The sequence below is a fragment of the Strix uralensis genome, chromosome 6, assembly GCF_047716275.1.
Source record: "Strix uralensis isolate ZFMK-TIS-50842 chromosome 6, bStrUra1, whole genome shotgun sequence".
Classification (NCBI taxonomy): Eukaryota; Metazoa; Chordata; class Aves; order Strigiformes; family Strigidae; genus Strix; species Strix uralensis.
In genome coordinates, this window is record NC_133977.1 from 1,966,763 (window position 1) to 2,088,658 (window position 121,896).

General features: G+C 49.2%; 4 protein-coding genes across 16 annotated transcripts; 1 reads left to right on the top strand and 3 right to left on the bottom strand.

Annotated features, from left to right (window-relative positions):
* Nucleotides 1–23,787: 23,787 nt before the first annotated feature.
* TRAF3IP1 (TRAF3 interacting protein 1) lies at nucleotides 23,788–70,137 on the bottom strand. Of its 3 annotated transcripts, none has more exons than XM_074872460.1 (15): nucleotides 69,961–70,137; nucleotides 69,080–69,148; nucleotides 64,611–64,772; nucleotides 62,607–62,741; nucleotides 61,986–62,450; nucleotides 60,686–60,763; nucleotides 52,822–52,897; nucleotides 47,404–47,502; nucleotides 41,086–41,176; nucleotides 40,271–40,354; nucleotides 39,526–39,646; nucleotides 39,342–39,378; nucleotides 38,432–38,508; nucleotides 27,380–27,603; nucleotides 23,788–24,198 (listed from the first exon to the last, which is right to left on the bottom strand). In XM_074872460.1, the coding sequence occupies exons 1-15, from the start codon at nucleotides 70,081–70,083 to the stop codon at nucleotides 24,033–24,035; spliced, it is 2,007 nt and encodes a 668-aa protein (XP_074728561.1). In that variant the 5' UTR covers nucleotides 70,084–70,137; the 3' UTR covers nucleotides 23,788–24,032. The 3 variants fall into 3 exon arrangements, with proteins under 3 accessions (XP_074728561.1, XP_074728562.1, XP_074728563.1); XM_074872461.1 differs by having other exon boundaries at nucleotides 70,002–70,135; XM_074872462.1 differs by lacking the exon at nucleotides 61,986–62,450.
* A 7,996-nt stretch (nucleotides 70,138–78,133) lies between these two features.
* On the top strand, nucleotides 78,134–84,320 carry LOC141944925 (anterior gradient protein 3-like). The gene is made up of 7 exons (XM_074872243.1): nucleotides 78,134–78,263; nucleotides 79,456–79,519; nucleotides 80,501–80,553; nucleotides 81,724–81,800; nucleotides 82,294–82,357; nucleotides 83,096–83,179; nucleotides 84,271–84,320. The coding sequence occupies exons 1-7, from the start codon at nucleotides 78,134–78,136 to the stop codon at nucleotides 84,318–84,320; spliced, it is 522 nt and encodes a 173-aa protein (XP_074728344.1).
* A 4,346-nt stretch (nucleotides 84,321–88,666) lies between these two features.
* On the bottom strand, nucleotides 88,667–102,796 carry LOC141945057 (fas-binding factor 1 homolog). 4 transcript variants are annotated; one of them, XM_074872465.1, is made up of 28 exons: nucleotides 102,780–102,796; nucleotides 102,437–102,464; nucleotides 101,812–101,856; nucleotides 101,423–101,492; nucleotides 100,926–100,986; nucleotides 100,340–100,390; nucleotides 100,113–100,200; nucleotides 99,471–99,551; nucleotides 98,646–98,753; nucleotides 97,622–97,775; nucleotides 97,262–97,398; nucleotides 96,797–96,896; nucleotides 96,284–96,676; nucleotides 95,535–95,612; nucleotides 95,185–95,279; nucleotides 94,416–94,474; nucleotides 93,560–93,694; nucleotides 93,257–93,357; nucleotides 92,674–92,847; nucleotides 92,055–92,162; nucleotides 91,645–91,784; nucleotides 91,228–91,346; nucleotides 90,975–91,097; nucleotides 90,451–90,627; nucleotides 90,123–90,260; nucleotides 89,885–90,017; nucleotides 89,407–89,516; nucleotides 88,667–88,813 (listed from the first exon to the last, which is right to left on the bottom strand). In XM_074872465.1, the coding sequence occupies exons 1-28, from the start codon at nucleotides 102,780–102,782 to the stop codon at nucleotides 88,730–88,732; spliced, it is 3,093 nt and encodes a 1,030-aa protein (XP_074728566.1). In that variant the 5' UTR covers nucleotides 102,783–102,796; the 3' UTR covers nucleotides 88,667–88,729. The 4 variants fall into 4 exon arrangements, with proteins under 4 accessions (XP_074728566.1, XP_074728565.1, XP_074728564.1 ...); XM_074872464.1 differs by having other exon boundaries at nucleotides 97,262–97,395; nucleotides 98,646–98,759; XM_074872463.1 differs by having other exon boundaries at nucleotides 98,646–98,759.
* A 2,717-nt stretch (nucleotides 102,797–105,513) lies between these two features.
* On the bottom strand, nucleotides 105,514–119,846 carry LOC141945058 (fas-binding factor 1 homolog). Of its 8 annotated transcripts, XM_074872474.1 has the most exons (28): nucleotides 119,654–119,846; nucleotides 119,311–119,338; nucleotides 118,686–118,730; nucleotides 118,297–118,366; nucleotides 117,800–117,860; nucleotides 117,213–117,263; nucleotides 116,986–117,073; nucleotides 116,344–116,424; nucleotides 115,519–115,632; nucleotides 114,497–114,650; nucleotides 114,138–114,274; nucleotides 113,673–113,772; nucleotides 113,160–113,555; nucleotides 112,411–112,488; nucleotides 112,061–112,155; nucleotides 111,292–111,350; nucleotides 110,415–110,549; nucleotides 110,112–110,212; nucleotides 109,529–109,702; nucleotides 108,910–109,017; nucleotides 108,500–108,639; nucleotides 108,082–108,200; nucleotides 107,829–107,951; nucleotides 107,305–107,481; nucleotides 106,977–107,114; nucleotides 106,739–106,871; nucleotides 106,261–106,370; nucleotides 105,514–105,662 (listed from the first exon to the last, which is right to left on the bottom strand). In XM_074872474.1, exons 1-28 carry the CDS (start codon nucleotides 119,654–119,656, stop codon nucleotides 105,579–105,581), a joined length of 3,102 nt encoding a protein of 1,033 aa, XP_074728575.1. In that variant the 5' UTR covers nucleotides 119,657–119,846; the 3' UTR covers nucleotides 105,514–105,578. The 8 variants fall into 8 exon arrangements, with proteins under 8 accessions (XP_074728575.1, XP_074728574.1, XP_074728573.1 ...); XM_074872473.1 differs by having other exon boundaries at nucleotides 115,519–115,626; nucleotides 118,297–118,730; XM_074872472.1 differs by having other exon boundaries at nucleotides 113,160–113,552; nucleotides 114,138–114,271; nucleotides 118,297–118,730.
* Nucleotides 119,847–121,896: the final 2,050 nt, after the last annotated feature.

Below are 121,896 nucleotides of genomic sequence, written 5' to 3' on the forward strand. Positions count from 1 at the left end.
TCCTGTACACCAAGGTGTACCCACCAGAGACCTAACACCAGCTTACCCAACAGCTGATAGCAATCTGCCGATGGATGGACACCCTTTCCAGCCTGCAGCATACCATCTCCATCCTCAGCTGAAGGGAGAAACCACTGCCATAGTGGAAACATTCGGTTGGGTTTTGCAGATCAAGAAGGAGGAGAACCTAATCTGAAAGGAATCAATTCTATTTTCTTATAACTATCAAACATTTCCATCAGGAGCAAAGTGGGAAGCAAATCTAAATCAAAGCAGCAAGACCAGCTCATCTCAAAGCAAGGCAGTGGTTTAAGAAGCTGAGGGCAACACTAGGAGGAAGAAAGCAGACTACCACTCACAGGAGCCGGGTTCCCACTCTCACCTTTTGCTTCATGATCTTTGGCAGGTCTCTGATGCTCCCTGAGCCACCGTCCCCTGCCCCGCTGGAGATTTTCTAGCACCCATGTCATGGAAAGCAGAGCCAGAGATGCTGTAAAAAGCACTCAGCTTTCATTCAAAAATAAATTGTGGGCGTCATCGCTGGTTAGAAAACTTTGAAATGGTGAACGGGAAGGCAAAATTGAAAGAACTAAATGTGTGGGTTGTTTTTAATCTGATGCTTTGCAAAATCAACTTCAGATCAGGAACTAAGGGTCAGGAGAGACCTGACTCCTGATTTCACAATGCTTATTGCTGGCAATGCTGGCATGCCACTTCCTCTGCTTTGTGGCTTTGACTGAAGGTGCCTCAGGCAAAGAACAAGGTTTATTCTGTGAATGTTCAGCGCCAGGCCCAAAGGGAGCAGGAATCACCCTGAACTACTGGCATTTGAAAGCCCCTGGCTTTTCTGTGTCAGTCCATCCACACTGCACTTGCCAGGCTTTCATAATTCGCTGCAAAGATGCAAAATGTCCCAAACCAGCATCTCTCTCCTGACACACAGAGAGGTCAAACAGTGAATATTTCATAGAAATCATAAAATGGTTTGGGTTGGAAGGGACTTTTAGAGATCATCTAGTCCAACCCATGAAGACATTTCAGGCAGTCCAGATCCAGGCCCAAGGGTGCAGCTCCCGGTGACTTGGAATAGGACTGCTGTCTCAAATGAGGTCTGCCACGAAATTCAGCCTCACCAGCATTGAGCAACAAACTCCTAAACCTGCATTAGTGACAAAAGGCTCACTGAGTCCCCCATGGCTGCATCTACACCTCCACCTTCCTTCAGAGGCTGTGCTTTTGGAGATGCCTGACTTCATCGCTGCACCCAGCTAGGAACAGACATCAGGATCTCCGCGGTGTCGGAAATCTACGGAGGAGCCACAATGTGAAGGTGGTGAGTTCTGGCAAAAGCTAGAAAATGCCATTAACTACAAAACAAGCACAGGACTATGCAAAAATAGGAGACTGTTTCATAATGTGCTCACATAAACAGATGAATTAAGCCTGCTCTCCAGACAGTTCTAGCTATATCTGCCTTGCAAGTGCTTGACTTTCCCACCTTAACACTGTGCTCTTAGCATGCTTTTTCTTCGCCGTGTGTTGTATATAGAAAATACAGCCGCCCTCCCGCACCCCGGCTCTGCAGTAAGAGAATCCCAGTGTTGAGTGAGTGCAGGCACTTACCGGCTGACACAGCATCCCCGCTGCAATCACAAGGGTCTCTTTATAGAGCGGCTCTCTGGGCACACAGGACCTGGACCAGCCTAACCAAATCAGCGGAGAAAAATAAACATCCTTGTCTTGGAAGTGCCTAGCACAATTTCATTAAGCCAGACTACGACTGCAAAGGAGCCGGATGTATATTTATTGAATTGAGCCCTAGGAGAATAAAAGGGGAAAAGAAGCCCCTGGCTGTTGTAGTGAGGGGGGATTTAAGGAAACTAAACAAAGCAAGAACTACCCCCCTACTCAAATCCCAATGCTAAAAAAAGAAACTACAAAGTCATTTTCAGATGTGATTTCCGCAGAGGGTAATGTGAACATGCTGTGGTTTTAAAACAATTACATGAAGAAAGGTGTCTTTTGGAAAGAGGGGCACAAGAATTACGAGCGTGTTTCCAACCAGCGGCATTCCTGCCTGTTTTACGGCACGTTCTGGACGCCGGCCTACCTCCGAGGTGGAGTGTGAACATAAAACATTTCCCCAATTGTTTTCCCCGCTCAGATGCGGCGATGCTGAACAGCTGCGAAGCGACGCGCGGGCAGCGTTCCCTGGCCTGGCTTTCACTTGCGGTGGCAGGGCGCAGGGGTTTAAAGCTAATTAAGAAATGAAAATTGACTCTCGACTCCACACATTTAACCACCTCCCCTTGCTCCCAATCCTTCCCAGGGAAGGGGTTTCTGTTTCAAGCTATTTCAGATCAACCCCTGTTCATTTTTCTCTGCTTTCTTTTGTCTCTGTTTTTTTTTTACCTTATTGGAAGTGGCTCGAGAGAGGCTATTTAAAATGTTTCAGTAACCAAAAACCAGCTTCCAGTAAAGAAATAACATTGACTGCTCTGATAATCCCTCTTACAATATCTGTCTCCTCCCTTGAGTGCTAACACTGATGCAACATTTCTTTTAACAAATAACCCCGAGTTCTTACTTCTCCCCTCAAAATGAGGTCCTGGACTGGAGATGCATTAGAAATGTCACCCTGCTCTGCTTGAGAGAGATACAGAAAATATGGCCAGTCACGCCTGAAGGACATGGAAATGCTTTATTAGTGATCAGAACAGCAATATAGCAATAACAATAATAGCAATAAAAAAACGTGTTGCAGTTATACTGGTATAAAGGTGTAATTTGGGCTTTTGGCCTTTGGCTTGTATCCCTACTAAGAAAGAATAAAAGGTGAAATGAACTGATCAAAGAAAAAAAATAAAAGGTACCCAATCAGGTATAATAAATTATAACGCGAGAGATGGCCTGCACAAGGAGCACGCAGAGAAGTTGGGGCAGGCAGGGATGTTTCTCTGCCGCTGCACTGATTCCCTCCTGCAAGAGCCTGGCAAACACTTTCCCTGGGCCCTCCAAATCGCTCCCCGAAATGACAGAGCCATGTCCCTCTGCCCAGCTGCACCCAACCTGCCAGGGCTGCGGGAGCTGACAGGCAACAGCGCAAGATGCCGCAACACGAACAGCATCTCTGGCACGTCAGGCTATCTCAGCCTGCTTTTAATACCAGCAGCATCCCTTCCTCGGGTCAGGAGTATCACATTTCACAACCCTTCTGGTGTGAGAAGTGGGAAGGAAAGACAGAATAGCCTCTCAAGAATATTTTAGCTGGGCTATAAAAACTGATGAAGCAGGCTGCCTTCCATTCCTGATGCTTCAAAAAACTTCTCCAGAAGCAGGAAAACACAGGAGGAAAAAGCTACCCCTCGCTTGGCATCGGGCTGCAACACCTCCGCACCCTTGAGGACCCTTTTTCCAGGCAAAAAAAGGGGTGTTGTAGCTTAGGCACTTTGCAAAACTGGGTGAGTAGATTTGCCACACATTGCTGGACTGGGGCATTGAAGGGAGACCGGAGATAATTATTATCCTTAATTATCTGAGCAGATTTGGGAGCACCAATGCACCCCGACAATGCAAAGATGGATTAATACAAACCTATTAAGGTTTTGTTCCCCAAAGCATGAAAATTAAACTCTAATACAACGCAGTTGCCTCTTCCTTTTTTTTTTTTTTTTTTTTATTTAAACAAAAGCTAACAACAAAGAAAATGGCAAGAAAGGCAGAAAAAATACAATCATCAGCACCTGGTTATTACCAGAACCAAGCCATGGGGTATGGAATCTGATACCCACTGCCTTTATCGGGTCAGGGTTTGACAAGAAATAGTAGATTATGGTAGATTTTCAAAGCCCTTTTAATAGCGCAGACAACCGAAAAGCTGAGTACTCCAGTCTCAGCCTTATTAAAGGCTATTTTCATAACCATAAACTAACAGAACAATGTCTCATTTTGTAATTAATACGTATTGTTATTAATAGATTTAAACAAAGCTGGCTTTCATTCCTTTATTTTGTCGTGCATTTGGTGAAGCACTTAAAGGGGGCCATTCCAGTGTACACATATAACTGTTTTAATTACATCCTGTGAATTTATTTTTCCAGGGAGAAATATTTCTCAGGGAAAATGTCTATAAAAGTAACTTTAGAAGCAATGTAATTTTGTGTGTGTTTCCTATAGGAAATCTGTTTAGTTTAAGTCCCAGGTTCTAACACTCTCTTTTATGCAGCAGTGTGACCTGAAGAATGCTGCTGACAGCCACGTTAAATCCTTGTATCTCTTCTGAAATGAAATTGCTGATGGATTTGTGAGTCAGATCTTGATGGGACCTTGCCTCCTCCCACTTGACTGGATTTCGCTTGCAGGATGACTCCTTCACAGACACGCCCCCCAAAAGGAGGCACCTTACCTTAACAGGCACTCCAGGAGTTGATTTACGTGCCCATGTTGGCGTTGCATTTGTGAGTTATTTTTACCATCATTTATTTAACCAAGGACAGCCCCACAGGAGCCTGACTGTAGTTTCCCAGATATAAGAGGAAAAACTTTATGGATTTCACAGCCATCAAAGTGAGAGTTCCCAGGAAATGTATCCTCCAGGAGGGGCTTTGGTCAGGCTAGAGCATTTATTTCTTGCTCCTAGGAAGTGACAAAGACAGCTGGAAACTCCCGCCCGTGGCCACTTTGTCACCCTTAAACTCCTCATTTCTGGCGCTTGCACCTACCGTTTCACCTTCTAACTTCATCCTGACTTTGGGGAGTTAGCAATCAGTGACGTTTCATTCCTCTGCCAAGAAAGAGTCCATGTTCCTCTGGGTGACTGAACACAGACCACAGGGACAGGCATGCTCTGGGTCCTTGGTCCTGCCTGTCTCTTCTCTGCAGACCACAGGCTACTCCCCATTTGGCACAGGTCTGTCTCTGCCCAGAGACTTCGCTTGGGTTCTGCTTGTGGTTCTGGTCATGGCCAGACCTTCAGCAGCTTTGACTTCTAACACAAGGTGATGGAAAAGCTGTTAGCTCCCTGCTGCTAGAGCCTGCAAATCAGCTGCTTCTTCCCTGATAACTTACTCTGTAGCACTTAGTTCATTCTGCTCAGATTTTGCCCTATGCCTCATCATTGTGGAAGAGCAGATATACCCCAGGCACGCCAGTGAAAAGACTCTGCGATGTCCCAGCACTGTGATGTCCCGCTTGGAAAGCCTTTCTCTGCCCTACATCCGCTGGGCACTGGTGTGAGGAGTTACACCAGGTCACCTTGGAGAGGAGAGCACCTTTCCTCACCTGACGAAAAGGGCCCAGCTTCTAAGAAAGCCAAAGGAATGCAAAAGCAGCTTTTCCTCTAGGTAGTGACCAGGAATTGGACACTTCAGAGTGGCCCCTTGCCATCGAGGAATTTCTAACACAGAACAAGCGTGACCCGCTCCGACCTTCAAGTGCAGTTTTGCACTGAGTTTTCTTCTAGGAGGCTTGAAAAAGGGCTGCTGCTGGGCCCCCAGATCCCAGTGCTGCAGCAAAGGAGATGCATTAGGATGTGGGACAGTGACAACTGGTGTGCAAATAGGCTGAGGTTAAACAAGGGAAGTCAACTGTCCTTCCCAGACTCTGGGCTCCAGAAGAGTGGCCGTCTGTACGGCTGGAAACAGTCTGGGTTTGTGCATGGCCCTTGAAGAAAAGCCCACATGGCTGGAAGTTTCTGATGGTAACAGTTGTCCTAATAAGATCGTTTCTCAGCTTAAGAGAAGACAAGTGTTTTCAAGAGTACTTACATTCCGCTGCACCTTTGTTCCTAATTGCCTTGGGCTGATTGGGCACTGCCTTCAAATCAGCCTTAACTTACATGCTGCACTGCCAGATCCTTTGTCAGAAATGTCCTCTTCCTTCCTTTTCCTCTCCACCATCAAACCAGAAGTAAATCTATCATGGCTTCTTGCAAGTCAGTGTGATCAGCTCTCTGTGAACTTATTCAGCTCTTGCTGCTGTGAGGTTTCACCACCTTGAAAATTACATCCTTCCAGAACACAGAGGAAAGGGTTTGAGTCATTTTAGATATAGGAAAAAAAAGTAAAATACAGAGAAATTAGCTTTCCCATATGCAGTGGATAGTGGATCAGCTTTGCCAGGTATAAAAACCTATCCTGGTTACTTACTCATTGAGGTGACAGGATACTTTCACTGTTTACTTGAGATAGTACATTAGCAGTACCACAAATCAGTCTGTAAGGACCATTCTTTAACTCCGGGAAAGTGGGACTTCCAATGCCACAATACGTGGTGTGGCATTTTGCACTGCCATACACACTTGTGAAATACGCAGAAAGTGCTCTAGGCCAACAACACAGGAGGAAAAAGACAGTTGTACCTGATCATATAAGAGAGCTAGTCTCCAACAGATGGAGAAACAGTCATTATTAGCCCCTACTAATTCTTCTCTATCATCCCTATTGATCTCTGTTGGCACTGTGGAGCTGGGGCTTGCAACTGGCGTAAACAACGCACAGAGATGGTGCTGTGAGTTGCTAGTCATTTAAATCAAAGTGATGGAAGGGAGATGACCTGTCCCAGACTGACAGAGATCTGCTGCAGAACTGGAGAGGAAGCCAATGTAGTGAATGTTATTGTGTTCCCATGCCAGTACTCTTATTGCTTTGATCTGGAAGTCTTTGGCAGGACTTGATGTCTGATCTAAATTTATCTGGATTTTGGACTGAGCTGGATTGAGCTGTGCAATCCAGCAGCCCGGCTGAGTGGCATCATGTAAAAAAGTCTCATCCACTCCTACTTACCTCTAAGAAAACCTGGATGGTGGACTTGAAGTCATCCCAAAAGGCTGCACCTTCACCACAGCAGGTGCTGAAGTTATGGCTATGATCAGAAAGTATCGACTCACCCAATTAACTCCTAAAATTCAAAGAGAATGGAAGATACTGTGTTGAGCAGATGAAATGTGGAACAGCAAGGCTAGCAGTTCCTAAACACTTTCCAGTTGGATTGGTTTGAAGGAAAAAAACCACATTGGAGCCAAGGCATGAATAAAAGGCCTAGAGGTCTCCAGAGGGATGTGAGGTCCAAGGCTGAAATGGAGCATCCCATCCCCCTGCAGCAGATTTCACTCTGACCTTAGAGGGATACTCCAGGCTCACACTTTCTGGGAAACTCTTTTTGCAAGGCTCGGACACAGAAAGAGAAAACCCAAGTGGTTGGACAGATAATTTCCCAACTGATGCTGTGCTGTGTCTGTCTGGGCTTGGAATAAGAGATGCTACTCTGAGTCAAAACTAGACAGCAGAACAAGGCCCATCTTGGACAGGCTGGCAGACAAACCTGAAGACAAAGCTGCAAGGGGTCAAAGCACGGTGGTGGGGTCCTGCATGTCTGTCAAGGACATGTGAAGAAAGGATAAGAGATTAGGGCAAAAATCAATTTTATCTCCTGCATGCATAGGAAAACAATCTGCTTCTGCAGGAAAAAGGCAACCTTACATGTTTTTCTTGCCGGTGAAGTCAGGGATCCAACTTTTGCTCTGATGAGTGCCATGCTCATTTACTAATTTTTTCATGGCTTGACCTGTGAGGGGTCCAAAATAACCCCTATATCTCAAACCCTCTTTCCATTGCTACTCAACAAAGCAAACTACTTTACAGCCCAGACACTTGGTTACCCAGGACCTGGAGGAAGCCCTTGCAGGCTGTCGTGGAGCCCACCATCTCTTGGTCACTGGACTTCCCAGGAAGAGGCCAGCACACTTTTCTTTACCAAAGCAGAAGCACAGAGCCTGCACCCACGCTCTCATGAGATAAGAGTTACAGAGGAACACTTTTAATCAACTTCCTCAGTAGATGGTTAAAAGATTTATTGTCTAACATGAGAAGAAATAATGGAAATGCTTGGGACAAAGTGCTGCAGGCTGTAACTCTTCACCTTGCCTGAGGTCTTCTTTAAATGGCTTCCATGCACCAAAGTGTTCAGGCAACCAGCAAATTCTCCGTGGCTGGTACACGACTCCTGGCTCTCCTGCCAAGGCAAGGATACCCACCTGCTCTGTGAGACAAGATGTTAAGGCTTTATCTCCCATCGCCCAAGCTAGCCTCTCCAGCCTCTTGCTTGCCTCTCCCTCGTTTTGTCCCTAGGCACTAACCACACTGTGACAGCGCTGGGAGTTAGGTCATTTCCTTCCCCCCTTCTCTCCACGGGGTTTTAATTACCATTGCCATTGTACTCCTTAATTTGACTATACTCCTGGCTTCCAGTTTAAGCACCCCCCCTTTTTTTTCTCTCTTGTTATGAGCCCTTTAAGACACAGCTGTAAAACTCTGCAGACCGTATATCATAACACTTCATAATCACACCTACATTTTGGTAACACGACAGAAATCAGTTCACTCCTGGTGACCCAGAGAGCCTAAAAGCCGTACACCAGCGCACATTAATAACAAAGCTGGGAGTGAGGCGTCGAGCTGGAGCACCACTGCCCCCCGCCACTGTCCTCAGTGGTCCTCTGGGAGGACCTTGGTGGGACAAGGCTGAACCTGAGGGAGTCAGGGGACTAGGAGCACCGTCTCATTCCCTGGAAGGTCCTGGCTGAGCTACATCAGGTCTGCATGAAGGTGGATGCTTCCCAGTGCTTGTTGTCTTGGCGGGGCTCTGCAGCTAACAGTTGGGATGAGCTGGCTCATCCTGGCTTGTATCAGAAATGGCTCATCCTGGCTTGTATCCTGGCTTGTATCAGCAATAGCGTGGCCAGCAGGGACAGGGAAGGGATCTTACCCCTGTCCTTGGCACTGGTGAGGCCGCACCTCGATGACTGGGTTCAGTTTTGGGCCCCTCACTCCAAAAAGGCCATTGAATGACTCGAGCGTGTCCAGAGAAGGGCAACGGAGCTGGTGCAGGGTCTGGAGCACAGGTCTGATGGGGAGCGGCTGAGGGAACTGGGGGGGTTTAGTCTGGAGAAGAGGAGGCTGAGGGGAGACCTCATGGCCCTCTACAACTCCCTGAAAGGAGGGTGCAGAGAGGGGGGATGAGTCTCTTGGACCAAGGAACAAGCGCCGGGACAAGAGGGAATGGCCTCAAGCTGTGCCAGGGCAGGGTCAGACTGGCTCTTAGGAAGTATTTCTTTGCAGAAGGGGTTGTTGGGCGTTGGAATGGGCTGCCCAGGGCAGGGGGGGAGTCCCCATCCCTGGAGGGGTTGAAGAGTCGGGTTGAGCCAGCGCTGAGGGATCTGGTGGAGTTGGGAACGGTCAGTGTGAGGTTCATGGTTGGACTGGAGGATCTTCAAGGTCTTTTCCAACCGAGATGATTCTGTGACTCTGTGATTGTGAGCTGGGCTTCCCAAGGCACGTTGCAGGGGGGGTCCTGCATTTCTGTGAAGAAGGGATAAAACGAAAGGGTAAAGTTAGATTCTTTTTATCTCATGAGTACATAGGAAAACAGTCTGGACACGTGAAGACAATAGACAGCCTGCCAGTACTGAAAATTGAGTCCACCATCCTTTAGAGCATATACACACACGTGTAGGTGTATTCATCCACCAATAATGAACTTTCACTCACAGAACATTCCGCTAATTGAACAAGAAAATATATTCTCTTACTTATTTTAACTTAATCCACGCAGAAGACGTGTTTCTGAGGCCCCGGGCTCCAGCAGGAGCACAGTCCATCACAAAGAAGACAATGACAGCCACACATCGTGCTCTTTGGAAACCATCCAGGCAGCTGACCAAGCTCAGCACGGGACAGGGTCCCTCTCCTGTCATGTGTTTATACAGCACCTTGCGCAGCAAAGCCTTGATGTAGTTAGCCCCTTTAGCTGTAATGACACCAATAATGGTTGTAAAGCCTTCCCTCCTCATCTCTCACAGCTGCAGACCTCCAACTCACTGTGACTTTATTCTACCCAGGACCCTATTTCCACCCCCAGCGGTACGTCCACTGGTTTTCAAGGCAAAGGGCAGTGCGGTTCTGGCTCTCATGTAGCACCAGCCCTTCCTCCACCGTGCAACGTGCTGCAGCACAGTCCTTATATGTTTTTCCTCCTGGCTGCACATTTATGGCCCTTATCCAACACTTAGAGAAGTTTGCAGAGCTCTCGCCATTGACTTGAGCAGGTTTTGGATCAGGTGCTGCAAGTAAAATTTGTCCCAGCCAGATACCAGTCACTAGGGTGTAGTTTTTGAGAACGATTTTAAATACCGAAGCCCGGGCCTGGGCTTGGCTCCCTTGCTGACCTTTCAGAAAGCCTATTCTCATTTTGCTTGGCTTCTTTACTGGTTCTGCAGCCGCCTGTGGGTTTGGTAATGGTTCAGGTTACTTGCTGATGGCCTGTTCTTCTACCTCTGCCTTTCAAGAAGAGTTCACTCCAGGATTTATAACAGGTTTTTGGTAGCACCCTCCATACTTAAATCTGTAAAACCATTTCAGTTTAACCACCTGTTTTCACACGCTCATAATTTCAAAAAGCATCCACCTTTTGGGATAAAATTTTCCATGCTTCGGCTCTTGCCCAAGGCACTATTTTTTTTTTTTCTTTAAATAAAATTCCAAAAGAAAAAAAAAAGTTTGATCCAAATCCATTCCACATTTCTGCGCTTGGCCTGAGGCAAGAAACTTTCCCCATTCAAAAAAATTTCTAACCACACTTCTTGTTGTGGAGCTCAAAGGAAAAAACTGATGCTCGGGAGCTGCCACAAAAACTCTAGGAAGACAACTGGAGCCCAGCCACGGGCTGAAAACCCTGATCCACCCCAAAGACTTGAAAATGAGGTGCCTCTCCTTCCCTTGCTGTCAGGCAGCGGGTGGTACATAGCGGATGCAGCTCTGTGAACTTGCAGCGCATCCAGCAGCGATAGTGTTATGAAGGTGGCTCCTCCACCATGAGAGCCCATAGCCAGGCTGTGACCCAGCCTCTCCTGGAGCCAGTGGGAGCTTTTCCACCAAAATGGACTTTCAGTCATGTTTGCAAGTGCATCACTAATTACGGGTGGGCTCAAAGCCCCCTGAAGTCAGTAGGAGCCTTTCCAGTGACCTGAGCTATCTGAGCAGCTGTGGTTCAAAGGGTTGACAGGGTCTGTGAGAGAAGCCGGCACAGCTTGTAAAATACATGCCAGGTTTTTCTTTTATTTTTCAATCCCTGCTCTTCAGGACGTCTTAGGAAATGAAATGCAAAGAAATAACACCGGGGCAATACTCAGGCTGTAAGATCAAGCAGTCAAAGTAATCAGGAAATTGTTTTAAAAAACCTTACGTTGCTCCAGAAATGTTGTCTCAGCTTCCCTGAGCCATTTCTGTTTTCCCCAGTGTTAAAGGTAACATATCACTTATCTTATTTGAATCTGTCCTCATTCCTGTTACAGCAGCACACGGGTCCCAAGCCACCCCCAGGGCCCCAGACATGGCAATCAGAACAGTCCCAATCCCAAAGTAGGGGCCTAGCTGCCCCCAACAACTTTTTGCTCCTCCTGCGCTGTATAGGCTGCCCTGGAGAGCTGTCCCACTCATCACCCCCACAGATTAATTTCTGGTGGTACAAGTCTTTCTTTCACTCTGAGCTCTAGCTTGGAAACCCAGATATCCAGCTTGCAGCTGCCAGAAGACAGGAGAAAAGGATCTGGGAGGAAGAGATCCCTGGTACCACCACTGGATCAGAAGAACTGTGAGGCAGGAACATTCCCGGATCATGAAATAGGGCTGGGGCGCAGCAAAGAGCTACCTGCAAAGCTCCTGTGTCCCAGGTCAACCTGTCAGACCATCCTTCCTCCAAACCTAAGGCTCGCTGGGGCAGCCAGCCTTCCTCCAACGTGCTTACAAGATGCACAAGGTCCCTGCCACTCCATGAAAGCTGCTCTCAGCAATCAGGAGGCAGCTCAGCCACTCTCCAAGAACATGCATTGGCACAGTCCTTTGGCGCAACAGCAGCTGTATCACACCCCCCTTTCAAGCGACCCGGCTGTTTTGGATGCCTTTTCTGCCAAGCAAGGCAGCGTCCATTCAACAGCCTCTTCTGCACTTTGCTAGGGGTGGCTTAGGTCCACTCCAGGATTCCCTCCTTGTGAGTCCAGTCATAAGTTGCTCTTCCAAAGCCTGAGATTTGGCTGCCTGCTTTTGGATGTCTGCAGAGATGTTGATCTTCTTGGCCAGATAAAGGCTAGCGCCATACCCAACACCTTGTTTCCTGTTACAGGAAAAAAAAAAAAGCCTCAAGACCTCTAAGGCAACTACCTCCAGCCAGGGGACTCAGAGCCAATCATGTATAAACGTACATGTCTACGTTGATTAATCCCTGCTGGGAACATGCTTGGGATGCTCCATTTCCATCTCTCGAAGCTTTGGAGAAGACACAGCTGAAGAGAGGCCAATTTCTGAAACAGCTTCAGCAGTACCACAGTGCTCTAGTGGTCTTTACTACCCAGGGACTTCAGAGAGAGCAACAGGGCCATCACCAAGCAGATGCCTCAGTGGTTGATCTGCTTGATCTTGTAGCTTTCCCAATCCAGTGTGGCTACAGCCTCGACAATGAGTGTAAGGGTGTAAAAAGAGAGCCAAGCTCCAGGAGACAGTCAGAGCAAGTACTGAGAGTATAGGTCCACAGCAGGGGAGGTAAAGGTGTGGCAGGACTGCAAATTAAATATTTGACATGAGGAAGGACACTTTGCATTTGCACAAAATAATTAAGGACAAATTTTTTGGTCAGGCTCTGGGAGTGAGCTGGAAGTGAACTCAGGGGGTGTTAGACACCTCACACAAAACCCCCTCCCTTCTTCGCAAATTTCAGCCTTAACTGGGCACCGAAATCTGCACTTAAAAACCCAACACTTTCCAAAAATGTTGTTGCATTTAACAGTGCAACAAAACCTCCCACTGCCCCAACTTCTTTTCTGCAGAAGCACCAGCAGGTGACTGGGACTCAGCCCTGCACGGCCACCAACCCATCCCATCTACACAAACTTGGGAAGGACTTTACCCCTTCTGCGGGGGCTCCTTCCTTCTCCAAGCACACTTTTCTCCCACGGGGGAGACATCCTCTCCTCTGCATCACACCGTGGCTTCCCCACAAAGCCCAGCCACCAGCAGAGCCAGCGCTGGCGGCAGTGGATGCGGATGCCGAGACCGGCAGTGGGAGTTCGCACGTGCCTGCCCCCGCGGGCTGTCCCCCCTCCGCCTTGGAAGCAGCTGGATGCCTTCGGGTGGTCCTGTGCTCCGGTTGCTCTCCGCGGTCGCATACTGAGAGCCCGCAAGCCCCGTGCAAATACAGCACATGATACTTGAGAAAGTGACATTTTAACGAAATAACACACTTAACGCGCATTCCCACACAGCTTGCTTCTGGTCGCTCCTACCGGCAGATATAAAATGCAGCACAATAGAACAGTATTTAGCTGCGAGAGACCCTGGTCTCTCACCCTCCATTTTGGCTCCGAAAGACAAGTATCCTGTTAACGTGGGCTCTGAGTTTACAGCCCTCCGTCTAATGGAGTTGAACATAAACCCAGCCCTTTCTTGACACTTCTGTGGACAGGAATGAAAAGCTGACAGCCAGGGAGCACTAAAACCGGAGGAGAACACCTTTCCTTCCTCCCAGGCTACCTGATTGGCACAGGGCTACCTACAAACAGCAGAGCTTGGGTGGCCCATGAATTCCCCCTGGCCCCAGGGCCGGTCTCCAGCATGAGGTTCTCCTCAGCTAAGCTGCCCCTGCAGCCACCGGGATCCCATCAGGGATGCTGAGGCCATCGAGGGGGCATTTCTTGCTCTCCTCTGCCTTGTCCCACTCCACCCGTGCACGGTGACAGCCACAGCTTCACCACACTTTTCCCTATTGGAAAATCTCCTCTGGCTTTTCTCCGCTCAGCAGCTTCCCTGCATCCAGGCTGCTCAGGATCACTTTAAATCAAGATCTCTTGGTGCATCCTCTAAAACAGCTACCCCTTTGCTCTCCTGTCAGGCCATTTTCATTTGGACCCATGGCTGCTTGCTGAAGACCCAAACCGTGGGGATAGAGAAGTACTTTTATTCAGCTCCCACCCTGCCAGGAGCAACAAGAAGCATGAATAAGACTCTTAGTGTGACTAGAACAAATAAACCTTCCTGCTACCTCAAGCTGCACGCCCCAGGAAGGGCTATGCATCTTTGTCCAACCTAAATAACACTATCTCTTCTTGCAGTCCTCTTCCCCTTCGTCCCTCCAAGCATAACTCTCGGTGAAGAGGCTGGCCTGCAAGAGGTGAGCACAACAGAGTGAGAGCTGGAAAGGATGCTAAACAGAGGACAGGAAGAAAAACCCTCCTGCACGAACTGCAGAGGAAAATCCAAGCACAGTTCGGTTTTACGGCTAAATATAACACAGCAAGAGTCATCTTGAAAGACAGATGAGCTCCGCATCAGCTGCAAAGGAATTCCAAATCTTAACTGATATGTAAAAGGAGTAATTTTTAACTCTCCCGTCCTCTCTCTCCTTCTCCCAAATCTCCGCAGAGACAACGCACAAAGATCCAGGTGTGACTCTGCAGTTACGACAAACCCAAAGAGGTTTGGCAGTGCAGTTATACGTGTTTCTCTAGACAGTGAATCGGTGATGATGAGGTCATGGGTGACCATGAACCAACACGGCTATAAAACCAATGCAAAAGAAATGAGGTCTGAGCTTGCTCCAGTAGGGGCTGGAGGGGGATATGCCAAGTGAGAGCTCACCAAGCTCACGCTTGCCTGGCTTTACATCTTTCTAAAGTCAGAGCCACCATTTCCCAGTACTACATGGGACTTTCCACATTACAAGCACCAGTGGGGTGAGGACGTCTTTAGCTATTTCTGTCCGTTTTGATGCAAAGACAAAATGCTCTATTACAGCGATTACTCTCAGGTTAACATATAAGTTGAAACACTTACTTTTACAAGCATTTTGTTCCAGTTGCCCAAACTTACAGACTTTAATACCTGTGCAAATGAAAGCCAGCAGAAAGGAGTTCATCATGGGGTTTTTATATTCGTTATTCGTTGTCAGGCTGGTTACTTTCACCTTTGTCCCCATGATAAAATTCATGTACGCTTTTATACACACATTCAACAATGAGTGCTTTGTTGACATGGTCTGTTTTAAACATACTTGACTGTAACGTCATTTTTCTGATGTCCAGTCATCAGACTCACAAGACACTTCAAGATATTGGAGGAGCCATTCTTTGTTCTCCACATCCTCAGCCATTATAGTAGCTGAGAACTATGAAAACAGCACTCTCATTTCTTTCCCATCCTTACAGTGAGAACCACAGCACAGACATCTGTGATGGTCAGCAGAGTAACTTGGGTATTGTGGAGAGGAACATCTTCTTGGACTCTTTCTTTTCCCACTGTCTCTTCAGTAAAAAAAAAAAAAAAAAAAAAAAGGCATTGTGCAAATGGTTAAAGGCTGCTTGTCTTGCTTGTCTGCCTTTAGGAGAATGCGATGAGACAAAGCCCAACATCTCTGTGATCTGGCTACTTATTCACAATCCATCAGTGTCACTTCTGGTCCTTACCTGTCCTTTCCTACGCTCTGTGCACTGGTGCTGACCCAGGACCTACCTCAGGTTGACTCCAGTTTCCAGCTCTGTAACGTGCACTGAAAGTACCACCGAGATTATTTGAATTGGACAGAAAGACTTCCTTTCTCTCGCTCGAGGTTAAAGCCAGACCAGCTTGGAACCTCCTGCTCAGAGCAACTGCTTCTTATCCAAACAGCTTTTCCTTCCCAGACAGCTCTGCAATACATCGTGTATCCCCAGTTCCTCCCAAGCACAGCCGACGCTTGGTCTTCAGCATTAGCAGATGCTGTTCCAAAATGCAGAGAAACCTGAAAGCACAGAAGAAATTAAGCACCTCTCGCCACCAACCTAATCCGACATAAAGCTGTTAGCCAGAAAATGGTCCCTGTGGCTAGGCTGCCAGCCCAGGAATTGAGAGATACTGTGCAGCTCCTCCACACTGCTCGCCTGTACTACTTCCCATCCATTTCCTTCTAGACCAAGCCAGTCTTCTGAAACAAAAAGAGCTCTGTTAAAATACGCCTTTTCCATTAAATCAACAGAAGTCCTTTCGGTTTATATCCCAGTCATCTGTAATGGGCTCTTCTGGCCTTTTGAGGAGGAATTTACATCCATAATTAGCCTTTCAAACAAAAGCAGTTACTCTGGATGGAAAGCAAGGGCTGTTCCCTCCCACAGCACTGCAGCACAAGACCTCCCTAAGCATGGTTCAGCAGAACACAGAGAGGACAGGTCCTGGTATACCCTGAGCACGCAGACTCTTCTTCTCAGGAAAATGAATTTCCTTCTGTTTGTCTCAGGTTTTGGGTTGTATCCATTAATTTAGGTATTTAAGTTTCTCCTGCATGGATTTCCTTCTCTGCATTATTTATGCTGTTAACCGTTAGCAGACCTTGCAGTAAAGATGGCACACGGGCCCCCCAGGGTAGACTTGTTTGGATCGTTGCCTCTACAATATCCTCTTGGGAGGAAGGATAGAGCAGGGAGCCTCCCCAGCGTATATCCTGACGGAGGACGATGCTCAGCGAGGTCCCCTGGCCCATCCCGCTCCAGCTGCTGAGCACCTCACCCTGCTCGTGTGTGCCTCCATCTCCCTCAGAAAAGCACCGTGCCTCAGGATGTGACCACCAACCCATGGGGTTGTAGCTGCTCTGCTTTGTAGAAGGGAGGTATCTAAGCGATGCCCCACGCACAGGGAGACCACGTTCTCTGTCATCTCTGGAAGCCTGTCACGTGCAGGGTGTGGGACCAGCAGCAGTTAACAGCACCTCTGTCCTGTCCCTTTGCAGAGCCTGGAAATACTTCCAGTACTAAAAAAGACAGAAATCACCCAGCCTTTTCACACACAGGGAAAAAAAAATAATTGTAAAAAGAGAAAAAAAAAAACCAAAATTACTAACACTTTTCTTCAAAAGAAATTTGCACTTCTTCAAAAGCTGGAAAAAGAAGACAACATCTGTTTTCCTTGTAGGAGGCTCATTTGCAGAACACGTCCATTTTCTCCCTGGCTTCAAGGAGAAGGTTGTCACCGTATGTGTTGAGGTGCTGCTCTCCCTGTAAGGCCAGAGATGGTGTTTCCACAGCACCTTTGGCTTCTCCACCTTATCTAGCACAGGGCAGAGTGAGACCAAAATAACACAGCAGGCGTAGTCCCTGTCCTCCAGGGCTGGATGCATTTTTAGAGGTGGCATCTGCACTTCATTGCATGTCCCACAGTCCGCTTCCCAGCGCTGTACTTTGGGTGAAGTACTGGGCCAGGCAATACCTGGGCACCCTCTTCCCACGTGTGCTGGGTGCCTCTGATGCAGCACCTGGGGAAAATGCCTTGAACACATTTGCCACCAAGTGTAGATGCCACGGTAAGGTTAGAGGCTTCCTAGGATCATCTGGTCTGGCCTCGGGTACCTCCTGGCTGACCCGTTTAGATCCCGCCATGCGTCTTCCCAAACCTCCAGTAAATGGAAGAGGCAAGCTCCATCCTGGTCCCAGCTCTGGCGATCAGTTTACCCCATGCTGCAGAAACAAGGCACGACCAGGATGACAGGTGAAGGATTCCCTGTGCCACCTCGGAGCAAAATAAATGACACGATCAAAGACAGTGGGCACAACTATGCTGTAAATCTTCCTGGTTCTGCTGAAGTCCTGAGATGTTCAAGGCTTCCCCAGAGGAATTTTCAGGGCAAAACCACCAGGGCTGGGAGGGTGCGGAAAGCTCCCTTGCATCGGGCTGCACCACAAGGCCAACAGATCCTGAAGGAAGAAGCCACACCTGGGTTCTTCCCCTGAGCAGCAGATGTTTGCTTTGGGAAGTCTATGCTAGAGAAGGGCTGGAGCAGGGACCACTGGGCAGAGCATTTCTCCTACACAGCAGAACTTGCCACCCAACTGGCTTGAGCACGGTGAGGGGGGAGCCCTATGGTGCCAATAGCTCTGGGGCCAGACCCACAGAATCACAGAATCATCTCGGTTGGAAAAGACCTTGAAGATCATCTAGTCCAACCATTAACCTCACACTGACCCCATTCGTTTCTGCCTGATGCTCCTAATCACTATCGCTGGCCCAAAAAATGCCAAAACTGGGGAAACTGCCTGAGAGGGAAGAACCCCACCTTGCAGGGACAAGCGCACGCTCCCAGCATGTCTGAACACACACTTTGCCACGTACACACAACCAAGAGCTTCACTGGCCCAAAACAGCACCTGAGCACACAAGTGATCTGCAAAAACAGCCAAAAAAAAAAAAAAAAAAAAGTCAATTTTCAGCCCATTCCTGGGCACACAACAAAGTCAAGTCTGTGGGACCCAGGGCAACATAAAATAAGGCTAACCTATGCAACCTCTGCTTCGCAAGTCGTAAATCTGGGGTGGAATTTCTCTCCCCTTTCTTCTTGGTAAGTGTTTCCCTTCTGTGACTGTCGGATGCAATTGGAGGCCAGGCTGCCATCGTCTCAGGTTGGGATTTGGGTAGGAGGAGGAGGGAGCTAATCTTTTTTCATCACGTTAAATTAAACTATAAACTATGCCTTTTAATTCCTTCTAATTAAATTTCTCACTGGAAAACGGAAATGTTATTTCTTAATATTTTTTCACAAAACATGACAGGAAGCATTTTGGAAGAGGTGTGCCTCGACGTTGCAGGCAGCTACCTGGGGCATCGTGGGACATGCCTGAGGCTCTCTGATAGATGAAGATCACTCCACGGCTGGCAGCTCCCGAGTCCATCACATGTACTAGACTTGACTCACCCCCACGTGTGCATTCAGACTCTGAGAAGAGTGCAAATTCAGCCAAGACAGGGTCCAACCATCTAAGATACGCAAGGTCCTGGTGCTAGGCCACCCCCTCGGCCTCTCCTGGCAAAGGAAACACCCAAGCAGCCCTGCAGTCGCTGGGCTCTATACAGCCACAGTCCTGCCCTCCTCTTCTGCAATGTCAGGCTGCGATGGTTGGATCAGTGAATGGATCCAAGGTGCTTTGAAAAATAAAAAATAAAAGAACACCAAGGCTTTTTAATTTTTAAAGCAAAGCTGTTTGGGAGCCCAGTTTCTGTTAGCTTTCAATGGTCTGCATCCCCTAAATCACGAAGGGGCTGGCTGGCTTACAAATGCCAGGCTTTTCTCTGCAGACACAGAAATATAGCTAGAGTTTTGTAATTCTAAAGCATTTAAAAGTAATTGGCATTTTCCCCTTTACGTTCCAAGATGTGCTCATGGGAAGTAACCCAATAGGCAAGAGACCGTCTCCGAGGCCTATGAATTATTATTCTGGCTTCATGAAGGAAGAAATCCAATACAGCAGATTGCAGCAAGGAGTCAGCTGAACGCAAGGGCAGGCCATGAAGGAAGCAACATGTCCCCCTCTGAGTCCTCCTGGCTTAGCGAGCAGGAGGAGTTTCCACCTGCCCTTCAGATCCCCAGCAGCACAGCAAACCCGTATCACTGAGCCAGATCAGAGGGAGCTACAGCAAGATCAGGCGCCGGCTCAAGGGAGTGGAGAAACCCAGCTCTGACTCGGGGACAAGTGCATCGTGGCTGCGTTGGAGGTGGTATGTCATAGGTTGCACACTTGATCAGGAATTTCAGATTTCAAGGCAAAAATAGTGATGTTTGTGTTCCTTTTTTCCAAGCTGGTGAGGATGATGAGACGTGAACGTGGTAGAACCATCTTCCCAGGTCAGCAGGCAGCCTGGAGCCACAGTTCAAAGAGAGACAAACCACAGGGCTTTTACCTCTGGGGCCGAAGCACAAACACTCCTGTGCCAGCTCTGGCAAGAGCTGCTCATTTGCAAAACTGTGAATTCTACATCAACACGCCTCCAAGCAGGACCACGTCCCATCAGGACCAAAACAAGAGTGAGCGCTGCTCCCCAGGGAACTGGTTCACAGAATCACAGAATCACCTCGGTTGGAAAAGACCTTGAAGCTCCTCCAGTCCAACCATGAACCTCACACTGACCGTTCCCAACTCCACCAGATCCCTCAGCGCTGGGTCAACTCGACTCTTCAACCCCTCCAGGGATGGGGACTCCCCCCCTGCCCTGGGCAGCCCATTCCAACGCCCAACAACCCCTTCTGCAAAGAAATACTTCCTAAGAGACAGTCTCTGAATGAGAAAAGCTGTCTCCGTCTGGTGGGTACCAGTGGGGACTGAGAATCTGGGGGAGAAGGGTTGTGCAGAGCATCTCCCTTTGCGATGGGTGAGGAACCCTGGCAGACAGCCTCCATGAGATGGGAGGAGACACCTGATCTTGTAGCCAAGGTGCAGGGTCAGAGACTGAAGGACTCAAACTCAGGGGTGGGTGAGACAAATCTCACAACCTCAGACATCAGCAGAGTAAACAGCCTTACCTGAGCTTCCTTGCCCAGGGCTGCTCTCGCCGACAACGCAGAGAAATGGGCTTTTCTAGGGAGCCCTATTTCTGAGCTCAGCCTGACAATGAGGTGAATTGAAGAATGCTCAAGAAATAGGCTGAATCTAGAAGCAGCTTAGACGCCCAGCGTTATCTGGGCTTGGGACACCTGGCACTGGTGTCTCCGGAATAGAGGGGTGTGGTCCCAGGCGAGCAGGGGTTCCCTCACAACCACAGTTGGAGACTCTTGGTACCTACACTCCATCCGAGTCCCACTTCACACCCCTCAACCCTTCAGGCTTCCTTTCTCCCGCATGGTTGAACCCAGAACTAACCCTCTCCCATCCCCACCCTAGGGAAGAGTCTCAACACCCAGAGCACTCACTGATGTCCTCAGATGGAGACCTCTGAGCTCACCCCACCATCCCCTTCCAGCCTCTGCCCCTGGACCTGAGTTCCGAGCTGGGGAGGTCCTGTGGCCCCACCGGGTCCCTCACTGGCTCACCACTGCGATTTGGGATCCTGCCAGCAGCTCGACCTTTCCAGCTGAGAAATATTCCCCAACCCTACCCCAGAGGGGCTGGCAGCCACCTCCCAACCTGCACAAGAGAGGAATGTCAGGCATGTCGTGAAATACAAGTCCTGCTTCCCAGAACTGTCAGGCTCCATTAGCGCCAGAGGGGCCTGACAATGTAAGGGTTTTATACCCCAAACCACCATGCTAGCAAAGTTCCCCTTGCTAATGAATCACCCACAAGGTGAAACGCCAGCCCAAGGCACAGTGCAAGAGAGATGCAGGCAGACATCTGCGCACAGACATTCTTCTCTATCCATTTCCAGAGAGGCTCCTTTCCCCTTCCTGATGCACGGGTGTTTATTGGCTTTTTTGGTGCTGCACCCTCAACCTGCCTTTAAAATTAAAACAAGCCTCAGGTCCAAGGCAGTGGCTTTGTTCCATCCTACTGGAAAACAAAGCAAAGCTACAGAGAGAGTCAGCTGAGACTGCAGGAGACATTAGACACGTTATTAAACCCTAACACTAACTGATTCTTGTTTAATGTGGTATTTGATGCAGAAAGCATAAGAAAACGGGTGCATAAAGATGTAAGAAGCCATCCCTAAGGTCTCTCAGGAACCAGATCAGTGCCTCCAAGCCCCAGGTTTATATGAGCCCAAGGCTTTCCATCCCCGCTGAGGGGACCATCGCTTCTAACACAAGGACAGATGGAGCACAGGTCTGATGGGGAGCGGCTGAGGGAACTGGGGGGGTTTAGTCTGGAGGAGGCTGAGGGAGACCTCATGGCCCTCTACAACTCCCTGAAAGGAGGGTGCAGAGAGGGGGGATGAGTCTCTTGAGCCAAGGAACAAGCGCCAGGACAAGAGGGAATGGCCTCAAGCTGCGCCAGGGCAGGGTCAGACTGGCTCTTAGGAAGGATTTCTGTGCAGAAGGGGTTGTTGGGCGTTGGAATGGGCTGCCCAGGGCAGGGGGGGAGTCCCCATCCCTGGAGGGGTTGAAGAGTCGGGTTGAGCCAGCGCTGAGGGATCTGGTGGAGTTGGGAACGGTCAGTGTGAGGTTCATGGTTGGACTGGAGGAGCTTCAAGGGCTTTTCCAACCGAGATGAGTCTGTGATTCTGTGAATGCATGGGTCACATCACCACACAAAGAGCACGCAGCGCCTGTCAGCAGGAAGAAGTCAAAGAGAGGGCATCTGGTGAAGGGAACTTCATGAAACTGAGTAATTGAGGGAAAGAAAAAGTCACGATTTAAATCCTCTTTAACCCGGGCAGAGCTGCAGTCACTTCATGTCCCTGGAGAACACCTGAAACACCCTGCTACTGGTCTCCTCTTGCTTTCCCGCCAGCCCTGTGCTCCAGCAGCACCACACTGGTCCTGTCTGTGGATGGGAGAGGCACCAAGGGGGTGACAAAGGCTGGGGGAATGGTAACAAATCTCTCTGTGCTTGTAAAGGCTGGCTTCTAGCAGTGGCGACAGAAGCACCAAGGGACTGGGGGCTTCCAGGGTCAAACACCATTGAAGCAAAGGTCTGAGCAATCCAACCAAACCCCACATTTTTTGATGCAAGTATTTAAAAGGGAGAAGGGAAGGAGCATTCAAACCACTCCAAAGTTATATATTGACCACGCAGGTTTTAACCATCAGTCCTGGGCTCTGGGGTTTCTGGTGGACATACTGAACCCCTTTTCCTTTGTGTGATGAGACCCAGGATGCAGTGAACAGGCTCCAACCCTGGGTAAGAAGCAACGCACGGTAGGAGAGGGTGGCTGGGGCACTGCAGGGGTCCTGCCTCTCTGGACCCTACCCACAATATTACTTCACCATTTAAGTTCATGTACTGAAATAAAAAAATTGAAGTGACAATTCAAAAGCAAAGACTGTAGTGTCATATGCTGTTAAAAAACAGACCAGAATATTTCTCCTATTCCTTCACAACTCTCCTACTTCCTCTTCACCCTCACCCAAAACCCCATGCAGCAAAGCATCCCGCCCTTTAAAATGTCTGTATTTAACATACTAAATACTCACACTATTTGGTGATGATCCATTTGGTAGGTTTTTCAACATCAAGATACCAGAAAAAGAAACCGGGAAGAAAAAAAAAAAAACCCCACAGATTTGCCAAGCAGAGAAGGAAAAGAAAAAAAAGGACACTAGCACTTCATACACAATCCAAACAACATGGGAGGAGAAGATGTGCTCGCACATTACAAAAATCTTGAGAGAACAGCCTTGCAGGGGACTAAAGCCTTCTGTGCTCAGTGGAGTGTCATAATAGTTGTGTCTACACTAATACACTTTGCAGATTTAGGAATAAGTAAAGCTGGACTCTAACGTGCAGTACACTCAAGAGGTCATTAGGAAAACAGTACAGACATCTGCAGGTAACTAAAAAAATCAGTGGAATTATTCACGTACAAAAAGTTACAGGAACATGCATTTGGGAGGAAACAGGTACTTAAATTAATCCTTTCCAAATGAACATATGCAATAAAAATGGAATTAACACCTAAATACTTCTGCTCCCTTACATGGCGATGCTCATATTGCATTTTCAGTTGTTCCTAATAAGATTCCCGATAGCTCTGAACATGACATCATCTCTGTCATGGTGCAAAGAACTGCAGGTTACACAAGGCTTTACTTCTTGATCTTGTGGCCTTGTTTTGTAAATAATTTCCATAATTATAACAAACAGGATTCAGGAACCTTCTGACCTGCTGCAGGAGTTTGGAACAGTTTTTTAAGGGAGCAAAAGAAGTACCCATTTTTCGTGGCAGCGTGTTCAAAAGGAACCTCAGTGGAAATGAGGACGGGGAGGAGCTGTCGAGAGAAGTGGCTCAGAAACTGTGCTCAACAGGCCAGGGAGGGAAAGAAGGCTGTGAAGGCCTGGTAAGTGAGTAACAGCAGTTCACATCTAAACAAACAACTTATTTTAATAGCTCTGCAACCTGAGCATTCAAACAATATAATCTTATCCTGGGTAATATCAACATCTAAAGATCAATGCAATAATGGGATTTTATATAATTTTTAGGGTTCTGGTCCCTAAACATTTTATATCTAAACAAGGCATATCTTAGTTTTCTCCACTATTTTGTTTTTATTTGGTAGGAATGTCAGTCAGTCCCAAGTCTTTTTTTTTCCCCTCTTCTTCACCTTCTTGAAGACAGGTTTATGCTAAGAACCATCCTCCGGATTTTTTCTTCGTTCTTTAAAATATTAGCTTTTACAGCACAGATCTTGTCTTGCTGGTCTTTAATCAACTGTTCCATTTCAGCCAGATCCGCTTTTAAGGGTTCTACAGCACTGTCTGTGATGCTGAAAGAGACACAAAGAGCATGATGTTATTGGAAACATTATGCTGCTTCGGGTTACTTGAGCCTCCAAGAAAGGACATTCGATACCTGAAAGTTCACAAAGAATTTAAGTTGCACCCACCCTTCCTGAAGACAGTTTAGAATAAGAAGCACAAAGGCAAAGCTAACAACATGGACAGAGTAGAATATTGTTCAAGAGAGATCACCCGCATTTCAACAGTAAACAGTCACCTCTTGGCTGATCTAGCTTTTCTGCTAAAACTCTTTGCTTTGTAGTTATTTCCCCCCGCACTAGGCATACGACAAGCACTTCTTTCATTCTACCCAACCAAAAGCTGCAACCTCCTGGCCCAGGCATGAAGCAGTATCCTGATATCCTGACTCTGTGGGATATAACCCAAGAAGGACTACAAAAAGGACATTGAATGACTCGAGCGTGTCCAGAGAAGGGCAACGGAGCTGGTGCAGGGTCTGGAGCACAGGTCTGATGGGGAGCGGCTGAGGGAACTGGGGGGGTTTAGTCTGGAGAAGAGGAGGCTGAGGGGAGACCTCATGGCCCTCTACAGCTACCTGAAAGGAGGGTGCAGAGAGGGGGGATGAGTCTCTTTAACCAAGTAATAAGTGATAAGACAAGCGGTAATGGCCTCAGGTTGCACCAGGGAAGGTTTAGGCTAGATATTAGGAAGTATTTCTTCACAGAACAGGTAGTCAGGTGTTGGAATGGGCTGCCCAGGGAGGTGGTGGAGTCCCCATCCCTGGAGGTGTTCAAGAGCCGGGTTGACATGGCGCTTGGGCATATGGTGTAGTTGGGATCTGTCAGTGCTAGGTTATCAGTTGGACTGGATGATCTTCAAGGTCCTTTCCAACCTAGACGATTCTGTGATTCTGTGATTCTGTGAAGGACCTGAGAAGTTGTGGGTGTCCCATCTTTGGAAGGGTTCAAGGCCAGGCTGGACGGGGCTTTGAGCAACGTGGGTTAGTGGAAGGTGTCCCTGCCCATGGCAGGGGGGTGGGACTAGATGATCTTTAAAGGTCCTTTCTGACCCAAACTATTCTGTGATTCTAAGCACACCCACCATTTACAGGGGTCCTGGGTCCTACCATGATACACGTGGTAACAGTGATCCCTGTGGGCCTCACCACAAGACCTTAAAGGAGAGAAGCACGTGGCAGAGAGGGCAAACACAGCTGCTGTGGAGGCTGCTGGCCTGCTACCAGCTATTTCCTACAATAAACCAGCAAGCCACCAGCAGCTGCCAGCAGCACCAAGCTATGGCAGGCAGACATCTAAGAAGAGGAAAGGTATATGAGAACTGACCCATCGCTAGCTGCTGACAAGGACAGGCAATCCCACACCAAGAGGAAATTTAATAAATCCTATGCTAATAAACCACAAGTACACTGATGCATCTGAAGTGAATGGGCCTGTTTGGCTTTTAAACAAATGTGCCCCCTTCCATAATGCTTTGCTGATCTTCAGGAACGCTGAACAGCCAGGGAAATGACAGCCTGAACTAGCCTGCTGTCACTGTGAATTACCCAGTCACTTTGAGGACTCATTAGCTAAAGTCCGCATCTCAAAATCATTTAGTTTTCCCCTCCTTTCTACCACATTAGCATAAATCACAAAAAGCATCGCTAGAAATTGCACTAACATTTCCCCAATGGGATCCTTCAATTGTCTTTCACAGAAGCAAAGGAAACAGAGACATGCATCCAAATTCCAGTACATATGGGAAGCATTGTCTTCTTCATGTCTGATACTCTGTAATTCTTTCCTGAAGGATTGGACATGCCTTAGCACTACACTGATCTGATTAGGATCTCGTATGAAGCTCTGTGGAGTGCCGGGATATGCTGCAGCAGTCTTAGCTCCTGGAAGGGAACCGAGTAGCTCTGCTGAAGGGATGCTAGCCTGCCCGCAGTCTTGCATGAAACAGCTGGCCATTGTAAAGCTTAGTTTGACATAAATCTGCAAAGAAAATCAGCTGGGCAGTTCCTTCTTCCCACTCGCCCTCTCACTCTGCACCCATGTCAAGGGGACAGTCTTGTCCACGATACACTTGGGAACTCAGGGGCCATACGAGTCCAGTGAAGCACGTCGAGTCACGGTGCTGGAAACCAGCTGAAGTATAAACGCCTTGTTTGGCAAGGCCAAAGTGGATCCACTCAGTAAGCACATGCCTGGAGAAAGGCTGAGACTTGCTCCCTGTCGCTAGCTGTGGCACAAAGGCGAGTGAGTCAATGCCTCAGTTTCTCCAACCATAAAATAAAGCCAATCACCATTTCCTTTCTCTTTGCAGGGGTGGTGCATTCTGAGGTCAACCAGGGTTTTAAAGCCTGACAAGGTTTTGGGATAGAAGGTGCTATGTAAGTGCAAGGAATTAACATCATTACACTTTATATGTGAACCAAAGCCCTAATTCCCACCCCAGCCAGTGGACCAAGCCAGCAGCTGTAAATTTCTAACATTTAACACATTGCTACCTACCAAGACAGGGCTTAGCTAAGGATACCACCCATACATCCTTCTGCATGAATGCAGCACATCGATCCAGGGAGCAGCAAATCTATCTAGGCTGATTGTGAATCCAAGAAGATCGATATCTAGCTCATGTTTAAGATCAGAAGACACACAACTGGCAGGGACGTTCTGTTTTCAAGGAGCATAAAGACACGTTGATGAGACAAGTAAGGCCAAAGAAACTGTTTCCAGGCTTGACCTCCTTGTTTCTATTATGCACGTCACTCTCCTGGCTTTCCAGTGTTGTTTTAACCTTGCACAGATGACAACAACTGTTCTTAAAACCACTGCAGAACACACTGAATTCAATGACACAGAGAGCGCAGGTTACGATTCAGGAATCCACTCCTAGTCCCACATCTACTTTGTTTACTAAGCTCCTCCCTCATTTCTCCTTATATATTTGTGAGAAGAAAACAAATCAAGCCCTCTCATATCACACAAACATTTGCATCCTTGCTGTCATGTACCTCACATGAAATTGAGCTGAAAAGACCTTAAGACTTTAACACTTCAAAAACCAATTCAGACTGCAAAAACACAGCCCCAAACCACAAAAACGACTAATGACAAATTTGCTTTGAAAAAGGAGTAAAACTCTCCCCTCTCCTAAAAACTGTCTCGAGAGATAAATCAAACTTCCCATGACCACACTCACCTTTGCTCCTTCTGTAGAGCTTCCGCATGCTGTCTGTTCTCGTGCCGCCACATCTGCAACTCGTTCTTCATGGCATCCATGTCTTCTTGAATGTAATCCATGATCCTGCCAAGCGTAAAGGCATTCCGGCACAGAGTCTGAATAGAGACCTGAAATTTCTCAATTTCTTTGGCTACCAAGTCTCTCTCTTTCTTCCTAGCTGCTTCTGATACAAAGGACTTCTCCTAATAGAAATAGATAGATGAATAAGAAGGAAAGCATCAAACCTAGGGAAAACGGTTGTTGCGCGTGAGGTATTGAATGAAGAATGTTTTAGAGACTGCTAACAGTGAAGTATCTGGAGAAATGTTTATGATGGTCTGCAATGAAAGAGAAGAAACGAAGCAATAGTCTAGAAACAGATGAGCAGAAAGCAGGCCGTATCCAAGTCACCACTGCTACAGAGGACTGCTACAAAACTGTGCAACAGCATCAGCAATATTAAAGTGCTTTTCAGATCACAAGCGCACAACAGTAAAATTAGTATTTGGTCCCATAAATGATCTCACTGATGTTGTTGATTCTCAACATGGTCTTTCCCAAAGCAGTGGGCGTAGTTGGGGACACCTCCTTCGCATTCAGTCATGGTTTACTTCAACCTATTTCTACATATTGAAAGGGAAATTTCTGTGGCTTAATGTGGCATCATTAAACAGAAGCTCTCAACAGACATGTAATACTCAACAACACTTTTGTTATCAATCTGCTGCTGCCACTGGTGCATTTGCTGTGTAAATCACACATCTGTCCGTCCGTCCTCCCCCACACTATGGGGCAAGGCTGGACTGTCACCGCGTCGCTCCAGAGCCCTGCACCAGGACCCGGTGGATTGGCATTTACTCAATACTGCTGCAAGTCCCAGTGCATAACGACGCTGGGAAAAAGGTCACGTTAAGTTCTGGAGGAAGATGATTATGAAACCTGAAAGGCAGTACTTTGGAGTAGCAGAAGCACCCCTGCTCATCACGTTATAGGCTGCCGCACCATAAACGTTCACTGGACCTGCTTCCTGCAAGCAAACAGTTTTGCTGCTTCTTGGGAGCTACAGCAGATGCTGAAGGGCACAGCCTCCTTCTAGTTCTCTACATCGGTCCCTTCAGGATGCTTCTCTCCCTCCACTGTCTGTATCTGGATTTCCAGCTCCTAATGCTGGTCCTAATAATAGCCCTTCACGCTGCACAGCTAAAATAGACGGCGGTTATTCCATGCCTTGTACTTCTGTTCACAGTGGTTGTAAAATCATGCAGGCTGCAGATGTGGCCTCAATAAACTACACTACTCAAAAATAATTTGGTCTTGTGCACACTTCCCTCATGTGCAGCCAGCAGAGTCTCTGTGGTCAATCTCCTGAAGCCTCCTAGCTTACTGCAAGTTAAATACAGAGCAAGCATTTCCTACAGCGGCAAAGTCACCATGAGCAAAAGGATGCCATAAAAAGAGCAAAGTGATGCCACATTACTAACACACTGTAATAATCTTATTCCAGGAAAGCCTTCCCTGAAACAATCACCATTAAAGAAAAGTCTGCTGGGTTTTTTTCTCCTCCATCAAGAAAAACAACCTAATTTTTCTTTCTTTCCAAGAGCCCTACAGGTCGAATTCCCAAACCGAATTTTTCTTTAAGACACACAAAGCTTTAAGTAAAGTTTATTTAAAGTCATTTTGGTCATTTAATGTATGCCAGAAAACTAGAAAGGTCTTTCTCTACCACCCCAACCGCAGGACCAACCAATTCCTAAGCACAGTTCCTAGTGGCTACATAAACACAGAGGTGGCAGTGTGCTTCTCTCTCGGGCTGGGACATCAAATCTACCACGCTGTCCCCTCCTGCCCTCCTACCCAATTGGCCTGTCTTCCTGTGCGAGCTGGGGGCTGTTTGTTCAGCTGCATTTGGAGGCAGCAGGGACTACTGCCAAACACATTTCAGCAGCCCTTGGCTTGCTGATGAACTCAGATATATATATATATATATATTTTAGAAAAATACTTCTAAAGATTTGAAGGCTGAGATTTACTTACGTCTGATGCTTGTGTTTTACCACACACGCAGTGCACGAAAACTGTGGGACTTCTGAGTTTACTGCGATCTTATAATGTTAAAGTTGTTTAATTAGGAACTGGGCTGAAGTGACAAATGCTGCTGAACTTGTGACCTTCACTTCCTAAGTCAATTCATGAGTGCTGGCTAAACTGTTAAAAATAACACTCATCTTAATTCCTTCTCACACAACCCATACCTCTCTCACAGAAGCAGGTGTTTCATTATACTACGTTACATAAAACACATTATTTAGATACTTTCTGGAGCCATCCATGTGTTTGCTATCCTTTATGATGCAAAGATGAAAGCGCTGCTTCTTGACCCATTCCATCCCCCCAGAGCTGGTGAGCACCCCCGTTCCAAGCACAGCTGCTTCGGGTCGAGCAGATCTTCTCCCCTGGGTCTCCTCCTCAGCCAACCTCTGAGCACAACGGCCAACGCTGTTCCCATCGGTGTCATCCAGCTTCTCTCCCTGTTGATCTTGCAGCTCCCCAGAGCTTTTGCCCAGGTGCCCCTGAAGGTACAGATCACAGCCCAGGGTCCTGCACACCAGCCATTTACTAAGGCTCAGCACACATCTTGGGTTGAGAAGAGTTTCTGCCCTGGAAATATTTTTTTGCCCCACCACCTTGCAGCAGCTAGTAAAGATGCATGAACAGATGTGCACTCTCACAGTGTTTCAAACCCCTCTGCTCTCTGTTTTAACTCTGTTTTCCTAGCCCTTGCTACATGTTGTGCTCCACCAAAGCCACAGGGAATGGCTTTAATCTGTGGCACCATGCTTTCCGCATGTAATTGGGAAGCTGTCTGTGAAGACAGTCACCTTCAGTTCAGCAGCAGAGCAGAGTTGTATCAGATCCAACAGCTTCCCAGGAAGAAGTCCTGTTGCCTTGTTTTTCCTCTTCTCCTAAGTGCACCAAACCCTTACCACTTTCCTCCCCACCATCCATTACATGCAGCCACAGCCAAGAGATAAGGAATTTGTTTCTAATACAACCGTCTCAGAAGCGAGAAGACTCAGCCAGTCCATTATCTGAGGATACAGTTAGGTGTGTAAAAACCTGAAGAATGCTTCATTTTTATTTTCCAAACGCTGAGTTCAATGTTTTACTTTCCTGTAAAGCTGGTGTGACCTGATACCTAGACAACACCAGCAAGTGTGGTATGAAAATAAAAAATAAAAAAAGTGAAAATCCCACAATTCAGTAAACAAGCACACCAGAATTATATTCTTTAAAACACAGATCCAGCTAACAATTTGAAATATTCCATGCTAAAATACACAGCTGCTTGAAAAGCTCAAGGGGAAATAAAACACTGTGGAATATTCGCTGTAAATCAGGAAGATGCTCTTAAATTGTATTAGCAAATATTGAAAAATAATTTTAGTGTCCCTGTAACTCCGGCATACTCTTTGTGTAGTTCAGTTCTTCAAAACTGACATAAAATGAACAAAGTATTATCCCATCCAAAGTCAATTCAAGTACTAAAACATATTACCACTAAAAATCCTTTAAACACTATTTGGACTTAAACAGGTACATCAACAGGCTTGTTAAAAACCCCCGTGTCTCTGAAACACATGCTATATGATACTGAAGTGGTGTAAGAACACATGAGAGCTTTTTATTCTATCTCTCAAAAGCAGAAGCACTTCAATTTCAAGCTCCCAAGAAAAATCTCCCAACACCTGATGGTGCAGTAGCTTAGCTGACACAGTGTTGTCCCTCCTCACACTAGTTAAAAAATAACCATAAATTGTTTCTTTCATTTCACTAACACTTGTGCTACCAAGGTGCCATGCTCCGTTTCCTGCAGTCTACAGAAAGCTGAGCTCAGAACAGAATTATCACCACGAAGCCTTCAAGCTTTGCCAACTATTGCTAATTGTAAGTAATTAAGGGGGAGGAAAAAAAGCCATAGTGTCTGTTCTCAGTTTCATAGTTACGGTTATGGGTTAAAATCTATGTGGGACACTTTTAAATCACTAAGAATTACGGCAGATGATTTATTACAACAGGCAACGTGGGTGGTAAGAGTCCTGAATGCCACCTTTGCTCATTCTGCACAAACATGTAACAGGATATATTCAGTTTTAAGAAAAATGCCAGAATCAGAATTGTTCCAGTCTATTTAATTAGGCCATACACCTCAATGAACTCTCCTTTCACAAAAGCCCAAAAATCAATAAATTATCCCCATATAAAAGACTATATCATTTCTGTAGACCCAAAGTGCTTCCTTTCCTTCGTGTTTTTCATAAGGCACCAAGATAAATGTTTATTTTGGATTCCTGGGAAAAAGTCTGCCTTTCCCATTACCTCAATGTGAACAGAACACGTGGACTCGGATGCAGGGACCTGAGAAATTAAAAAGCAAAGATTTTCTTTTTCATCAGTAAAGTGGAAATTATCAACAGGGCTCCAGAAACCACCAGAATTTACTTGTGTTTAATTTACCCTCGCTAAAGCAATTAGTATATATATTGCAGTGTGCACAGCTCCATAAGAATGGATCATTCACAAGACATCCATTTCCCATAGCTGGGCTGTTGAGGGCATTTGAAGTGCCTGACATCTACTAAGCTAAAGAGGTGATAAGATATTTCTTCTCCCCGCTGTTTGGAAAGTTTATTTCTAGAAACAGCATTTGCTTACTTTTATACAGCTTCTTTGTTTCCATTTTTTTTTAATTAACAGTTTTAAAATATGAATCAAATCAGAACAAACATCCATCAAACACTTAATAGTTTCTACAGCCCCTTTTAACTATTGTATTATGTCCCATTATGAAAACAGACCCAAGTAATCATACTTTTATTGAGCTATACCATTTCCCCCCTACCCCTTTCTACAGGACAGGACAGAAACTTCATTTTGGACAAGTAATTTTGATACATTCAATGCAAAATCAACAAGGTGGGTTTTTTTATTGTACAAAATACTTTTTTTGATCATAAAAGGTGTTTTCTTTTCCTGGTTTTTACAGAGTCTGCATTTTAAGTAGATTGTAACTATCCACTAGGGATCACCATAAGAAACTCTTTCACAGAAACACAGGGAAAACAGTATATGTTAAATCATTTCGAATGAACAGGATGCTTTTTCTGCTTATGCCAGGTACTGAGTTCAGCAACAGGCCAAGGAATAGGAGACGCAACATTCTTTACCGTTAGATTTACCGTTTAGTCTGACCTGCTTCTTAGTTGGAAGGCACCGAAAGAAAATAAAAGGATAGCTCTTTAAAGGGGACTTTTCTCTTTTTTTTTTTTTTTTTTTTTTGGGGGGGGGGGGGAGGGGGTGCGGTGGGGGGGATGGTAGGGGGGCCAGGTGGGGTGGTGGTGGTTTCGCCCCCCCCCCAGTTCACATTTGATTCCTCTAAAAAGAGCTGGACTTTTCAGACATACATAAACACCCCACCTCAGCCCCCAGAGCCAGTCTGCTTTACTTCACATTCAGTCCATGCTGAGGAGAAGTCAGTTCATAAAACCTTGCGTATTTGGTGCAGTATTCAGCACGCTAAGCAGAATGCTAGGAGTCTGACCACACACATGCCAAGAGACAACTCTAGCAGCAGTTAACAGATAGTATTAATTCAGCCATAATGGCACATGGGGTGCCAGTCCTGCCCAGCTCTCCTTTTCTGCTCACACTGCTGAAACTCTGGGTTCACAACCTCTTGGAAAAAGCACCCTCTTCCCTGTGCAAGAAGAATTTGCAATAAACCTGTTCCTTGTGTTAAACAACTGCATTCACACCAGTCTATGCCCCTGTCAAATCCACTGATAAGCTTCTTGAAATATGTGCAAGTCACCTGTACTGTGTCCTACAAGACACTGCTGCTACACAGCTGATGCCCTGCATCCTCTCCTAGGGATGGAAACCACAGCTGTCTCACTGCACTTTTCTATATCTTTTCTGTTTAACATATCCATCTGCTGTCTCATGTTGTATTTATACTGTACCCACAGGAGAGCATTTTGTGTTTTCGTGTGCAAAGGCCACAGCAAAGGAGTCACGACACCAGGAGTATCACAAGAGTGACAAAAATCCTGTTCCTGTGTTTACAGCTTGTAACACAATTATTCAGGGACCACAGGTTTTTTTTCTGAGAGTTGGTAGTAGTGTAACAAGGACACTCAAGCATACAGTCATCCAATTTAAGCTCCTCTGGTGCTTGTCCATAACCAGACTGCTGGGTACAGTGCTTATTTTTGAGGAATTGCATGCTTGCACCAAAAATTTCTCACTGCAGCTTCATTCAGATCACTGTGTTAGCGTCACATCATCACGACCAGAGCTCTTACACAAAGATGAAAGCCCTTCTGCAGGTAACTCCTATTAAATTTTACTGTCAGCATTTCTCATGACATATTAAGTTGGCAGGATGCTGAGAAGCTGTGGTCTTGAATGGTGAGCCTCTTCAAAATACTTAAATGGTGGGACGTATGAATACATCTGGTTAACATGACATGTTGCTAATTGCATTAACTGGAGGGGACACCCAAAGTCATGCAGCTGATGGATTAATGTAAAAATCAATGACCTGAAGAACTTTAAACAAACAGAATCAGCAATGATTGTATTTGTTCTAAGCTTAGAAGTACATCCCTAATTTATCACATTTGTAATTAAAGTTAATATTACCCAGGTGCTAAGCTATTTAATATCACTTGTTCCTTGCAGAAACCTTTTCTGAAGCCCATGAACTGTATTTGGTAGTTGCAATGATGGGAATTCTGTGATCCCACTTGCTTAAACTATTTAATAACCTGCCTACATTTTCCACACATCAAATAAATGAAGTGGAATACAAAATGTAACATCTGTTTCTTTCTCTGTTTAACATTAGAGGGTTAGATTCTAAACAAATACATTTAGAAAGTCTTTTTAGGAATTTGTTAGGCTGAACACAGCTAATCAAGGCAGAAAAATCTTGTGTATTTCCAGAGTGACCTTTTTGTTTGACCTGAAAATTTGTGTATATTATTTTAAGTTTCTGCACATGCAAAACCTAGATGATGAAAGTCCCAGTCTTCTTTCCTTTTCTCTTCCTTTATTAAAACTTCTTAAAAAGCAAATGCATGTTCGGGAAACACAGCACATAAAAGGTTTCAGAGGAATGCTTTTAACACAAATAAATGCTCCTCTGCAATCAGCAGTGAGGAGTAAAGGTGTGAAACATCCCCGAGAGTTCACCAGTGCTACATTTGGATGAAGTATTAATTCACAAACTTCACCTAATTTCTAGCTGATTAATCCACAGTAAATCAGGTAGATCCATTGATCCTTTTTTTGCTGAACATAATAAAGTATTAGCCAAAAGTTCCAGCACTCAGACTACATTTTTTTCTCCCTTCATTTTCCCAACTGGCAGAGGAACAAGGCTTTAAAGACTAGTGCATATAACAGAAAATATTTCATTTATTTTGTGTGTACTGAATAGTTTAACAAAACAAGGGAAGATGAACATTCTTACTGACAGACACAAGGATAACCTTAATTTCATCAGACGTCATTTCCCAAAGCAAGTATTCTTTCAATTTTTCACTGGACTGTTAGTTACCTTACTCCAAAATACAGAAGTACAATTACATTTTACTCTCCAATGCATAATATGTTTTGGAATACAGTTGCATACTGATGTAGAAGCTATTTCTTCTGGAGAGTTTGATGGAAAACAAATTAAATAAGAGAGCTGACAGTCTGGGGAGAAATGGTCAAATCCCAGACTGATACTGCTTCCCAGCAGACTGCAGAGCTAGACCTGGCACAAAACCTACGGCCATTTGAACACAGCACCCTGGCCAGAGTTCATTGACCCATTCTCACAGTCCCATCAGCCTAACAGGACATGGTTCCATTTGCCTGCCTAGACCACTTGGCAGGAATAAACCACTTGAAACTCTTCCTGCTTTTTTAATTACTTTTGCTGCCTCTCTCCAAAGAGATTCCACAGACCACAGTAACTATTACTCCCAAAACTGCTGGTCTGCAGTCTCGCAAGAAAAAAATCCTGTCACTGCCTTCCTGGTGATGTTAGGAACATCTCTCCGAGATGAGACATGCTCATGATGTTAGGGCCACACGGGCATGCCAGACCCCCACCTGCTACCCTCTGCATATCTAGTCCCTGAAATATTCCCAGCAGCAACGCCATGTTGGAAATATATTTTTTACTTTTACTGTCTCCTGTATCAGTGTCTCTGTCTTCTAAAATAAATTTCCCAGATTCAGTAGTGTCTCCAGCTCATGTTTTGTGAACTACATCTGTCAAGTCCCAGTCACTAACTCTGAACATTTTTAATCATCTTTTCCACTGATTTTTCTCCTCTGCTGTCAGGAAAACTATGCTTCTCCTCTCTAGATCGCAATGACTTCAACAACATAATTTGAAAAGCAGTAGCAGCAAAGAAACCTACTGCAGTAGCAGCCAGCTGCTTGGATATGAGATCAGATGATATTCCAGGAGCTTAGCACTGTATGCAAGTTTTCACGTGATGGACTAGGAAGTCAGCACGTTTTTTTCCAGAATTAGTTGTCTATTATCAGCGCTGCTAACAGAGATCAGTGCTTCAAAAGATGCAACAAAAGACAAACAAGGACTGAATGAATGTTTTAGAGACTGAAAATGGGCAATGGGACTAAATGGTTATTGTAGAAGGACACAATTGTGCACGTGCATTAAAAAAAAAAATAATCTAAGGGGTTAAAAGGGAATCGTTTCAGTTAGTTTGTTACTCTTATTCAGAAAAAAGCCCAGAACATTTAGCACTAACACCAGAGGAAGCTTCCTGAGCATGAAATCCATGCAGTTTTGTAAACCCTCCCCCCTTTGTCCCTTTCTATGTCCAAGTGCTTAAGTTGACAGGACAAAGACCGAACAGTACAGCCTACAGCACAATTACGTACTGGCAGAAGACATTATAAAATGAACTACTACCAAAACTTAGTCCCGAGACTGACGATTCAACAGCACCACCTAGTTATAAAACCAGGAACAGCTGTATCGCTTGTCCTCGCAAGTGCCAACTCAACGTGCACTCCAGTGATGAGCTTTATGTGTGAACAGAGCAGTATCAACTTTTATCCCCTTTTTTTTTTCCAGTTACATAAGAGACAGAACTTACTCAAGCAGGCAATTTTTCACATCACACATATTCATTAGAAACAGCCAACAGTATTTCAATGATCAGTACACAGATGCTACAAGCTGCATATTTATAATAAATGGTATGTGATTCAGCAAGTTGGATAAAGCTTTAACTATTCATAGTGGATTATGAGCAGGAAACTAAGGGTGTTTTCCTATTTTAAGCAGGATTCATTTTCTTCATTAACCTCAGCTGTTGCAATACATAAAAGTAATTTTCTTCCTGCTAAACAGGATCTCAGACAATCCTAAACCTCAGAGAGGAAGATACCCCCCCCCAAGGGTCTGATCTGCCATCCCAACTTTCTGAACTTGTTGGGGAAGAAATGAAAAGGCTAGTCTGTGTGGCAGCATAACCCATTACCACTGGACACAAAAGCAGATGGAAGTATCTCTATTCAAGAGGAGAAAATTGTTGATTTTACCATCCCAAAACTCCAATCCTAAAAATTAACACTGTGTCACTTTTGCTGTAGATTGGCAGTTATGAAGTCATACAGGTTCTAGATAAAGCCGGGTTTTTAAAAGTCTACTGTCTACCATGGGTTTAGTTCCTCAGTGACTTTTTTTTTTCCTCTGACTCTGCTTATAACCTATCATAGTATCATTACTCATTGCCAAATTCCTAGAGCTGATAAATCCAAAAGAGGCAGTCAAGTGGTCAAGGCTTCAAAAGCCCCTACTGATTTCAGACAGCTATGTGAAAGAGCTTGATACTCTCTGAAAAGCTGGACTCTTGAGGTCTGAATTGCAGCATCTTAAAGCAGTATGTCAAACTAGATCATTCCTGAAAAAGCACATAGGTAGTAAAAACGTGCAATACTGAATTACCATTTAAAAAAAAAAAAAAAGAAAGAAGATGTGATTGAAGATTGGTTCATGAAAAGCACTCGCCTTTCCAAAACATTACACACCTGTCTGTATTTTTACAACAGCACTCTGCAGTGCATTCCTCAGTGCCTCCTCACCAGCACAGCAAACTAGCTGAGTGATTTAGAAACTTTCCAAAGGGCCAGTGGATCAGAGGAGTCCATCTAAATGCTCTGTCTTTTGCTGCTTCTTGTAACATGAGCTTTGCAAAGCTCAACAAGCAAGAGCTCTCCAGTTGTAACAGGAAGACACTTAAATCAGAGGGGTTCAACCTTTTGCTTTTGGTTTTTGATCACTGCTAGACCCTTTCTAAGTGATCAAAACAACAAAAAAAACCAACAAAAAACCAGCAAAACCAAAACCTACTTTCCCTTTCCCAGCTATCGATTGTGGAAAAAATCAAATCAAATCAAATCACTTCATAGATTCAGACCTCAGTGCTGGGGTATGCTAGGATGTTACTAGGGACACCTTTGGTGAAACGAAAATACTTCATATGGTTAACTGCACCAAAGATTCCATGTTTTTTAGCCTATGATAATGACTGCTGGACATCTTCAAATGCCCGGAGGACAAGTAAGATTGAAACAATAATGGTGCAGCTGTACAAATGCACAGTGTGCCCTACTACATCTAGGGCATGGCTGAAATCAGCAGCCTTTGTTCTGGAAAACAAAAAAATAGGCTAAAGAAGGCTCTCTGAAAAATTGTACTGAAATACTGAAAAAAAAAACCAAACCCAAACCCACAAAAATTAAAGGTGAGAAAAAAAAGAGTGCTACACAGAGAAGGTAACAGTATCTGACAGACTAATGGAGGAAAAAAAGCAGCATAACACATCAAGGAGGAAAGCTTGATAATAAATGGAAAAAACACATTTAAGGCACAGAAAAAGGTCACGATTACAAAATTTAATATTCACAGTTCTTTGAAGGCCATTACCATCTTACCCTCTCTGTTGTCTTTGATGATTTCTGTGACGCCTCATAATCTTTCTTTGTTTCCAGGATTCTTTTTACCAGCCCACCTGTTGAAAAATCAGTATATTTCTCAACATTGGTTGTTTTAAACATTCAGGCAATAAAATCACAGCCAACTGCTTAATTTTTTTTTTTTTAATGTTAACAATTTTTAGAGCCACACAAAAAGCATTCTATAGCGTATTTTAATTACTGAGATACAAGGTATTTGTTATTTGATCTATTTCTCCATTATCCTCTAAATCAAACTGTATCATCAGTATCATTTACTGAACGTCTCTTGGTACAGAACCAGGTCCTGGAGCTGTATTAACACAAAGACTCTTCCTTTGTGTCACTCCTTTGGAAGAAATCAAGAACTGAATGATAGATATATAGATATATATTCCTTCGCGAGGAGTTTTTGGATGCAAATAAGTGTATCTGCCTAAATCACATCCAGTGTAACCATAATGGAAGCCCCTGAATCAGAGATCTGAGGTCACAAGTAAGCATAAATGTTAAGAACCAGTCCATCAAGTTTTCTAAAAGCTTTTCTATAACTTGCCTTGAACAGCCAATCCCATCTTTTATCTCAGAGCTGACAAGCTGTACCTGACACTGTAAGAAACATTAATTTATGAGTTTTATGCAGAATTTTAAATCCTGCTGACATTAAAAATGTATAGAAAATTTGTACTTAACATCAGTTGTAAATCCAGCTGCACAAGTAAACAAGACTGCATTTGATAAATTCTGTTTTGCTTGCAAAAGTTGCAAGCTCCTACCCTCAGGAGGTGTTTTGCTGCTTTATTCAGCATTTTAAGTGTTCAGCATTTGGTTGAAACCCATGGTTTTATTCGATATATATATATAAAAATATATGTAAAAGGAAACGTACCATGCTTTTGATCCTCAACCAGCTCCACTTCTGGCTCCTACATATGCAGGAAGACAGCTTTAGTTGCAAAAAGTTGGCATTGCTATAATACACAACTATTCAATATTCAGCTAGAAGCTACTTAAACAAGTAAGTTACAAACAAAGTACGGAAAAAGGTTCTATAATTCGCAACATGAACAGACCATTTCCATATCTGGCATTTCTGTCAGTGGCAGTGCTGCCTCCACCACAAACTGGTCATCATCATCATCATCAACCTGCTGGTCTATGATCACATTGGAGACTGTTTTACCGCTACCACTCCTGTAAGAGACACAATGAAAACCTATTAAGATCTGTCCAAACATATTAAGATCTATCTATAATAGAAGAAACAGCAGTACCCTCCCTTCCTCCCATAAAATAAAGCAGCATCAACTAAAAGCACATCAAATTCTTTCATTTCCATTCACAGCCGAACTCTGAAAACAGCCATCCTTCTCTCACAAAAGGATGCATATTTTCCTTCTAAACACGCTACTTCAGTGACTGGCACTTACCAGAGATCAAGTAAGCCATTTTATTTGTAGTTCCAAATGGCTGCTTCAGCCTTTTTTTGAACACGGGATATTCACTGCATGGTTTACAGATCTCTTCTAATGGTAGTTTAGACTAACGTTCTAGGGTTATCTGTTTCAGAGTTCCCAAAGGCAAAAAAATTAAATCGTATTTTTGAACTCCCAGATGTGACTACCAACCATAACTTTTAGATAATGCACTGGATTTGCAGAAACAATAAACCACATAAAACAGGCTTGAATTTTCCAGCTACCAGCAGTGAGGTGATCCATCCTAAAGCCATTCAGCAGCAGGTGAGGCACAGAAGATCTGAGAATAGTGTGGCACAAGAGCTAGAAACATCTGCTCTGCATGTCCCACATTCCTTACCTTTCTGGAAGTAAGACCTCTGCGCTTTCTTGACGTTTTACTCGGGGTGGGGCTGGTCTTGCACTGCTAGGACGGGGAATACGTCTACAATAACAAAGAGGCTTTTTCAGTTATACTATAAAAGGAAGTCTTACGTGTCCTCCAAAGTAACAGACATGTACACATACATGAGCTGAATAAATTAGCCAACGCATAACAACATTGAAAACGTCCCCAATATACAATCCGATATCACAATACTTGCTATCCCAGTAGGAGTCTAGGAAAATCTAGAAAATGTGTCCTAAAACAAGAGAACTACGATTCCATGTAAAACCACCTCTTGATTTGTCTCAGTAAAAAAAATAACCTGTATACAGCACAGTTGTTTACCATTAACAACGAATTTAGCATTAACAGTACACAATGCAATGGAAATGGAAAAAAAAATTATTTTCACAAGCGGTACAATTACACAAGCCTTTGCTGAGCAAAGAAAAGGTAAGTTGGGATTTAAAAGGCAAGTTGTTCTTCTGTATGTAATGCAATGTTCTTCTCATTAGACTCTCCACACATCCATCGTATTTTAATAACATTATATCGAAGCACTTGATGGATTAAGAAAATAAGTCCAAAACGCTTCACAATGTTACAGTTTTCTTTACAGAAGGAAATGAAAGTGAATAAAGGGAAACCATACGTGGAATAATATTTATTATTTGGTACTAGCAGAAACATATTGCTCCAAGTTTCCTTGCCGTTTTAAAATGGACTGACTCTATTACCTCCAGACACATCACAGTTTCATTCAAACAGAATAAAGGATAGGAACAAACCTTTGGATGGGCTGAGGTGGAAGATCATTAGGTACTTCACCATTTTCAGACGCCGTAAGCTTTTCAGAAGCCACATTCTCCGCTTCTCCTTCTGTTAAACAAAACAAACATATATTTTTGGCTTAGCTGGCAAGGCAAATCTAATTTTTCTTATGACAGTATTTTGAATCTTATCAGCACTATACTTGAATGCGTGTGCTCATAAAAATATATCACGACAAACTTTTTAAATGAGAAATAAAATTCTATGAGCTTATATAAAAGTTAAATATCTTGTGAACTTCCAGGTTTTAAACATCTCAGAGCATTCACAATTCAAAAGGGACACAGAAAAAACATTTAAAATTTCTTTATTTTTTATTTGTTTCTTAATATTGTGAAATTCCCTCATCAGTGAAAATGACATCACCTCACTCAATTCTTCCATAGTTGCATGGTAACATCTGCAATATTTCAAGTTGCTCATTATAGAAAATCATAAGAAAAAAAATGTATTAAAAAAACCTATATTCTCTATGCTGGGTTTTTTTAAACCTTTCTTTTGTTTACCTTAACTTCTTATTTTCCGCTACTGGTATTCTTAGTTGACCCAGATTTGACCAGGGGGTTGGACTGGCCGACCTCCATCCGTCCATCCCTTTCAACATCAAGGATTCTACGATTCGATGAGGGCTTCTTCTGTAATCCCACCATAGTTATGCTCTCCATAGGGTTGACCTCATTTGCCATTTAAATCAGACAGAACCAGTTTAACCGCTCCTTCCCAGTTGATAGATTTCCCACCAAGTTACTCTGACCCGTCCAGTGCAGTTAACCACATGAACCCACACCTGCCAAGCTCAGGTTAGACCATTCTCTGTAATGGCAGGGAACAAGGTGAACGACATCTCAGCCTTGACAATCTAACTGTGCAGGATTATGGACATCATTCACCACTTTCTGCTTCAGCCCTTCTACAAATAATTTTGGTAGGTAAAAAGCATTCAGTGTTCTTACGTTCCATCTAGAAAGCCTGCTCACACGAATTATCTGTCATAAATATTTCTTCCATGTAATGCCACACATAGAAAGGACTTTTAACTCTACTGTTCACTCCAGTGTCCTTCTGATCTGAAAACACTAACAAACGGCACCACTGAAAGAAAAAAGGCCAAAGCAGCTGGGCTTTTACCAGCCCAAATTTAGGCAAAGAAATGCAAGTATCTTTCAGAGTCTACTGCACTCCATTTTCCTAATGGGTTTGTGCATGTAACAGCCATTTCACAGGTAGGGCCTTCTCATTTAAAACTACTGTACTCACTACAAAAAGGACATCGAATGACTCGAGCGTGTCCAGAGAAGGGCAGCGGAGCTGGTGCAGGGTCTGGAGCACAGGTCTGATGGGGAGCGGCTGAGGGAACTGGGGGGGTTTAGTCTGGAGAAGAGGAGGCTGAGGGGAGACCTCATGGCCCTCTACAACTGCCTGAAAGGAGGGTGCAGAGAGGGGGGATGAGTCTCTTGAGCCAAGGAACAAGCGCCAGGACAAGAGGGAATGGCCTCAAGTTGCACCAGGGAAGGTTTAGACTGGCTCTTAGGAAGGATTTCTTTGCAGAAGGGGCTGTTGGGCGTTGGAATGGGCTGCCCAGGGCAGGGGGGGAGTCCCCATCCCTGGAGGGGTTGAAGAGTCGGGTTGACCCAGCACTGAGGGATCTGGTGGATTTGAGAACGGTCAGTGTGAGGTTCATGGTTGGACTGGAGGATCTTCAAGGTCTTTTCCAACCGAGATGATTCTGTGATTCTGTAACAGTATGTATACTACATTTTTATACAGTGTATTAATTCTACATATGGTCTTCTGGAGAACATAAGAATATATGTAAATACACTTAACAACATAAGCACTGTGTTAAGCTTTCCCTCAGCCTTACTGGTACAGGAACAACCACTGTGCATCAACCAGCCTTACAGTTGCTGGGACATGAGTTGGAACAGTCCCTATGTTAAGACCAAGCCAGGCCCAAGTCAGAACACTGTGTTCTGTTGCTGGCTGTACCACGAGCTTCTTGCGCTTCCCTAATTTAGCATCCCTGCCTAACAGAGATAACAGGGATTTCAAAATTCCCCTTCCACACAGCAAAACGTATTTTGCCACATGATGGTGTTCACAAAAGTATGGAGAAATAAAAAAAACAGAGGTCTGCTCCTTAATAAAATATTTGATTTTGCATAAAGGCTCTGCTTGGAGCCTGCACATGCAACCACAGGAGCTGAGACAGCCCACTGGTGACTGTGGGTACCACGGGTAAGTCAGACCGAATACTTTGGCAACCTTTATGCAGACAGGCTTGGGGAGAGGTGTGAGCACGTCCAGGATTTTTAATTTTCCGTGTGTTACGTTCAGTCTGTTAATAGTACAGCTTCACTTCTCATACTGGAAAGCCATCACTGACCTTTGGCACAGCAGGTTCCTGCAGGTTTGTGGAAGCATGTACAGTCCTCCCTTGCCTCTACACACACCCAGCTCCCAAGGAACAACGCCTGCAAGAACCACTAATGTTGTTTTCAAAGAAACAGCTACCTTTAAGCAAGAAGGGCAGTCTGCTAAAGAAATTTAGCTTTTGGAGCAGTTATTGGCCACAGTCAAGGTCTCAGCTGATTTCTTGGTCTTGCTACATCCTGACATGCATCACGCCAACAAAACAGCTGCTCACGAGATAGAAAGTCAACGGTTGCAAGGAGTTCTTCAAGCATTCATTTAGTCTGTGTGAAAAATGAGCATCTCCAAAACCTCACTTCCCTGATTCATCCCCTCCCCACAGCACCAGTGGAGATAGAGCAGGGATGGTATCACAGCACTGCACAGAGAGCAAACTGAGAGATGCTTCAGGGACCTCACATATATCAGATTTCTAGATTTCCAGATTCAGTGGATAGGAATTAGGAAATTTCCAGATTACTGCCCAATTACCCAGTTATTTGTGGATCACTTTCACTTTTAATATGAACAGAAGCCACAAACGCACCAAGTAATAGGAGGAGGAGGGAAACAATGTCAAGTACTGACATGAAGAAAATGGAAAACTTACTTTTTGTTAATCTGGTGGTTGCAATAATTACTTGTAATATATTGCAAAAAGTTCCCCACAGGTTCTGCTTATTTTCAAGTTAGAACCTATAAAGTGCTCATAAACTATCACTTTTTTTTTTTTTTTTAAACACTTAACTCAAAGCACAAAGCACTTTCATAGACGGCTTTTTGGTATTCTTGGATAAAGTCTACTCAAAGCATTCAAACACAACAAAATTATGGTTTGTTACAGTCTAAAAGTTCTTAATACATAGCATAAAAGGGAAAAAAAGCACTAAACTAGAGAAGTGCTTTATTTATTGAAAAGCACTGTTTTTTCTCTTAGAAGTTTTTAGCTATCATTGGTATGTTCAGTGCTGGTCTTTTGTCACTATAATGTCCCTGAGTCACTGGCAAATTCACCTCGAAATAACAAATACATTGATTTTTCAGATAAATTAGATAAATTCTTTAATAATAATCTGACCAAGTTCGGCATGAAGCACAAAAAAAAGAACTACAGCCAGCTTCTAACTTGGGAGGTACTACTGGGACCAGGAGAATAGGACAAACACATTAGGGAGTGTTTCCAACAAATTCACGCTCCTGCGCTAAAGACATCAAAGTTCTGCTTATTAAGCGAAACACAGTCATCAGAAATGAAACTTTTTTAAAAAGTCAAAAGACAGTGGAGGATCAAAATGTTTGTCTTGATAGAATATCTGACTAGATATTCCTGGAAGTTAAATGAGATGCGTAAAAGGTGAATTGTACAGATCTGTACAACAGATCTGAGAGGCAAAGCCATGCCCATCTACTTTGAACTAGGAAAGCACAGGGACTGCTCACCCCTCAAAATAAGTTTACACAGTCCAGAAATAGAAAAACTAAAGATCCAGAGGAAGCTGAGAAGCAGGTCACAGAATGTAATTTTTTCTTTATTAAGTAGTTCCAAGTACCCTCTAAAACCTTGACAAGCTTGTGGAAGAACTATCTTCACCTCCTGTCCAACTAACCTACTCCAAAGGTAGGTTTGGAGTTGCAGAAGGACAGTGACTGTGATTTTTAAGCAGTTTCAACACCGAGTTTCCATTTCATTCCACTAGAGTTAGCTGGAGTATAAATCTTCATGCACAATTAACCAATCAAACCGTATCACAGAGCAGCTACATAAGCAAACAAGACAGTGCCTAAGCATCTTGCAAGGACTGTGATTTCCAGGATGCAGTGACAAACTAAGCAGAGTTTCAGTAGTTTCTAAACCCTCCCGCCAGTGTAAACTGGCACTGCCACCAAATAAGCACTCCTGCCTTCACACTTCCCATTCCCTCCTGTTAGCACAAGCATTCACACACTGCCTGAAGAACTGCATCAGCACAACCAGGTTTAAGACACTGCTCTCCCAGCCCCTGGGCCAAGGCGGTGGAAAGGACGTTCATATTTTACATATATGCCAGTTCTCTGCAGATGGGTGGTAGGTAGCTGTGACGGCTCAACTGAATAAGTGACATCTTAAGGTTGCTTTGAAATAAACTTTAGAAAGGATCCTGGCATTACTCCTCCCAGAGAAGTATACCTCAACATAACTACCAAAACTGTGAGAAGATAAACTGTACCAGTGAAATTCAAAAAAACCCCCTCGTTTTAGAATTTAACAAGGTTAAGAAAAATCATCAGCTTCTGAAAATGCCTCATGCAGGCCTACACTTTTATAGAGCGACCATGAAATCCAACTGCTCTCCCTTCTTGCCACAGTGGTGCATTTATGTGCACACATCTAAAGAAAGTGGAACCTAAGTAACTTCAGGGGTATATGAGCAAATAGCTGACGCAGGCCAAAACACCCCTTTGCCAGAAAGCTTTAAACATGTATTTCTTATCTAAAAGGCTACCATGAACCAGCCAGTGAGGATTCCTAATGGAGGACATCAAGGGAGAATAACAGATAAGCTGACAAATACTCATTTATAAAGAAAATAAAAACCACCACAATGGAAAGGTTCAGAGCTTCAATCTCAGAAACAGAATATAAGACTGAAGATCTAGGACAGTAAGTTTATTTCAGCTAGTAAACAATGTTTTTAAAATCCTATAAATGATTCTTCCCTTGGAAACTTTTATTTGCCATTAAAGACACAAGAACACAGCAAAAAGGGACAGGTGATCACTGCCTAATGATTAGTCCAGATAGCATCCAACTTAGCTATCTGCAATGACTGTTCTTATCGACTCTCATAATTGATTTCACATTCCAACTGTGAAAGCTATTAAATGTGTGAATAACGATTTCATCTCTGTAAGAACTTACAGAAAATTAAGGTTCACTAATGCACTACTATGTTACATTATCCTATTGAATAAAGCTGAAAATAGAGAACACTCAATACAATATTTGGTTCTTACACCACCTGAGAATCCAATCCAAATCAATAATGAACCTGGGGGTACTCCTCTTACATACATTCAAATTATAAGCAGAGGAATATAAAGTTATATAACATTCCAACAGACAAGACAGCTCCAAAAGATTAAAAGGAATTAGCATGGAAGTTCTCCCAGTTGTGTAAGGTCACACAAATGTCTTGGCCAACCATCTACATTTCATTAGACTGACACAGCTACGAGGCCCTGAAGGCCACAGGTGGACTGGGAAACAGCCTTTGACCTCTCATATACATGGTATCAACTCTCTCAGCTAGGTCAAGCATCTGGATCTGGAGAAAACAGAAACGCAGCTTTTTGCTTAAATCTCAGTTCTTCCTCCTACATTTTGCCTCTATGGCTTCATGTATATTGTAGCTGGATACAAATACCTCATTAACAATGTATGTCTTGGGAGCTATATTCAACTTGGAAAAAAAAATGGAGAAATAAGTATGCAGAGATGGAATTTTCCTCTAAAAATCTTATAAAATGCAAACACTAAGTGAGACTCCCAAATACTTGTGCAAAAAGGCAACATTCTTACATAGAACAAGTCACCAAGGGATTCAGGCACAGCAGCCCTGCATTTTCCTTGAGACATTGTAAGCACTGGTCTTTTTGAAAACTTGCTTAAGAATAAGGAAAGAGAAAATAAAAGTAACTGTTTTATCAGGGAACGTATATTTTTAAACCAGGACATTAATCACCAGATGTGATTAAAACACAAGACCGCAGTTGGATTAAGTGTAAATCACCCGCCTTAAATCATTTAGCTGCATGGATTCAAGTTTGACCCCGAAGCACTCAAGTTAGACTTTCCAAGGCAGTCAAGTTTTTATTCTCCCTACCTTTCTGTTTTACTGCAAGTCCTGGTTCAGCTTTCTCTTGCAGTTTAGCAACACTGTCCTCTGAAATCCTATCTGCCACGCTCTTCATTTCCACAGTTCCTGTAACAAAACAGTTTATAGTCAAATGAAACCAAAGATACAATAAAAATTTAAAATAAAAAGCCATGCTAAATACCTGTTACACTTACTATTTCTTTAAGGGCTATCCTAGTTCAATAAACCGTCTTGAGTGTAAATAAGTAACAGTCAAAGTTCACAAAGACTTTTTACGTGACCGCTGATTGAACTCCTTATGTTACTGCAAACTAATGGCAACTTCTTCGATTCACAAACGATTTACAGATATTACTTATCAGCCTGATAGCTGGTGAAACAATACAGTATTTACCTAATAAAGTCTAAGCAACTGCTAAAATACATAATACTGTTTGTATACTACTTGGAAGGCGTAATGCATTTTGGTTTGTTTCAAAGGCTTTAGCTTTAAACGCATTTCATACAAAAGCCATTAAGAAATTTCAAGCAAGAAAAACTGATTTCTGGTAGCTGAACTCCACAACTTGCTGGTAATGCCATAGGAGAGCATAGTCCACAAATGCTGTTCACTTTTGATGCTACCTAAACCAGGGGGGTTTTTGTAAAAAAAATGAAAGACTATTTCATCTACCAATTACCTTAAATTAATTCCCCCAGTTACAATAGGACGATGATGACAAAAGCAAAGTAACACACAGTGGAATAAAGCTGAAATATTCAGGTATACATCTGATTTCTAAATTATCTGCCCAGGAAGAAGAGACATTCAGGGCAGAGGGACACAAAGGAGAAATGCTTCAGCACCATTTGTACATCACTCCTGAAAATATACCTGTGTCAAGGTGGTCAAGAAAAGTTAAACTATCCATACAGTTTGTCAAGACACGTACAGAATTGGTAGAATATTTAGCTTTCGTTTTATCATTGAAAAATATATATACACACACACACCCACACACACCCCCCCTTCACTTGGAGTAATACGTTCAGTTCTCACACTCCTCAAAATGCAGCAGAAGCACAATAAATTCAGAAATAGGCAAGATTACAGATAAAGAGCGAGCATGCATGTTTAAAACAGATGTAGCCAAAGTGCTGCCTCAGAACTGAACCCAGCGCTTCCAAATCTCCTTGTCTGCAAGCAGGTAAATGTAATGGAAAGGTAAAGAACAGATTTACAGGGCCCCTATCTACAGCCAGGCCACCTCAGGTAACATTTTCACTACCAGAACAAATGAACAAACAGTTTTGATAGCATGGGAAAAGATTTACTAGATAGAGCCCTGCCTAATGCTTGGGTTGAAATATCCACCATTTCCAAAACCAGTGATTAAATTACTGCATGCAGCATAAAGCTGAAGCATTCAGGACATGCAGATCAATAGCAGAAGACCTACTCCTCCACCCATACCACAAGAAACATCCACAAAGATGTATAGTCCACTGCAGCAGAAACAATGAGTTCTACTAGTTTAGGAGGAGATTAACACACAGCAAAGTCAACTTTCATTTACCTGTGCTAAGGCCAGGATGAATTGTCATTTAATAAAACTGAAACTACCATTTAAACATTCATCACCAACCTATACAGCAGTGCTACAAGTTAGCCATCAGGTCTGGAGCTTAGCAGAAAAGCCAAACCGACAGTAGAAAGTGAAGCACTTTACTCCATCATTTCCATTTAGGAAGTAATTCAGTGTCTGAAAGGAAACCTGGTCATATCGCAATTAAGAGCAACTGCAAGTTTACAGAAAATTGTTCAATTTATCAATCAATTCCTAAATTAGCAAAAATGGTCTCTATTGCATGATACAAGTTTTGCTGCAAGGCATGTTGCAACTATAAAAGCAGTTACTGCCTGAGTAGTAATAAATGTAACATTAACTATGAGGAAAAAAAAACCCAAACAACTAAAAAACCCCAAAACATTTGCTCCAATACCATTAGGAATTGGTTCATAATAGTGGTAAGCAAATGCTGATATAACTCGTTTTAATTACCAGGATAGCAAATATACCTGGTTTTTCTTAACTAGTCCTCCATTCATCACTTCAGTTTTGTTTCTTGCAAGTTTAGTCATGACACTAGCCTTTTTGTGTTCTCCTGTTCTGCATTTATTTTCTCCAGTTTAATATTAGAAAATATAGAAAGCTCTGATCATTGTCACCAGTAACTACAGAGAACAGTGTGCAACAGGCAGCATCAGAGCTCCAGAAGATTTTTACTACTCTCTGGATTACTTACTGGAGCACCTATGAGCCCTACTCACCTACTGCAGTTCTGCTGCATTAGAACAAAAAGAGGGCTAATGCCCCAAAGTGTTTATCGCTTAGGTAAACTGAAATTTGAGTGCACTGACTTGCTGCATTATGAAGAGAGAAGTATTTTAAAATATTTACCTTAAAGCCAAAACACAGGATAAGTTGTTAACCATATTTCATTTATCAGAAAAACTGGATCCTGATTTTAAAGAAGGGACAATCCCATAAAATGGGGCATGTCTGGTCACTGTAGTTTAGTGCCAGTACAGGTTATAAAATAAATATTCAAATCTTGGGAAATAAAAAAAGTTATAGCATCAGCTAAGGATCACTAAGCAGTAAAATAAGACTACATTTAATGGAATCCAGATGGTATTTTTCAGCTGCAAAATTATTAAAATCTCACAGCACGAGACGTACATGAGATGTGACGTAAATTTTTCAATTTTCAAGCATCAACTTGAATTAAGCTCCTAAGTCAACAGACATTCATATCCAAAATGCCAGATCTTTTCCAAGGTATTTAAGGTGCCTAAACATCTTTTTAATTTTTTTCCCCCCAAGTCCTTTTGAAAACATGGCTATTGATTGTTCTGAAAACACTACCCAAGCTCTGATATAACTTCAGAGACACGGAAACCTACTAAAACAGAAACCCAAAGAAAACGTGGACGCTTGGGAAGACACACAGCAACACACAATCTCTTTACGTAGATTAATAATAGTGACATTGGCAGATTAAGTGAAGATCTTTATCTTTTGTTAGTCTAAACAGCATGTCCTTAGCCAGAGTTAGCTATTTAAGAGGCATCAATTCACAGGTGTTATTATATCTTCTGAACAGAGATGTTAAACTGATTTACGTACAATGACTTTTTCATGTGAAATAAAATATCAGCACCCAGGGCACAAAACCGTTGAAAGAAAATCTGAATGATAGTAAATAACCTGGTCACTGAAATAAGAGTAGGGGAGGAAAAGACCTTTAAATACAGACAGAAAGTGCAGTTACACTGTTGTCGTATGAGGTCTAGGTACCGGCCTGTTTTACTCCTTACCTATGTGTTTCTCTAGGCTCTTCCTCTTGGCTTTGTTATACAAAGGGCTAGCAATAGTAAATTTAGATTCCTTTCTTCCTGATGTGAAAGTATTAAGTACTGGGAATATTCTGAAGATAATCTAGTTTCCAGTTAGTATGCTAATACAGCATTTAATACACTTACATACAAAAGCTGGTGACATAATCAATTGCAATGAAGCACCTTAACAGATAAAATTATTTACTTATTTGCAAAGCCTGACACAACTGTCTGCTATATTCAGCTAAAACCATCTCACGACTAAAATCTTCACTAAAATCTTGTCTAAAGAGACAAAGAGAAATGACTAATGGCAGGTGTGAGGCAGATGAGGAGAGATGTTTATTGATGGTTGTACCATTTGTTAAACAGCCCCAGTCAACAACGACTCAAAAGAGGTTGGTAAAATGGCCTGTAATCAATACCATTACAATTCATATCAATCCACTTCCTAGGACAAGCACGAACACCACAGTTCTTTTATCACAACTGACAGTCTTGACAGACTTAGCACTGAAGCAAGGATGAGATGACTACAGAGCTACCTCCTCATCTACTGTCTAGACTCAGGGTGGTGGCCACACCACTACCAGGTGACTCCTGGCTGCCACAAAGAGATGGGCTTTTTACAGTTTCTCATTTCCCTCTGGAACAAACAAGTTTCTGTCCTTCCTTCCCCAGCACTCTCAGCAGAAACGCAGCAGGGCTTGGTTCCTCACACCTGGTTGAGCTACTGTGGAGGATGACGTGGGATAGGATCCAGTATTGATGATACCCAGATCTCCTTCCCTGTTCCAACTCACATCCCAAGGTCCTAGCCTGACATCAGCCCAGGTGCAATACAGTTGACCACAGCCATAATGACAGACGTTGGAGCAAGTCAAAAGATCTACAACCACGTGTCATTGTTTCAATACTCAGAGGAATCTTCTCTAATCATTAAATGGGCTGCAAGCCAGAGGTTTTGCTTAACACCTTATCTCCACGTGTTCTCCAGCTTACACCTGGCACATTGTAAGCGTTTCAAGCTATGGAAATCACTTAGAAAGGTTTGGCTAGACTTGAATTCACCCAACCATCTTTTCACTGAAGAAACCCCAGAAAGTTAACGCAAATGTGGATGGTTTAATGTACTGCTTTATCAAATACCCTGGTAAATCCCTTTCTGCGCTAGCCAGTACTGAGTTAATCTCAGGAAGCATGCCTTTTTTTTTTGGTGGGGGTGGGGGGGTGGGGAGTGTGACAGATACAATCTTTTCATTATAAACCCTAAATTCTAATGACCAAACAGTAAGACTTCAGATCCTTGCAAAACAACTGAAAAATTCAGAAAATAAGTGAAGTTTGGATTCCCTAGCCAAATTTTGGAAGAGCACTCTTCTCAAATATTATTAAGTGATAAAGTTACAAATTCAGGGTTCATGGTTCTGTGATTTATCCCTACAGGAAAGCACATCTTGCCTCACAAATGTCTTTCATCTTACTACAACAATCTTAAACACCATATCTTAAGTCTTACTATAACAAAAATACTGTGCTGAATATTGCTCTGCTGTAAACATTTAACAAACCGTTACATGTGACTTTATGTAAAGGTAATGTGCAATATTTTTATCAACTCAGACATACTGTCCACTAATCCTCAGTGATAGGGAAAAAAAAAAAAAAAAAGCCAAAGTTTTGCAAGGCATCATTTGCCTAAACTTGTTAGATTATTAAGCAAAGAAACAGTCGTTGTGAAACTAACAGAAATAGTTGTAGACCAGCTAGAAAAGCCCATTCAGAGAGAACACAATAAATATCAAGAGCATGCTGAATTGATCTCTGCAATTGTGCATGAGGAACTCGAGCAAACTGAACTGAGTACCACTTTCTGTGTATCAAATCCATGCAGGAAAATTGCCTATTGGATTCATAAATGCAGACAGGGAGTATAAAAAAAGCACTGAAAACAATAAACATGGATATTTAAGTATTTATGCTATTCCTATTCAATAACCCTCCAGCATATTTAATAGAAATAATATCCTCCCTCTAGTTACCTTCTCCTCCGGGTTTGGCGCGTTGCCTTGATCCTTTTGTGGAAGGCTGCCTTGATATTCCTGCAGGACTTTCACTCTTTAACAAAAAAAAAAAAAAAAGCCCACAAGTTTATATAACTGCATATAGAAAAATTATATATTTATAAATAGAATTTACTTAATGTGTTGCTTTTTTTAATCGGTATGTATTATACATAAAAATATTCACTTACAAAACTGATCCACACATAAGAATATGTCAAATGTTAAGAATATATCAAATGTATTTTCCTCAAAGTCTACAGATATTTATCCTGGATACATGCTAGTTATTTTCTTTTAAATGAATCTATATGATTAGATTTCACTATTGTAAAGACAACTTCCAAATGGGAACTAAGAGTATCCAAGGCAGAGCAATCTTGTGAAACCTGTAGAGCATCTAGGATGCCACTTCTGGTCTTGGGATACAATGCTTAGCTACCAGGGAGCTACTGAAAGGAATAAAATGCTAACCATCACCTATATGTTTCAGCTACATCAGATAACACAGTTCCTGTTTAACCTTCTGGGCAGTCTGTTAAATTTAATTCCAAAATAGAAACAAAGACTAAAAAACTGTGCCACTAGACTTGCATAGTCCTTTACTCAAATAGCAACTTTCCTGGACAAAGACCCTGGACAAACTAAGAAACGGGTCCTGCCAGAAAGACCAGCAAACAAGCAATGGATGATCTGAAGGCGCAACCGGCACAGGAAGGAGGATAAGAGTTCAAAAGTGGAAAAGATTAAACTGGAAGAAAATTTAGGCCACTTGTGAGGACTCTGACCTTAGTCCAAAAGTGATTCAGACAGGACAGGAAATGAAAGCAGGCAAGCACACACGAGAATCATTTTGTTTTCTCTGGATACAGCTTGTACTGCCCAAAGTCAAGGACACCTGACTGACAATACTTTCTGCAAAGGCACTATGTTACACAACGGTCATACATCCTTGGAAAGGAGCAAGTGAAATCAGTAGGTCCACTTGGCTGGAGGCCAGGAAAAAGACAAGCACAAGCAGCAGCTTCTGGTGAGAGGAGATCAACATCGGTCCCTGGAGACAAGGCCACCAGGGCTGTGAGGTCCCCTGCGTGCAAAGTTATAACAGAGCCCGTGCACAGGTAGTGCTACAGGGGCTGAAGGCACCTACAGCACTTGCCCTACAAAAGGCTCAAAACAACATCCTGGCAAGAGCAGGCAGAGGGGCAGGTCCGTGAAAGTTGCCACTACTACAGGTAGGGTATACTACAGATTTAGTACTCACTCGACCTGAAGCACAGCTGGAGCTCAAATCACAGAATCACAGACTCATCTAGGTTGGAAAAGACCTTGAAGCTCCTCCAGTCCAACCATGAACCTCACACTGACCGTTCCCAACTCCACCAGGTCCCTCAGCGCTGGCTCAACCCGACTCTTCAACCCCTCCAGGGATGGGGACTCCCCCCCTGCCCTGGGCAGCCCATTCCAACGCCCAACAACCCCTTCTGCAAAGAAATCCTTCCTAAGAGCCAGTCTGACCCTGCCCTGGCGCAGCCTGAGGCCATTCCCTCTTGTCCTGGCGCTTGTTCCTTGGCTCAAGAGACTCATCCCCCCTCTCTGCACCCTCCTTTCAGGGAGTTGTAGAGGGCCATGAGGTCTCCCCTCAGCCTCCTCTTCTCCAGACTAAACCCCCCCAGTTCCCTCAGCCACTCCCCATCAGACCTGTGCTCCAGACCCTGCACCAGCTCCGTTGCCCTTCTCTGGACACGCTCGAGTCATTCAATGGCCTTTTTGGAGTGAGGGGCCCAAAACTGAACCCAGCCATCGAGGGGCGGCCTCACCAGTGCTGAGCACAGGGGTAAGATCCCTTCCCTGTCCCTGCTGGCCATGCTATTGCTGATACAAGCCAGGATGCCATTGGTCTTCTTGGCCACCTGGGCACACTGCTGGCTCCTGTTCAGCTGGCTGGCAATCAACACCCCCAGGTCCCTCTCTGACTGGAAATGCCTCCAGAGAAGGTGCAAGGTGTAAAGGAGGACTCCTGCCAGCCCAACAAAACTCCTGGGTATGGGATCAGGTGGAAGGAGGCAGTCCATCCCCTTACACCAGTCTTGGCTAGCAGAAGGGGCAGACTTGGAAGTGGTGGACTTGGCAGTGTTAGGTTAACGGTTGGACTCGATCTTAAGGGTCTTTTCCAACCTAAATGATTCTATGACTTCTGCTTTCATGTAGCCCAGAGGATGGAGCTAGCGATGGGATCTGGCCCACTATGTATGCACACAGGATTTCCCACTTCTTACAGTACTGTACATACTAGTACCAGTAGCTTCCAACAAGCCATTCATACTTCTAATAACTTTCCTGTCTTTTTGACCTAACTCCCTGATTTCATTAGATACATTTGTTGCTGAAAAGGAAACAACCACTTCTGAACACAACAGAAGAAGTACAGGTGATTTACAGAATACCATTTTATGTTTCTGTGCTCTCTCTCCCCATAATGCATCTCTGCATCTCATTCAAAATCCTGAAATATGTTCAGCACCTCACAGGATTTCCTCCTTATCTGCTTTTTTGAAGTTTGTGTGAATTAATAGTCCATGAAGTTTGCATCAAGTTTTACTGTCAACCCTGCTGATAATGACCGTATCAATAACGTAAATGAGAATTACAAGTTCTTCCATTTCCATGCAAATGTTAACATTATATGTTCCAATAACGTGAAAGAGAAAATGTCAAGTTACACAATGTAAAATATTCATTTCCCATAATATCTTGCATATAGGACAATAGACCATACATGTTGTAATGGAAAATAACACTACAAGATGTTTAAAAATACAGGACACTAGTAAGTATTTTCACTCAAATTACTTTAGGTGACCATGCAAGAGAAATATCCCACCTCTACAGGCTTACAACAACGTACCCACTGGTGCTGGAGAGACAGCTACATGAAGGAGGGGAATGAAGTTTACGTGTCAAGAACAATAATGATAAGTTTGCTCTGAAGGCAAATGTTGCTTTTTTTATATGCTATAATGCACCACAAGCTCAAGAGAAGTTCATGACAAACAAAGGGGAAACGCTTATTAACAACAATCACAGTATGCAAATTGTGATAAACTGAGAAACTGAACCATTTGGAGGTGCTTTATAGGAAAGTGAGCAGTCTACGCAAGAGTCACCTTCAACAGTTAGTTTAGGTCCTTTAGAAACTACATATCCTTCGCCTCCATGACTAATATAACGTGCACGCTCAGAACTTCAGGTATACAATCAGCCAGAAGAAAGCCCTACATCCTACACTTCGTAAAAATCTAGCTGAATGGTCAGTACATGGCCCTGCTTTGACATAAACTAGTTTTGACTTTATACTATCTTCACTGGATTATTACAGTTATTATTGGACCCACAACCAGAGCTACCAATATTTTTGTTTCACTCTTTAGGAAATAGTGGCATGTTATAAAGAAAAATAGACAGAAGTCCCAAAAGCATAGCTAATATTGAAGTGGTTAATCTTAATCCTAGTTCATCTTAGTTACAACCACCTTTCACAACCACAACATTACGCAAGGAGCAAAAAAAAAAAAGCTCACATACCATCACAGTCTGGCTCTATGGCCCCACAGGCCACATCTGGTACACTCAACTTCAACAGCTCTTTGGGTGATGTAATTATTAGCACAGGTGGGGAAGGACTTGAGAATAGGTGCTGAGGCTTCTGGAGGAGTGGATTCAGTCATTTATTTATGTCAGGTAGTGACTACAAACACTGCTTAACGTTTTTATAGAGCCACATGTGCACACTGGCAACAGGTGCAAAGTAAAAGCTAAAATTTAATCACTATGGTAGCACACAAAAACATAAATCCCACAATATTTATGATTTGAGTCTTTCCAAAGGGAGATAAAAATAGGTCATTCTTCTTACAAATTCAGAGGCTCCAAGACTTTGAAAAGCTGTCACTGGAGCCATTAAAAAGAAATCTTACAGTTCATTTCACACCATCCTGGAAAAAACATATTAAAGTAGAAGCCTAGATGGATCCACTTCCCAGTTTTGAGTAATTACATTTCTATTTGGAGAGGATACAGCAGCCTGCTGTAAACCATCCAATCTGCTGTTCTGTCCTCATTATTAACCTTTAAATAGCTTGACTTTAATTTTAAGACATAAGAAAACAGGTCAAGAAGAAGAATATGCTTTGAAAAGACATCCTGCCAAACTGTTAATTCTTCCTCCTTCCTAACAACCAACCTCTACATTCATGAAAGGATGTCATGACCAGTTTCTATCAGTGACTTGTATACTGCTCTCATAACTAATTCTGTCCATGCTTACATATACCTCCTCTAGCCACAGCCACTCCATGCATCAACAGTCAAAGGCAGAAAAAACACTCCCACCCAAGCAAGGCAGGAGGACAATCATTATATAAATCAGCCACTCTGATTTTTCCCCTCTAATTCATCAGATTTACTGATAGTTCACTAATAATAACCAAGAATTAAGTCTGTGAACAGAAATCTAATTCAATCAACCCTCCACAATACTTTTCTTCTATTCAGATCCACAGTGCCAGGAGGCATATTTGCATGTATATTGTAAATAGTGTGTGCATATAAGTTTTATATAAATACAAACATATATAAATACATTTTTAAATTTTGAGCAACAGACTAATTCCTCAACAGATAAACACAGCTCATTTCTAATGCTTTTACTGAAAGCTATGTATCCCTCAAAGGCTTTCTTTGCTCTTTCCCTCAAACTGTCAGTATTTGCAGTATTTATTCCTAAAATGGTTATCATGATTAACAGGCAGAATTTATTAGTGAGCAACAGCAACAAGGAAAGATCTCTACTTGCTAAGGTCCATTTGATTGCTGTGGAGATAAAACTTAAGAAAATATCGATCAATTATCTCTTCCTCAAAGGAAAGCTCACAAGACTGTGTTCTATTGGTGTCAGCTTATGCTAATTAAAACCTTTCAAACACAAAAAGAACTATTAGATAAATCCCACTTTTTAAAATGTAAGTTTTAACGAGCAGGTTTCCATAGAACAATTCTCTCTGCTGCTTCTAGGGCAGTTATGTCTTATTTTCATTCAGTAGTTGTTTCATTATATAGTCAAGATGAGCTCCAAGAGAAATAGAAGTTCATTAGATATGAGTTAGAGGCTGATTCAAGTGACCAGTTCCAGAGCAATACAGTTTGTAGGGCAAAAATAAAAGTCATTACAGAAGTGGCCAAAAGTGACAGGATATTACAAAACGCCTTAGCCAAGAGTTTCAGCAGCCATCTGTAAAATGGAAGAGACTTTTCCAACGTGTTTGGCCTCAGGGGTAAATGACATACCTGTTCTGCAGCCACTTTCACATAAACAGCACCATACGCTCAGAAGCTCTATGACCTGAATCACCTTTTGTCAAAAGACAAAGTTATCTTCATTATTTAGAGAGTTCAACAAGTCATGCTGTGAAGTGTCTGTTTCAAACAAGACTTTTACGTGAGATGGACTGAGAGCTAACAGAATAAACTCAACTCGCTCTGATCACAAACAGGGTGGTATGCAACAGCTAGCCTTGAAGCAGCAAGTAGTCTTCTGATTGCCATGTGTTAGCCAAATGTCTCTTCTTAATTCCTACTTATACTTGCTTTCTTTTAGTTCCAGAAAATTATAGATACCCATGTGATGACTATTATATACATAGTTTCTTTAGGACCAGAAAATTAAATTTAAAAAAAAAAAAAGTCAACCTGTCAAAATTTAAGTAGCAATTTAAAGCTGGCCTCTAATAATTAGCAGCAAGAAAAATTATGACTTGCATGAATACAGATAGAATCTCATCAAGACTCCTAATCACATAGGAGCAAAGCCAGGAACTAAACTAAAGTGCTAGCTTTGTTGTACATGTAGAATATGAAAAAAAAAATACCCAATCTAAATGAATTTGTTCTCTAAAGTAAATGCAGCATAAAAGCCATTCAGCCTGAAATTCTGTGACATCTCCGATGAAATAAAAGTTCCCATTTCCCCAGTTTTTTCCCCAATTTTTTCCATGTTCTTATGCTGTCAAGCAGTGTGTCTGAAGAAAGGACCCAATTCAAATACAGAGGAAGCAAGATGGAAGTCAAGTGGAAGACTAATAGCCCACTACAAGGTGAAGCCATGTAAGACTAGGCTTGGAAAGAAAAAGAAGCCATGGCTAGGAGTGTGAGGATAAAGAGAGCAGGACCAGGAGCCAGGGTAAGTGGGTAAATGAGCGTAACAGGAACAAATGAGAAAGGAAGAGGAGGTTAAGCCTTAGGGCAGAAAAGAGTGGGTGACATGTTAGGTACTGGCATATCAGCCACTGCTTGAGAGGGGCTGCTTCACATTGTTTCACTTGTATTTACAAAAAGCTAAAGACAGATGCTGAAGATTTATTAATTATGCAGCAGAGACTACAAAATATGATTCAATACTCTTCATGTGCATAAAGACAGAAATTGTTTCCCTTCTTTTTAATACACTTGCTTCACTGCCATGTGACTTAAATGGAGCTACAGTAGTTTAAATCAGGGTAAATCCCTGGAAATAAAGGCATTACCCTGCTGTGAAACTACTGTGAGGACAGGAAGATCAACCACAGTCCATTAGATGCACTTTCCCATTATTTCATTCTGGAATTTCCTCTAAATCACTTTGTGCAGCTATCTTAGCTCTCCAGCTCTAAAAAGTCATCGGGAACATTTTCATTTTATTTCTTGTCTTCCACAGTCTTAAGATGATGACCATTTGTCATACGCTGGCCTAAGGTGTGTGTTTTCATCACCTAAAACCTAAGCAGCGTCTACTGTTACGCAAGCAAGTAGAGGAAAGCTTGTCATCTAGATTTAAGGTAAAAACCCACATGCCTTGGAATCACTCCCAAAAGCACTTAAGACAGGAAATGAAACTTTACTGCCCCAGTGTATTATTGTGGTGCCCAAGAGCACTACGATAGTTTGGGATGAGGCTCAGAATTTCCATTAGAGACCCAATTTGCAGGAAGTTTAACTTGGCCATGAACATTTGCTTCAGGCTAAAAACTATTTTATAAGCTCTCCCTCCAAGTGCCAATAATTTAAAAAGTTTGGTTGGATTTCAGTCAAAGAATAGCTATAAATTTGTCATCTCATGTAGAAGACACGATGATGTCAGTGCTCCATAGACTCTCAACAGAGACTCCTGCTAGACTTGGGATCCTGCCTATTTTTTCCTAGCCTTAGCTGCTTTAGGTTAATTTATTGAGGCTCACTCTTTAAAACATTTAGCCATATGGCTCCATAATTCCACGAATTGCTTCAGGTCATCAAGAAGCAGCAGATGCAGACACAATGGTATCACAAGCTACTGTTCAGAGGCAATTGGTGAGTTGCTATTCTGCCCTACCATCATCCAGCTGCAAAACATGGGCCCACACACAACACTGGACTCATCTGCTTTCCAAAACAGAAACTTCTATTAGTGTACTGAAAAAAAAAAAAAAAAAAACAAAACCTAACAGCTTTCCAGGAAAGATTCAGAGGAATAAGCAGAAAATTCTGAACAAATATTTCTCCTGAAGTACCCAACATATCAATACACAGAAATAAAATCTGGAAAATGAAATAAACTGAGTAGACTTTTTTTTGTCCAAGCTCAGAGAAATTTAAAAAAAAAACCACCCACAGCAAAAACACCAAACAACCAGACAAGTTTCTATTTTATAGCCCTAGAACTCGTCATCTACCTACCTTTCAATCCTACATTCTTTTCATGCAGACTCCCACATCATTCTAAATGCAACACTTTCAGTATTCACCTTCCCAGATCTTCTATGCTACTAACCTCATTATCTGGCTGGCACTTGCTGTCTTTTGTTGGCCTCTGTATTTTTCTAAGCGTGGATTCCTCAGCATCTGCGGACTGAAAAGAAATTAATTGCTTTAGATTCAGTGTGCTGAGAAGTGAGGTAGTTACCTGAATAAGGTGAAAGGGGAAAGGAGCACAGAGTTGAACTGAGCACATTACAACGTGCACCCATCTACCTTATCCATTTACCTGCCCCCTTTACCTTGTCTCCTCCGAATGACTAACCAAACAAAATCAACAGTTAAACATTGTTCTCTCTGAGTACTATCAGGAAGGCAAGAATCCTTAAGGCCAGCAGACACGTGCTGACAGAAGTGCTTTCTCACATCTAACAAAATTAAACTGCCCCTTAACAGAAGCACCTCTGATGTCCATTAATCCCAAATTTCTACCATGAGCCACCATGTAACAGAACAGAAAACGAGAATAGGAAATATTTAGAGGAGGAAGAGAGAAGATAAAAAGAACAGTAAAATGAAAGGCAATGAAGAGATGTCTCTTAAGGCAGTTTAGGCCTTTACTCTGAGAAGGCCTGAAGTATGGGGAAACAGGGGATGTGTTCATTCTCAAAGATGCAACCTGATGTGCAGAGTCCACTGCAAATAGAGCACCATCGCAAGAGGGAAATGATTCGACCTAGATGGGCTTCCCAACTGTTCTTTCAAGGAGGGGGAAGGGAAAGGAAAAAAAAAAAAAAAAAAAAATCAAGCTAGAAGTCAGCAGCTTAATCTAGAAAGCCAGAAAAAAACTACAGATGTACAAGTCCATCCTGTGTGTCCTGATACGGAAGAAGTAAGCTCAAGAGAGATATTAATGACTAGTCATGGCCCAAAGGAACTCTCTTCAGCCCCATTTTCCCGAAAAGCTGCCTCTGGCTGCAACAACAGCACGCATTACTGGGAAGACACATGAAGATAGAAATACACAGTCCCAACAGTCACTGTCACCTCTCTCTGTCAAACATATTCTAATGTGATCAGAATTCGGACATGCAGAGCTCAGAACAGAAACTGCTTATTAGATGTTCAGGAAGCACAGTCAGATGAGTCTGATGGCTCAAGTCAAGATGTATTGTGAAGTTACACATATGGCCTCAGTCACACTCTTACCAGATCAAATCCACACCAACACTTTCACTTCATGAGAGTAACTGCCATTAAAGAAAGTATTTAATTGTTAAATGAGCAGAAATACAAACATGCAAGGCCCTTAGAAGAAAACTTCAGTCCTACCACAGCATGCAAAAAGTTATTCTCTGAAATGAGATTTCAATTACCTTTTTCTCTGCTTTATCCTTTCCATGTTCTCTTAAGTGCTCCCCATCTTTTTCTCTGTCCCTCTGTCTATCCCTTTCCCGATCTTTTCCTCTGTCTTTCTCTCGTTCTCTGTCCCTAGCCTTATCTTTGTCTCTTCCTTTCAGTCTGTCCTTTTCTCTTCCTCCTTCATTTTTTTTCTCTCTTTCCTGTCCTTTATCACGCTCAAGATCATCTTCTCGTTCTATGTCTCCTTTTCCCTTGTTTTTTTCTGTTTCTCTTCCTTGCTTGGTTGTTATGCTTTTGTTTCTTTCCCTTTCTTGTTTTTCTCCTTCCTTAAAGGTGTCTCTTTCAGGGTCTTTGTGCCTGTCTTCATTATCCTTCTGTTTATCACTTTCCTTTTCTCTTTCTTTGCTCTCTTTCAAATCTCCTTTGGGTTTTCTGTCTCTGCTTGAGCTTCTGTCTTTAATTTCAGTGTCTCCTCTACCCTAAAACACAAGTAAAAACTAAAAATTATTTCCAATACACGGAACCCTATCACACAGTTACTTTACACAGACAAAACTGCACAGGAAAAAAGCCCCAAACAAACAAATCATAAAGAGTGTTGACCCTTGTACCCCACAAAAGTTGTAAATGCCTACCTCTTTATGGCTTTTGTGTTCTTCTGTTTTGGATTCTCTCCTTTCTTTATCTCGAGATTTAGAGGAGGGAGGTTTCCCTTTAGCATCGGCTCTTTCCCCAGCTAAGATCCTTTTCACAGCAGTATCACTGGACAGCTGCAAGGAATAGAAAAACATCACTGAACCGAGTAAGTTATTTTACGAAATGTCTCCTTTCTTCCTAACTCTGTAATCAACATGTCTTGGGTTGGATTTTTCGTTGAGTTTTTTGTTGGTTTTTTTATAAATAAAGCTCTTATTTCTGCTCTTTTGGAAACATTCTTTCACAGGAGTAACAATGCTCTAATGTCAAATCCCTCCTTGTAATAATTTGATTTTATGTACCAGAGCTAACTGAATATATAGTGCTTTTTATGTATTATGGTACAATAGCAATTCTCATTGTAACAACTTAAATATTTTTCAAAACAGTAGGGTAAATGACTGTCAAATCCTTATACCACAATGGCTAGATTGGTTAAACACTCTTAAAACTTTACATCCACTCTTAGGCCACTCCACTTTCACCTAATACTTCCTTAATCAGCAACAGTCACTAAAGAAAACTACATTAAGAATTACTTCCAAAAAGCTGCAGTTACACTGTTTAAAAAGCTTCTGCACCTAGTTCATTTGTTAAGATAACAAGCAATTATTAATTAGATAATTTAGACAGCAAATTAACATCATGTCCAAGTGCCAAAGAGTTTGACTACATTAACAAAAAAAGGAAAAAAACATCACATTGCCAGGGAATTCTCCTTCCTGAAACAGGAATGGCTTTTAGATCACTAAAACTGATATTGCCCTGGGGGTTGACTCCTGATTCTCTCTTGGTTTGTAAATGCAAAAGTATGAATTTTTGTGGGTTTTCACATTTAGACACAAACTTCTGCACATTAGCAACATTTGCCTGAACTACGTAATTCCAAGCAGTGTGCTCAGCCCAGCACTAGAAGTATCAAGCTAGAGACTGAAGGAAATCTTTTTCACAATGCACACCAAGCTTATATTTCACAATAAAAGCCGAGGCACTAATTATCTTAGCTCAAATGGGTGGACTACATCCTCTGGGTATTAAATCTCACCACAACATTCTACAAAGCTGTTCCATCAAGCACATCTTCAAACTCATCCAGTCTCCGTGCATATGTTTATCAACTTCCCCCCTTCCTGCTCTCAAGCAACTCATAGGGAAGAAACTCAAAGCACTCAGCTAATTAAAACAAAATGATGAGCAGATTATCAGATGATCCAAACTAAATTTGCAGACAGCCTCTAAACACTGTAGTATTTCATGGTTAAATATACACAGTTTCTTCACACTCATTAATTCAAGGGTTTTCAACAACACCTTTGTATTTCAAAAATCTCTGTAACACCTATAAGCAAAGAATCCCCATTACTTTTAATGACACAATTATTTTAAGAATACAAGAATTATTTTAAGAACTACCCCTGCAGTTATTTTTAACAGGTTATCAAATTTCTCCTTTGCTGCATTTCCATATTCAAAAAAGTAAAAAAAAAAAAAAAAAAAAGGCAGCACATTGGAAAATTACTTTTATAACAGAATTAGAGATTTGACTGAAATTTTAAAGGACAGAAAGTCAAAGGTAGCAGCATCAGGTCATATAATTCATGTGTCTGATGTGTCTGCATCCAAAAGTTTTAAAAGTTCTGAAGCTTCATATTCTTCTTCAAATCTAATAGATGTTATTAAATGACCAATGAATAAAGTGAAAAATAAAAACCAGTATACATTAAAAGCACTAAAATATCCAGAACATATTTGCATGGGGACCTGGCTTAAACTCTGCTAAGGATCATATACTATTTCTCTGTTGTTGTTGTTATTATTGTAAGTAGTGATCCAATGTTTATCTTGTGTAATTAAAAATAGCAGATAAGTGTTAATAATGTCTGTTGCAAATAAGCTCTGATAATATATCACCATGTGTATAAAATATATATGTGATATCGTACCTTATTTAAGCAACACTTCCCAATTGCTTGAAGAAATTCATTGGTTTTTTCTGGTTCATGGCCAGCCACAACACGTGCTGGTTTTACTGACAGTGGCTCCCCTGTTACCATTACAACAGCATCAATTGCCTTCTGAAGGAAGCTGATTTTGGCATCTTTATCCTGGTAAAAGAGCAATTAAGAAATAATATTGAGACTCCAAAATAATTCCACACACCACCTAAAGACTAGAAAAACTCTGATGGGAGGAATAGTTGCAGAAAGCATTTCGTACAACAAGAACAGCAAGTGGTTTGTAAGGTCAGGAAAGAGGGCTGCTCCTGATTTATATAGCTATTTATTTCTGATTAAGAAATGACAGCTTTGATAATGGATGAACATTGAACTGGAATGACTAAAGTGAAAGTATAACTTTGCCTTTTTAGTATGTTGATCATTTAGCTCCAGTGCATTTTAAGACTGCTATAGGACCCTTCGCATTCTATTTTCAAGCGTTACGTGTTAAAGAAGATAAAAGTTTTGTTTAAGAAATTATTGTAAATATTACCAAAGGAATTACTAAAGAGTTATAAAAAGACTGTTACAGCAGATATTGCTCAGAAGGACAGTTCTTCCCCTGAATATTTTTCAGCACAGAAGTCCCAAAGTTACAGGACTAACGTGAGTCTAAACTGAGACTTACATGCTTGTACACACACTTTACAAACCAGACTTAACAGTGAGTAAAGAAAACATATGAAAGATGGTGGGAGAGGGATACAGGCACATATTTTTATCTCCACAATGACCAGATGTGTTTTAGTTTTATAATTATACTTTACAAACAACTTTCCCCAAGTGCCCTTCAGTAAAGATGATGTCTTTTAGCGATTATGCAAAATCGTAAGAAAAAAAAAATAAAGACAAAATAAACAAACCCCCACCAAGTGAAATTTTATTGGAGGGTTCCTGGCTCAGAGAATGAAATCATGGTGTGAAGCCTCTACAGCTGCAGAATACTCAGGAGGAAAAAGAAGATTTTTATTAATAAAACATAATAAAACTCAAGGAATATTCACCAGGTCCAGCACAGAAGTCTACTCACTCATCCTTTACAGTCATGAGTGGAGATAAAGTATTTTACTAGCCTGTTAAAAAGTAAACCCATGTGAGAAGAACTCTCTGTGTGTGTTTTAATAGGCTTCAGTTCAAAAGGGTATGAGCTACCGCATTCAAACTGATAACTCAAAAGCAGACCACTGCCATTTCAGTTAGTTCAGAAAAGCAACGGTTGTCATTATCCAGTAAGACACCTGATTTTGCACTGCGCTTACTGTCTGAATATCTCAGGTGAGCAGATCCAGAAGGACCTGGATCGAATCGACAGACGTACCGATACAGAGGAAAGCAAGAGAAGCCACTATTTCCTCCGCTGAGGAAGGCCAACGCTCTTTACAGGTCATGGGGTAGCACTACCCACTCCTGGGGCACTGGAGCTTAACAGAGCTGTTCCTGTGGTATCTCAAGCCCCAGAGCCCCTCTCCATAAACCAGAACCTGGTTCTGCTGCAAGCACGTGCATGATAGCTATAGGCGTGGGAAGACAGTCTCCAGAGTCAGGGTACTTCCCGTCTTCAGCTCTTCCAAACGGATTAAAACAAACAACTGCCACATAGCTGGGATTTTCAGATTGTCTCCATTAACATCAGGAGCACCTCACCCTCACCAGTGCTCCCTGCATTCAAAAATAAAAAAAGGGAAAGAAGGAAATACTGCAACCCCCTTCTATTAAAATAGTTGTCTGTCCTTCCAAGGACATATGCGATCTATTAATTTTGGGAAGGAGACAGGACGCTAATCTAAAGCAAACATTTTCAAATTAAGATCCAAAACTTCCTCCTACATCCTCATCATTTTCAGCAGTTACGTTATCAGTGTGTTCTGTCCATGTAAAAACTCCTTATGAACCCAATGAGAAATCTACAGCTCCCACCTGCATCAGCAAATAAAATGCTATCAAAGTAGAAACAAACATCTGAAACAGTGCTGAGAGGTTAAGAAAATATTTTTTATTGTATAGAGCTCAAAAAAAAAGGTATCTCATCTCCCCTATTTCAAGTGGTAGGACTTTTTATATATATAAAGACTTTTTGTGTGTGCATATATATATATATATGAAGCTAATGTGAAAGATTAAAAGAATAAGCCTGATATCCAATCTTTCCATTTATAAGAGAACAACTTTTTACTAGACCCAACAGGATGAACCTTTCTGATAAACATGCAGACAGCTGGTAAAAGAGGTGGTTTTGTTTCAGAGAAGTCCCAACAATCAAGGAATCCTCACGCCTTAAACCCCCCTTACATCTCTCTCCAATTGATGCTCTGACTGTACATCCCTGAAACAAACTGGAACTTGGTGATGTCCCCGTGCCTGCTCTGCAGGCCAGATTTGGCTGTGGGATGTTCCCAGCCTGCTTCCCGCATCTTTCTATGCAGGAGGAGGGGACCAGCGATCCAAGCAGAATGTACTGTCCCAACACTGGAGACATAAAAGGTAGCACAGAAGAAACGGTGGGTACTTCAGGACCCCACTACGTCCAGGTGGGAGAGGTGAGTTGAAACTAGAAATGAAGATAGTTGCTGCACGTATGTGTGCATAACACTGCATAGCATGGAGAAGAGCATGTCCAGACCAGGAGCCAGCCCCAGCTGCCACAGAGGACAGACCACCAGCTTTGGGCTTTCCTAATTTCAGTCTATGCACCTCATGATCTACAACAGCACAGCACAGCCAGCTTGCAAAGAGCACCTCTCATTTTTTCCCAGCCCACAGCAAGCGCACCACAGGTTACAGCACTGGGGAGTATTTCACAGTGGGTACAAACCTTTTCTTTTTTCTGAAAGCATCCTGCCTGCTCCAAGTCTGTGCATCTACTGCCAGACCCTCACAGCAGAGGAGTGCTGTTTCCTAGCGTTACATAAAGCAGATCACCCTCACATAGAAATATATAGAGTTACTCACAACACTGACTCTAGCTGCTGCTCTCAGGCTCTAGCTCTTTGTGGGTAGATTTGGACTCTGCATAAAGATTATTCTCCTGATTTTCTACAAGTCCAACAGAAATCACAGCAAGGAAGCATCCTGTGAGAGCCAAGTTTTTCCCCTGACCAGTGTTTTTGAAAAGAGGAACACCAGCTAAAGATGTTTTCCCCCACACCACAACATTTTGATCTCCTCTGTCTGAACTCTTGAAAACCACAATCTCATGGACTGTGAAAGAAATTCTCAGAGAGGTACTCAAGATTGGTGCAACTTCACAGCTATCACAGTACGTAGATACAAAGACTTACTCAGGAGTTGTTAGGAAACCTGCTTTTTCAATCCACAAATAAAATGCATGGTGCTCTCCCAAGAAGAGGCAGTGTGTGCTAAGCTGCTCTTCGTCACAGAACCTACTGACAAGCTTCAACAGGAACAGTATCAACAAAAACAACAATCTGTTGTATAAATAACTTAGATTTTAGTTATCCTGACAACAATAAGAACAGTCACAGAAATAAATGTACATATCAGACTGATAATTAGCTGCAAGAAGTGCATAGAACATCCATGCCACCAGCTGTAGGATGACAAGCCAGGCTCATAGACCTCACACTTCCAGTTGCTATGTTAAACAATCACCAAGGGATGTAGCTGTCTAACTAGCAACATACAAACACTGCATTATTTGCCATGAATAAGCGACCAAAGTTTCCAATCAAGTCGGTAGTTGGAGAAGTCAGCATCAGCTCAGCAAAGAGGCAGACAGTAGAAAAGCAGCAAATGAAGACTAAAGTCACCCTTGTACTTAAGAAAAGCAGTTTTCAGTAATAACATTAACCTGCTCTTTCAGTTATTAGCTGTTTGTATACTGTAATAAACCTACTGTGGAATGCATATGCTAGATGAATACCTCAGCAAGTCCTGGAATATTAAGCAAGAATATTTACTGTATATATGTATACAGTGCATATACATATATACGTATGTGTGTATACACACATATAGAAAGCAATAAATATAAAACCATACATTCCATTGAGAGACCCCAAGACTCTAAAAAGCTGTGTGTGGATTTCTAGTGTTGGTGATTTATTACCAACACCTAACTACTTCAAGGCAATCTCACTACATGAGGGTTTTCATCTGTAATACAACAGTATTTTGGAAACCCAGATCTGGTCATAGATTAACCTTCACTGTTTTGAAATCTGTGCAGAAATAGTTGTTTACACATGCTTGTTTGTGTCACATCCACAGATGCAATCTATACGCCTTCACCTCATGCATTGTACAATATAACCAACAGGCAATAGCTTCTACAATTTCTTCACAAAACTAAAGACAAGTACTTGACATCAAACACCGAAAAGACCAAAAGCACTTTGTGGCAAGTTTCACAGAACACTAATATTAAAGCTAAATAAATAAGGAAGCTTCGTACCCACCTTAACGTTATCTGATTTCAATTCAAAATCCGTGTAAAGTCCTTTCATAAAACCTGTCACTCTAATTACCTTCAAAACAGAAGAAAAGGAGTAAGTTAAGAACACTTGGAGGCCTCTGTTCAATAAAGCTCATGCGGCAACAGGAAATACATTGGCCTTATTTGCTTTCAGAGGTGATACCTTGTTTAGAACTATTTCTAGAGCAGGTTCAGAGGTCTGCTGTGTCTCTGAACATGCTCTGGAACAACGAGACTTAATCCTTGCTTACAGCTCAGGCCTCCCTTTGTATTTAATTCCATCTTTAACCTTGATGGTTGGTGAATCTGGAAGATTCACAACGCAAACACCAGCATATGCATTTTAAACATAGCTCTGCATTATCCCCTTATTGACTACAGGTATAATACATATTATGTATCATTATATATATAAAATTATATATGATTACATATATAAAAGCAGCAGCTCAGTGAATGCAAAAATTAAGACTTTTTTTTTTTAAATGGGAGGTGGAAAAACAATCTACTAGCACGTTTCATGAAAGATCAAATGCGTGGCAGACTGAGGAAAAGAGTCAGACCCCTCGTCTCGTCTTAACCACCACCAGACACCCTCAAACCCCCGAGATTTCCTTGCTACTCGGAGCATACCCTCCGCAGCAGTGACCCGCGTGTGCCACCCAGCCCTGTGCAGGCCCCGGATAAGGTGCCGAGGTCCCCGGGTGTCCCCCCGGCAGAGCCCCGCCTCAGCCCCGCGCCTGAGGGACGCCCCCACCCCCCGCGGCAGCCACATCCCCGCCCGCCAGGGGGCGGCCGAGCCCGCAGGGAGGCCCTGTTGCCTAGCAACAGCGGAGCGGGCCCACAGGCCGGTTCCCGGCCCACCTCGGTGATCACGTCGTGCAGGTAGCGGAAGGGCGGCTTACTCAGCAGCCGGTCCGTCAGCGGCGGCTTGCGAATCACTCGGCCTAACGACTCCTGCGTCCGCCGCACCACTGCCTCGTTCATAGCGGCGGCAGCGGCGGGACGGCGCCGCCGCCGCCACCGGCGGCTCCGAGCATTCCCGGCCTGCCCCGCGGCCCGGGGCGCCTCACTGCGCAAGCGCAGAGCCGGGGCAGGCGGTTGCTAGGCACAATGCGGCCCTAGCAACCGGCCCGCGGCCTGGTCGGGCCCTGCCCGCCCCCGCCCTGGGCCTGAGGGAAGAGTCCCTGGAACCAGCCCCGACGCCTCTTGTCCGGCAGAACTAGTCACACCCCAGCCCCTTGTTTGAATAGTCAGCAAATAAACCGTGCTCAGAAACGGCAATTGTATCTTGCGGTGGTTTCTTTTTTAATTGTCCTTGAAGTAAAGAAGAGTGATGGATGGGAGAGAAGCAGGTAACGTCAGGATTGCCCGATCCTGCATCACACTCCCTAGCAAAGCCAGGCCACAGCCGTTAAGAGCACAGGACCCCCAGCACCATCCTTGTCTCCTGCAGTCCCCTGCCACCAGGCAGCATGCTACACCCTCCCTGCAACCCGCTTCGTCCTCACCCCATTGCAGCCCTCAGCAACCAGCAAAAACCTGGCTGTACCCCAGAATCCACATCGTTGCCAGTCTCCCTGACCAGGTTTGGGAACCTGGGAAAGAAAATCCTGCTCTTCTGCTCAGCCAGTCGTGACCACTAGTGTTTGAAGGCTGAGGGAACTGGGGGGGTTTAGTCTGGAGAAGAGGAGGCTGAGCGGAGACCTCATCGCCCTCTACAACTCCCTGAAAGGAGGGTGCAGAGAGGGGGGATGAGTCTCTTGACCCAAGGAACAAGCACCAGGACAAGAGGGAATGGCCTCAAGCTGCGCCAGGGCAGGGTCAGACTGGCTCTTTGCAGAAGGGGTTGTTGGGCGTTGGAATGGGCTGCCCAGGGCAGGGGGGGAGTCCCCATCCCTGGAAGGGTTGAAGAGTCGGGTTGACCCAGTGCTGAGGGATCTGGTGGAGTTGGGAACTGTCAGTGCTAGGTTAACAGTTGCACTAGATGATCTTCAAGGTCCTTTCCAACCTAGATGATTCTGTGATTCTGTGAAAGCTGAACTTCAACAGGACTGCATGGGGGCTATGCAGCTGTGCTTCAATTTACAGCTCCAACTCTCCTGCCTAGCTAAACAATCTTGGATGAATGAGTGAGATTTGGGAGCAAAAAGAGAGACTTTACAAAGCAAATTTGTCTGGTTCAGGCACGGAAAGAGGTTACTTTTTCAGCAGAGGAAGGGAAGTGAATGGCTTCCACGCTGACTGGGTAATTACACCTGGGCTCCTGAGAGCAGGTGGGTGCAGGGAAGTGATTTCTGCCATCCCCCAGCCCACCATGCTGGTGGGCTGATGAGGTTCCCAGACAGGCTGTGACTACAGGATCTGGTGAGCCTGGGAAGAAAGGAAGGTGTTGACAGCTTCTACATCCAAGGGCATCAGAAAAAGTCTCAGAGGAAACAAGAAGACTGGGAAGAAGCTGCTCTGGGGAAGAGGGTTGTTTGTTTTGGAATTGTGCGGTTTATCTGGATTTCTGCCACCAGCTCTCTACAAAGCATCTGAGATGCCTGAGAAGGAATCTCAGGGGTTTTGTTAAATTTGGCCTTTGGCATGCTCGTTTTGCTGAAGAGGTAGTACCCGGAGGAAGCACAGCTCAATTCAACTGAAGAACCAAAAGCTAACAACCCACAAAGTCTCCACAAATCCCTGTGGACCTAAAGGGAGGCACTGGAACTGAAAGAAGTACCCTAAGACCATAAAACAGAGACCTTTAAGTTTAGTCTGGTGATCTAGTCTTTTTGAGGACCTTGGACTAGAATTGTTCACAGACGGGCAAGCTGAGACTAATCTGCCTGAAAATGTCAGTAGGAAATTCAGCTGACCACACAACATCAATAAGAGACAAAGCAGCGTACCAAATGGTTCAAGAAAAGATTCACAGATCTCCAACATGTGCCAAAAGCCATCCTAACACCAAAAGGGTGGCACAATTCAGAGCACTTCACCACCATCACAAGAAGGAATAGATGTCAACACACACTGCCTTTTCCTCCAAGCTTTGCTGCCTCCCAGAGGAAGGGACGGACCTTTTCAGCCACTCGTTTGACTTAATACAGCAGAACTTCTTTGCAGAAATAGGCTGGAAAGCAGCAAGACAGCACCATGGTACGTACTTATTGCTGGCCAAATATTGAAGGCCCAGCAGTGGGAATGTAAAGCTCCCTAGCTCTGTTTCTTTTTACGTACCGCAAACAGCAGGATTCTATCTCCAGTCTCAAATAACCTTATGAACTCAGTAGCTTATGCACACACATATGCAGTTTCCAACCCCTACCAGCTGAGCTACCAAATGCTGCTGTAAAATACAGATGCAGCTTGACAACGAAAAGCACCCGTTGTCTGTCTTGGTCAAAGACACATCTAGTTCAAACCTGAGGATACCCGTATCGGGACACTAGTAGAATGGAAGGACGTACTGACTGCATTATCTTACAACAAGATATTTGTTGTTGACTATGATAAGTATTAGCAGGTTTTCATGCTTCATTGGGTTTCTCAGTTTTAAGACTTTTAAAAAAGGTAATGGAAAACCAACCAGTTTGTAATGGTGCAGAATTCTACACCAAGTGGGGATTTCTCCAAAGATCTCCATGTCATAGGATTTTGGAAGTTTACATTAAAATCAGCTCCTCAGGCGGAAATAAACATGCATACAATACCCCTTACCCTAACATCAAGAACAGCAACCAAACCAAGTCCACAGAAAGAGCCCGAGACATAGAAACAATGGCATTTGCTTGGTAGATGGCCGTCTGTTCTCAACGTGCTCTTGAACTCTCTAATCCCCTGTCCTGCTTTAAACAGATGTGGGTTTGTTTGCCTTTTAAATTACTACCACCCCTTAAAAGTCATGTTTTGCCCTCTGAGCTGCTAGTCAATGTGGAATTTGGAATTTTGTCCAGCAGTCCCACACATTTTGGATTATTATCAACCATCAAAATTACTCCCAGCCCATCAGATAAACATATCAGATGTATAGTTCAAACCACTGTGAAGACAGTATGCTTTTGAAGATCAGCAGGAAACTGGTGAAACACAAACTACCGTCGTGCTGTGCATCTTTGCTCCTAGATGATTTGAAGTAATTGTACTTTGATACTGCACAGGCCTGAAATATTTGGTTGGCAGGTTCTGCAAGATGCCTTGAAAAACATAGATTTAAAATAGTCTGTAGCTGCCATTAGAGTTCTGTAGAAGTCCATACTGTCTGCATCGCTGGATATGCTTTATTCTGTGAAGGATCTCTCTCCTGTCCTATTGCCACCAACTCCAGCACTGACACCAGCTTTGCCACATAGCATCTCCCCATGAGAAGTGGAGAACCACAAGCTTGGTTCTCCTGACAACGCAGGAGTTTGCTTACCAGACAAAACACGGGGGCTCATCTATACACCCACTTAGGTTGGGGACAATCATGCTCCACCAGCAGCCCAGGTTTACCTGACACTCAGACAAATGCATCCACACTCTGTGCTATATTGACAATTTTTTAATCTCAGCATGGAAAACTAAGGGTTGTGACTGTGCCCTCTCTTCCCTGCTGCTTTAACAGCACAACTCCACTGCAGTGGAAAACTAACCGTTTTCACTTGGCAGAGACACTTGGATGTGGCATCATCTTGTGAGTGTTTCAGAAAGCAGAGTCCAAGGATGGGACTTCCCAGTGAACAGAACTCCCACCTGGGACCACTTATACAGTTCCCTTGCCCTAAAAGGTAATTGCACAAGCCCAGCACCTGCAATATGGAAACTGGTGAGATTTTCCATGTGTTCTGTCATATTAATTAGCTGTTCTCCCACCAGTAAGCCATGAAGAAATTGGTAACTATAGCTCTGGGGCTAATGATTTCACATTTTCATTCACTATTTCATTCTAATTGCAAGAAAAGTCAATGATGGGGAACCTACACAGTTTGGAAAGGAGAATGAAGCTGGCATTTAACACCAAGGGTGTTCCCCACTGCTGGCTCTGCGTTACTGAGCCAGCGCTTGCAATAAGAAAAGTCATTTTAGACCATGGAACTTTGGCCTTGCAGATTGAAAAATCCAGGTTCAGACACCAATTGCTCAAACCTACTCCTCTCCTTTCCCCTGTGTGATGGATAAAGATCTCCATCACACATTCCCCGTCTCCAGGGCAGCTGGGCTCCATCTCACCAGTGCAACACACTGACAGATGCCAGTGACTGCTTGGCTACAATCTGTTACTGTAATGAAGTAGGCAGACATTTTAAAGTGCTCAGCATCACTTATGAAAGAGACTTCACACTTCAAAACACATGTCACTTCAAAATCTGAACCACGTCCAGCAGGCAGAGGGGAACTTCTTTCTACCATCCTACCTGGTGACAAGTAATACACAGACGTAGGCACCTTCTACACCTTTTTAATTTTTTGAATACAGGATGAATCTCAGCAAACCTTTTTTCTGCCAGCTGAGGTCCTGGCCTCTTACATACCTCTTTTGGGGCTTGGCATGGTCCCTGGTATTTGTTTCATTTCCTGGGTGCTTGCCATGAGATGTATTTGTAGGAGCTCCAGCTCAGCAGAGGCTCCCTTGCCTTGCCTCTGCCATCCGGCAGCAATCCAGCTTGGGAGCCACATCCCAGAGCTACAGATGGAGCCCGCTGGCTGATCCTGCTGCCTGGATCAGGGTGAAGCAGGCTTGCTGTGGCCTTTCTGTCCTTAAAGTGACAAAAGGATGCCATGTCTCAGGAGCGCTGTGTTACGGAAAGCAAGGCAGAAATGAGGTGAATTACCTTTGTGAGTTATCTTTTCAGATATGAAAGCAATCAGTTAATAAACACATCTTAAATACATTTTGTGTGGAGCTAATGACTAGACAAACAGAGCTGTGTGGTTTCCTTGGTAGATTATTTCCTGCTGGTTTCAATCATTTCAGCACAGATTCTATACAAAACTTTAAAACATTTTGGTTTTCTTATCTTTACCCGCTTAAGGTGTGTAATGGAGGGACCATTCAGAACCCTAACATAGATTTGGTTTGGCCAGTTGGGTTTGGTGTATTGGATAAGATCCACACCACAATAAGCAGCCTGAAAGCTGCAACACGTTTACCTTGAGGAGTGTTAATGGAAAGGCTTGTTTGATTTATTCTGTTAAATCATATAAAAATAATTTTTGCAATTAACGGGTGTATGGTGCACAATCAGATTTCTTTTATTGGGAGAAACAGTTTCCTCTGGGTCTATTGAAGCCATGTAATATGTCACAGAATCACAGAACCATTCAGGCTGGAAAAGACCCTTGGGATCATCGAGTCCAACCATCAGCCCGACTCTACAAAGTTCTCCCCTACACCATATCCCCCAACATCTCATCTAAATGACCCTTAAACACACCCAGGGATGGTGACTCCACCCCCTCCCTGGGCAGCCGATTCCACTGTCTGACCAAACTGTCATGCCCACAGATCTATTTGTTCTGTCCTGCCATAACTGAAATTGAAAGCAGTAACTTTCATGAGACCTGGGTCTCTACAAAGTGTCACTTCGTTTCTCTGGATCCAATCCCCTTTTTTTCTTTAAATTTTGACTGTGTGCTAGTTTTCCTTTCACCAACCTCTACTAAAGCTGGCTTTTATTTCTCTTGTGACTAGAAAAGCTTGTCATTCAGAGCACAGCAGCATACTTCCATTTTTATAGTCTAGTTTTGCAAATAAGCAGAGCTTTTGAATTTTACTGAAATGACCATCCATCTTTCCCCTGCACAACTCAACCTCCCCATGCAATTTATATCCAGATTCCATGCGGTACCATTCTGGTTAAAGAAACGTGTGATGTTTGCGCATTTCAGCATATCCACTAGCTCAGCCTTGAGCTAGCAATGTGCTGTAAGTCACTGGCTGTGCTCCTGAGCTTGCTTTGTGATGCTCCAGGTCTGGATACCGCCGCTTCACCTGGCAAGTGAACTGGAGATAGATTAAGAACCACTGGTGATGTATGAGAATGCATATATATATGATCCTCCACCCCTGAGAGCCAGTTCACTGGCTCAATGAAAAGGTATGAGGAGGTGAGTCAAAAGAAAGAAGGGGTCTCTCCTTTCCCATGATCTGTGCTGGCTCCAACCCCTCCTTTCACACTAAGGACTCCAAAGATGAAGATGCCTCCCTTCTATGTGCAGAGCCATTGCCAGCTCCAAGGTCTAGCTGGGAAACCTCTCAGGGCTGTTGCTCCTTGTCATGCAGGCAACAGAAGCAAGCGCTAAATTTGAAACTCCAAGTCCTGCTGGGCCTTAAATACAGGTAAATGGTGTTTCTTCACGAAGTGCCAAGGAAAGGTATTCACACAGCGTTAGAACAAGCATTCCTCTGGTTGAGTAACCAAGCACTAGAAACACAGGGGACACTATTTCCAGCTCTTCTAAAACCCTACTTTGACCCCCCAGGACCATAGGATACACTAAAGCTCACCCTATAGGACACAAGAAGGGGGTTCTCTCAAGGAACCCCTCTCTTGCTCAGCAGAACAGAGCTGATAGAAGCAAAGACCACACACAATATGACTGTGTACAGAAGCAGAGCTAGGATTTCCTAACAGGCCAGTGGCTGGTTCCACAACAGAAGTTATGGACTTTTTCACTTGATACTGCAGAAGCTTTCTATGGAAAGATGGTGTTTAATTTCCTTAAAATTTATGATGAAAGAAGACAATATCCTTAGGCTGTTACACAAGTCCTGTTTATCCCTTAGTTATGCCCCTTATCCTTGCATGGCCCTCTCATTATGCTGCTGTTTCCTGTTACTGTGACATGGTTCAGTTCATACCATGTTGTTTACATTGTGATTTCTTATTTTAATTTTTGTTTTCTTACAGAAATGTGCTAAACCTCTTCAAAGTGCCATGAATTCTGCACCACTCTTGGTGTGAAGGGTGTCAAGAGAGGCGTATGCACCTCCTCTGTATCTCTTCGTTTGACTCTGGGAGACTTCACTGTACCTGGAGACCCACAGTCCACCCCCAAGGAGCTAGGTGTGCCTAGCTTAAACTCTGCATGAATGCTTTCATAAATCAATATACCTCGATAAAAACATGCATGTTGCTGGCTGATTGAAGAAAGCTTTTGTAAAAAGGTTGTTCTGCACCTTGGCAGGAACAGGATATCCTGGAATTTCAGCTGACGCCCATACCCAGCTATTGTGCAAATACAGAGGTATAAAGAGACCTTGGCTTACCTGGGATAGAGGGGAGAGGCTTCAGCCAGGACACCCCTGTTGAGGCGTCAGCAGGAGCTGCCAGGTGAGAGACCAGTTCCATGTAAGTGGCTCTTTAGAAAACCATCTTGTCTCAGAGGAGAACCAGGCATTTCTTTGCTGCCGGGGTACCTGCTCTTTGTGGGTGGGCTTTTGCTAGCTGTGGCTGCTGGTTGTTACACCACTGAACTGAACCCACGTGAGGAGGACTGCATGGCCAAAGCAACTGCCATGCATAGAGATCTCACACGATGAGAGGGGCTGCTGATGGGACAGAGAGTACCCGCTGCCACATGGCTACTTCAGCCTGCATTTTCCAAGTCACCTACCGGGCTCCAAATGCATTCAGGCCCCAGACAGAGATGACCTGATCTGCATTGCTTCTCTGCCACCTTATCTCTCATCAAACCTAACTGGACCTCCAGCTTACCAATGCTTGGTTGAAAATATAAACCACTTCATAGTGGATTGAGCAGTTTATCTCTGTGTCTCAGTGAATGGTAGGAAACAAATGTTGCAATTCAGCTGCAAGACAAGCTGCGGAGATAAGTGCAAACAGATAGAGCTGTTTTTTCTTGAGGAGATCAGCCAGTGAGACAAACTCTTAGAGTCGCTCCAGAGGCTCCCCAAGCTTCTGCTCAAGTGCCAACCTTGAAGTCAACCCATTTTTGACAGGGAGATGAGTGTTTCATGGGCCTCTCTTTGCCTGAAGCTTTTGGGCATTTGTCAAGTCCTGCCTTCCCAGGTTGATCCTTTCTCTCTCAATTTTTTCCAGACAGAAGCATGCACGCCTTTCCGTTACTGTGTTCCCTCCTTCTCTGCAATGGCATAATGGTGGCTCCACAGAAGCAGCTCCCTGATGAAGAGAAAGAAAGCCCAACTCAGATACGGACCCCGCAGACTCTCTCTCGAGGCGAGTGACTGGGATGCTTGAGGCCAGCCTGGAACACCCCCATTTCCCTCTGTCACGGTGGCTAGTGTGCACCTCCACCCATATATCCAGGCAGGCAAACGTCTGAGAGCAGCGGCAGGGAGATCCCCTCCCTGTGTTCCCATTCTGAAGCCGAAGCCCAAACCTACCTTTGAGAGGTGCCACCCCCACCGTGGCCGAGAGCACCCGTGCACTGAGCAGGGGAGAAGTCCTCATGCTCTGTGCTTGGGAACTTTGCTCCAAACCTGGGCTGGGGACGGAGCCAAGAACCAGGCTGTCACACTGCTTTGCAGAGGCTGAACTCAATAGGGAGCCCACCAGCGGGCCCTGCCCCTGCAAAGGCATGCTGTGACCGTAGTCACACAGTCAAGCTGCAGCCATCTCAACCCTCTGCTCTCAGGTTTCCTGCTGGCACTGCAGCTCAGGCACGGGCAGCAGATACATCCTCTCCCTCCCTGGGGTCTCTTTTGGGTGGTGCAGGGCATGAGCAGGGTGCTGTAGCCATTGGAAGGGGCTCCAGACTCAGGTCTAAGCTTTGCTCCATCAGGTAAGATCCAGGCACCTCACACCAAAGAACAGTCTTGCATCTCTACCCTCCCCAGCCCCCAGCCTGTCCAGCAACCCCTTATTCCCTTATTGCAGAAAACCGTACGCCAGCAGCAAGCCTGGTTTGGCTCTCTGGGAGGGTGGACAGGTTCAGGGAGGAACTCTGGGCTCCAGCTTTCGAATGGCTGGAAACACCTGTTTGTAAACCTAATCCACCAGCTGAGCCCTAGCAAGGCTGGGGTTTCTGTAAACCTAATCCACCAGCTGAGCCCTAGCAAGGCTGGGGTTTCTGTAAACCTAATCCACCAGCTGAGCCCTAGCAAGGCTGGGGTTTCTGTAAACCTAATCCATCAAGTGAGCCATAGCAAGGCTGGGGTTTCTGTAAACCTAATCCATCAGGTGAGCCCTAGCAAGGCTGGGGGTTCACCCCCATTCCTTATCACCTGTTTCTTTGCCTGTTTCTGCTCAGGGCTCTCCTGGTACCCGCAAACCACCCTGACGGTCTGGACACCCTGAGGGAAGGTGCCTAGTTTGTGCCACCCCATTACATGTGTTGCTCTGGCTCCCTTTTCAGCAGAACATCCTCGTCCATACTGACCAGAAAATTAACTAAGGGTGCTCTCAACAGGCTGGGGCGATGACATTGAATGGGTGCAGACATATGAAGAAGGTTTAGCACAATCAAAACACAGGTAATCCTCAATTCTTGTTATGTCTTGTTATGGCTTGTATCAGCAATAGTGTGGCCAGCAGGGACAGGGAAGGGATCTTACCCCTGTGCTCGGCACTGGTGAGGCCGCCCCTCGATGGCTGGGTTCAGTTTTGGGCCCCTCACTCCAAAAAGGCCATTGAATGACTCGAGCGTGTCCAGAGAAGGGCAACGCAGCTGGTGCAGGGTCTGGAGCACAGGTCTGATGGGGAGCGGCTGAGGGAACTGGGGGGGTTTAGTCTGGAGAAGAGGAGGCTGAGGGGAGACCTCATGGCCCTCTACAACTCCCTGAAAGGAGGGTGCAGAGAGGGGGGATGAGTCTCTTGAGCCAAGGAACCAGCGCCAGGACAAGAGGGAATGGCCTCAAGCTGTGCCAGGGCAGGGTCAGACTGGCTCTTAGGAAGGATTTCTTTGCAGAGGGGGTTGTTGGGCGTTGGAATGGGCTGCCCAGGGCAGGGGGGGAGTCCCCATCCCTGGAGGGGTTGAAGAGTCGGGTTGAGCCAGCGCTGAGGGATCTGGTGGAGTTGGGAACGGTCAGTGTGAGGTTCATGGTTGGACTGGAGGAGCTTCAAGGTCTTTTCCAACCGAGATGAGTCTGTGATTCTGCTGGTTCATACATTTAACTGCACAAAACAAAGCTCTGGTCTAACATATGCTCAAGCTGTGCCTGGTATCTCGCAAGCAAGATACAAATTGAGTTTTTCTGTATGGTACAGAGGCTGAACAAGATTTTGGTGAGAGCTCACCTCCTGGGAGATGAGCAAACACCCTTGCAGTGCCTCCAGCACTACCTTCTCAGTGATGCAGCCCTCTGGACGTGGCTGTGTCCCCACCTCTCTGCTAGCCCATTTGCTATTGCTCCTCGCAATGTAAACACATCCCTGGAGTGCCTTAACACTTTGCAAGTGCAGTCTATAAAAGGTCCGAATTGCCTCCCCACTCCTTTCCTGCAATGTCGTTTCAGCAAGAAGCCACTGATGGTTATTCACCACTTGGAAGAGTGTCCTTACAGCCAAGGTGAGCAAAGCAAACCCTTCCAAACAACCTGGTGGATCAAAGTCTTCCTGTCAGTGCTCATTCCTCACACAGCATTTGAGCACTTGGTGTGAAGCCTTTCCAGCACATGCAAGGAAAGACAGAGAGACAGAAAACCCACTGGGGACCCTTGAGAAGAGCTGGGGAATAAAACAGTTGTAAAGTTTTTCTGGGCAGTAACATGCTCTAGGTCAAAACTTGCATGGCAGACACATGGCTATGAAACAGGCAGGTAAGCTTTCCTCCTTTATCCTCTTTCCCACTCCTGATCTCCTGTCAATTCTCCTTCCTGCCTACTCCCAACTCCAGGCCCGGGACCCAGCAAGCATGGAAATCATCGACACATGTGATTAAAGCCTGGGGAAGATGTATCCCCCCAGAAAGAGGCCCGTGCCCAAGTCAGAGAGGTCAGCCATCGTGCTGCCTCCATTGCATCGTTCTATACAGTGGATTTGAAGTTATGGGTATCCTGCAAGCAGGAAGAGTCAGACACTGGGAAAATTATCTTTATAGCCTCATATACACTGATTCACAGGGACTGCAACATGCCTTTAGTGGCATATTTTCATCTGCAGACAAAAACCTTAGAATTGCAATCAATAGTTTACAGCTCAGATCACCTTCTGGCCTGTGAGAGCATCTGCTACCATCTGTTTTATACACTTTCCCTTACTCTTAGGAGCCCTCCTACCAAAGAGTGTGTCAGACTCACTATCACTTGATAACCTCCTTGGTTATCGAGAACAAAGCGAGGTTTGTCGGCGAAGTCTGCCCCCACCATTTCCTACGAAACTTCTGTATTTGCTACCCCAAATGTGTACAACATAAATTGTGCAGGTGACTCCTGCAGTTTGTAGTGCAGGGACACAGATGGCCAAATAAAGCCAAGCCGTATGCATTTCGTGACCTGTTCAGCCACTGGGAAGGAAACATGTACACCAGCATTTCAGTTTCTCAAGGACTAAAGGTCTTTTGCATTTTACTTTATGAGAATTAAGTCCTCCAAACTTCGTGTGCCATGCGCACATCAGAAGGTAGTGCTGGTCGTTTACTGGTGTATTTAGAATCAATATAAGATGATGCAAAACCATGAAAAACAGTGATCCAGATTTTTTTTTTCCCACCCAAACAATTTGTTTCTCTTGCTTTCAGCTTTAAGGAAAGCATTTGCTTCTAGCCCAGAAATCCAGCAGATGGCTCAGGAGGACTTTATCATGCTCAATCTGGTGGTAAGTTTGTATTTTAAAATATTGAAATGTTTACTGGGGAGTGGAATAAGCCACATTAAAAGCAGAAATTGATTCACTTCAGACAGCTTTGAAGCAGTATTTGAAATTCTCTTTTTTCTCCCACTTTCTCTGGGGATGTACAACAGGGTTTGCAAAACTCTGCCACAGTTTCTCCTTGGAGAGGGGGCAGGGAGACACTTCCATACAGACATGCACATACTTATTGGTATGGAAGTACCATTTTGTATATTCCATCCACAGGTAGCACTCTGATACAAGACAAAAATACCCAGTCATCAGGCTTTATGAGTTACTTGCCTGGGGCTTCTGTCCTCATCCCCAAGCACCTAGCAGGGGACAGCTTGGACAGAACAGGGAAAACCTGTACTTGAGCACAACGGCATTGTTAGTTGTTGGTAGATGAGGCAAACTCAGTCCATTTCTAGCGCTCAGAGAGTTATCCATCACTAAGAGGCTATCTAACTCCTGACAGCATTCCAGCAGCGATGACAACATGGCGCCCGATGGCCATTACGTCCCTCGGATCCTCTTTGTGGGTGAGTCTCTGGGGTCAGGGGAATATCAGGGCAGCATTTTTTCTGTATGGTCCCCATTGAATTCATGTTGCTCCAAGTAATAGCTCATGTCCTTTTGAGCAGTGAAGCTGTAGGAATAACCCAGGCTTTCAAAGGGAACAGCCTAAGGAGAAAAACCCAAACTCAGCCCTATTTCAGAGTACTTGCTTAGCAATCAGACCTAAAGTCAGGCATCCAAAACCAATGCCATCTTTTTAAAGACAGGACTGACATTCTACTAGTGGAAAAGGACAGCACATCACTATTAACAGCTAATATACATGCTCTGAGAGTTTGGTCCTGCCTACATGACGCCATGGCAGACCACCTGAATACAGCCTGTCCTGAACCCTCCAAGCCTGCCCTCAGATGAACGACAAAAGCTCTGCCCAAGAGCAGAGCAAAGGCCCATCACCAGCCGTGACCAAGAGCTGTACAAAAGGCAAACTTACCATCAAACTGCTGGGTACGAAGGGGATGATGCGCACCAATCTTGAGCCACGGGATGAGGCTTGTACGTAGAGGATGGGTTTCAGAAGAGACTTCTTTCATTAACTTACAGCTGCCGAGAGCCTGGTGCTTCAGGATGAGTCTTTCCAACCATAAAAAGGCCAATCAACACGATTTTAAAAAGCTTTTATCCTCACAAAATTGTTCACCACTGCCTCACTTCACAAACCCATTGTTGCTAATATCTTGTACTTTTTCTTTCCCCTCAAGATCCTTCAATGACAGTTCGAGCTGATCTAACTGGCAAATATGAGAACAGGATGTACACTTACGAACCAGAAGATATTGCAATCTGTGAGTGAAATGGGCCCTTTACTGATCCCTTTTTAGCCATCTCAAGTTTACACAAGACAAATGTGGTTCAAGGAAGAGAGTATAAGAGAATCTTGAGAAATGCTGGATCTGTTTCTGCAGTAAAATCTGCTCAAAGCCCTTTAAAACATGAACGAAGTAAATTTAGTGTAAGCACCTTCTGGGAAAAAAACATTGCTGAATATTTCTGAAAAACTGGGCAGTAAAGTATGGGGAGAATTGTCCTCAGTGTCTGAAACCTGCTGGTGGAGTTTCCAAACGCTGTGTACATTTGGCCCCAAAACTCCACCACTTTGGTTCAAGGCATGTGCAGATTTCAGTGCACCACTTCTCTGCTTCCTAACCCAAACCACAGAAGCTGTTCCAATAGCTCTTGCCCCAGGGGTAACCAAAGTTTAAAACACACATTTTCTGTGAGGGCTGGAATTAATTCCTAAGGGTTGGTGTCTCTGCACTCCCCTCTCCTGGCTGCCCACTTTAATAACACTTAGGGGACTGTATTTTTCCAAGGGCTTGATCCCCACGCCAGAGCAAGTTGGGATGAGCCAGATTCAAAAGCTAAGGGTCACAGAACAAACCCCTTCCCACAGACAAGGAGGCTAACAACAATACTGCGGTTTGGGTTCGCAGGCCTCTTTTCTGGTTTTTCCACTTCAGCAGCACACACTTTTGTCTGACACTCAAAGCCTCGAATCTCACGGGATGCCTGCAGAATGCAGAAGAGAGCGCCGGTGCCGCCCATGAACTCCAGCTGATGAACTTTGTGTATTTGCATGGCACTCTGTCGCTGCAGCACTTATTAAAACATAGCGTTATAGATACTTCTGCTACCAAGATGAGTTAGCAAAATAGTCCAAAAGGAAAAATTTTCTTCTCCCAAACTAGTGGCCAGTCAAAAACTGTTGCTGAGGCAAAATAACTAGTCAAAACTACTCATCAAAACTGAAAAACCATAATTTTAAAGACTTTTTAGAAGTTTAGCTATCCAGACTAGCTTTAATTTCTGTCCTTAAGCTGTGTAGCTTCAGGAATCTTCCCTGCCACCTCTAGTATCTTTAGTGCTTTCTCTGCAGTGATTGAAAACATGAGCCAAGCAAAGCTGGTTCTGCACACCGAGCTCTGAGCCCAGGGCAGCACTGACCCGCGCACGCTGACTGAGCCGACAGCCCCGGGAGCGCCGGGAGACGCAGCACGCACGCGCCGTCCTCACACCTTCCCTCGCAGACCTGTGCAGAGGAGCCACAGTCACAAGAACTCAGTGCACCACACGGTGTGGTAGATACTCAGAATGAGGCACTGCCCACTCAGTTTTAGGTAGCAGTTTATCTTAATGACTTTACAATTATCATTAATAGGGAAGAATTTCCTTTCGTAGCGTTTACAAGCTTTTCTTTACTCCAATTAGCATAATTCTGGAAAGGACACTTAGATTATAAATACATTTTCCAAGTTTGGGTGTGTGCCTAGCTACCCTATACTTGGTCATTTTTCCACAGCACTATTTGTCTTTTTTTTTTAATTCTTTTTTAAAGCTATAAGTCTTTTAGTTTGAAAGCCTGTTAGCATAGTAAGGAAGAAAAGCATGCGATTATAGTCTAAAAGATAGGTTTTGTATTTGTATTGCTTTATGAATTGCCATGCTTACTAAAGTGAATTTCAGAAAATCATCTTATCATTTGTTAAAACTTTTGCTGTATAATTCAAACAACAAAAATTAAGGATCAGCCTGCTTCCTTTCCAGTTTTCCTTCCCTCGTTCTCCACATTATTTTATGGGCATGGCCATACTAAAAAAATTGATACTCTGCAGAACTGAGCAAGTCCCTCTTGCCACAACCTGGTCACTAATCAAGTGCATTCGGCCACCGGCTGCGCACACTCGGTCTGTGATGTGAAAAATCAAGAATCTGTGTATCACCACAAGTAAATCCTGGCTGGGGAATCTTCAACGGACCTATACACCACCCCAAAGGAAGATACGCTCCACGTGTACATTATACCTACAGACGTGTTCTTTCTGCAGTAATAATACTAAGTTCATTAGCCAAATTAGACAAACAGGTGTCAGTTTAACAGAAACTATGGTGGCTGTGCCTACTTACAATGCAAAAAAACCCCAAATCCATCACAACCTGTCCTTGCCCTGAGCATTCAACGGGAATCAAACCAACCACGCCAGCTAACAAATACCCTTCTCTTTACGAGCAAAAAAGAGAAGGTGGGTGGGTAGGAGGAGGGTTAAGCGTCCTTAGGCATGAAGGACAGAGGTGTAATTCACAGAAGTCCTGTGGGAACTGTTCCATGAGCAGGGGCTGCTGGCCCGGACTTACAGTCAAGACGTGGCTCTGGCCAGCGAGGGCAGCCAGAGGAGTCGGGTCTTGCAGCAGAATTACACATCGATCTCAGCAGCTTCTCAGGTTGGGCCTGTTCAGAAGTGGTCAGCAATTCCCTGTGATTGCCAGGAAAAGGGAAATGAAAGAGGAATTTGAAGACAAGGCCTGCAGCAGATTGAGCAAATAAAAGGGGCTAATAAAGAGAGGGATCAGGTGTAGGGGAGAGGAGCGACCTCGGGTCACCCAGCAGAGACAGGAGGGCTGGGAGGAGCTCAGAGCAGAGGCAGGAGCAGTTCAGAGAGGACGGGGACTGGCCGCCACTGCCACAGGCCCCGGGGCAGCCGGAAAGGTCCTGGCGGGCTCCTGCGTGAGGGAGGTGAAGTGCTAAGGCTTGGACAACAGGCCCGAGCCAGAGCTGACCTATAGATGAACCCTGTATATTTTATAACTGATAACCACTGTGCTAGTAGGTATTGTGCTAAGTTATAACACACCACCTATGCTGATGTAAAAAGTGCTAAAGTGTTGAAGTATTGAGGCCTGAACAACAGGCCCCGAGCCGAAGCTGCTGACTTCGTATGTAATCATTAAGGAAGTATGTATGCTCACTAGTGAAAGACACAGCTTAGACAGAATATAATCAGTAGTGAGGATGAAATGCTGAGATAATGTATCTAACTTTCCTTTCTCAGCCTTGTTCAAGGCTGGGAACCCAAGTGTTTGGCCTTGTTAGAAACCCCCTTTGTCCCTGCCCCGAGCCCTGGCCAGGCTTTGGGTGGAATCCAACAGGAGAATGAAACCAGATATTCTCTGCTCAAAACAAAGGTGCTAGTTATTCTGGCTTGCTAATTTTTGGTATATAAGGCTGGACCCGCTCACAGGGACTTTGGATGCCTCACCTACGGGTGGACACACCACGTAGGACTTCCCACTTGCTGGGAAAGGCTCAAGAAATCCTCGCTGCAACCGGGGCTGCCCAGCGCCTGCGGGTCTGGATGTTGGTAACGTATGCAAGTGGTGATGGATCTTTCTTTATCACTATTCTCCTGCTTGTGTAGCAACGATTTGATGCATTACCCTGTATTTCCCTACTTGTTTGCTTTAAGTGCATTAGTCTGTCTTTTCTTACTGCATGTTGCCTTATTACTCTGTTACATTATTTAGTTATCACCAGTAAAATACACCTACTCTTTTCACTCTGGTGTCCGAGTTTAATAGGTATCCTTAATCAGCAAAACAGGAGGCTGCCAGCACGGAGGGGCTGGAGGCACCTCAGAGCCCAGCAACGCCTGCCCCAGGGCTCCCATCCTACCCTAGAGTAAACGCACGCAGGAAATTAAACACAGTTAATCCCTGGAACAAGTAACACGCTACGTAACTCCAGTAAAACTTGTCAGCAAGGAAGCGAGCCCAACTTCCTAAGGCCAGTTTTGTTTTCTTTCTTCTAAATACCTTTCTCCCCAGTGATTAGCAAGGAAATTTTAGCAAAAGCAGGTGTTTAAGCCCTGCTGATCACAATCTGAATACAAACAACAGAATCAAAATCTGTTTGGGCTGCAGTTAAAGTTTATGGGAAAGCTTCGTCATGCAGGAAGTTATAGATTGTTAACCACAGGACTGATACTCTCTCTTAGGAAGAAACCCACAAAGTAGCAAGATCGATGCTCTTACAAGGCACAAACGCCTGGATCACACAGAAGCAGTGGTAAGTGCAAACTCCATTCAATAAACACAGCTGACGGGTCTCCACCGCCAGGCTACAATAAAGATCCGGGGTGAAAGGGCTCAAACCAATGAATTTCTGATTAAGACTAAACTGTGATGCATGAAAGTTTTCACAGAAACACCTTGGCTGGAAAAGCCCTTGAAGATCCTCCAGTCCAACCATGAACCTCACACTGACCGTTCCCAACTCCACCAGATCCTGCAGCGCTGGGTCAACCCAACTCTTCAACCCCTCCAGGGATGGGGACTCCCCCCCTGCCCTGGGCAGCCCATTCCAACGCCCAACAACCCCTTCTGCAAAGAAATACTTCCTAAGAACCAGTCTGACCCTGCCCTGGCACAGCTTGAGGCCATTCCCTCTTGTCCCGGCGCTTGTTCCTTGGTCCAAGAGACTCATCCCCCCTCTCTGCACCCTCCTTTCAGGGAGTTGTAGAGGGCCATGAGGTCTCCCCTCAGCCTCCTCCAGACTAAACCCCCCCAGTTCCCTCAGCCGCTCCCCATCAGACCTGTGCTCCAGACCCTGCACCAGCTCCGTTGCCCTTCTCTGGACACGCTCGAGTCATTCAATGGCCTTTTTGGAGTGAGGGGCCCAAAACTGAACCCACTCATCGAGGGGCGGCCTCACCAGTGCCGAGTCCAGGGGTCAGATCCCTTCCCTGTCCCTGCTGGCCACACTATTGCTGATACAAGCCAGGATGCCATTGGCCTTCTTGGCCACCTGGGCACACTGCTGGCTCCTGTTCAGCCGGCTGGCAATCAACACCCCCAGGTCCCTCTCTGACAGGGGAGAGAGATGGAGGGCAGACAAACTGTGGCTCTTGCTACCGTCTACTTCACATCTGCTCGCAGCCGTGGTTAAGGATCATGCCAGGGGCTACAGGTACCGCACCGAGGGGAACAAGTACGAGGGTTTGAAGCTCGGGCAAGTGGGACTTTGAAGCCTGGTCAAGACAACCTGCACTAGTGATGAGAAATTCATCAAGGATAGACTTTGATCTCCAAACCCTAGAAAACAAGTGGAACACCCTGGATCACAAAGAGAAGGTCTGGGATTGTGCTGAGGATGAAATATTGGACAACCTGGCGCAGTGAACAACCGATTCATTCACGTGGCAATGAAACTAACTTCTGAGTGTCCTGAAAGTGAACTACCCTCGTTATAATACTAAAACACACACACACACACAGAGGTTCAGAAGACGCTGCCCAGCTTGAGACCCTTTCCCTGAGCACACGTAGTAGTAGAAGCATGAAGTATGTTCATCACTGACCAATCCATATCCAATAGGCGTATTTGGAAAAGCCTCTGATTTTTGCGTATAAAAGCAGCACAAAAACCTGCTGTTGCTGTGCTTGGTGTGTGGAAAAGTCCCCCGAGCACCCAGGCCTCAACAAGTACAGTAACTCTGGTGAGCGTGTGAAGGGGGGTTTATTGAGCAGCCATCCCCTGGGCACGGCATGGGGACGCCACCCCTTCAGCCTGGCAGAGAAGCAACATTGTATGGTGCTTTCTTCAGGGACTCCAGGAAGAGCTGCTCGTTGTCTAGGTAATAATGGTCCTGAGAAGAGAGGGATGGATGGAAGAGGTATCAGAGAGTGCCACAGAAGGGGGCTCACAGTCCCGAGTGTCACTCATGAGGGAGAGAAGCATCCCAAACCCTCCTTCCTGTAGTGAGCAGGGGGCAGGTACCCATCCGTGGTACCCCCTGGGGTGTGGGGGCTCCCCCCGCCCCGAGCCCACAACCTCACACTCTGAGCAAGACCCACAGCGGAAGCCTCAAAGAGCAGCCCCACCTGGGGAAGGACCCAGCAGGGAATTGGGGGCTGACGGGAGAGGACGGGGACATCGTGAAGCCAGAGGCCAGCAGAGCTGGCTTCTCCCACCCAGGGACAGGGCGAGGACAAGGGCAACCCCATGGAGCCGAGGATGTTATCCATGAGCCTCAGCTGTGAGGATCCACCCGTCCTTGCTTCTGGCATCACTCCTCTAGGTGCCCAGGGCTTCTACAAGCCCGCCCAGCCCCACAGCTCAGTAATGATCTGAGCCACAGCCTGGGCTGTCTCCTACCAGGCTCAAACCAGGCTTCACCCAGCCCTGCTCCCACCCAGCGGGTTTGAAGCCCCTTCCCTCCTCGGTCTCCCACCATCTCACCTGCAGGGCTCGGAACTTCATCATCGCCAGCGTGGCGCTGAGCTCGGCGGAGCTGGCCCTGGCCAGGAGTTCCTGGATACCTCCCGGGCTGCCGATGGGAGGTGGAAAGCCTGGAACAGAAGCCCAATTGTGTGGTGCTGCCGCCGTCAGAGGAACCGCAGACGCAGACGACACAGCATCCCTTTGGGTGCTGCCTGCGTGTCCCTGCAGCAGGGTCCTCCCCACGCTCCCAGTGCAAAGGGGCTTTAACCCACCGGCTTCTCCCTTCCTGGCCCCTCTGCCCTCTCCTGGCACTGCCCTGGCTCAGAGCTTCGCTGAGCTCCTTCAGAGGATGAGGAGGCCAACTCCCATCTGAGGTTGATACACAGGGGAACTAAAACAGCCCCCAGCAACAGCCCAAGCCTCCCGAGAAGTGGAATACAAGTGCAGCTGTGCCCCAGCATGTCCCTTCCCACCGGCAGCAAGCACAAAGCCTTACACAGCGTGCTGGAGAAGCCACTCGCAGGGGCACTGGAGTCCCGGCCTGCGGTCCGCAGCATCGTGGGGCTGTTGGGCAGCTCCTGGCGCAGCTGTTGAAGCTGGCTCCTCTGCTGAGCCATGCTCAGCCGGTCCTGCCCCGTCCCAGGGAGAAAGGGAGAGAGAGAAGCTGTTGGCAAAGGTTCGGGCCCTTGGCACGGCGGCCCCAGGCCCAGAAGGGAAGGCGAGGGGGTATTTGCCTGGTGCAGACGCTCTTCCTGCTGCCTGAGCTGCTCCAACTGCTGCTGCAGGGCCTGCAGCCTCGACGGGTGCTGCGAGTCGACCCTGATTGCCTCCCGCAGGGCTCGCTGCCCTTCCTCGTACTTCTGGGAGGAGAGCTGCAAGGCAGAGCGGCTGGGGAGGCTGGGGACAGGGACCCTCGCTGCCCTGGGGCAGGACTCCTTTGGGCATCCCCTCCTTCCCCTTCCAGGACAGGCTTTCTGTCCCTGCTTTGGCAGGGCTGTGAAAGCCCAGCTTTGCTGCCAGCCCGTGTGCAGCTGGGAACGGCAGCGCAGATGCTCCGCTTACCTCGGTCACGCTTTTCAGCTCCTCCTCCTGCTGCCGGACGCGCAGCGCAGCCCCATTCACCTTCTCCCTCTCCGCCTTCAGCTCCTGCCAGGACTTGTCCAGCAGCTCTTTCTCCCTCGCCAGCTGCTCCTCCCTGGCTCTCAGCGTGTGGACCTGCATCTTCATCTCTGCCCGCTCCTAGGATGGGCACAGGGGAAACCCATCTCTGCCACTGAACCCCGGCCAACACCCAGAGGCTGCTTCAAGCCCCCGGCGCCTGGCGGGAACCCTGCACGGAAAGCTCTGGCCCCAGGCTCCCCGAGAAGCTGCAGCACCGTGCACGCACACGGCAGCCTCTCGCACCCGTGTGCCAGAGGCTTGGTCTGAGGGCGATTCACCGTGCAGCTGGGTGTGGCACTGAGGAAGCAGAGGAAGGATGCTGCAGCCCAGCACCCAGCTCTTTCCTCCACCACACACCGCAACGCAGCCCTGCTCACACTCACAGGACATGTGAAAAGCACCTGGAGATCTCCGCCCCACCTCACCTTCGCCCTCTCCAGCTCTGCTCGCTCCACAGAGAGCTGCTGGGTCACAGCTCGCTGCTCCTCCTCCAGCGAGTGCTGCAGTGATTTCGCTCTGGAGCGCTCCGCCAATGCCCTCTGTCGCTCCTGGTTCAGACACAGAGGAGACACAGATGCCATTCGCAGGCTCCAGGCCAGGGACCGCCAGTGGGCGAGACCTATGGCCCATGCCCAGACAGGAGGGCTGAGCCGGACAGAGGACACAGGGTGGGCTCACCTGCTCCAGCAGCCGAGTCTGCTCGTCCAGTCTGGCCTCCATTTTGGCCACCACTGCCTGGAAACGGCGCCGCTCCTCCTCCGCGTCCCTCTGCTGCTGCAATAAGCTGTCCTGGAGCACTGGGGAGAGGCAGCAGCGGGGCCGTGAGCAGCATGAAGAGGGAAGCCCCGCTCTGTCCATCCCATATTCACAGAAAAACTGCACGCGTTTGTGCTCAGCACCTTTGGCACATCCCCCAGGACACCGTTTGGCAAAGGAAAGACCCCGAGATGCCCAGGGACCAAGGCAGGCAAGGCTCCGCCAGCCTTGGCTCCCAGCCTCTGGCTGACTCGGAGCACCTTCTCCCCGTTTCCTGGGTGTCCCCAGCCCCAGCGGGGACCCTGCGGCCATTTAGGCACAGAGGAACGGCAGACGTACCCTTGAGCTGCTTCTCCTGCGTCTGTGCCCCCATGGCCAGCTCCCGGGAGGTGCTCTGCTGTGTGGCCTCCATCTTCTGTAAGAAGTCACGCAGGTCACTGAAGAACTTCTCCATCCGATCCATGATGCCGTTGAGAGTCCTGCGGAGAGCAGCGAGGGGAGGGTCACCCCGGGGGGACACACTTCATCTCCCCACAATGGAGAGGGGGATGTGTGGTGGGCCAAAGGCCGGGCAGCCCTGCCCCGAAGAGCAGAGCAGTATTCCTGCATCGGCAGAGCTCAGTGTCCCTGGAGGCAGGGGCTGGGAGAGGGGATGGCCCCTGGTGCCACAGTCCGAGGCTGCTTCCCCGGAGGACAGGGAACACCATGGCCAGGGACCAACACGGGGACGTGACGCCGGCCATTGGTACCTGCTGTGCAAAGTGGCGCTGGTCACCGCCTCGACCTCCTGGTCCTTCATCTGCTTCAGCCGCTGGAGCTGCTCGTCGTGCTCTCTGCGCAGCTCCTGCACGGACACCCTGCAAGGAGCCCACCACGGGCTGTTACAAACCGGGGCTCCCCGCGACGGGCAGCGAGGACGAGGCTTGCTCAAGGGCCTGGGAACCAGGTCCCAGGAGCTGAGCTGGCACGGGGCTCTGTCCCAGGGCATCCACTGACAGGCATCCGCATTGGGCACGGACCACAGCTGGGGGGACGGGCTTCTCCACCAAAAACAGATTTCCAATTGACCCCCACTCTGTGGACATCAGTGACTCACTGACCTGGATGACAGGGGTTTGGGGGAGATAAAACACTGGGCTCAGCACCTTGCAAAATACAATGCCTTCACTCGGAAAGGACGTCTCCAGCCACATCTCCCTCTGTCCGGCTACAAAGCAAATCCCCATTCCAAAAGCCGCCCGACTGCCCACAGCCCAGTGCTTCTGGAGTCTCCTTTCTCCTGTCACCGTGTCCCCAAACCACTCCCCAATTCCTCTGCCACAACCAGCAGCACCGGCCCCACGCGTGCGCCGCTCGTGCCGCTCTCACCTCTGCAGCTCTCGCAGCCGCTCCAGCTCCAGCGCGCTCCGCTGCTCCAGCTCTGCCCGCGCCTGCTCCGCCTCCTGCCTCTGCGCCAGGAGCTGAGCCGCCAGCTGCTCCTTCTCCTGCTGCAGCCTCTGCTCCCGCTGCCTGCAGGTCTCCTCCAGCACCTTCACCTGGCTCCTGCCCGCAGAGGTCACGGCCAGGAAGAAGTGTTACTTTCAGGGCAGTAGCCGGCCCTCTCCACCCACAGCGCACGCAGGGATTTCGGAGCAGAGCGGCGGCGCTGGGGGCGTGGGGAAACACGCGACTCTCCTCAGCCCGTGAGCCCTGGCTGGGGACGTGCTGGCCCTGGGACCGGCTCCTCCTCCTTCTGCCCCACGGACAGTGTTGGTGAGAGCGGAACCCCCCTTGGCTCACCCGTGGGGCTCCTCTCTGCCCCCACCAGCTCCACACCCACACGGCTCTGGGCCTGCCCGCCCCAGGGAGGGATCTGGGCAGTACCCCAGCGCTCCCACCCCCACGGAGAGGGACAGGGCTGTAGGCAAGGCCCTGGCAGAGCAGGGGAGCACGTGCTCTCGCCTGTGGGTACCTGTGGGTGCTCTCGAGGAGATCCAGGTCCTCCTGGTGCCGCTGCCGGAGGCTCTCCAGCAAGAGTCTGTCCTCGGCCCGTGCCAGCTCCAGCGTCCGCACCTGCCGGCCACCCGGGGAGAAGGTCCTTGTGCCGCCCAGGGGACAGAGCTCCCACAGCAACACTTGCTGGCCGCAGGCTTCTCTGGACAGGCAGCTTCCTCCTCTCTGCCCCGGTCCCCCTGATGCCATTGGGAGCAGGCATGGCCCCTGCTCCTGCCCCGGCTCACCCCTGCTCCCCCGTCCAGCCGGCGATGGGGCTCACCTGGCTCTCCAGCTCTGCCACACGGGCCTGGACACGGAGCAGCGCTGCCTGACAGCCTGTCACATCCTCGTGGGGCTGGGCAGTGGGAGCCCCCAGCCTCCTCTCATGCAGCAAGCCCAGGCCTGGGGACTCTGCCTACGGGGACAGAGACACAAGACCCAGGCCCTTCAGGATCAGGGCCCCCAAAGGCAGGCACGTGCCTCCCCTGCAGCTGTGCCATGGCTGTGCAAACCTGCGGAGACACAGGGACGCTCTCGGGGAGGTAAAGCCCTGGGGAGAGCATCTCCTCCCAGCCCGGGAATGGCGACCCAGCCCCAGCCTCCTGCAGTCCCTCCTCTACCCATCTCCAGCCCAACCCTGCTGCTGCCCAGGTGACACTCGGCAGCCCCTACCCCAGACACAAGCGTGCGGGGCTCTTCCTTCTCTGGGGACAGACTCGAGGATAAGGCCTTGTGAGGCCTCTGGGAGACAGCGTGTGTCCTGCCACCAGGGCTGGGCCAGGAGGCCCAGCTTGATGTGACCAAGCAAGCCTCTCATGTCTCATTAATAGGATACAGAGATGCCTGGGGAACTCTGTCAACACTGCTCAGGCAATGCAGGGCTCTCACTGCACACGATTTACAAAGCAGCCACAGCACACACGCTTTGGCCCGACAAATACAACTCGTGGCACCTCGGGGCTCTCCAAAGCCTTTGCCTCCATGAACACAGGCTCCCAGGGCTGCAAAGCGGGGCACAGCCATCCTCCTGCCCAGGGAGCACGGGCAGAGCTGGGTGACCCCGAGTTGGCAGGGGAGGGCTCACGATCACCACCCCGATCCTGCACCTCTCGGGGGCACAGGCCCAGCAGACCTACCTGAGCCAGCGGGGCAGGGCCCTGCGTCTCCTGCTCTCCCGGGAACAAGGCTGCGGGGACTGAAAATTCAACAAGTCTGTGATGCAGACTGGCCAAGGGGAACCATTCCCTCCCAGAAGGACGAGGGCCTGGGTCTCCTCAGCAGAGCGAGAAGGCTCCTGCCCCGCTCTGGCAGCTGGGGATGGGGATGGAGGCTCAGACAGGCGTGTCCAGACCCACACCTCTACCCCACCCCGCGCACAGTGGCGGGGACTCTGCTCTGCAGAGGAAGTCTGGGGGCAAAGCACAGCTCCTCCTCCATCTCCATCCACTAGGGAGGAGGCTGGGTCCCCTCAGCCACTTTCAGTGGCCTCTGAAGTGGCGCTCAGCCTCAGCCTAGGGCAGCAGGGGGTCTGCCTGCACACAGAGCTAGTGGGACGAGTGTTGGGGCAGCAGGAGGGAAGAGGGAGAGAGAAGGGACAGCACGAACTTAGGCCCACCCATTGCTCAGACAGAGCAAGTCCCCGGCAGCCCTCTGAAACCCCACAGGCAGCACTGCGGAGCTCAGCGCGCCCCAGCACCGTGTCCCCACCGCGCCACGACACGGGGATGGTGGGATCCTGCAGCCTGGCAGCCCCCTACAGCAACGGCTGGGCAAAGCCCGGGCAGCGTTCACACGGACAAGGGCGATGCTGCGGCTCCTGCCTTTTTGGGGCTGGTTGTTTTTGCAGGGCCAGGGGGACCCTCTCTGCATCCTGCTGCCCAAACCAGACAACCACATGAAACGCACCCGGGGCGCTGGCGTCTCTGGAGGGATCCCCCTGTGCAGCCTCCGACGGGTGAGCTGAGGCTTGTTTCGCAGTGCTGAGCCAGGGGACTGGTGGCCTGCATGGGCACAGAGACACGAGTGATGCACAGCAGCACCGCAGCTCAGGGAGAGGCGCGCAGACATTCTCCTGCTCGGCATTTTGGAGAGTTTTTAAACTTCAGAGCCGCCTGCCCTCCCGCTTACAGAGGTGCCAGGGCAGTCTGATCCCCGCTGGCTACTAGCCCTCCCCGTTGCCCCATCTCCCACACGCAGCTGCTTTCTGCAGGACACCCCTCCCGTGGAGGACACCGGAAAGGCGAAGGCGGCCTTACCTGGAGCTGTCTGTGCTCGCTGCCTCGTCCTGCACGGCGGCTGCCTGCGGCCGTGCTCCTGGGGAGGCTGCTGGCCGGCTGCAAGCAAAAAGCATCCGATGTGGGAGAGCCAAGGAGGCGAGGAAAGACAAGATCCTCTCCCCCAACACCAGTTCCTGCCTGGCAGGGGAAAGCCTCTGTCCCACTCAGCTGCGGCAGGATTCAGCCTCTGGGCTGCAGGGGGAGCAAAGACACCTCAAAACCTCCCTCGCCGCTGTTCCTCCTTGCTGCATCCACCCCCTTCCCCTGGGCAGCACCAGCCCCAGCTAACACAGCCCTGCCCACGCCACAGGGCTCTCTGTCTGCAATTCGCTTCAGAGTCCCCTTCAGTGGCACGAGTCCGGACCTGGGTCCGTGTCAACTCAGCTGGAGGAGGTGCTTTGCCTCAACTAGGAGGAAGGAAGGGGAATGAAGGCAGGAACGAGGAGCACGGGGCGGGGAGCTGGTGGGGGTGTGCTGATCCAGGACAGCTCCGCCGGACCCACGGCACTGTGTGCCCTCTTGGCTACAACTGGCAGGAGAGCCCAGAGGTGTGAGGGGACTGTGGGCTGGATCAGTGGGACACAGCCCGACACTATTACCCCACCCTGAGACAAGACAGTGCTTAAAATTAATTTCTCAGATCGGAGCCCAGGGTTTCTGAGAGCTCCTGCTGGAGCAGCTACACGCGGAGCAGATGGGAGCACTGCGGCCATCAACCATGTCTTTACCTGACAGGAGAGCGGGGAGGCAGCCCTTCAACTGGGGCCTCCGAGGGCTTGGCATTCCCCTCCTGGGCCTTCGCCTGGGCTTGGGCTTTTTTGCGTCGTAAGGCAGCGCTCAGCCAGTCCTCCTCCTCCATTGGGTCAGTTTTAGTGGCTGCCTCCTCTGCAGCCGGGAGCTGTCTGGCGGGGCTGGGCTGCCCAGCTGCGGCAGGGCTGGGGGAGCTCCCTGCAGGACTGGCCTTCGATGGAGATGACAGCTCCAAATCCAAAAAATCTTCATCTTTCAAGCCCAGCCAGGCACCTCTATTCCTGCGGCCCCGCGCGGGGCTCTGGCTGGCTGTCGGAGGAGCTTTGGAGAGGGGCTCTGCTTTAAGTTCACTGTTCTTCTCGGTTGAAAACCTGCTGTGAGGAGAAGCAGTCACATCCCTGCCTGCGAACGGACACCGGGGACCCTGCCCGCTCCGCTCAGGGACAGCGTGGCCGGTGGCTGGAGCTACAGACACACAGAGAACACAATACCTCAGAGGCTGCCTTCTCGCTGGCTGGCCCTTGGCTGTGGAGGCCACCGAGGGCTCGTACGCTCCAAAGACAAAATCCTTGCGCCGACCCTCTTCCTTCTCTGTTCAGACAAGCGGCCTTGAGTCAGCGCCCAGAGGAGCAGCCAGCTGCAAAGACTCCAGCCCTCCTCCTCCTCCCCCCCTGCAATTCCCACTGACGTTGCTGCCTCTGGGAAAACACTGCTGGAAACGTCTTGCCCAGAAACCGGTGAGCAAGGGGCCTCCTCGGAGTGGCTGCGAAAAACTTTTGTTGGGAATCAGCCCACGGCCAAAGGCAGCTGAGTTACAGCTCCTGTGCAAATGCTGCCAGGCTGCCACGAGGGCAGAAAGGGCATTTCCCCTGCAAGGGCAGTAGAAATCAATCTCGCTCGCCCAAGCCAACGCTGCCACCTCTGCAGCCCTCCCCAGCGTCCCTGGCTGTGCTCACCTGGCTGCTTTTGGTACTTCGCCTCCTGTGTGACCTCCCGGCGCTCTCCCAGGCCTGGCTCTTCCAGGGTTCTGGCCACGGAGCCTCGTCCCAGTAACTCGTCCAGCATGGCGCGGGCTGGCCGGACCTCCTCTCTGCTGGGGACACAGCAGCAGATGGGTTTCTCCCAGAGGCAGGGCTGGTCCTCCTCACACAGCCTTGCCAGCCTGCTCTGCCTCTTCTCTGCCACACAAGGCTGCTCCTGCCCCTTTCAGGGACCCACAGGCACAAGCTCGGCATCCCCCACCCACCATGGTGGCACCATCTCAAGACACAAGCCATCCCCCTCCTTTACTCCCACCGCCCCTTCACGGCCCTTACTCTTCTGCCTTCTTGCCCTGCTTGCCATCTCTTCCTGGGCTACTGCCAAGGCCCAGTGCATCTAGCAGGTCGTCGCCGTCGTCTTCAAAGGTGATCTCCTTCCTCCTCTGCACTGGGGCCGCGGTGCGCAGGGGCATCTGGGCTGCGGGTGGCTCTGGGGGTGGGATCACACATCGTAGGAGGTTTGAGCTGGGCTTGTCTCTTTTTTTTTTTTTTTTTTTTCCCCAACAAGAGATCAGAGCAGCCCTGCCTGCTCTTCTCTCTCAGGACCATTTACAGAGACACTTTTAAATAGCTCTTTTCAGTGACCAAATCTCACAGCAAGTGACAAAGTGGCAACGCGCTACTGCCTGGTCCGTGGCCACTGATGGGACATTGCTGGTGTCACTGACACACTGGGGTTTCCAGCTCTGGCGGACACCAGCAGCTTCTTCAGCTTTGCAAGTTTCCACTCAGAGAATTCCTCCCCACCTTCACCCAAAGTCCCTCTTCCACCCCTGCACCTTAGTCCTTGCCCCAACCCACCAGCTGCTACTCGTGCCCAGAGGGGATTTTTCAGGGTGAAAGGAGGTTTGAGGGGACTACCAGACCCATTGGCATCCCTGCAGCAACAAGAGAGACGAGTGCCTGTAACACGGTCACAGTGCAGCTGGATCCCACCCAGAGGTGCAACTGTGCTTTGGGGTGGACCAGCGAGGCCCTCAGCCACCCAAATCCTGACCCACAACCCTGGTTCTCCTCTGGCCGCGTGCAGAACAGGCTGCATGAGTCCAAGGGAAGATCTGAGGCTCCATTCCCAGAAACGAAAAGTCAGTTCTGTAACCTCTAGCACACTGCAAATATTGAGCACTCAGGGAGCTGTTACCAGCTGTAACCCCGCTACCAAGTTGCTCCGTAAAGGGCCGTACTGGTTAACAAGAGATGCCACTAGCTGGCTTTCATTTAACGTTTGGACATGACACAAACTCAGCCAGGCTGCTGATTCATTTAATACAAAGAGGATGCATCAAGCAATGCCGCTTACCTTTCTCCTTGCTCTGTTTTTCCTCAGGGATGCTTTTAGTGCCTGTCGGAGATGGCTTCTTGGGTGCATCCTGCTCCTCATCAGACAAGAGCCCCGACAGAGGATCATCTAAATCTGGCAATTACCCCGTAGGGGCAGAAAATAAAACAATAAAAACAAACAAAACAACAAAACCAAGGTTATTGAGAACAACGCCTCTGTGCTAAGCCAAACACTGCTCCCCACCATGTGCACGTGAGGACAGGAGATCATCTCTGCCCAAAGCCATGAACGCAGACTCTGCACAGACCCGGGACACCCATGAGTATCTCAAAACTGGGCTGCTTTAACGCTTGACCACTCTTTAGGCAATGACAAAGGGGAGGACAAAGCCCACCTAAATCACCTAAAGCCAGTTAGTGACTGGAACAGATGCTGACCTCGGTTAAAGCGCAGGCTCTGACAGCCAGATCTCAGCTGTGCCAGGAAACCAGCCCCCCTCTTTAGAAGGGGGACAGAATCCCCCCCTCCCCGATACAAGGGTCTCCAAGTGCTACAGACAGGCACTAAAAACCAAAGCATGGCTGAAAAAGCAAACGCCCTCAGGAATCCTCTCCCAGCCCCACCCTGGGGAGGGCTTCCAACACTGAGCAGTCTTCTTTTTTTTTCCTTTGGTCACCTCTAAGGGATGAGCTTTGCATGGGCATCGCAGGGGTGAAGGATGCTCTATGTCATTAACCAGCCAAGCCTTTGGGTGACAGAAGAGGCAAGCTACGGGCAAAGAGCAAGGACAGAGTCCTCAGCTGCCCCCACACATCCATGTGCTGAAGGGAAGCGACATCCTACCTTCCAAGTTGAATTTCCTGTACTGTCGGGAAGCAGCGAAGGATGACAGCGGCTTCTTCTCCATCACAGGTCCAGACTCTCCTGCAAAGAGAGGCCACAGCTCTCACAGACAAGGTACTGCGGAGATGGCCCTCTCCCACCCTGGCTGAAGGTCACTTCTCTGGTGGCAGCCCCCTAAAAGCACATCCTGGGACACACAGTCAGTCCCCTCACGGCCCTGGGGGGTGGGAATCTCTCTGGAGGGGCCTCCTTGCAGGCAGAGAAGGAGAAAAGGGCTTGGGGAAGAGCAGGACAGGTTGGGGACAGGCACGTCTTAAATGCATCCCCCTGGCTCTCCTTCCACGCAGACCAGGCAGATCCCTGCTCTTTGACCTGCACCAGGCAACAGCCAAATGGGGTTTGGTGGGAGGCAGCAGCGCGGCTGTTGGGGCGGCTGATGGCAGTGATGTTATCACAGCAAGACAAGAGGCCGGGCCAGGGATCAACCAAGGGACAACACACAGCCAGAATGACACTCGGTGGCTGGGACAACCCCAAAAAACATTTTAGGGAACAAATCCACTTTTCATTCCCTATCGCAGAAGAAAATATGCCCTGCTCGTCTGGAACGAGGCTACGACAAGAGCACAATCTCCTTTTCACCTTTCCCAGGGCCTTTCACGGTTGTCTTCCCTGGCGCAGAACTGGGTCTCGACGCTCCCAGCAGATCAGCTTCCAGGTCGTCCAAGTCCTGGAAAGCAACAGGACGGCGACGGGAGCAGGGCGAGCGCTACTCCTGCCTCAGCGCTGCTTCTCCCTTCAGAGGTTGGTGCTGGAGGCCACGGCTGCAGCCCACGCGGGGCTCAGACCAAGGGTATTTCTGCACTGACCTTCAGGCTCTGCAGCAGAGCTTGGGGCTCTCCGCCGGAGGCACTGGAGCCCTGCGTGCCAAGGAGGGCAGAGATCAGAGACAAGCAGACTTTGGAAACTCCTCACCCCTCGCTTCCATGTTCCAGCCCCCGCTTTTCCTCACTGTTTGGAATGGGAGAACGCACGCCCAGCTCCTCCTGGGGTGCCCCTCACTGGAAACCCCCTGTGCCTTGATTCCTTTGCTGACATCCTACTGCCTCTGGGAGAAGCGTCAGCAACACCCAGGCTATTGCTATGGGTGAGGGTCCTTCCTGTGACGCTTCCTCCCAAGAGCACCCAGCAGGGCTGGGCTGCAGCACGACGTGCCCCCCTGGCTTTGCTCCAGCTCACCCAGGGCACCCGCAAGCCCTTCTCCCACCATCCACCCGCTCCCCCAGCCCAGCTCCCCTGCAGCCACGCCAGAGAGGGGTCACCTCTTCAGCCAGACCTCACGGTTCCCCCGATATCCCACTGCTGACTTGCCTGGGGTGACACCAGGGACAAGCCTGGCCCGTCTCAGTCCCAGCCCTCAGGGTACCCAGGCTCTCTCCCAAAATTCGGGCTCACCTCTGCAGCTTCCACGTCCTCTACAGGGAATCCGTTGAAGAAATCCTCCGCTACACGGGACCTGCAACACAAGCCCGGGGGTCAGCAGCAGCACCCGTGAGCTCGGCAAGGGCGCGTTGGGGACAGCCAGGCCAGGTGGCGGCAGGCGGAGGGGACCGCACGGGCACACCGCGGCAGCCACGGCGTGCAACAGAAAAGGAGGTGAAAATAGCACCCGCATAAAAGATGGGAGTGCTGGGACTGCTGCAGTTAAGCGAGCAACTCTCCTAAGGCAGATGTACAGGAGATGCACAGGGCTGGGCGCACCCAGCTCCCGCTGGAAAGCTTCAGGCTCTGGGCTCCCAGTTCCCAAAGGCATGGCCGGTAACTCGCCTTCCCGGGCAATCGCTCTCGGGGCAGGGAGCGAGGGGGAGAAGCCGAGGACGGGGCAGGTCACAAGGACTTGGGGAGCACAGAGAGATCTCCAAGACGAGAGGCTCTGTCTCAAAGGCACTCACTTCTGGCTGACCGGCAAGCTGCTGCCCCTGGCCAGCCGCGAAGTCCTCGCAGAATTCACGGGGCTTTCGTCTGGAAACAAGACAGGGAGATGTGAGGATGACGGACACGGGCATATTCCTGACCTGGGCACCCCAAAGGGGGATTTGCTGTCTCCCCAAGGGACACAGAGGCTTTTCATCAGAGATGAACTTCACTCGGCCTCCCCAAGCCGACGTCCAGCCTCTTCAACGGCCTCTGACTCTGGGAAACCCTGCTTGCTGCTTCCTCCCCCTCACCGCTGGAGCCCCCTTGGAGACCACTGGCTGTTGCACCAGCACCTCCCGCTCCCAGCAGGGGAGGAAGAGGACAAGGATGCTGCCCTTTCAGCTGCAAAGAAGGTTCCTTTTACCGTCCTCGTATCCCAGGAGGTCACCAAGCAGGTCATCCACAGACCCTGAAACCAGACACATTAAAGGCGCTGAGGCAGGGGAGCTCAGCACGCAGGTGCAGACAAGCTCCCAGTTTCAGCATGCCTTGCTCTCCTGAAACCCCCCAAGCATACAGGTTTGGGCTCACGCACCATCAGCGTAAGGCCTTCCTAGAGAGAACTGCCAGGACCTGACCCAGTATTGGGGGCAGAAACGGTTTCGCTTCACTTAGCCAGAACGGAGATCTCTCTACCAAGGAGCCAGCGTCAGTGTCCGGGGCTGCAAGAGGCCCCCAAACAGGCACCTGGGCGTTAGGGGAGGGGAAGAACTGAACTAAGGGCATCGATTCTGCCCTGGGCTGGGGAAAGCCCGCAGGAAAGGGCTGGAGGAGCCCCATAAGCAAAGCCCCTCGCTGGCAGAGGCGGGCGCGTGTCTCTGCCTCAGGGATGAGACGACGCCGCAGCTGCAGCTCTCGGCCAAGGCCCCGCAACCATCGCCGCAGCCAGGACCCCCACCTGATCCCGCTGCCCCCCCGCCTCCGGCCCCGCGTTCCCGCAGAACAAAGCACCTACGGACAGCGAAGGGGACGCGCCCCAGGCTACGTACCGCCGAAACTGCTCGGGGGGGCTGCAGCCTGCGGGGAGAGACAAGTTCCCTCAGGAGAAAACGGCGCGGGGCTGGCCGGGTCCTGCTCCAACCCCGCCGGAGCCAGGGGCAGGGCTCTCCACAGCACCCCACAAGCAACAGCGAAGCCCCCCCGCCCCCCTCCCGGCCCCGCCGGTCGGGAAACGGCCCCTGAACCGCCGGAACCCCGAGACATTCCCACCTGCAGCGGCAGCGGCGAGCACAGCCCCGCCCGCCCCCCGCGGGGTCCCTCTGCCCCCCCCCAGAGGGGCCGGAGCGGCACAGCCGCATTGCCCGGGCCCGCCTCAGCACCCCCCGCACTCACCATCGCGGCGCCCTGGCCTTCCCCTGCTCTCCCGCCGCCTTCCCGGCTGCTCCCGCTCTCCGCCGCTCCCTGCAGGGACACAAGGGTCTCCTCAGCGGCCGGCCCGGCCCGCGGCACCCCCCGTTACCTCTGGCCCACGCGATCTCCTGCTCCTGCCGGCCGCCCGGCCGGCTCCGCGCTGCTCCGCCTCGCCCGGCCGCTCGCCACAAGGCTCCGGCGCTGCACAAGAGCCCCGCAGGGAGCGAGTCCCGCCCGCCGCCGCCGCCGCCGCCGCCGCCGCCGCCCCGGGGAGCCCCCACCTCGCCGCCGCCGGGCGCCCAACGGCCCAACCGCCGCCTCTCCGCACCCGCCGCGCGGCGCGCGCTGCCCGCCCGCGCGGCTCTTCACGAGACAGACCCCCTCAGCCGCGGGCCGCGGAGGCGGCGGGGGGGGCTGCAGCCGCTCCCCCCAGCACCGGGGGGCTGCGAAGCGCGGCAGCAGACCCTGCAGAGGACGAGACACACGCCAGAGGCTGGCGGGGCTCAGAGCATCGCCCGTGCCCGGGAAGGGCTTCGCGCGGGGACACCCGCCGGCGGGGATTTGATTTCGCTCCTTTCGCGCCCTTGGGGGGAACTCCCTGGCGTCCTCCCCGCTGCCAGGGCTGGGTCCCCGAGCAGAGCGGGGCACAGAGACCTCAGCACGGTGCTCCCGGCAGCTGCCAGCCTGGGAGCCAGCAGAGAGGGGCACCCACCGCTGCTGCAGCCACGCGTCACCTCCCTTTGCAGCGACGAGGGCTGGCACACGGGCCAGCGGCCAGCCAGGGCCGCGTCCCGCTCCCGCACCTTTCCCTGCCAAAGGACAGCTCCTGCTCTCCGCACATGCCCCTTCACCCACCCGCCGCTCCTCCTGCTGCGGGGCAGTGCCCCTTCACCCACCCGCGCACATGCCCCTTCACCCACCCGCGCACACCAGCGCTCCCACACGCAGCAAAGATGTCATCTGGGCAGCCAGTCCCTGCGCGGGTGGCAGGGGGACTCCTCTGCCCGGAGGGGACTGCGGTGTCTGGGCAGCGCCTGCCTTCGCCTTGTCTTCACACAGCTCAGTTCCAGGAGAAAAAGCTCCCACCCTTCCAGCCCAAACCTCACCTCCTTCCCCTCGCAGACGGGCTGGCGCACACCCTCCCAGGCAGCTGAACGCTGCCAGGACGGCCTCGGGTGACAACGGTTCTGCAGACCCCACACACGCGGCTTTGCTGTCACCTGCCGGGCGAGGGCAAGCGGGGAGGAGGCCTGTGCTGCAGCTGGGGTGCTCACCGGTGGGGGGCTGGGGGGTTGGAGCCGTTGCCGAGTCACAGCCAGACCTGAAGCCACCCCCCAGACTGCCCCTGCACTCAGGGGGTGTCTTGGGATCGGGCACAAGTCCCTGTGTGTCCCAGCACAGCTTCACAGAATCGCCGAATCATCTCAGCTGGAAAAGCCCTTGAAGCTCCTCCAGTCCAACCATGAACCTCACACTGACCGTTCCCAACTCCACCAGATCCTGCAGCGCTGGGTCAACCCAACTCTTCAACCCCTCCAGGGATGGGGACTCCCCCCCTGCCCTGGGCAGCCCATTCCAACGCCCAACAACCCCTTCTGCACAGAAATCCTTCCTAAGAGCCAGTCTGACCCTGCCCTGGCACAGCTTGAGGCCATTCCCTCTTGTCCTGGCGCTTGTTCCTTGGCTCAAGAGACTCATCCCCCCTCTCTGCACCCTCCTTTCAGGGAGTTGTAGAGGGCCATGAGGTCTCCCCTCAGCCTCCTCTTCTCCAGACTAAACCCCCCCAGTTCCCGCAGCCGCTCCCCATCAGACCTGTGCTCCAGACCCTGCACCAGCTCCGTTGCCCTTCTCTGGACACGCTCGAGTCATTCAATGGCCTTTTTGGAGTGAGGGGCCCAAAACTGAACCCACTCATCGAGGGGCGGCCTCACCAGTGCCGAGTCCAGGGGTCAGATCCCTTCCCTGTCCCTGCTGGCCACGCTATTGCTGATACAAGCCAGGATGCCACTGGCCTTCTTGGCCACCTGGGCACACTGCTGGCTCCTGTTCAGCCGGCTGGCAATCAACACCCCCAGGTCCCTCTCTGACAGGGGAGAGAGATGGAGGGCAGACAAACTGTGGCTCTTGCTACCGTCTACTTCACATCTGCTCGCAGCCGTGGTTAAGGATCATGCCAGGGGCTACAGGTACCGCACCGAGGGGAACAAGTACGAGGGTTTGAAGCTCGGGCAAGTGGGACTTTGAAGCCTGGTCAAGACAACCTGCACTAGTGATGAGAAATTCATCAAGGATAGACTTTGATCTCCAAACCCTAGAAAACAAGTGGAACACCCTGGATCATAAAGAGAAGGTCTGGGATTGTGCTGAGGATGAAATATTGGACAACCTGGCACAGTGAACAACCGATTCATTCACGTGGCAATGAAACTAACTTCTGAGTGTCCTGGAAGTGAACTACCCTCGTTATAATACTAAAACACACACACACACACAGAGGTTCAGAAGACGCTGCCCAGGTTGAGACCCTTTCCCTGAGCACACGTAGTAGTAGAAGCATGAAGTATGTTCATCACTAACCAATCTGTATCCAATAGGCGTATGTGGAAAAGCCTCTGATTTTTGTGTATAAAAGCAGCACAAAAACCTGCTGTTGCTGTGCTTGGTGTGTGGAAAAGTCCCCCGAGCGCCCAGGCCTCAATAAGTACAGTAACTCTGGTGAGCGTGTGAAGGGGGGTTTATTGAGCAGCCATCCCCTGGGCACGGCATGGGGACGCCACCCCTTCAGCCTGGCAGAGAAGCAACGTTGTATGGTGCTTTCTTCAGGGACTCCAGGAAGAGCTGCTCGTTGTCTAGGTAATAATGGTCCTGAGAAGAGAGGGATGGATGGAAGAGGTATCAGAGAGTGCCACAGAAGGGGGCTCACAGTCCCGAGTGTCACTCATGAGGGAGAGAAGCATCCCAAACCCTCCTTCCTGTAGTGAGCAGGGGGCAGGTACCCATCCGTGGTACCCCCTGGGGTGTGGGGGCTCCCCCCGCCCCGAGCCCACAACCTCACACTCTGAGCAAGACCCACAGCGGAAGCCTCAAAGAGCAGCCCCACCTGGGGAAGGACCCAGCAGGGAATCCGGGGCTGACGGCAGAGGACGGGGACATCGTGAAGCCAGAGGCCAGCAGAGCTGGCTTCTCCCACCCAGGGACAGGGCGAGGACAAGGGCAACCCCACGGAGCCGAGGATGTTGTCCATGAGCCTGAGACCAGCTGTGAGGATCCACCCGTCCTTGCTTCTGGCATCACTCCTCTAGGTGCCCAGGGCTTCTACAAGCCCGCCCAGCCCCACAGCTCAGTAATGATCTGAGCCACAGCCTGGGCTGTCTCCTACCAGGCTCAAACCAGGCTTCACCCAGCCCTGCTCCCACCCAGCGGGTTTGAAGCCCCTTCCCTCCCCGGTCTCCCATCATCTCACCTGCAGGGCTCGGAACTTCATCATCGCCAGCGTGGCGCTGAGCTCGGCGGAGCTGGCCCTGGCCAGGAGTTCCTGGATACCTCCCGGGCTGCCGATGGGAGGTGGAAAGCCTGGAACAGAAGCCCGACTGTGTGGTGCTGCCGCCATCAGAGGAACCGCAGACGCAGACGACACAGCATCCCTTTGGGTGCTGCCTGCGTGTCCCTGCAGCAGGGTCCTCCCCACGCTCCCAGTGCAAAGGGGCTTTAACCCACCGGCCTCTCCCTTCCTGGCCCCTCTGCCCTCTCCTGGCACTGCCCTGGCTCAGAGCTTCGCTGAGCTCCTTCAGAGGACGAGGAGGCCAACTCCCATCTGAGGTTGATACACAGGGGAACTAAAACAGCCCCCAGCAACAGCCCAAGCCTCCCGAGAAGTGGAATACAAGCGCAGCTGCGCCCCAGCACGTCCCTTCCCACCGGCAGCAAGCACAAAGCCTTACGCAGCGTGCTGGAGAAGCCACTCGCAGGGACACTGGAGTCCCGGCCTGCGATCCGCAGCATCGTGGGGCTGTTGGGCAGCTCCTGGCGCAGCTGTTGAAGCTGGCTCCTCTGCTGAGCCATGCTCAGCCGGTCCTGCCCCGTCCCAGGGAGAAAGGGAGAGAGAGAAGCTGTTGGCAAAGGTTCGGGCCCTTGGCACGGCGGCCCCAGGCCCAGAAGGGAAGGCGAGGGGGTATTTGCCTGGTGCAGACGCTCTTCCTGCTGCCTGAGCTGCTCCAACTGCTGCTGCAGGGCCTGCAGCCTCGACGGGTGCTGCGAGTCGACCCTGATTGCCTCCCGCAGGGCTCGCTGCCCTTCCTCGTACTTCTGGGAGGAGAGCTGCAAGGCAGAGTGGCTGGGGAGGCTGGGGACAGGGACCCTCGCTGCCCTGGGGCAGGACTCCTTTGGGCATCCCCTCCTTCCCCTTCCAGGACAGGCTTTCTGTCCCTTCTTTGGCAGGGCTGTGAAAGCCCAGCTTTGCTGCCAGCCCGTGTGCAGCTGGGAACGGCAGCGCAGATGCTCCGCTTACCTCGGTCACGCTTTTCAGCTCCTCCTCCTGCTGCCGGACGCGCAGCGCAGCCCCATTCACCTTCTCCCTCTCCGCCTTCAGCTCCTGCCAGGACTTGTCCAGCAGCTCTTTCTCCCTCGCCAGCTGCTCCTCCCTGGCTCTCAGCGTGTGGACCTGCATCTTCATCTCTGCCCGCTCCTAGGATGGGCACAGGGGAAACCCATCTCTGCCACTGAACCCCGGCCAACACCCAGAGGCTGCTTCAAGCCCCCGGCGCCTGGCGGGAACCCTGCACGGAAAGCTCTGGCCCCAGGCTCCCCGAGAAGCTGCAGCACCGTGCACGCACACGGCAGCCTCTCGCACCCGTGTGCCAGAGGCTTGGTCTGAGGGCGATTCACCGCGCAGCTGGGTGTGGCACTGAGGAGGCAGAGGAAGGATGCTGCAGCCCAGCACCCAGCTCTTTCCTCCACCACACACCGCAGCACAGCCCTGCTCACACTCACAGGACATGTGAAAAGCACCTGGAGATCTCCGCCCCACCTCACCTTCGCCCTCTCCAGCTCCACTCGCTCCACAGAGAGCTGCTGGGTCACAGCTCGCTGCTCCTCCTCCAGCGAGTGCTGCAGTGATTTCGCTCTGGAGCGCTCCGCCAATGCCCTCTGTCGCTCCTGGTTCAGACACAGAGGAGACACAGATGCCATTCGCAGGCTCCAGGCCAGGGACCGCCAGTGGGTGAGACCTACGGCCCATGCCCAGACAGGAGGGCTGAGCCGGACAGAGGACACAGGGTGGGCTCACCTGCTCCAGCAGCCGAGTCTGCTCGTCCAGCCTGGCCTCCATTTTGGCCACCACTGCCTGGAAACGGCGCCGCTCCTCCTCCGCGTCCCTCTGCTGCTGCAATAAGCTGTCCTGGAGCACTGGGGAGAGGCAGCAGCGGGGCCGTGAGCAGCGTGAAGAGGGAAGCCCCGCTCTGTCCATCCCATATTCACAGAAAAACTGCACGCGTTTGTGCTCAGCACCTTTGGCACATCCCCCCAGGACACCGTTTGGCAAAGGAAAGACCCCGAGATGCCCAGGGACCAAGGCAGGCAAGGCTCCGCCAGCCTTGGCTCCCAGCCTCTGGCTGACTCGGAGCACCTTCTCCCCGTTTCCTGGGTGTCCCCAGCCCCAGTGGGGACCCCGCGGCCATTTAGGCACAGAGGAACGGCAGACGTACCCTTGAGCTGCTTCTCCTGCGTCTGTGCCCCCATGGCCAGCTCCCGGGAGGTGCTCTGCTGTGTGGCCTCCATCTTCTGTAAGAAGTCACGCAGGTCGCTGAAGAACTTCTCCATCCGATCCACGACGCCGTTGAGAGTCCTGCGGAGAGCAGCGAGGGGAGGGTCACCCCGGGGGGACACACTTCATCTCCCCACGATGGAGAGGGGGACGTGTGGTGGGCCAAAGGCTGGGCAGCCCTGCCCCAAAGAGCAGAGCAGTATTCCTGCATCGGCAGAGCTCAGCGTCCCTGGAGGCAGGGGCTGGGAGAGGGGATGGCCCCTGGTGCCACAGTCCGAGGCTGCTTCCCCGGAGGACAGGGAACACCATGGCCAGGGACCAACGCGGGGACGCGACGCCGGCCATCGGTACCTGCTGTGCAAAGTGGCGCTGGTCACCGCCTCGACCTCCTGGTCCTTCATCTGCTTCAGCCGCTGGAGCTGCTCGTCGTGCTCTCTGCGCAGCTCCTGCACGGACACCCTGCAAGGAGCCCGCCACGGGCTGTTACAAACCGGGGCTCCCCGTGACGGGCAGCGAGGACGAGGCTTGCTCAAGGGCCTGGGAACCAGGTCCCAGGAGCTGAGCTGGCACGGGGCTCTGTCCCAGGGCATCCACTGACAGGCATCCGCATTGGGCACGGACCACAGCTGGGGGGACGGGCTTCTCCACCAAAAACAGATTTCCAGTTGACCCCCACTCTGTGGACATCAGTGACTCACTGACCTGGATGACAGGGGTTTGGGGGAGATAAAACACTGGGCTCAGCACCTTGCAAAATACAATGCCTTCACTCGGGAAGGACGTCTCCAGCCACATCTCCCTCTGTCCGGCTACAAAGCAAATCCCCATTCCAAAAGCCGCCCGACTGCCCACAGCCCAGTGCTTCTGGAGTCTCCTTTCTCCTGTCACCGTGTCCCCAAACCACTCCCCAATTCCTCTGCCACAACCAGCAGCACCGGCCCCACGCGTGCGCCGCTCGTGCCGCTCTCACCTCTGCAGCTCTCGCAGCCGCTCCAGCTCCAGCGCGCTCCGCTGCTCCAGCTCTGCCCGCGCCTGCTCCGCCTCCTGCCTCTGCCCCAGGAGCTGAGCCGCCAGCTGCTCCTTCTCCTGCTGCAGCCTCTGCTCCCGCTGCCTGCAGGTCTCCTCCAGCACCTTCACCTGGCTCCTGCCCGCAGAGGTCACGGCCAGGAAGAAGTGTTACTTTCAGGGCAGTAGCTGGCCCTCTCCACCCACAGCGCACGCAGGGATTTCGGAGCAGAGCGGCGGCGCTGGGGGCGTGGGGAAACACGCGACTCTCCTCAGCCCGTGAGCCCTGGCTGGGGACGTGCTGGCCCTGGGACCGGCTCCTCCTCCTTCTGCCCTACGGACAGTGTCGGTGAGAGCGGAACCCCCCTTGGCTCACCCGTGGGGCTCCTCTCTGCCCCCACCAGCTCCACACCCACATGGCTGTGGGCCGGCCCGCCCCAGGGACGGATCTGGGCAGCGCCCCAGCGCTCCCACCCCCGCAGAGAGGGACAGGGCTGCAGACAAGGCCCTGGCAGAGGAGGGGAGCACGTGCTCTCGCCTGTGGGTACCTGTGGGTGCTCTCGAGGAGATCCAGGTCCTCCTGGTGCCGCTGCCGGAGGCTCTCCAGCAAGAGTCTGTCCTCGGCCCGTGCCAGCTCCAGCGTCCGCACCTGCCGGCCACCCGGGGAGAAGGTCCTTGTGCCGCCCAGGGGACAGAGCTCCCACAGCAGCACTTGCTGGCCGCAGGCTTCTCTGGACAGGCAGCTTCCTCCTCTCTGCCCCGGCCCCCCTGATGCCATTGGGAGCAGGCATGGCCCCTGCTCCTGCCCCGGCTCACCCCTGCTCCCCCGTCCAGCCGGCGATGGGGCTCACCTGGCTCTCCAGCTCTGCCACACGGGCCTGGACACGGAGCAGCGCTGCCTGACAGCCTGTCACATCCTCGTGGGGCTGGGCAGTGGGAGCCCCCAGACTCCTCTCATGCAGCAAGCCCAGGCCTGGGGACTCTGCCTACGGGAACAGAGAGACAAGACCCAGGCCCTTCAGGATCAGGGGCTTTGTGGTGCGGCCATCGGCCCCCAAAGGCAGGCACGTGCCTCCCCTGCAGCTGTGCCATGGCTGTGCAAACCTGCGGAGACACAGGGACGCTCTCGGGGAGGTAAAGCCCTGGGGAGAGCATCTCCTCCCAGCCCGGGAATGGCGACCCAGCCCCAGCCTCCTGCAGTCCCTCCTCTACACATCTCCAGCCCAACCCTGCTGCTGCCCAGGTGACACTCGGCAGCCCCTACCCCAGACACAAGCATGCGGGGCTCTTCCTTCTCTGGGGACAGACTCGAGGATAAGGCCTTGCGAGGCCTCTGGGAGACAGCGTGTGTCCTGCCACCAGGGCTGGGCCACGAGGCCCAGCTCGATGTGACCAAGCAAGCCTCTGATGTCTCATTAATAGGATACAGAGATGCCTGGGGAACTCTGTCAACACTGCTCAGGCAATGCAGGGCTCTCACTGCACACGATTTACAAAGCAGCCACAGCACACACGCTTTGGCCCGACAAATACAACTCGTGGCACCTCGGGGCTCTCCAAAGCCTTTGCCTCCATGAACACAGGCTCCCAGGGCTGCAAAGCGGGGCACAGCCATCCTCCTGCCCAGGGAGCACGGGCAGAGCTGGGTGACCCTGAGTTGGCAGGGGAGGGCTCACGATCACCACCCCGATCCTGCACCTCTCGGGGGCACAGGCCCAGCAGACCTACCTGAGCCAGCGGGGCAGGGCCCTGCGTCTCCTGCTCTCCCGGGAACAAGGCTGCGGGGACTGAAAATTCAACAAGTCTGTGATGCAGACTGGCCAAGGGGAACCATTCCCTCCCAGAAGGATGAGGGCCTGGGTCTCCTCGGCAGAGCGAGAAGGATCCTGCCCTGCTCTGGCAGTTGGGGATGGGGACGGACGCTCAGACAGGCGTGTCCAGACCCGCACCCCTACCCCACCCCACGCACAGCGGCGGGGACTCTGCTCTGCAGAGGAAGTCTGGGGGGCAAAGCACGGCTCCTCCTCCATCTCCATCCACTAGGGAGGAGGCTGGGTCCCCTCAGCCACTTTCAGTGGCCTCTGAAGTGGCGCTCAGCCTCAGCCTAGGGCAGCAGGGGGTCTGCCTGCACACAGAGCTAGTGGGACGAGTGTTGGGGCAGCAGGAGGGAAGAGGGAGAGAGAAGGGACAGCACGAACTTAGGCCCACCCATTGCTCAGACAGAGCAAGTCCCCGGCAGCCCTCTGAAACCCCACAGGCAGCACTGCGGAGCTCAGCGCGCCCCAGCACCATGTCCCCACCGCGCCACGACACGGGGATGGTGGGATCCTGCAGCCTGGCAGCCCCCTCCAGCAACGGCTGGGCAAAGCCCGGGCAGCGTTCACACGGACAAGGGCGATGCTGCGGCTCCTGCCTTTTTGGGGCTGGTTGTTTTTGCAGGGCCGGGGGGACCCTCTCTGCATCCTGTGCCCAAAGCAGACAACCACATGAAACGCACCCGGGGCGCTGGCGTCTCTGGAAGGATCCCCCTGTGCAGCCTCCGACGGGTGAGCTGAGGCTTGTTTCGCAGTGCTGAGCCAGGGGACTGGTGGCCTGCGTGGGCACAGAGACACGAGTGATGCACAGCAGCGCCGCAGCTCAGGGAGAGGCGCGCAGACATTCTCCTGCTCGGCATTTCGGGGAGTTTTTAAACTTCAGAGCCGCCTGCCCTCCCGCTTACAGAGGTGCCAGGGCAGTCTGATCCCCGCTGGCTACTAGCCCTCCCCGTTGCCCCATCTCCCACACGCAGCTGCTTTCTGCAGGACACCCCTCCCGTGGAGGACGCCTGAAAGGCAAAGGCGGCCTTACCTGGAGCTGTCTGTGCTCGCTGCCTCGTCCTGCACGGCGGCTGCCTGCGGCTGTGCTCCTGGGGAGGCTGCTGGCCGGCTGCAAGCAAAAAGCATCCGATGTGGGAGAGCCAAGGAGGCGAGGAAAGACAAGATCCTCTCCCCCAACACCAGTTCCTGCCTGGCAGGGGAAAGCCTCTGTCCCACTCAGCTGCGGCAGGATTCAGCCTTTGGGCTGCAGGGGGAGCAAAGACACCTCAAAACCTCCCTCGCCGCTGTTCCTCCTTGCTGCATCCACCCCCTTCCCCTGGGCAGCACCAGCCCCAGCTAACACAGCCCTGCCCACGCCACAGGGCTCTCTGTCTGCAGTTCGCTTCCCAGTCCCCTTCAGTGGCACGAGTCGGGACCTGGGTCCGTGTCAACTCAGCTGGAGGAGGTGCTTTGCCTCAACTAGGAGGAAGGAAGGGGAATGAAGGCAGGAACGAGGAGCACGGGGCGGGGAGCTGGTGGGGGTGTGCTGATCCAGGACAGCTCCGCGGGACCCACGGCACTGTGTGCCCTCTTGGCTACAACTGGCAGGAGAGCCCAGAGGTGTGAGGGGACTGTGGGCTGGATCAGTGGGACACAGCCCCACACTATTACCCCACCCTGAGACAAGACAGTGCTTAAAATTAATTTCTCAGATCGGAGCCCAGGGTTTCTGAGAGCTCCTGCTGGAGCAGCTACACGCGGAGCAGACGGGAGCACTGCGGCCATCAACCATGTCTTTACCTGACAGGAGAGCGGGGAGGCAGCCCTTCAACTGGGGCCTCCGAGGGCTTGGCATTCCCCTCCTGGGCCTTCGCCTGGGCTTGGGCTTTTTTGCGTCGTAAGGCAGCGCTCAGCCAGTCCTCCTCCTCCATTGGGTCAGTTTTAGTGGCTGCCTCCTCTGCAGCTGGGAGCTGTCTGGCGGGGCTGGGCCGCCCAGCTGCGGCAGGGCTGGGGGAGCTCCCTGCAGGACTGGCCTTCGCTGGAGATGACAGCTCCAAATCCAAAAAATCTTCATCTTTCAAGCCCAGCCAGGCACCTCTATTCCTGCGGCCCCGCGCGGGGCTCTGGCTGGCTGTTGGAGGAGCTTTGGAGAGGGGCTCTGCTTTAAGTTCACTGTTCTTCTCGGTTGAAAACCTGCTGTGAGGAGAAGCAGTCACATCCCTGCCTGCGAAGGGACACCGGGGACCCTGCCCGCTCCGCTCAGGGACAGCGTGGCCGGTGGCTGGAGCTACAGACACACAGAGAACACAATACCTCAGAGGCTGCCTTCTCGCCGGCCGGCCCTTGGCTGTGGAGGCCACCGAGGGCTCGTACGCTCCAAAGACAAAATCCTTGCGCCGACCCTCTTCCTTCTCTGTGCAGACAAGCAGCCTTGAGTCAGCGCCCAGAGGAGCAGCCAACTGCAAAGACTCCAGCCCTCCTCCTCCTCCCCCCCTGCAATTCCCACTGACGTTGCTGCCTCTGGGAAAACACTGCTGGAAATGTCTTGCCCAGAAACCGGTGAGCAAGGGGCCTCCTCGGAGTGGCTGCGAAAAACTTTTGTTGGGAATCAGCCCACGGCCAAAGGCAGCTGAGTTACAGCTCCTGTGCAAATGCTGCCAGGCTGCCGCGAGGGCAGAAAGGGCATTTCCCCTGCAAGGGCAGTAGAAATCAATCTCGCTCGCCCAAGCCAACGCTGCCACCTCTGCAGCCCTCCCCAGCGTCCCTGGCTGTGCTCACCTGGCTGCTTTTGGTACTTCGCCTCCTGTGTGACCTCCCGGCGCTCTCCCAGGCCTGGCTCTTCCAGGGTTCTGGCCACGGAGCCTCGTCCCAGTAACTCGTCCAGCACAGCGCGGGCTGGCCGGACCTCCTCTCTGCTGGGGCACAGCGGCAGATGGGTTTCTCCCAGAGGCAGGGCTGGTCCTCCTCACACAGCCTTGCCAGCCTGCTCTGCCTCTTCTCTGCCACACAAGGCTGCTCCTGCCCCTTTCAGGGACCCACAGGCACAAGCTCGGCATCCCCCACCCACCATGGTGGCACCATCTCAAGACACAAGCCATCCCCCTCCTTTACTCCCACCGCCCCTTCACGGCCCTTACTTTTCTGCCTTCTTGCCCTGCTTGCCATCTCTTCCTGGGCTACTGCCAAGGCCCAGTGCATCTAGCAGGTCGTCGCCGTCGTCTTCAAAGGTGATCTCCTTCCTCCTCTGCACTGGGGCCGCGGTGCGCAGGGGCGTCTGGGCTGCGGGTGGCTCTGGGGGTGGGATCACACATCGTAGGAGGTTTGAGCTGGGCTTGTCTCTTTTTTTTTTTTTTTTTTTTCCAACAAGAGATCAGAGCAGCCCTGCCTGCTCTTCTCTCTCAGGACCGTTTACAGAGACACTTTTAAATAGCTCTTTTCAGTGACCAAATCTCACAGCAAGTGACAAAGTGGCAACGTGCTACTGCCTGGTCCGTGGCCACTGATGGGACATTGCTGGTGTCACTGACACACTGGGGTTTCCAGCTCTGGCGGACACCAGCAGCTTCTTCAGCTTTGCAAGTTTCCACTCAGAGAATTCCTCCCCACCTTCACCCAAAGTCCCTCTTCCACCCCTGCACCTTAGTCCTTGCCCCAACCCACCAGCTGCTACTCGTGCCCAGAGGGGATTTTTCAGGGTGAAAGGAGGTTTGAGGGGACTACCAGACCCATTGGCATCCCTGCAGCAACAAGAGAGACGAGTGCCTGTAACACGGTCACAGTGCAGCTGGATCCCACCCAGAGGTGCAACTGTGCTTTGGGGTGGACCAGCGAGGCCCTCAGCCACCCAAATCCTGACCCACAACCCTGGTTCTCCTCTGGCCGCGTGCAGAACAGGCTGCATGAGTCCAAGGGAAGATCTGAGGCTCCATTCCCAGAAACGAAAAGTCAGTTCTGTAACCTCTAGCACACTGCAAATATTGAGCACTCAGGGAGCTGTTACCAGCTGTAACCCCGCTACCAAGTTGCTCCGTAAAGGGCCGTACTGGTTAACAAGAGATGCCACTAGCTGGCTTTCATTTAACGTTTGGACATGACACAAACTCAGCCAGGCTGCTGATTCATTTAATACAAAGAGGATGCATCAAGCAATGCCGCTTACCTTTCTCCTTGCTCTGTTTTTCCTCAGGGATGCTTTTAGTGCCTGTCGGAGATGGCTTCTTGGGTGCATCCTGCTCCTCATCAGACAAGAGCCCCGACAGAGGATCATCTAAATCTGGCAATTACCCCGTAGGGGCAGAAAATAAAACAATAAAAACAAACAAAACAACAAAACCAAGGTTATTGAGAACAACGCCTCTGTGCTAAGCCAAACACTGCTCCCCACCATGTGCACGTGGGGACAGGAGATCATCTCTGCCCAAAGCCACGAACGCAGACTCTGCACAGACCCGGGACACCCATGAGTATCTCAAAACTGGGCTGCTTTAACGCTTGACCACTCTTTAGGCAATGACAAAGGGGAGGACAAAGCCCACCTAAATCACCTAAAGCCAGTTAGTGACTGGAACAGATGCTGACCTCGGTTAAAGCGCAGGCTCTGACAGCCAGATCTCAGCTGTGCCAGGAAACCAGCCCCCCTCTTTGGAAGGGGGACAGAATCCCCCCCTCCCCGATACAAGGGTCTCCAAGTGCTACAGACAGGCACTAAAAACCAAAGCACGGCTCAAAAAGCAAACGCCCTCAGGAATCCTCTCCCAGCCCCACCCTGGGGAGGGCTTCCAACACTGAGCAGTCTTTTTTTTTTTTCCTTTGGTCACCTCTAAGGGATGAGCTTTGCACGGGCATCGCAGGGGTGAAGGATGCTCTATGTCATTAACCAGCCAAGCCTTTGGGTGACAGAAGAGGCAAGCTACGGGCAAAGAGCAAGGACAGAGTCCTCAGCTGCCCCCACACATCCATGTGCTGAATGGAAGCGACATCCTACCTTCCAAGTTGAATTTCCTGTACTGTCGGGAAGCAGCGAAGGATGACAGCGGCTTCTTCTCCATCACAGGTCCAGACTCTCCTGCAAAGAGAGGCCACAGCTCTCACAGACAAGGTACTGCGGAGATGGCCCTCTCCCACCCTGGCTGAAGGTCACTTCTCTGGTGGCAGCCCCCTAAAAGCACATCCTGGGACACACAGTCAGTCCCCTCACGGCCCTGGGGGGTGGGAATCTCTCTGGAGGGGCCTCCTTGCAGGCAGAGAAGGAGAAAAGGGCTTGGGGAAGAGCAGGACAGGTTGGGGACAGGCACGTCTTAAATGCACCCCCCTGGCTCTCCTTCCACGCAGACCAGGCAGATCCCTGCTCTTTGACCTGCACCAGGCAACAGCCAAGTGGGGTTTGGTGGGAGGCGGCAGCGCGGCTGTTGGGGCGGCTGATGGCAGTGATGTTATCACAGCGTGACGAGAGGCCGGGCCAGGGATCAACCAAGGGACAACACACAGCCAGAATGACACTTGGTGGCTGGGACAGCCCCAAAAAACATTTTAGGGAACAAATCCACTTTTCATTCCCTATCGCAGAAGAAAATATGCCCTGCTCGTCTGGAACGAGGCTACGACAAGAGCACAATCTCCTTTTCACCTTTCCCAGGGCCTTTCACGGTTGTCTTCCCTGGCGCAGAACCGGGTCTCGACGCTCCCAGCAGATCAGCTTCCAGGTCGTCCAAGTCCTGGAAAGCAACAGGACGGCGACAGGAGCAGGGCGAGCGCTACTCCTGCCTCAGCGCTGCTTCTCCCTTCGGAGGTTGGTGCTGGAGGCCACGGCTGCAGCCCACGCGGAGCTCAGACCAAGGGTATTTCTGCACTGACCTTCAGGCTCTGCAGCAGAGCTTGGGGCTCTCCACCGGAGGCACTGGAGCCCTGCGTGCCAAGGAGGGCAGAGATCAGAGACAAGCAGACTTTGGAAACTCCTCACCCCTCGCTTCCATGCTCCAGCCCCCGCTTTTCCTCACTGTTTGGAATGGGAGAACGCACGCCCAGCTCCTCCTGGGGTGCCCCTCACTGGAAACCCCCTGTGCCTTGATTCCTTTGCTGACATCCTACTGCCTCTGGGAGAAGCGTCAGCAACACCCAGGCTGGTGCTTTGGGTGAGGGTCCTTCCTGTGACGCTTCCTCCCAAGAGCACCCAGCAGGGCTGGGCTGGAGCACGACGTGCCCCCCTGGCTTTGCTCCAGCTCACCCAGGGCACCCGCAAGCCCTTCTCCCACCATCCACCCGCTCCCCCGGCCCAGCTCCCCTGCAGCCACGCCAGAGAGGGGTCACCTCTTCAGCCAGACCTCACGGTTCCCCCCGATATCCCACTGCTGACTTGCCTGGGGTGACACCAGGGACAAGCCTGGCCTGTCTCAGTCCCAGCCCTCGGGGTACCCAGGCTCTCTCCCAAAATTCGGGCTCACCTCTGCAGCTTCCACATCCTCTACAGGGAATCCGTTGAAGAAATCCTCCGCTACACGGGACCTGCGACACAAGCCCGGGGGTCAGCAGCAGCACCCGTGAGCTCGGCAAGGGCGCGTTGGGGACAGCCAGGCCAGGTGGCGGCAGGCGGAGGGGACCGCACGGGCACACCGCGGCAGCCACGGCGTGCAACAGAAAAGGAGGTGAAAATAGCACCCGCATAAAAGATGGGAGTGCTGGGACTGCTGCAGTTAAGCGAGCAACTCTCCTAAGGCAGATGTACAGGAGATGCACAGGGCTGGGCGCACCCAGCTCCCGCTGGAAAGCTTCAGGCTCTGGGCTCCCAGTTCCCAAAGGCATGGCCGGTAACTCGCCTTCCCGGGCAATCGCTCTCGGGGCAGGGAGCGAGGGGGAGAAGCCGAGGACGGGGCAGGTCACAAGGACTTGGGGAGCACAGAGAGATCTCCAAGACGAGAGGCTCTGTCTCAAAGGCACTCACTTCTGGCTGGCCGGCAAGCTGCTGCCCCTGGCCAGCCGCGAAGTCCTCGCAGAATTCACGGGGCTTTCGTCTGGAAACAAGACAGGGAGACGTGAGGACGACGGACACGGGCATATTCCTGACCTGGGCACCCCAAAGGGGGATTTGCTGTCTCCCCAAGGGACACAGAGGCTTTTCATCAGAGATGAACTTCACTCGGCCTCCCCAAGCCGACGTCCAGCCTCTTCAACGGCCTCTGACTCTGGGAAACCCTGCTTGCTGCTTCCTCCCCCTCACCGCTGGAGCCCCCTCGGAGACCACTGGCTGTTGCACCAGCACCTCCCGCTCCCAGCAGGGGAGGAAGAGGACAAGGATGCTGCCCTTTCAGCTGCAAAGAAGGTTCCTTTTACCGTCCTCGTATCCCAGGAGGTCGCCAAGCAGGTCATCCACAGACCCTGAAACCAGACACATTAAAGGCGCTGAGGCAGCGGAGCTCAGCACGCAGGTGCAGACAAGCTCCCAGTTTCAGCATGCCTTGCTCTCCTGAAACCCCCCAAGCATACAGGTTTGGGCTCACGCACCATCAGCGTAAGGCCTTCCTAGAGAGAACTGCCAGGACCTGACCCAGTATTGGGGGCAGAAACGGTTTCGCTTCACTTAGCCAGAACGGAGATCTCTCTACCAAGGAGCCAGCGTCAGTGTCCGGGGCTGCAAGAGGCCCCCAAACAGGCACCTGGGCGTTAGGGGAGGGGAAGAACTGAACTAAGGGCATCGATTCTGCCCTGGGCTGGGGAAAGCCCGCAGGAAAGGGCTGGAGGAGCCCCATAAGCAAAGCCCCTCGCTGGCAGAGGCGGGCGCGTGTCTCTGCCTCAGGGATGAGACGACGCCGCAGCTGCAGCTCTCGGCCAAGGCCCCGCAACCATCGCCGCAGCCAGGACCCCCACCTGATCCCGCTGCCCCCCCGCCTCCGGCCCCGCGTTCCCGCAGAACAAAGCACCTACGGACAGCGAAGGGGACGCGCCCCAGGCTACGTACCGCCGAAACTGCTCGGGGGGGCTGCAGCCTGCGGGGAGAGACAAGTTCCCTCAGGAGAAAACGGCGCGGGGCTGGCCGGGTCCTGCTCCAACCCCGCCGGAGCCAGGGGCAGGGCTCTCCACAGCACCCCACAAGCAACAGCGAAGCCCCCCCGCCCCCCTCCCGGCCCCGCCGGTCGGGAAACGGCCCCTGAACCGCCGGAACCCCGAGACATTCCCACCTGCAGCGGCAGCGGCGAGCACAGCCCCGCCCGCCCCCCGCGGGGTCCCTCTGCCCCCCCCCAGAGGGGCCGGAGCGGCACAGCCGCATTGCCCGGGCCCGCCTCAGCACCCCCCGCACTCACCATCGCGGCGCCCCGGCCTTCCCCTGCTCTCCCGCCGCCTTCCCGGCTGCTCCCGCTCTCCGCCGCTCCCTGCAGGGACACAAGGGTCTCCTCAGCGGCCGGCCCGGCCCGCGGCACCCCCCGTTACCTCTGGCCCACGCGATCTCCTGCTCCTGCCGGCCGCCCGGCCGGCTCCGCGCTGCTCCGCCTCGCCCGGCCGCTCGCCACAAGGCTCCGGCGCTGCACAAGAGCCCCGCAGGGAGCGAGTCCCGCCCGCCGCCGCCGCCGCCGCCGCCGCCCCGGGGAGCCCCCACCTCGCCGCCGCCGGGCGCCCAACGGCCCAACCGCCGCCTCTCCGCACCCGCCGCGCGGCGCGCGCTGCCCGCCCGCGCGGCTCTTCACGAGACAGACCCCCTCAGCCGCGGGCCGCGGAGGCGGCGGGGGGGGCTGCAGCCGCTCCCCCCAGCACCGGGGGGCTGCGAAGCGCGGCAGCAGACCCTGCAGAGGACGAGACACACGCCAGAGGCTGGCGGGGCTCAGAGCATCGCCCGTGCCCGGGAAGGGCTTCGCGCGGGGACACCCGCCGGCGGGGATTTGATTTCGCTCCTTTCGCGCCCTTGGGGGGAACTCCCTGGCGCCCTCCCCGCTGCCAGGGCTGGGTCCCCGAGCAGAGCGGGGCACAGAGACCTCAGCACGGTGCTCCCGGCAGCTGCCAGCCTGGGAGCCAGCAGAGAGGGGCACCCACCGCTGCTGCAGCCACGCGTCACCTCCCTTTGCAGCGACGAGGGCTGGCACACGGGCCAGCGGCCAGCCAGGGCCGCGTCCCGCTCCCGCACCTTTCCCTGCCAAAGGACAGCTCCTGCTCTCCGCACATGCCCCTTCACCCACCCGCCGCTCCTCCTGCTGCGGGGCAGTGCCCCTTCACCCACCCGCGCACATGCCCCTTCACCCACCCGCGCACACCAGCGCTCCCACACGCAGCAAAGATGTCATCTGGGCAGCCAGTCCCTGCGCGGGTGGCAGGGGGACTCCTCTGCCCGGAGGGGACTGCGGTGTCTGGGCAGCGCCTGCCTTCGCCTTGTCTTCACACAGCTCAGTTCCAGGAGAAAAAGCTCCCACCCTTCCAGCCCAAACCTCACCTCCTTCCCCTCGCAGACGGGCTGGCGCACACCCTCCCAGGCAGCTGAACGCTGCCAGGACGGCCTCGGGTGACAACGGTTCTGCAGACCCCACACACGCGGCTTTGCTGTCACCTGCCGGGCGAGGGCAAGCGGGGAGGAGGCCTGTGCTGCAGCTGGGGTGCTCACCGGTGGGGGGCTGGGGGGTTGGAGCCGTTGCCGAGTCACAGCCAGACCTGAAGCCACCCCCCAGACTGCCCCTGCACTCAGGGGGTGTCTTGGGATCGGGCACAAGTCCCTGTGTGTCCCAGCACAGCTTCACAGAATCGCCGAATCATCTCAGCTGGAAAAGCCCTTGAAGCTCCTCCAGTCCAACCATGAACCTCACACTGACCGTTCCCAACTCCACCAGATCCTGCAGCGCTGGGTCAACCCAACTCTTCAACCCCTCCAGGGATGGGGACTCCCCCCCTGCCCTGGGCAGCCCATTCCAACGCCCAACAACCCCTTCTGCACAGAAATCCTTCCTAAGAGCCAGTCTGACCCTGCCCTGGCGCAGCTTGAGGCCATTCCCTCTTGTCCTGGCGCTGGTTCCTTGGCTCAAGAGACTCATCCCCCCTCTCTGCACCCTCCTTTCAGGGAGTTGTAGAGGGCCATGAGGTCTCCCCTCAGCCTCCTCTTCTCCAGACTAAACCCCCCCAGTTCCCGCAGCCGCTCCCCATCAGACCTGTGCTCCAGACCCTGCACCAGCTCCGTTGCCCTTCTCTGGACACGCTCGAGTCATTCAATGGCCTTTTTGGAGTGAGGGGCCCAAAACTGAACCCAGTCATCGAGGGGCGGCCTCACCAGTGCCGAGTCCAGGGGTCAGATCCCTTCCCTGTCCCTGCTGGCCACGCTATTGCTGATACAAGCCAGGATGCCACTGGCCTTCTTGGCCACCTGGGCACACTGCTGGCTCCTGTTCAGCTGGCTGGCAATCAACACCCCCAGGTCCCTCTCTGACAGGGGAGAGAGATGGAGGGCAGACAAACTGTGGCTCTTGCTACCGTCTACTTCACATCTGCTCGCAGCCGTGGTTAAGGATCATGCCAGGGGCTACAGGTACCGCACCGAGGGGAACAAGTACGAGGGTTTGAAGCTCGGGCA

Coding starts and splice junctions, on each gene's coding strand:
- TRAF3IP1 (XM_074872460.1), bottom strand. CDS start 70,083: ATGAACGAGGCAGTGGTGCGGCGGACGCAGGAGTCGTTAGGCCGAGTG. Junction 62,451..62,606: donor AACACAAAAGCCATAAAGAG/GTAGGCATTTAC, acceptor CTTGTGTTTTAG/GGTAGAGGAGACACTGAAAT. Junction 27,604..38,431: donor CATCAAAGACAACAGAGAGG/GTAAGATGGTAA, acceptor TATTTCTATTAG/GAGAAGTCCTTTGTATCAGA.
- LOC141944925 (XM_074872243.1), top strand. CDS start 78,134: ATGCACGCCTTTCCGTTACTGTGTTCCCTCCTTCTCTGCAATGGCATA. Junction 80,554..81,723: donor AGAGTGTCCTTACAGCCAAG/GTGAGCAAAGCA, acceptor TCTTGCTTTCAG/CTTTAAGGAAAGCATTTGCT. Junction 81,801..82,293: donor TTATCATGCTCAATCTGGTG/GTAAGTTTGTAT, acceptor AACTCCTGACAG/CATTCCAGCAGCGATGACAA.
- LOC141945057 (XM_074872463.1), bottom strand. Junction 93,358..93,559: donor TGGCAGAGCTGGAGAGCCAG/GTGAGCCCCATC, acceptor GGTGGCCGGCAG/GTGCGGACGCTGGAGCTGGC. Junction 90,628..90,974: donor CAGAGCTGGAGAGGGCGAAG/GTGAGGTGGGGC, acceptor TGCCCATCCTAG/GAGCGGGCAGAGATGAAGAT.
- LOC141945058 (XM_074872467.1), bottom strand. CDS start 118,475: ATGAAAAGCCTCTGTGTCCCTTGGGGAGACAGCAAATCCCCCTTTGGG. Junction 117,264..117,799: donor AGGATGTGGAAGCTGCAGAG/GTGAGCCCGAAT, acceptor CTTGGCACGCAG/GGCTCCAGTGCCTCCGGTGG. Junction 114,651..115,518: donor AAAACAGAGCAAGGAGAAAG/GTAAGCGGCATT, acceptor TCCCACCCCCAG/AGCCACCCGCAGCCCAGACG.